Consider the following 144,179-nt stretch of genomic DNA (forward strand, 5'->3'; position numbering starts at 1 on the left):
CCGCTGCGCCACCGTGCCGCCCATTGAATTGGGGATAATCTGTTTTGCAGGTTGGCATGTACAGAGTGCCTCACCAGCACGTGAGATCAAGAAGGAGCTGGCATTGGGTCCCTAAAAGGGTATTATGGAGGATAAGTCCCCAGAACCTGATGGGATCTAACCCATGTTATTGAGAGAAGCAAGAGAGGAGATTGCTGAGTCTTTTGCATCATCTCTAGCTACAGATGAGGTTCTGGAAGGCTGGAGCATAGCCAAGGTTGTTCCTTTGTTTAAGGAAACAAAGGAAATAAGAGGCCAGTGCGCCTCACATGAATATTAGGGAAGCTATTGGAGAAGATTTTTAGGGGTTGAGTTTAGTTTATTGTCACGTGTGCCGAGGTACAGTGAAAACTGTCCCTTATTAGCTGGGACATCCCGTATTTTGGGCTAAATTGATTTGTCCCGCACTTTGGGAGGTCAAAATGTACAGGGGCGTTCACCATTAGCAGCACATGATTCTGTTATATTATTATTTTGTACTTTGGATGCAAGGCACAATTTTGAAATTTGCTGTGCACTTCTAATTCACAAAACCGGCAGTGTTATAAACAGAAAGATATGGTCATAGAATATCCGGAAAAGATAATATGTAGGGAGGGAGAAAGGGTGGCCATTTGGAAATAATGGGTCCCCAACTTTTGTGGCTGTGGTTTTGCCCCTTACAAAGATGGCGGGTCTTGCCGCTGAACCCACCCAGCGCACCCATTGGCTGCGCCTGGCCAACGCCTCCGTTTCTCATTGGCTGCGCAACGCCGCCTCCTCCGTTTCCCGTTGGCCTTCCTCGCCGAGCACCGGCCTATCAGCGCGCTCAGGGGCGGAGGCCGACCAATGGGGTTGCCGGGACTGCACGTGACGTCTGGCAAGGCGGCAAATGCGAGGAGTGAGCGGCGCGGACGCGGGAGAAACGGACGGACAGACACAGGGGGGAGGGGCTGCGGGCAAAGGGTTCCCAGGTTGTCCTGGCAACGATGCGGGCGGAGGGTTCCCTGGTTGCCATGGCAACGGTGCGGGTGGGGAGCGCGGGCACTCCGGTTGTCCTGGCAACGGTGCGGGCGGGGAGCGCGGGCGGGTCGGGCGCGGTGAGTTCCCCCCCATCTCCCTGTCTCTCCCTCCTCCCTCTCTCTCCCTCCTCCCTCTCTCTCTCACCCCCTCTCTCTCCCTCCTCCCTCTCTCTCCCTCCTCCCTCTCTCTCTCACCCCCTCTCTCTCCCTCCTCCCTCTCTCTCCCTCCTCCCTCTCTCTCTCACCCCCTCTCTCTCCCTCCTCCCTCTCTCTCCCTCCTCCCTCTCTCTCTCACCCCTCTCTCCACCCCCTCTCTCCCCCTCCCTCTCTCTTCCCCTCCATCTCTCTTCCCCCCCTCTCTCTTCCCCCCTCCCCCTCTCTTCCCCCCTCTCTCTTCCCCTTCCCCCTCTCTCTTCCCCCCTCCCCCTCTCTTCCCCCCTCTCTCTTCCCCTTCCCCCTCTCTCTCTTCCCCCCTCCCTCCCATTCTTCCCCCCTCTTCCCCTCCCCCTCTCTTTCCCCCTCCCCTCTTCCCCCCCTCCCCTCCCCCTCTCTTCTCCCTTTCCCCCTCTCTTTCCCCCTCTCTCCCCCTCCCCCTCTCTTCCCCTCCCCCTCTCTTCCCCCTCCCTCTCTTCCCCCCTCCCTCTCTCTCTTCCCCCTCCCCCTCTCTTCCCCCCTCCCTCTCTCTCTTCCCCTCTCCCTCCCACTCTTCCCCCTCTCCTCCCCCTCCCCCTCTCTTCCCCCTCTCTCTCCCCCCCTTTCTCTTCCTCTCTTTTCCTCCCTCTCTTCCCCCCATCTCTCTTCCCCCCCCCCTCCCCTCCCTCTCTCTCCCTTCCTTTCCCTCTCCCTCTGCCATGGGCTGGTCCTGAAACTTTGTCTACGTGATCTCCCAGTTGCCAAACACTTTAACTCCCCTTCCCATACTCGTTTTCCTCTCCCCTGACTCTCAGTTTGAAGAAGGGTCTCGACCTGAAACATCATCCATTTCTTCTCTTCTGAGGTGCTGCCTGTCTCGCTGAGTTACTCCAGCATTTTCTGTCTAACTAAAACTAAACTTGAAACCTTGCAAAAAAGTCTGGCAAACAGAATTGCAGGTCACCAATCCAATTTCAACACATTTAGCATAATCTCTGGACTTTTCATTATTCCAGCATTTTGTTTCTATGTTCGCACACTGACCTTTCTGTCCTGGGCCTCCTCCACTGACAGAGTGAAGCCCAATGCAAATGGGAGAAACAGCACTTCATATTTCACTTTAGCAGCTTACAACCCAGCAGTATGAATATTGATTTCACACAAAGGATGGTGAGTGTATGGAACAAGATGCCAGAGGAGGTAGTGGAGGCTGGGACTATCCCATCGTTTAAGGAACAGACAGGTACATGGATAGGACAGGTTTGGAGGGATATGGACCAAGCGCAGGCAAGTGGGACTAGTGTAGCTGGGACGTTGGGCCGAGGGGCCTGTTTCCACACTGTATCACTCTATGACTCTATGATTTCTCAAACTTCAAGTCACCCTTGCTTTCCCTCTCTCACCAACCCTCCCCTTTCTAGTTCTCCAACTAGTTTCACTGTGCTCCTGATTAATTTTACTATTTGTCACCTTCCCCTCAGCTAACAATGAATCATTGTACATTTCCTTGATCATCGCCTGCTTTGATCTGTCGTTTTCACACCTTGCCCTTCCATGTCTCTAGTCTCCCCTCCCCTGACTCAATCCAAAGAAGGGTCTCAAACCGAAACATCACCCATTCCTTCTTGCCAGAGATGCTGCCTTTCCTACTGAGTTATTCCAGAATTTGTGTTTACCTTCATCTTATGATAGCGGGTCAGGTTCAGAGGTTTTGGTGCTGGGGCTGTGATCGTCGATGGCGGGGGCCCTTGGCGCTTGACCCTTGTGATTTGGGTCACAAATGGGCTTGAGGGGGGCTGTCATTTTAGGGCTTAAAGACGTGTGTGAGACTAACATCACCGGCGCACATCATCTCACTCAGTAGAGTGATATAGTGTGTAACAGGCCCTTCTGGCCCAACGCCCACACTGGCCAATATGTCCCATCTACACGTCCCACCTGCCAGCATTTGGACAATATCCCTCCAAATCTGTCTTATCTGTGTACCTGTCTAACTGCTTCTTAAATGTTGGGATAGTCTCAGCCTCAACTACCCCCTCTGGCAGCTCGTTCCATATGTCCACCACCCTTTGTGTGAAAAAGTTACCCCTCAGATTCAAATTAAATCTTTTCCCCTTCACCTTAAACCTATGTCTATTGGTCTTCGATTTACCTACTCTGGGCAAGAGTAGGTGAATCGAGGACCAAAGGACATAGGTTTACCCGATCTATTCCTCTAATGCACCTCTATAAGATCACCCCTCATCCTCCTGCGCTCCAAGGAATAGAGTCCCAGCCTACTCAGCCTCTGCCTACAGCTCAGACACTAGTCCTGGCAACATCCTTGTAAATCTCTGCACCTTTTCCAGCTCGACAACATCTTTCCTATAACACGGTGCCCAGAAAAAATAATCTAAATGTGGCCTCACCAACGTCTTGTACAACTGCAACATGACCTCCCAACTTCTATACGCAGTAGAAAATAAAATATCATATAGGAGCCTGTGATCTGAAATGAAAGCAGAAAATGCCGGAATCAGCAGGTTGGGCAGCATCTGTGGAGAGAGAAGCGGAGTTCACTCGTCAGATCGCTTCACAGTTCTGCTTCACAGCTATTGCCAGAGGCACACAACATCATCTATCCATGTTCTCCAGAGATGCTGCCTGACCTGCTGAGTTATTCCAGCACTTTGTGCCTTTTCTTTTTGGTGAACACCTGCAGCTCCTTGTGTCTCCAGCATTTACAGTACGTTCTTCCCCAATTCACTGTCGCACCGAACACCACAGCCCCACCCGGCTCGGACATGCCCCGCAAAGAGTGGGTCGCCCTGAACCGGCTCCGCACAGGGGTCGACCGGTTCAATGCCAACATGCATCGTTGGGGGTTGCGTCCATCAGCAGCCTGCGTGTGTGGAGCAGACCAGCAAACAGCGCAGCACGTCATTTTCGATTGCACTGTCCTCTGTCCCCCTGGTGGAGGGGTAGACCTCACGGCCCTTGACAACAGCACATTGCACTGGCTACAGCGCCTGGAGGGTGTTACATAATTTCTGCTGCCTCAAACGCAAGAAGAAGAAGCACGTTCTTTTTCTTGTGTTGAGAGCAGACCCTTTTCTGAACATCAGCCTGTCCCTTGGTCTTTGTCAATTGTACATAATACCCCTTGTTCCCATTTAAGGCGGTACAGTGGCGCATCGGGTGGAGCTGCTGCCTCACAGCATCTGAGAACCGGGTTTAATTCTGACCTTGCGTGGAGTTTACACATTCTTCCTGTGACCTCCTGGTGCTCCAGCTTCCTCCCACATCACAAAGATGTGTGGTTTTGTAGGTCAATTGGCCTCTGTAAAATTGACCCTAGTGTGCAGGGAATGGATGGGAAAGTGGGATAACATAGAATTGGAGAGAACAGATGATCAATGGTCAGCATAGACCAATGGGTCTGTTTCCTTGCTGCATCTTTAAAAAGCTTTTTTTTAATTACCAATCCATAGTTTGAAAGAAGCAAGTTGCTGGGTTTTTTTAAACATAACGTGTATATGTCATAAATGCAAGAAACATTTAACAGGTCAGGCAGCATTGATTTAGAGAAGCTGTAAACGTTTCGGGTCAAAAACCTTTCATCAGTAATGAATCATTAACTTCTTTTTCCACAGATGCTGCCTGTCTTTCTGAAAATTAACAGCATTTGTGTTTTTGTCTTTTCAGATTTTTCATGCTTTTCATTTGAAATATAAATTGCCCTGCAAGTGGGTGTAGCAGGATCTCCATGTGGTTTCAATTGATACCATTCAGTGGTTCTTGAGCCATAAATGGTGAGTTTAATCCTCGCTGGTTTTCTGCTCTATTTAGTACAATAAAGAGTCGCTTTCTAGCATGGAAAGTTACAGTGCCGGAAGAAACTATTTGATCCATCCAAAAGTAAATCACTGCAAATGTTGGAAATCTTAAATAGAAGCAAAGGAATGACAGGGTTATCCTCTTACAGACATCCAAAAGAGAGGGTCTGTGTTCATCTACCCCAGAGGATTATGGAAGCTAGATCACTGGAGGATCACTGGAGGTCTTCAACAAAAATTTGACAACATCGACTTGCAGGATTTCCCCCCCAGTTTTTAGGCCTCTGTTCATCTGCAGCTTTAGTTTTCCATCTAAATCTATGTTTCTGTTCAATAACTTATTGCAATTTGTAAATTGCTCATTAAGCCATCTTCCCTTTCTGTTTACTAATTGTCTATCTCATCAATGAAGGATCAACCTGCCACAATAACTACTTTATCCATAGAAACTCATTGGCCAGTTATGTTTTTGGTGGCATTTTCTGTTTTTATTTCAGCTATGACCTTTTATTTTTTGTTCTCTTTGCCGTTTATTTGCTATTTCCCAGTTTTTGGATGAAGTGATCTTGGGCATAGAGCAAAGTGATCTTGTTCATTAAAGTATTGAACATTGCCAGTTCAATAGACCCTGAAGTGATTCTGTGGTGTACAGCTTCCGACACGGTACTGATTTTGACAAGGTCACACAAACATGCTGGGATGGATATTAAAATGATTCAATTGAAATTGTAGTTTATTTCATCATGATTACTCAGGGATTATTAATAATACCTAGGAATAATAAGGTATTATTCAGTTGGACACTGCTCCTGTTCAGTGTCTTTCAGAATTTGATCCTGGACCAACACTATTAGACTAAAATGCATTGAAAGGCTCTGAATAATTCACATGGCAATTTGGAGAAGCAAGAAACTGCAGATGCAGGAATCTCAAAGTGCTGAGGAACTCGGCGGGTCAGGCAGCATCTGTGGAGGGAATGGACCGATAACGTTTTGGGTTGGGACCATTTTTCAGACTGATGGAGTAGAGGGGGTGAAAGCTGGGAAAGAGAGGCACAGGTGGGGCAAGGACTGGCAAGTGATAGGTTGATACAGGTGATGGTTGCTTGCAGAAGATTGTTGTTATACCACTGCAAAAAGCATTTGTGGCATTCTATAACAGGACATTTTGAACTTCTCATTACTTGGATTTTAATTTAGTCCTAAAGTTGACTAAAGTCTTAATTGAGTCTGAAGAAGGGTCTCGACACAAAAAGTCACCCATTCCCTCTCTCCTAGATGCTGCCTGACCTGCTGAGTTACTCCAGCATTTTGTGATACCTAGTCCTAAAGTAGGATCTTGTGCATACTAATTTACAATTCCAGCAATTCCTTTAATGTAACACGACTCCCTCAGGTGTTTCTTGTAAAGTTTTGAAGCTTCTTTCCAATGTTATTCCTAATATTCTGGAAATTTATGTCTCCTTATCTAAATATTCCTGCGTTTATCTTGAATTAAGCTGCTTTCACAAGAATGTATTCCAGCCAAACATGCAAATGCAAATGATTGCTTTTAATATTATGTGATGCTACACATGTTTTTTTGTTGTTTAATTGTAATGATTTTAACAACACTTCAATTTGTTCACTTTTCCCTCTTGTGCAGTGGAAACCAGGAGTTGGAGAAAAATGGAGGCATGATTCCAGTGAATTTCAATCAGAAAATGGCCCCAGGAAAGAGCATCAAGTACTTGGAGCTGGTCCTGCCGTGTGAATGGGCAGATTGCGGCTTTGTTGGGAAGGCGATGGAGGAATTCTGTGACCACATTGCTGCACACTTAAAAGAACATCTTAATGAATATGACAGTTTTGGAGAATTAGGTATCTTAACATTTACTCTCACAGTCTAATGAAGGATTTCGGCTCGAAATGTAACCTATTCCTTTTCTGCAGAGATGCTGCCTGACCCACTGAGTTACTCCAGCAGTTTGTGTCTATCTTCGGTATAAACCAGCATCTGAAGTTCCTTCTTACACATTTACTATTACCTACTATTTTTCATATTTTCCCTTTGACTTGCCCTTTTCTTCTCTTTCCCAAGTATCCTGCACCATGTATTGTTTAAGTTTCCCATGTGTAGCCTGTCAATTTGTAGTATCCTGCAATGAAAGTGGGTCAAGGTTGTTGGAATTGCATTGATGTTTTTGACATTTGGTTGTAATACCAGTGAATAATTTTGCGTTTGGAAGATTCATGAAGCGTAGCTCAGTTGTTTCCATGAAGTATTTACGGAAGACGAATTGGACAGTCATTTTTTCAATCAAATTGTTTTGAGCAGGTTAGCTGCTTGGCTTTGGGCAAAACTTCAGGGTTTGGGATGTTGAAAGCCATTGTCTTTTGTCCCTTCACAGACTGCAGTCATTACCCATTAACTCCACCTCCCTCTCCAATGACATCGGGGATTAAATAAAACGGTTTGCAGCTTCAAAGTTATATTAAAACCATAGATTAGATTTGCAACATATATTGCATCGGAGCTGTTTATTTCCATTATTGTAAAATTTCCAGTTTCTCCCTCTCCTGTTAAAGCTCCCTTCCATGGCTTTGGAATGGGCATGTTTATACGTAACGACATGTTCTTGATCTGCCTCCCTTGTTCTATTCTCTATCAATTATTAAGGCCTTAAATTGGTCCCTATGTATCAATTTGTGCCATCCTGTTTACCCTATACCTCATTGCTTATTCAATCTTGATATAAAGAAATTGAACTTTTGCATACTGCGCTTGTCTGAAGTGTTGGAAAGACTTTAATACAACCTATGGAACCTGTTTAAGTAGGTGGTGGAATTGGAGTGTTCTCATAACATTCAGTATCTAGATGAGCACTTGACTTGCCAGGGAATAAAAGGCTAAGGCCCAAATGGTAGTAAATGGGAGGGATTAATGTCAATGATGATTCATTGATGATTGGCATGAGTTTTGTGGGCTTTATGGCCTGTATCTGTAGTGTAATACTCTGACTGTACACCGTTCTTCAGCTTTCTCTCACTAAACATTTCACCAGTAGGTTTTGAAGTGTCCACAACTACATTTTTCAGGGATAAACACAAAATGCTGGAGTAACTCAGTGGGACAGGCAGCATCTCTGGAGAGAAGGAATGGGTGTCGTTTCGGGTCCAGTCTGAAGAAGGGCCTCGACCCGAAACGTCACCCATTCCTTCTCTCCAGAGATGCTGCCTGTCCCGTTGAGTTACTCCAGCTTTTCGTGTCTATCTTCGGTTAAAACCAGCATCTGCATTTCCTTCCTACTACATTTTCCAGGGGTCAGGTGAGGACGAAAGAGTGGGACCCAACAATAAAAGATGTTGTCCGGGCTCATTAAGAAAAAAATGTATTAATATTTTTCTTAAATTCTCCTCTCAGATGAGTTCCAGTGCCTCTGGCGAGGTTGTGGTTTCTTGGCAGTGGAAGGGCCCAATGAGCTGGTGGTACATGTCAACTTCCATAGCTATCATGCCAAACTGAAGTACTTTGGTTCAGAGCTGCAAAGACTGCGTCCTGATTTGCCAGAATGCTCTCTGGACAGCCAGAACCAAAATCTAATTCCAGAGATTGCAGAGAGTTTCACCTGCCAATGGGAGCATTGTGATGTGAGTATAAACCTTGACTCTTTAATGCCTAATAGCTTAAAAAAGAAAAATGGACGATAGCTCATAAATTGCCTGGAAAATTTATGATTTAAAATGTGCACAAAATGATTTGTATGCTTACAAAAATGGAACACCGATTGTGACAAGCAAAAGTTGTATTCTAAATTAATTGCCATGTGTCACTAGACCATTTATAATGCTTCCTGCCAAGCTTAGTAAATTTTAAAAAAAGCAATCTGCCTTCAACTTCCCAGTGAGCTAATAAAAATGAATGCATTGGCACTGTTAAAATAGATTCAGTGATTTCCACTGATATATAAAACTGTGGGCTTTAAAAGGTAAGATTTGTGTTCCTGAGACACCTTTAACTTCTGAAGCCCAGAGAAATTGAAACTCTGAAGTCCCAGAAAGCAAATTGTTTGAACAATTATTAAAAGTTAAATGATTATTTTTCCAGGTCCCAATTTTTGTGTGATAAAGTTTATGCGATGTGCCATTGGGAATTTTTGCAATGATATATAAATGGCTTTGGTGTTGATGATCGATAGTTTTCTTGGTAATGTTGTTTGAGGCATAAGTGTTAGGTGCAACAGCATGGAAAACTCCCAGCTCTTTGTGGGGACATTTTCATGGGGTTATTTGCATCTGAGCAGGACAGCAATTTCTCAGTACTACTAGAATCTCATTCAAAATTTTGTATTTGTGTCTCTAGATTGAGACTTATACCAATAACTTTCTGAATCAAAAAGGTGGTACATACTGATTGGTATCTTAATCTTGCATTATGTGCATTGCTTTGAGATGTTTTATTAAGATATTGTGGTAAAAATAACCTTTTATGCTAATTCTTAAAATGTATTACTTTCAATATCATGAAAAATTAGTGAAGAATTATGACTGTGCAGACATGTGATCTGCAACATCATTGCTTCCAAGATCCCAATTTGAAATATTTTACCTTATGTGTATTGATTTCTCTCTTTGCCCCCAGAGTACATTTGACAATCCGGAATGGTTTTATCGACATGTAGATATGCACGGACAATGCACAGAAAAAGAAATTCTTCCAAACAAAAGTGAAGCCATTTCATGCTGCTGGAAAGGTAATCTGAAGATTCAAATGGATAAAGCAAGGAGCACGAGTTACATTTTAATTTTGGACGCTCTTATTATCCATTTTATGGCAGGTCTGTCGCCTTGTGGCAGTGATATGGAGGCCAAACCTACCGCAACTATCTCATTCGGTCTGTATCTTGTCTTTTCTTTGTATACTTGAACACGTAATTCTAGGTTAAATGTCTGGGCATGTTGTAGTTTAGATCATTTGCTTAATATTTACTTTCAAATCATTCATTGTATTCTTTTGCAGAGGGCAGGGAGAATGCTTCCCAGTAACCAGACATCTTGGAAAGAAAAGCAGATTATCTTTAATTTATTAGATGGTTGCTATATTTCTTACATTATAAATGTGACTGCATTTCAGAAAAGGGATGTGTAGGAAGGTACTGCAGTTGCTGGTTTAAACCGAAGATAGACACAAAAAGCTGGAGTAACTCAGCAGGTCCACAGCATCTCTGGAGAGGGTTTTTCTGAAAATCAGTCGTTTCATGGTCACCATAATTGTTTGATTTTCCAAAGTACAGTGAAGAAGGTTTCATATGTTTATCAACCAACGTCTCTATCTCATCTGGCCCCACATACTTTCTTCCAATTGTAATAAATGGCCCGCAACTGTCCTTTAAAACAATGCGTATAAAGGCTAGGATATTAGAAACTGCAGGAATGGTGTAACATTGGAATGTATGTTCACAGGTCCATAAGGGTAGCATGGCAGGCCAATAAGGTGGTTAAAAAGCCACATGTATGCATTTTTTTCAGACCTCTAAGCAGGAAGGGCTTGCTAGGATTTAAAGTAATACTAGTTAGGTAACAGCTTGAGCATTGTTTACAAATCTAGTCAGCACACTACAGGAAAGATGTGATTGTATTCGGAAGAGTGCTGAAGAGATTGATGTAGATGTTGCCAGGACTGGAAAATTTTAGCTATGAAAAAGATAGGGTAAAATCTATGGGGATTTTTTTCCCCTGGAACACAGGGGACTGGGTGGATCAGTGGAAGGATTAGCAAGGAGATGAGGGGAAAAAAATGTTGTGGCCAAGAAATCATCGCCTGGAAGGATGATCGGGGCAGAAACTCTTATTACACTCTTCAAACTCTCGCCACAGTTTAAGAATAAGGGGTAGGCCATTTAGAACTGAGATGAGGAAAAACTTTTTCAGTCAGAGAGTTGTGAATCTGTGGAATTCTCTGCCTCAGAAGGCAATGAAGGCCAATTCTCTGAATGCATTAAAGAGAGCGCTAGATAGAGCTCTTAAGGATAGCGGAGTCAGGGGGTATGGGGAGAAGGCAGGAACGGGGTACTGATTGAGAATGATCAGCCATGATCACATTGAATGGCGGTGCTGGCTCGAAGGGCCGAATGGCCTCCTGCACCTATTGTCTATTGTCTATTAAAAAAAATACTGAACACGTAATTGAAGTGCTGACCTGCGGGACTATGTTCCTTTTGCTGAAAGATGGAATTCAGTAGGGTAGCTCCTTTAAATGTATCTCAGAAAACAATGACTCAAGCGGTCTTCTCTGTCATCAATTTTCTTTAATTATGTGAACACTTATAAGAATGTATTTGTTCGATCACTGGCTACCAAGAATTAGTGAACAAAATATATATGTTTGTATTCCATGAATGTTCCAGGTTGTGGCGCTACATTTAAAATTAAGTTTAAACTTCGGGAGCATCTGCGGAGTCACACCCAGGAGAAGGTTGCCTCCTGCCCCAACTGTGGAGGAATGTTTTCCAACAACACCAAGTTTTATGACCATGTTCGCCGGCAGACCTCGAATGAGGGTACGTGACCGCTTCATATATTTGTTTTCACTTGAATGTGTCTGCCATGTACCTCTGCTGTTACACATACCAGCTCACGGTTTAAAAAAAAAAATCCTGAATTTCTTTTGGATTATAGACAATAGACAATAGGTGCAGGAGTAGGCCATTCGGCCCTTCGAGCCAGCACCACCATTCAATGTGATCATGGCTGATCATTCTCAATCAGTACCCCGTTCCTGCTTTCTCCCCATACCCCCTGACTCCGCTATCCTTAAGAGCTCTATCTAGCTCTCTCTTGAATGTATTCAGAGAATTGGCCTCCACTGCCCTCTGAGGCAGAGAATTCCACAGATTCACAACTCTCTGACTAAAAATTATCTCTGATTATTAGTGTTCTCTCTTGAGAATGTAGAAATGTTTCTTTCCATAAAAATGGTCAGCCTCCATTGACAAAGTCAAGTCAAGTCAACATTATTTGTCACATACATATACAAGATGTGCAGTGAAATGAAAGTGGCAACGCCTGCGGATTGTGCTAAAACTACAAAACAGAATAGAAAAAATAATAATTTTAACACAAAAAATGAATTAATACAGTAAATTAAATTAGTCCCTGGTGATATGAGAGTTAACAGTCCTGATGGCCTGTGGGAAGAAACTCCGTCTCACCCTCTCTGTTTTCACAGCGTGACAGCGGAGGCGTTTGCCTGACCGTAGCAGCTGGAGAAGAGCAGAGAGCAAATTACAGAATATTAAAAGGATGATCTTTGATGTTCACTCTGATTCTCTGAATGTAATTAATTATTTATTTTATGTTAGAGAAAACCTTTCCCTGTCGGCACTGTGACAAGCAGTTTGCGAATGAAAGACTGCTCCGGGACCACGTGCGAAATCATGGTATGTTGCAAATGCAATTGCTTGATTGAGTGGATTAACACTATCAAGTTCTACCCTTAAGAACTCTCTCCTGACAGTTGTCCTTATCATGCAGTTCCACCTTATCGGTTCCATGAGGTAGTGTAATTTGCAGATGATTTGGCACAATGTACAGTCCTGTCGGAAATATCTACGCTGACTCCATATCAAGCAGCAAAAAACTGCTGGGGGAATTCAGTGACTTGAACAGCGTCTCTGGAGGGGCAAGGGAATTGCCAATATTTTGTGTCAAGACTCTGTATCTGGGCTATGAGTGGGGAGGGAGGTTGGTTGGTATAAAGAGGAGAGGGAGAGGAGTGATACCAGGGGCCAGTAGGTGATAGGTGGACCGAGGAGGGGTGAGTGATGATGGGCAGAGGGATCCAAGTACTGGAGTGTAGAAGTAAATGGTCATGTGCTTAACCAAGGCTGGTAATTGAGTAAAGTGCTGTGGAGGGACAAGGGAGGGAATATTTTGTCAGAGGCAGGGCTTTTTTTTGGATCTCCCTACCCAGTCAATTGGATGAAACGATCTCTGTGTAGTATTTGTAGAACTGAGAATTTTTCCAAACTGACTATGATTCCTCTTCAATCAAAGCAAAAGTTATAGAGAATGTTTATTTGATTTCTATTTGTGGGATTTTAATGAAAATTAGCTCTTGGATTTTTCAACAAAATGAGAGGCACCAATTCTTTAAAAAACGTTTTGTATTTCATGCAGTCATAGTTATGCAACACAGATATATTGCAACGTTCATGGATATTTGGATTTGTACACCAAGGTCTCTGTTCCCTAGTACTCCCTAGGACCCTACCATTCATTGTGCATGCCCTATCCTTACTGGTACTCCCAAAATGCACTGCATTGCCCTTATCAGGATTAAATTTCATCTGCCACAGCTACCCATTTTACCATTTGGTCAAAATCATCCTGTAGTCTATGATTATCTTTGATGACAATGGACAGCAGAGAAAGTTTTTCGCAGAGATACAGTGTGAAAAAGGCCTGCTCGGCCCACCGAATCCATGCCAACCATCGATCACCCATACACTAGTTCAATGTTATCCCACTTTTGCATCCAGCACACCATGGGCAATTTTTTACAGAAGCCAATTAACCTACAAACCTGCACGTCTTTGGATTATGGGAGGAAACCGGAGCACCGATGCAGTCACGGGGAGAACGTACAAACTCTGTACAGACACCACCCGTCGTCAGGAACAAACCCAGGTCTCTGCTGCTATGAGGCAGGAATTCTACCATTGCGCCACTGTGCTGCCCTGATAGTGATCAACAGCAGTTTTGTTTCCAATACAAAAGTTGTTCTGAATGCATTAGTGATGGAGAATCGCCAAACCTACATTGTCCTAAGCATCTACCACTGAGGGAATACATTTGTATCACATACTTAGAGTTAGACACATTTACACTATAGAATGGAATAGACAAAAATAGCTAAAAATGAATTAAAGCAACTGGAGAGTAAGATATTGTTGATTCAGTAGTTTAATCTATGTTTTTCTTTACTAGTGAACCAGTTTAAATGCCCACTCTGTGATATGACCTGCACTACTTTCTCCTCATTAAGGACTCATATCAAGTTTCGTCACTGTGATGAGAGGCCATATGGGTGTGACTTCTGTGAGAACAGGTAACTGTTGTGGTATAAGAAAATAACTGCAGATGCTGGTACAAGTCAATTTATTCACAAAATGCTGGAGTAACTCAGCAGGTCAGGCAGCATCTCGGGAGAGAAGGAATGGGTGACGTTTCGACCCGAAACGTCACCCATTCCTTCTCTCCCGAGATGCTGCCTGACCTGCTGAGTTACTCCAGCATTTTGTGAATAAAATAACTGTTGTGGTAGTTGTGCAGAATTTATCCGTATTTTTAGTAGATTGATTTAGTGGAATAAAGGACTGATCCAAATTTCCGGATGTTTGTGACTTTCCCAATGGTGAAAGCAAGCGGATGTAGTTACAAAATAAGGGGCCGATCATTTAAGATGAGGGTATTGAATTTTTTGAATTCTCTGTCCCTGTCGATGGTGGAGGCCAGAATCATTAGGTATATATATATGGTGGAGCTAAATAAATACATGAAAAATCGAGGAATTGTAGGTTATGTGGGAATAGCACGGAAGAGGGGTTGAGAGAACCATAGAGCAGCCATGATCATATTGAACATTGGGCTAGACTTGAATGGTGAGCTAGACTCCTCCTATCGTCTTGTGTTCTACATTATTATATCCGATCTGTATTGTATCCTAAACCAGTATACAATTTTCACATTATAAGTAGTGTGAAGAGTTCTATCCTCTGAGGCAGCCCCTCCAGGTCAAGAACGGCTGGTTTCCATTGTATTTGTTTGTGGTGCTAGGATGGCTAATTAACCAGTTGTGTCACCAGCAGAGTCTGCCTGAAGGTGCTTGACAGGATGCTCAGATGGCAGTGTTTGGAGGTGGTGCGTTCTTTCAATTATTCAGGGGACATAGATACAGGGTAAGGGGAGGGAGGTTTCGGGGGGATGTGAGAAATAACTTTTTCACCCAGAGGGTTGTTGGAGTCTGGAACTCACTGCCTGGGGTGGTGGTGGAGGCGGGAACACTCACAACGTTTAAGAGGCATTTGGATGGGCACTTGAAATGCTACAACATTCAGGGCTACGGTCCAAATGCAGGAAAATGGGATTAAAATTAGACTGTGTTTGGTAACGGGCGGCGCGGACACGATGGGCCGAAGGGCCTCTTTCTGTGCTGTAGGACTCTATGACTCTATGATTTGCCCGGAGCATCTGCATGCTGACAAAGGGACTCTGGGCTCTCAAGTTATCTCACTTATTCTTTGATAAATTTCAGCAGTTACGGCTCAGGATCTCCCACCAGTTGCGCTAGGTGTTCCAAGTTATTTTTGGGGCATCATAGAATAGTTTCTTCTGCCCATTTTCATGCCTCCTCCATGATAGCAATATGAATAATGTTCTGGTGTTTTAAAAGCATCGGTGAATTTCATCATTAATGTCTGCTTTCATTGCTGAGATATTGGGTGGTCTCATTTTCAGAATCTATTCATGGACCTTTATTTGGCAGAGGTTGAGGTAGGTTTTGTGGATGTTAAATGTAAGCCCACCCCAACTCCCCCCCCCCACTTAGCTTCAATCATCATGGATATAAATCCATCCAGCATGGAAATAGGCCTTTTGCTTAATGCTTCTGTGTACCCATCTTCACTAACCCAATGTTCCCCCTCTAATCTCTTATCATCTTCTCTCCCGCACCCCCTCTTGATTCTGCTGCCATCTACCATAATAGGAGACAACTTAATAGCAAATGAAGCTATCAATCAGCACATCTATGGAGCTTCCTGAGGACAGCCATGGGATCACGGAGAACATTCAAGGTCAGGATTGGTCAGAGATTGCCAGAGCTGTGAAGCACTAGCACTGACTGCTGTGCCAGTGCACTGTCCTAAGAGTCAACAATGATTTGGAGCTAGCCTACTGGTCATGCACCTCTGCAACCTCGGTGGAGCTGGGTGATTAAAGTTGGAGTGATTCTGGGAAATATGAGCGTCCTGTGATTCTCCGGCTCGCTCTGATATGGAACTAGTCTACAATGGTCATCATCATGTCCATCCCAACCCTGGAAGCTGTACACAAGGCCAAGAATGACCACTGACAACACTCCTGAGAGATAAATATTGTGGATGTGTTGGGCATGAATTTTCAGAAACATGCCGCACAGATAACTTGAAAAAGATCCCAAAGCGTTTATAAGTGAGGGAAAAGAGAAAACAACTAGGATCAGGGAAGATTCTTAGAAAAGATTCTTATAAAATTCTTAAGGGGTTGGAGAGGCTAGATGCGGGAAAATTGTTCCCAATGTTGGGGGAGTCCAGAACCAGGGGTCACAGCTTAAGGATAAGGGGGAAGTCTTTTAGGACCGAGATGAGAAAACATTTCTTCACACAGAGAGTGGTGAGTCTGTGGAATTCTCTGCCACAGAAGGTAGTTGAGGCCAGTTCATTGGCTATATTTAAGAGGGAGTTAGATGTGGCCCTTGTGGCTAAAGGGATCAGGGGGTATGGAGAGAAGGCAGGTACAGGCTACTGAGCTGGATGATCAGCCATGATCATATTGAATGGCGGTGCAGGCTCGAAGGGCCGAATGGCCTACTCCTGCACCTATTTTCTATGTTTCTATGAGAGAAATTCAGAGCAGCTTCTTAGTAGTTTGAAATGGATTGTGATGTTCCACAAGGCTGTGTCTGTTCCCTGCTCACTGTATTTGAAATATTTGGATATAGAGCTGGAAGGCAAAGTGTCCACATTTATACCAAGTAAGTAAAATTAAATGAACTTCTCCCTTCCCCTTGAGAATGTTCAGCAACCTCTCAGAGACGTCCCGGATCCTGACAAAACGGTTGCTGTGCTAATGCCTGCCATCCTTTTACACACCACCAGGAGCAGTCATTGTCCGATACTAACAGCGGCCTTTATAGTCTCCAACATTGCTCCTCTCAGCTGCCTATTCGCAGGTGAAACTAACCTGACCTCGTACCAACAGCCGCTAACGTGTTTTCCATCGGGAACTAGAGAACCACGTAAAAGTTATTTTGAAAATTGACATGCAAAAATATAAATGGTCTTGGATTTAAACATTATTGGGGGGAAAAATAAATCATTTCTTTGCAACCTCCCCGCAGTAATCGGATATTCTCTTAAGAAAATAGCTGCTGCTTAACCGCGGGTGCCCATAGAAATTGACAAGCAATCGCTTCTATTGACAATGCTCTATTAAACAATTTAACACACAGCCTTTGGTATTTACTATTGAAGACCTTTTTTTGTATTGAAAATTCTGCAGGTAAAATCACTATTATTGATGGTTTGAAATGCTCTAGATCTTAACCCTCTTTCCCCCATTGGCACATTTGTCTTTCTAACACTATTTTCTGCAACACGCAGTTTCTTTGGGGTGCAACTATGGTGTTTTAGCAGAACTACTTGTACTTCTTCGTCTTGGGCAGTTTCTCAGGATTGAGGATGGGCGACTTATTTCCACTCCAGTTTTGTGGATTCTGAGGTGGCGAATGAGAACCCACAGATTCCTCCACAGATGCGGCAGATTGTGTCCAACCGGACAGGAAGGTGGATAGTTTGTAAGGTGGTCCACTATTTACTGTGTGCTTGTCTGGTAATTCTCAATACCAATCTGCACGTTCATTCTTTGTGGGCCAGAGATTTCCAGGAGCCAGTGAGAATATTCTGTGGTCTGATTGCCTGGTATTACTGATTATTAAATTGTTGTATTGTTGATAAGTGTACATTTGTGTGTTACTGTGTTAATGAGCTTGTTCATAAGATAATAAGTGATAGGAGCAGAATTAGGCCATTCAGCCCATCAAGTCTACTCCATCATTCAATCATGGCTGATCTATCTCTCCCTCCCAACCCCATTCTCCTGCCCTTTCCCCATAACCTCTGATACCTGTACTAATCAAGAATCTATCTATCTCTGCCTTTAAATATATCCACTGACGGCCTCCACAGCCTTCTGTGGCAAAGAATTCCACATAGTCACCACCCTCTGACTAAAGAAATCCCTCCTCATCTCCTTCCTGAAATAACGTCCTTTAACTCTGAGGCTATGACCTCTTGTCCTAGACTCTCCCACTAGTGGAAACATCCTCTCTACATCCATTCTATCCAAGCCTTCACTACTCCCTGTTAAGCAGCTACAAGTAAGAATTTCCTTGTTCCGTTGCTGGTACACGTGACAATTAAGCATTCTTGACTCATTAGAATGTTGTATTTCTTCAAGGACAGCTTGAGCACATCCTTGGATCTTTTCCTTTGTTCATCTGGCAATCTCTTCAGAGTAGAGTGCAAGTTTCAGGAGTATGTCAGACAGGTGAATGACATGACCTGTCGAATGTAGCTGATTGAATAACTAGAATCTCAATGCAGACAATGTTAGTCTGTGACAGAACACTAATCTGGGTTTGCTAGTCCTTTTAATGAATGTGGAAGATATTGTGAGGTCACCATTGATGGTATTTAAGTATATTTTGCCAAAGGATTGCTAGGTTCTGAAAATGTCAGGTCCAAGGCCTGAACCTGCGACTACAACCTCTCTTCTGCAGGACACAAAAGTCAGCAGAACTAATGTTTCTTTTTATGGCCTGGTGTCAGGTTTTGATTTGTGAAGAAATCCCTGTGAAGTACCTTTAGTGATCTTGGCATGTTAAAACCTATATATAAATGGAAGAGCTTCTTCATGTTGGGGATAAAGAATAACTTTTCTACGTATGATATACTGTCATGACTTCATTCATGAGACATGTCTTCTTCACCTCAGTCTTACCAAAAGATTGATTGTTGAGGTTTCCTTCCAGGCCTCTTCTGTAGCTGGCACTATAAATGTTTATTTTTTCACAAACGTACAATTTTTGCTCACTTCGTATTAAAAAATTGCATCCAGTCCAACTACTTACTGACCAACTGATTTTGAATTGCTTCTAAAATTTCCATTTATATTCCCAAACCTTTCAAAGCATGAAAGACCCCAAATCTTTTATTTTTCCAAATCTTTTAAAAGGTGGTGCAGTGGTAGAGTTGCTGCCCTACAGCACCAGGGACCCGGGATCGATGCCGACTACAGGTGCTGTCTGTCCGGAATCTGTATGTTCTCCTTGTGACTGTGCGGATTTTCTCTCAGTGTTCCTGTTTCCTCCTACATTTCAAAGACATGCAGGTTTGTAGGTTAATTGGCTTCTGTAAGTTGTCCCTCGTGTCTAGGATAGAACTAGTGTACGTTTGATCATTGGTCGGCACAGACTCGGTGGGCCTGTTTCCACGCTGTATCTCTAAAACTTAAAACACTGTTGATTTAATTGTTGCCATGATTACTTTATCAGGTACTGTATGTTTATAGTGCCCATCCAGGAATGTTAAGAAACTAACATGCCCACAGATCACAGCTTGAACCTAGAATCGACCTGGCTTATGTTACCTGAAAGTATCCTGGGGATTGTATTTTAGACTGCTGTGAAGGAAAGTTGTTTTGCAGTTTGACCAAGTGGCTTTTGGTCAAACTACAAAGCAAAACTCCATCTACATCTGACTTGCATTCTTTAGAACCAGTTTTGCATAGCAATGCTGACTCATTTGAGGAAAGGAATTTGTTTTGAAGCTTTCTGAGTTATCTGCATTGCCAACGTGTAGTGCAGCATAACAAGCTGTGGCTTGTTTAGAGTGTGAAGCAGCAAGACAAAGAGAGTTCATCTGTTGCACCTGATAAGAATATTTATTATAATATCCAAACAAAAACCTCAGAACGATTTAAAAACTTCAACTTCACTGTTCCTCTTTGAATTGATGGTTAGTGTTTCCTCAATAGTAGCTCTTCCAATAAACAATGGCCAAGGTGCTTTATCTTAAAATCAGGCATTAAGTTGAGGGAATTCTGGGAATCGATCATGTTGATTCATTAGTAATACAAACTCTGATAATTACTTTAAACGATAGAGACTTCTCAATTAACATTTTTCCTCATAATTTGACAGTTAGACCATGTGACGTTATCTTACACGTAAGTGACAGATTTATTTCTTTAACAAAATGCAAAGTGCTGGAGGAGCTCATCAGACCATTGGAAGGAAATGGACAGACGACATTGCGGGTCTGATCGCTTGTTCAGATGTTTTAGTCCTGACCTGAAACGCCATCATTTCCCTCCACAGATGCTGCTCAACCTGCATAACTTCTCCAGCACTTTGTATTTTGCTCAAGATTCTGTCATCTGCGGTCTCTCGGGTGTCATCTTTATTTTTTTTACTATTTGGATTAAATTTATGGCTGTGGTACAAGGCTGAAAATGTTGGTATATTTAAATAAACCATTAGTCTGTGTATATTAAAGTAATTTTGGAGAATGAAAATTCATATTTTCATATGAAAATATATGAAAATATTATGGCTTTAAGGTGTGTGATGAGAAGGTAGATTGCTGTGGTTAATGTATCACATAGGTTCTGAGTCCAGTGATATTTCTCTAAAATTTCTTCCATCAAAGGGTGTGTAATCCATATTTTTCTTTAAATTTCAGTTTTAAGAATTTGTACGACCTAAGGAAGCACATTGAGACACACAATGATGAGCCCACATATCACTGCAGCTCTGATGGATGTAACTTTAGTGCTCGCAGTTTGCAAACACTTAAACAGCACTATAGAAGAATACATGAGGTGAGTGATCCATTGATGAATGCTCTATGAATTACTGTGAAATTATGTGCACTTCGGAGTACTGAATTTGAAGTCACTTCAGATTTTGGGATCTAACTCTTAATCCTTCTCTTTCTTGTTTTTGTCCCCTACCAACTGTTAATGATAGTTCTTGCACACTGTGGGTTTCCTGTTGCTCGATTGTACGTCATAGAGTTGTTCAGCACTTTTATTTCCAACCTTTTTACCCATCTATACTAATCCTATTTGCCTACATTAGGATAGTATCCTTATACGTCTTGATTATTTAAGCACCTGCCTAAATTGTATCTGATTCCAAAGTGTCTTCTGGCAGGGCATTGCGAATGTCAACCACTGTTTTGCTTTAAAGAAAGGGCGAACAAACTTGGCCCTCTCATTCCTTTGAAAACTCCTTCCTATCACATGAAACCTATGCTCTCTTGTTTTTGGTGCCCCAACCATGGAGAAATGATTTTGACTATGCCTACCTATGCCTCCCATCATGTTGCTCTTTCTAACAGATCAATTCTCAGCCTCCTTTGTTTCCAAGGAAAACAAGCCCAGCCTTTCCAATCTCTGCCTATAACTAAAGCTCTTCAGTCCTTTCCCGATGACTCTCCTCACATTTTTCTCATGCATCTACATCCTTCCTATAATGTAACCACTAAAACTGCGCATAAAACTCGAAGCATTATCTAACTAGTATTTTAAAGGTCCAGCTCTTATATTTTATGCCTAGTCCTATGAAGCCAAGCATGCTCTATGTCTTCTTCACATTCTATCAACCTGTGATGTCACTTTCAGGGAACTATAGACGTGGATCCTCTAGAGATCTCTGTTCATCAACATCCCTTCATGCTGTGCCACTTACTGTACATGTCCTTCCAAAGACATCATGTAAAATCCGCAACCAGAACTGGAGATCTGTTCAGGTGCTGCTGACTGAAGCACATGCAACGTAACAATTGGAATAAGTCCCACATTTAAATCTGATCTCTCATTGGATCTTTTAACTTGCTTGCCATCTTGTGGAAGAAGAACCCTGAAGAACATGACGGCCTTTTAAAGTGTTTATCTCATTGTCCGTGAATAGGAAAAGGGACACTGCATTTTGTTTTCAAAAAAAGATTTCACCTTATTGATTTGCCTGTTTTCTTTCCAGGGGGAAACAAAGCCTCGATACAAGTGCCATATCTGTGCCAAATGTTTTTCCTGGGCCTACACTCTAACAATGCACCTGCGCAAGATGCATCAGCTGAAGTGGCCTTCTGGGCATGCACGATTCAGGTGGGCAAGATTATCTGTCTGATTATTGCTGATGCTGCGTATTTCTGCAGGCTATATTACCCCTGCAGAGAGAAAGTTCCAGACCCACGTCCTCTGGGTAAAAGGATTCGCTAGCTTATTTCTTCCCTCTACCCATTATATTAAATCTATGTCTCTTGGCTTTTGATCAGGAAAAATGTCCATCCTATTATTCCATCTAGGCCCATCATATTTTTATACATCTTATGTCTTTCCTCATATACCTCAGTCCCAAAGAAAATTTGGAAACTAATTTGATCATTTCTCTTGGCTACAACTTTCAAATGCAGGCAGCATCCTTCTATATCCCCTCCACATCTTTTCTGGCACAATAAATCTTTTATAGTTAAGTACTCAGTATTCAATCTGTGCTGCAAAATAATGTTTTATATACCTACAGCAAAACCACCTTGCTTTTCTTTACTCTGCCTAGATTAATAAATATATGTATTTTTTAACCACGTTATGAACCTTAACCGCCATCTTTTAGGAGACCTTGGAAATGCACTCTCAGGTCTCTTTCTTTTTCCACATCATTCTTTATTCTGGCATTTACTGCCCAAATAAATTGCCTAATTTCTCCAGTTTGATTCCCATTTGTCATTCTGTTGTAATGCAGGTTGTAACAGGTGACCCATTTCACTTGGTGCATCATCTCCAGAAGGACCTGCTGTGCTCAAAGTATATCTAATGGGCATTGTAGTTTTGATTTTGATTTTCTTTGGGATTAGAGCGAGGTGTTTAAGTATAAACCTGGAGAGCCAGCAAAATCACTTTGCATTAGGATGTCAATAGGCAAGTGGCTTTCCTGTTAATTTTAGTTAGATTTAAGCCCAGTCCTTATAAAATTTCTCCCTATTATTTCTATGTTGGCGGAGTGACTATGTTTCATAGCACTTCATTGGCTATGAAGCACTTTGGCATATCCTAAAAACATTTCATCGAAGGCAGCATTTTATTATGGCACCATTCAATGTCCTACATGCCATAGTGAGGCCCACCGGAAATTGGAGGAACAGCACCTCATATTTTGCCTGGGCAGCTTGCAGCCCAGTGGTATGAACATTGACCTCTCCAACTTTAGATGGTTCCCCTGTCCCTCTCTTCCCCTCCCCCTTCCCAGATCTCCCTCTATCTTCCTGCCTCCACCTATATCCTTCCTTTGTCCCACCCCCCTGACATCAGTCTGAAGAAGGGTCTCGACCCGAAATGTCACCCATTCCTTCTCTCCTGAGATGCTGCCTGACCTGCTGAGTTACTCCAGCATTTTGTGAATAAATGTCCTACATTCTTCATTCTGAAAAGTAAAATATTCAATTTTAATGTAAAACAAAATCACACAAGAACTTACTTTTTTGCTTTAACTATTTAGGTACAAAGAGCATGCAGATGGATACCTACAGCTGCATATGGTGCGATATGAAACCATTGAACTGACACAGCAAATCATCAAGGACCTAGAGAAGAGACGAGGCCGCCGAAGAAAAGCACTGGATACATGTCTGCCAGCACTGGACTCCTGTCATAAGGTTCTCTCCAGGAAGCCTCCACCTGGAATAGCAACAAGGGAAGATGACGACCTTGCCCCAGCTGCTCCATTAAGATGTGACAGGCTGCAGCAAACGAAACCACCAGCCAAACCCAAGCACAAAAACTTGCAGCCAATGTACTGTGACTCTTCAGAAGCACCAGAAGTGGGTGAGCTGGATGTAGGACTTTCTGGAAGAGACTTTCCTGTCCACTGTGTCCTCAGAAATGTAGCCCAAACAACTCCTAAACCTGCTGCTGTCCATGAGAGGAATGATGACAGTTCCTCCCTAGACCCTGTGGAAACACTGGAGAAAATAGCACAAGGGCTTGGGATTCAGATTATTGGGTAGTCATAATTCATGTTGGTGAAGCAGTAAAGTCTTGCTCACCAGGTTTTCTCAAAAAAAGTTACCTAAATAATGAATGTGAGCAGGTGGAGTTATAGTTAATGGGATCCTGTGGACTCAAAATTATCAGGAATGAGTGGCTACTTTTTGCTGTGTCTCGTGCTTTGGATAAACATCAACATATTTTTCCTTCTGTCTCACAGTGCTGTAGTTTGTTTGCCCCTGAGCTTGGGAGGATATCCTGAGTTTTCATTATAGGTATGCGAGGCTTAGTCAAACCAATGAAACAAGTGAGGAGAGGCCACATATTTGTAGGATTGGATTGGGAAGTGAAAGGATTATATTAGATGGTGTTCATGATGAGGATATTGCCTGGTAAATTTTCTTCTCTCCATTTCCTTTATCGCATGGCACAAAATTGGGATAGGCGTGTAAACTGGGGATGGATGGAGACTTTGAGGAACAAAGCCACTCATCAATACTTACTGCATGCACTGACATATATAGATTCACTAATTTCCCACATGTACATGATGTTTTGGTAACCAACAAAGAAGCTTCTTTGTGCTTTGAAATGGGCAAATTGCTGTCAAACTTTCGATCGTTTTCTCAGCCCTTCTTGTTGGGAAGAGATTTGGTCTTAATGTTGACGCTGACGGGATGCCATGAGTGGTCAGGTGATGATAACCCTTTGCTCAGGGCAAACTTCTGGGGGCAACTGTTCTGAGGAACTGTTGCTAACCCAATACGTTAACTGGGTTCTCTTTCAACAGGTGCTCCCTGACTGGCTAACACAGAAAAGAACATAGAAAAGAAAAGCACAGGATCACGCCCCTTTGCCCATATTGTCTTTGCCGAAAATGATGCCTAGCTAAAGTAATCTCATCTGCTTGCATGTGATCCATACCCTTCCATTCCATGCATGTGCCTATCTAAAAGCCTCTTAAACACCACTATCGTATCTGCCTCCACCACCCTCCTGGCAGCATGTTACAGGCACCTCCATCCTCTGTAGAAGAAATATTTGTCCTGCACATCTCCTTTAAACTTTGGCCCTTTCACCCTAAAGCAATGCCCTCTGGTTCCTTGACATTTCCACCTGGGAAAAAGATTCTGACTGTCTACCCGATCTATGCATCTCATAATTTTATAAACTTAAATCAGGTTTATCCTCCGCCACTGACACTCCAGAGAAAACAACCCAAATTTGTCCGCCCTCCTCCTTTTAGCAATTAATGTGTTTTAATTGAATTTTTATGAAGATTTTATGACGGTTTGCACCTTTTCTAGCGAGGTGTGTAACTTATAATTACACAGTCAGTAAATGAAACCAAAGGAGTTATTGAGCTTATAAAAGCCTTTATGTTTTTGAGATTGTTTTGTAAATTGCAGTAGTTCTCAAAACTGACTGACGAGCAAACCAAACTGGCAGGCAAGAGTTATCTGCTTTGTGACCCTTGGATCGCTGCCCATTTGTAATGGTGGCTCCATCAAAATACCATTGGTGGAGACTAATTACCAGCAGTGCAGTTTGAATGATGGGGAAACTCTCAATCTAACCTGTCTGGCTTATATCGACTTCCATTCTGCACCATTATAGTTCGCCCTTAAGTGCTTGTTCGTGTGGCCGAGCAAATTACTTGGATCTACTAAAGTTGGACAATTACTGCCAGTCTTGCTAGTTATACCCATACACCTAATGTCAAAATGAATGAGGATCAGAGCAATTTTATCATATTGTGGCTCTGCGATGACTGAAACCTCAACAAATTACTCTATCTCAAAGAGCAGCAAGACTGGTTAATTCATCCTGACCTGCAGTGGTGATAACACTGATTTTTTACACTTATAAGTCTCTCCCATCTACTTTGCCTTGAAAAAACATGGAGAACACGAGATTAGTTATATCAGGACTAGGCGCAAATCTTCCTCAAAATTTCTTTATGGAGCCATCATCAAATTGTCATTAATATGTGTATTTCTCCCGTGCATGTTGCCTTAATAAAACAGCAGAATCCTTAGAACAGCAGTGTAATTTTGAGCATAAGGGCGAGGGAGGTTATTGCCTAGTTCCAAAAAACTGCAGCAGGTGGCTGAAACAGGAAATAAGATCCCAGCCTTTCTATAAAACTTAGATTACCATCACTGCCACAACGTCATAAGGTGCATCAAAATGGCAGAATAGGGTGCAATTGCTTGGGAAAGCACAAAATTTTGTTTTAGCATTGATATTTTTGATGATGTTGTTTAGATTTATAACATTTATGGATAGGTCATCGAGGTGTGAAAACTATCGGGTTATGAACGGAGCAAAAGGTCAGAGCCATTTCCAACATCACCCAACATTCGGGTCCAGTCTCCATTCCTCACTAGTGCCTTGCTTACACTGCTGTGTGTAACAAAAAGTCAAAAGTAACGAATAAGTGACATTTTCCATTTAGTGAAAGATGTCCTGCAATGTGAAATGGGTTTGAGTGTTTGTTTTAACTTGACATCCTGTTAAATGAATACGTTGTAAACTGTTGTTGCTCGGATTGTGGTACGCTATTTATAGTGGTAGTTTAACGTTTTTAATTATATTTCCAGCCTCCAGAGTTTTTTTTACTTTAGCTGTGGAAAACACCCAGTATTTTAATTGAATTTGATATTTGATATTATAAACAGTGTGTGCAATGGGCAATATGATGTTGCTGATATTGTAAAGGCTCGCACTAGTAACGAGTATGGTAGGAACAATTAAAAATGTTTCCAGTACAGTTACAAGCCGTTTACGATGTTCTGGTTTCAATAGGATTTTGTTGCTATGTTTTGTACTGGGTTCTGCCAGGATGCTGTTGATAGTGTTGTAAACATGATTCACCTCACTTGACTGAAGTGGGAGTGCATTTTTATGAGCACATGCTTCCAGAGGGAGCCTCGCCTACAAGGAGCACAATCCCACTCAGCCCAGCGAGTGCAGACTTGTTAATGTTTATGTATACAATAGACTTTGTATAATACTGTTTTTGATGTCTCTGTAGCTTGACATTTTTGTTCTGTCCCAGAGCTTGTTAAATCAAGGTTTCTTATTGAGCAGTACTTTGCTGTTGTTTCAAGTTTGTCTGGCATACGTTTTGCCTCCATCCATGTCCCTCCTGGTTCCAAAGAGGAAGTAAACAAGTAATGTCCATGTTAAACTCACTGCCTCTGTCTCCTGGGTGATAGGGATTGGATCTACCCTGGTTGAATGATCTGTGTTCCAGGAACAAATAAAAAGAAAGCTGATTACTCAATGCCTATTTAAATCACCAGGCCAATTTTCTTTTAAGAGCAATCATTACACTGGGAACAAAAGTAGATTGGATTTTTTGTAATGCAATATTATACCTCCCCAATCCTATTTTGAGCGACTGCTCAGAAAAATGGAAGTGTTTTTGAACAATAGCAATACTAAGTCCATTGCCTACTACTATTTCCTTGTTGATTCGATTTGAACTATATGCAAGTGATAGACTGTATATGTTCTGACAAATTTAAGTGAAAAGATTATTTTCAGTTGGAATATCCCAGTCTCTTCCCACCACTTCTTCTCTTTCCAGGGTGTATTGTATTTTTAATGAGACTTTAGGAGTTTATTTGGAAGTCATCCAGGAATTAGAGAACTTACTGCGTAAGAAAAGAACATCCCACCCTTGCAATAAGTGCTATTATGTATCCTTTGTAATTGTAAATATCAATTTGAGGCGTGTCTCCATACATCTAGCAAATTTTAAAGGCATCCGCCACTGACATTACGGGAAATGTTTCAAAAGCACATGTGGCCTGTCCAATTTGAGCATCGACTTAGGCTGTAGATGCACTCCACTGGCCTGTTAATAATCATTCCAAGCGAGAAACATCCACACATTGGACATATATTCTCCAACTGATTTCCGGTATATCATTATACACTCAGAAGGATCTCCATTTGCTTTCCAAAATGGTGTGTGTTTCTAAAGTACTTACTGTATTGAGTTTTAGCAGAAAGTGTTTCTGCAGTACTTACAGTGCCTTTAAGTATTTCATTTTGAAAAGTTCTATGAACATTGTGGGAATTATAAGTCACAAAGTGCAGTTATATCACCAGTGTGCTTATACCCTGATTTAAATCCAACTTTATGCTTCCCAGGAATTTTCTTGCAACTCCTGTCTAGCCTGAGTGAAGGTTGGCTTTGGTGCATTGTGGAGCTATTTCTCGGTGTTATCCTGGAGCTGATTTTGTGGTGTGGACATGGCACCGGCTGAGGCAAAATTAAAATGTATTTCAATTTCAGGTGACTAAACTATTGTTGTGGGTGATTGTGAATTCCATAGACTTGATGTAATTCTGATCTCTTAACTTCCACACAAAATATTTACAAAGTGTTCAGTGTTAATAAATTATGTAACAGAATTGTTATGAAGCAGCCATTGAGTTTATGTTGACTCCTTTGTAGAGCAATTTGGTAATTCTATTCCTGTTATTTTTTTCCCATGCAGCTCTGCAAATAATTTTCCCTCAAACACCTAACCAGTTCCTTTTTGAAAACCATATTTAGCAATGTTTCTACCATTCTTACATGCGTAAAGTAATAGTCTTTCCTCATCGTGCTCTTTCCTTTATTTCCCATCATTTTAGCTCTGCATTCCTTGGTTCATAGGTCATTAGTGATAGGAGCAGAATTAGGCCATTCGGCCCATCAAGTCTACGCCATTCAATCATGGCTGATCTAACCACATTCTCCTGCCTTCTCCCCATAACCCTTGACACCCGTACTAATCAAGAATCTATCGTATCTCTGCCTTAAAAATATCCATTGACGACCTCCATAGCCTTCTGTGGCAAAGAATTCCATAGGTTCACCACCCTCTGACTAAAGAAATTCCTCCTCATCTCCTTCCTTAAGGAACATCCTTTAATTCTGAGGCTATGACTTCTATTCTGTGACTCTCCCACTAGTGGAAACATGCTCTCCACATCCACTCTATCCAAGCCTTTCACTACTTGGTATGTTTCAATGAGGTCCCGCTTCTAACCTCCAGCGAGTACAAGCCCGGTGCCATCAAACACTCAGATGTTCAGCCACAATCTTGTTATAGACAATAGGTGCAGGAGTAGGCCATTCAGCCCTTCGAGCCAGCACCGCCATTCAATGTGATCATGGCTGATCATTCACAATCAGAACCCCGTTCCTACCTTCTCCCCATACCCCTGACTCTTTAAGAGCTCTATCTAGCTCTCTCTTGAAAGCATCCAGAGAATTGGCCTCCACTGCCTTCTGAGGCTCCACTGCCTTGTTCACATAGAGTCATAGAGTGATACAGTATGGAAACAGGCCCTTTGGCCCAACTTGCCCATACTGGCCAACATGTCCCAGCTACACTAGTCTCACCTGCCCGCGTTTGATCCTGTCCTATCCATGTACCTGCCTAACTGTTTCTTAAATGTTGGGATAGTCCCTGCCTCAACTATCTCCTCTGGCAGCTTGTTCCATACACCCACTACCCTTTGTGTGAAAAAGTTACCCCTCAGATTCCTATTAAATCTTTTCCCCTTCACCGTAAACCTATTTCCTCTAAAGATCTAAGGAATTCCATCTAAGGAATCTCCCACACTTCACTCCAGATTCTGCCCCAGTTTCTGAAGTCTAACCTGACAGCCAAAATCACATTCTCATAGAAATTCTATGAATTCTTTACAGGACCTAAGCTTCCTAAATTACGGTAACCAAAATACGGTGTGTCACTCCATTTTCTTCCTCCTTGCATGTGTTTTATACAGAATGATCAAATTATCCCTGAGTTTGTATTCTATTTTCGTTTCTGAACTCCAGAATCTTTTGCACTTAATTAACCTTGCTCTCAACATGAACTGCAAAGATTTACACTTGGGTTATCTAATCCTGCATGTCCTTTATAACTCTGCCCATTTAAGTTTATTTCCTTTCTTTGTCTTCTGCTGAAAGATATTCACACTTTATAATAAACATTATCTGCTATTTATCTTCCAATTTAAATGCCTTTTCTATGTCCTTTTGTGGTCTATTTTTCTCCTCACACCAGTTTTACCAGACTTCACCTGTTTTGTGTCACAATCAAAATCCAAAAGGGGACTCAGGAGAAAGCTCTGCATAGAAAGTGGGAGGGAAAATATTTTTACACGGTGTTAATGAAGATAATGGCATTAAATCATTTGAGGAGAAAAACAACACCGTTTTTACACCGTTTTGAAGGAATTGTGGAGCATAAATGTAGGCCAGGATCAGGATAGAAACAGAAACATGGAAAATTGGTGCAGGAATAGGCCATTCAGCCCTTCGAGACAGCACCGCCATTCAATACGATCATAGCTGATCATCCAAATCATAAGTTGTATAGTCAGACCTGAAACATCACCCATTCCTTCTCTCCAGAGATGCTGCCTGACCCGCTGAGTTACTCCAGCATTTTGTGGTACATCCAAATCACAAGGATAAATAACAAGGGTCAAATAATAAGCATTAATAGGGTGATCAGTCATCGTTTCCTTCCCTCGCTCTCTATCTTTCTCCCTCTTCTTCCGAATCCGTTTCTCTCTTGAGACACAAGAAACTACAGATGCTGAAATCTTGTGTCTCAGCGGGTCAGGCAGCGGGTCTCTGACGGATGTGGATAAGCGACATTTCAGGCTGACCCAAAATATCACCTATCCATGTCCTTCAAAGATGCTACCTGACCCATTGAGTTACTCCAGCATTTTGTCCACTTCTTTCTATATTCAGTTACGGAATGGAAAATCTCTTTCCGGACTGCAACTTCAGTTCTTTTATGTTCCTAATTATCAAGCCTAGACTGCAATCCATCATGGCGATTGGTGCAGTTGGTAATCGCATCCTCTCCAACAATTCTGATGTTCTCATCATCTCTAAAATCATTATTGTCTCCCAAACCTGCTGCACGTTTGCCTCCCCACCCGCCATCTCCTCTTCCCCATACTCTCAACATTTCTTGCCACAGTGTTGCTCCACGCCTCTAATAATCTTCCCACAGGCTAATCCTCAGAACTAATGTGAAACTGTTCAACCCGTACACCACCAGAACCAAGATTATAAGAACCTCTGTGTAGGAAAGAACTGCAGATGCTGGTTAAATGGTTCTTCAGACCGAAGAAGGGTCTCAACCTGAAGCGTTACCCATTCCTTCTCTCCAGAGATGCTGCCTGTCCCGCTGCGTTACTCCAGCATTTTGTGTCTACTTTCAACCTACAAACCTGCATGTCTTTGGCATGTTGGAGGAAACCGGAACACCAGGAGAAAACTCACGCGGTCATAGGGGGAACATACAAACTCCGAACAGACAGCACGCGTAGTCTGGATCGAACCTGGGTCTCTGGTGCTTTCAGGCAGCAACTCTCTATAGCTTTTAATGACATCCTTTCTATAGGTCAGCTACCACCACACACAATACTCCCAAGTGTGGTCTCGCCAACATCTTGCACAGTTGTAACATGATAACCTCAACTCTAATACTCATTGCCTTGATTTATGAAGGCAAGCATACCAAACACCTTCCTCGGCACCCTGTCTACCTGTATCACCACATGCAACAAACTATGTACCTGTACTTCTGTTTCCCCGTTCAACAACATTCTCCAGACCCCTCCTGTATACAGGAAAAGGCCTGCCCTGGATTAACTTAACAAAAGGCAACACTGCACACTTGCCCAAGTTAAATTCCGTCTGCCATTCTTTGGTCCTCTTTCCCACTTGATCTGGGCCCGGTTATAATTTTAGATCATCTTCTTCACTGTCCACGACAACAGCAATTTTGGTGTCATCTGAAAACTTACTTCCTATGTCAACTCCATTTTAATCCAAATCTTTGACATAGCTGACAAACAACAGGGGACTTAGCACGGATCCCTACGGCACACTGCTGGTCTCAGGCCTCCAACTTGAAAAGCAGCCCTCCACCACCATCTACTGCCAAGCCAATTTTGTATCCAAATTTGCCTCCCCACCCTGGATCCCATGTAGTTGTTAACTCATTCATTGAAGCACATGAGAGTGCGACATTGCAAACATTGGCAAGATAGAGGTCCTCAGCCAACCTGTCCCCACTACACCGCCCTCCCATTATAGAGATTCAGAGGCTTCAAATGGCCAGCAGAGCCTTTGATCAAATTAGGAAAAGTGAGTTTGAATGTTCAAGTCACAATCCTGGCCCAAAACTCTTGTTCTGGTCGATAGGAATCTCTGCCCTCAATGCTTCTGTAGGTTGTGACAATTACAGCGTGCACCTCGAGGCGATGGAAAGATACCCAAATGCTGTGTGCTCCCCCTGGCCAATATCCCCAATGCAGAGGGCTTAGTTATACACGAGGGCGGCATGGTGGCGCAGCGGTAGAGTTGCTGCCTTACAGCGAATGCAGCGCCGGAGACTCAGGTTCGATCCTGACTACGGGCGCCGTCTGTACAGAGTTTGTACGTTCTCCCCGTGACCTGCGTGGGTTTTCTCCGAGATCTTCGGTTTCCTCCCACACTCCAAAGACGTACAGGTATGTAGGTTAATTGGCTGGGTTAGTTAAATGTAAAAATTGTCCCTAGTGTGTGTAGGATGGTGTTAATGTGCGGCGATCGCTGGGCGGCGCGGACCCGGTGGGCCGAAAGGCCTGTTTCCGTGCTGTATCTCTAAATCTAAATCTAAAAATCTATACAGAGTTGGATACTTTGAGAGGTCCATGTCATACAATACAATACAATACAATATATCTTTATTGCCATTGTACAGGGGTACAACGAGATTGGGAATGCGCCTCCCATATGATGCAATAAATTAATTAGCTAGTCAGTATTAATTTAAACAACCCAATGAAACAAATTAGAAACAGTTTTAAAACAGAATAAAGTGCAAGTAGGTCTGTGACGGTTCACTGTGCGATGTGACCATCCGGCTCAGCAGGACCGGTTCATAGCAGCTATGGCCCTGGGGATGAAGCTGTTCTTGAGTCTGGAGGTGCGGGCGTGGAAGGCCTTGTATCGTCTGCCCGATGGTAGAAGCTGCTTTCCTGTCACCAAATTTGGTCCTGGCCAGAGATTACAGTACAAACCCTTGGCTGGTGCTACAGTGTAGAATTAAAGGAGTGGGGTGGCTCAATGGTAGAGTTGCTGCCTTACAGTGCCAGAGACCCGGGTTTGATCCTGACAACGGGTGCTGTCTGTACAGCTTGGGTTTTCTCCGGGAGCTCGAGTTTATTCCCACACTCCAAAGATGTACAGGTTTGTCGGTTAATTGGATTCTGTTCATTGTCCCCAGTGTGTAGGAGTGCTAGTACATGGGTGTTGGTGGTCGGAGCGGTGGGCCGAAGGGCCTTTTTCTGCACTTTATCTCTAAAGTCTAAAGAGTGCTACACTTCTAAAAGGCAGTATGGTACTCCATCGGTTTTACACTAGAATGCCATACTACCTTTGAGAAGAAGTGGTAAGCTGAGGCCCCATCTCCTCTCCTGCGTGGAAAAGATGTTCAACCTCACCTCCCCCTATCACTTGCAAGGCTTTGCCCAGCCCCCCCCCCCCCTCAACTGCAATCAGTCTGAGGAAGGGTCCCAACCCGAGACATTGCCGATCCATGTTCTTTAAAGAGGCAGCCTGTCCACAGAATTTCTTCAGCACTTTGTGAATCTTTTTGGTAAACCTGCATCTGCAGTTCCTTGTGTCTACATTTTGCTGCTTGACCTGCAGGTTTCATCCAGCAGATTATTTGTGCTCCAAATTGCATCCTTTGCACTCTCCTGTGTCTCCATTTCACTACACTCGCAGGGGAATGTAAAAGATTTTCTTGTCATTATTTGGAAGTGGAAAAGCAGAGTTACTGCAAATGTTGATTGCACATTCAACACAGGTGAAGATACATTGTCTGGTCTTTATCTTATGGCCACTTGTGGGAACTCACAAGGTGTAAATTGGCTGCATTACAGAAATGATTACACCTTTAAACCACTTAATCAGCTTTAAAGTAGTTAACCACCTTTAAAGTGCTTTAGAATGACAAATCCTGAAAGACAAACAAAAGATGCTGAGCCTTTTGTTTCTATATCTCAGATGCCATCAGCAAAAAATTTTCAAAATAAAATGTTTCTAATGGGAGATGCATGGATGGTTTATTTGTACTTGACTATTTTCAGTGCATTATACAATGTTTGTCATTTAGAAGAAGGGTTCTGACCCAAAACGTTGCCTATCCATGTTCTCCGGAAATGCTGCATGGCCCGCTGATTTACTCCAGCACTTAGTGTGGAAACGGGCCCTTCGACCCAACTTGCCCACTCCGACCAACAAAAAGTTGCCCCTCAGATTCCTATTAAATCTTTCCCTTGTCACCTTGATGTCTTCTTTTCGACATTTAGAAACCACTTTCACAGTTTTTAATGGCTCAAAGAGTGAAAGAACCTTTCCATCTATTATAAGAAAATAACTGCAGATGCTGGTACAAATCGAAGGTATTTATTCACAAAATGCTGGAGTAACTCAGCAGGTCAGGCAGCATCTCAGGAGAGAAGGAATGGGCGACGTTTCGGGTCGAGACCCTTCTTTAGACTGATGTCAGGGGCAAAGGAAGGATATAGGTGGAGACAGGAAGATAGAGGGAGATCTGGGAAGGGGAGGGGAAGAGAGGGACAGAGGAACTATCTAAAGTTGGAGAAGTCGATGTTCATACCGCTGGGCTGCAGGCTGCCCAAGCGAAATATGAGGCGCTGTTCCTCCAATTACCGGTGGGCCTCACTATGGCACTGGGGGAGGCCCATGACAGAAAGGTCAGACTGGGAATGGGAGGGGGAGTTGAAGTGCTGAATTTCGCCAAGAACCCTTTTAGTCCCTTTATGGTATTTATCGTCATAGAGTCTTACAAGTCAAGTCAAGTCAACTTTATTTGTCACATACATATACAAGATGTGCAGTGAAATGAAAGTGGCAACGCCTGCGGATTGTGCTAAAACTACAAAACAGAATAGAATTTTTTTTTTAACACAAAAAATAAATTAATACAGTAAATTAAATTAGTCCCTGGTGATATGAGAGTTAACAGTCCTGATGGCCTGTGGGAAGAAACTCCGTCTCATCCTCTCTGTTTTCACAGCGTGACAGCGGAGGCGTTTGCCTGACCGTAGCAGCTGGAACAGTCCGTTGCTGGGGTGGTAGGGGTCCCCCATAATGTTGCTGGCTCTGGATCTGCACCTCCTGGTGTATAGGTCCTGCAGGGGGGGGGGCGAGTGTAGTTCCCATAGTGCGTTCAGCCGAACGCACTACTCTCCGCAGAGCCTTCTTGTCCTGGGCAGAGCTATTCCCAAACCAGATTGTGATGTTTCCGGACAACATGCTTTCTACAGCCCCAGAGTAGAAGCACTGAAGGATCCTCAGAGAGACTCTGAATTTCCTCAACTGTCTGAGGTGGTAAAGGCGCTGCATTGCGTTACTCACCAGTGCGGCGATGTGTGTTGTCCACGTCAGATCCTCTGTGATGTGGACTCCCAGGTATTCAAAGCTGCTCACCCTATCCACAGTAGGCCCATTTATCTCCAGTGGCGTGTACGTCCTCGGGTGTTGAGCCCTTCTAAAGTTTACAATCAGCTCCTTAGATTTTGTGACATTCAAGAGGAGGCTGTTGTCCTGACACCAGAGTGCCAGATCAGCCACCTCCTCCCGGTCGGCCTTCTCCTCGTTATCGGAGATCAGGCCCCACCACCACAGTGTCATCAGCAAACTTGATGATGGAGTTGGAGCTGAACCTGGCCACACAGTCATGTGTGCACAGGGAGAAACAGGTGGAAACTTTCCCACACTGGCCAACATGTCCCATCTACACCAGACCCACCTGCTAAAATAGTTTCTACTAAATAGTTCCTAACTAAAATAGTTTTTATGTTACCATTATTGTTTTACAATGGTGTGCGTTACCTCTTTTATCGAACTCAGTGAATCCAACATATTTTGTTGGAAACAATCCTTTTTCTACAGGTTAAAAATCACTTTGAGTTCAGTGAGTCCCTCAGCATGTAGTCCTGCAGTCTTGAATGGGCCCAAAAAATGTGCAGGAAGGAACTGTTGGTTGATACCGAAGATAGACACAAAAAGCTGGTGTAACTCAGTGGGTCGGGCAGCATCTCTCAAGAAAAAGAATAGTTGACACTTCAGGTCGGAACCACTCTTCTGGCCGCTCTGAAGAAGAGTTCCAAACCAAAACGTTCATGATTATTTTTCTCCGGAGATGCTGCCTGACCCACTGAGTTACACCCAGCATTTTTTGTCCATGTCTGGAATGGGCCAGTCAGCAACATTCCCTGACGGACATCTCACTCTGCTGGGAGATCAACAGGTTTCAGGCAGACCAAAGAGCGTCTTTCACCGAGTTGACGATCTTTCAACAGCACTCCGAATGTGTCCCTGGGAACAGCACGTAAATCAGAGTATCCTCTCATAGAGTGATACAGTGTAGAAACAGTTCCCTCGGCCCAACTTACCCGCACCAGTCACATGTCCCAGCTACACTAGTCCCACCTGCCTGCATTTGGTCCACATCCCTCCAAGCCTGTCCTATCCATGTACCAGTCAATAGACAATAGGTGCAGGAGGAGGCCATTCGGCCCTTCAAGTCAGCACCACCATTCAATGAGATCATGGCTGATCATTCTCAATCAGTACCCTGTTCCTGCCTTCTCCCCATACCCCCGGACTCCGCTATCTTTAAGAGCTCTGTGTAGCTCTCTCTTGAAAGCATTCAGAGAATTGGCCTCCACTGCCTTCTGAGGCAGTCTAACTGTTTCTTAAATGTTGGGATAGTCCCAACCTCAACTACTCTGGCAGCTTAATCCATACACCCACCACCCTTTGTGTGAAAAAGATACCTCTCAGATTCCTGTTAAATCTTTTCCCCCTCACCATAAACCTATGTCATCTGGTCCTCGATCTGCTCTACTCTGGACAAGAGTCCCTATGTGCCTACCTGATCTATTCATCTCATGATTTTGTACAAATCTGTTAGTCATTTCGGCGCAGGTATGGTATTGACTGTGTGTGCAGGCTGGCAGCATTTAGGAGTATGGTAGAGTGAAGAGTGCAGGAAGGAATTGCAGGTGCTGGTTCAAACTGGAGAAGGGTCTCGACCCGAAATGTCACCCGTTCCTTCTCACCTGTCCCGCTGAGTTACTCCAACATTTTGTGTGCTATCTTCGGTAGAGTGAAGAGGCAGGCTTTGAAGAACAGTGAAAAACAGTCTGCACATTCCTGAAGGGGTGGTTAACCTCGATGTTGCAATAGGAAATGATGTCAGTGTTGAGTTAATAAACACACCTTGAACACCTGACCAGACAGATTGTGGAGCAGCTATTACTGTACACACGCACACGTCGGGGAAAAAAGGAAGGGAAGAGGATTGTTGTGTGTTTGGGAAACGTAAAAGAGACACACTCAACACGATGGAGAAACAGGAACAGTCCTCCTGGGGAATGGGAATGGGACTGGGACTGCTAAAGACCTTTGACTCCGACGAGTTTATGAGCTGGGAGAAAGTTGGATCGGGTGGTTTTGGACAGGTTTACAAAATCCGACACGTTACCTGGAAAACATGGCTTGCCATCAAGTGCCCTCCAAGTCTCCATGTGGATGAGAAGTAAGTTGCAATTCCTTAGAGCGAGTGTGGTGGTGTTAAAAAAAAAAAAAAAGTTTGAAAGGCTGAGAAAAGGGAAAAAAAAAAGCTGGCGAGAGGCGCGCACCTTTATTACAAAGTATGATGGTGGACTGAATCTTTGTTGTTGTTGTACATCCTCGAAGTGAGAGGGGGGCGCTTCGGAAAGACGAAGGTGCGGAATGTGTGTAGGAAGGAACTGCGGATGCTGGTTTAAACCGAAGATGGACTAGAAATGCTGGAGTAACTCAGCAGGTCAGGCAGCATCTCTGGGGAGAAGGAACGGGTGACATTTCGGGTCCAGACCCTTCTTCAGACTGCCTGTCCTGCTGAGTTACTCCAGCTTTTTCAAGGCAAGTCAAGTTTATTTGTCACATAATATACAAGATGTGCAGTGAAATGAAAGTGGCGACGCCTGCGGATTGTGCTAAAACGACAAAACAGGATAGGGGGGAAAAAAATGTAACACAAAAAATAAGTTTGTGTCTATCTTCAAGATATTGTGGAACATGGACTCTGGTTTTAATCCACGCTCACCTGATTTACTTACTTACTTACTTACTTACTTACTTACTTACTTACTTACTTACTTACTTACTTACTTACTTACTTACTTACTTACTTACTTACTTACTTACTTACTTACTTACTTACTTACTTACTTACTTACTTACTTACTTACTTACTTACTTACTTAACTATTTATTTATTTATCTACTTGTTTGTTTGTCTATTTATTTATATATATATAAGAAAACTGCAGATGCTGGTACAAATCGATTTATTCACAAAATGCTGGAGTAATATATATATATATATATATAATAGGCTATGTTTTCTTCTCTCCAGCACGTCTGTATATGGTGCAACACTATCTAGGTCTGAAGTTCAAGGAGGGGGTTTGGCCACCTGTGGGATTCGTCTCACGCAGAGTGACTTTGAAGTAGATCCCATTAGAGATGGCTGGATCCGTTCCCACCCCTGTAAACAACCCCATCCTCCTCCCAACCCCACCCCCCTTCTCATTCTCCACCCTGCCCAAAAGCGCCCCCCCCCCCCCCCCCCCCCTCCTGCTCAGATAAGATTTTCCACTTGGCTTTTCTTTTGGCCGCCAAAATGTGCACAAGCTCGGGCAAAGAGTGTCGATCCAAATGTTCAGACGCGGAGGGGGCTCGCAGGCAAGCCTACTCCTGTCCCACCCTGGGCTACACTCGTAACTGGAGCCAGCCACTGTGGAGCCTGAGCTGACTTTCCCACGGTCACCTCCAGCCTCGTATATTCCAGACAGGATAGTAGACAATAGGTGCAGGAGGAGGCCATTCGGCCCTTCGAGCCAGCATCGCCATTCAGTCTGAAGAAGGGTAGCCCATTCCTTCTCTCCTGAGATGCTGCCTGACCTGCTGAGATGCTCCAGCATTTTGTGAATAAATACCTTCGATTTGTACCAGCATCTGCAGTTATTTTCTTATACCGCCATTCAATGTGATCATGGCTGATCATTCTCAATCAGTACCCCGTTCCTGCCTTCTCCCCTATACCCCCCCCCCTGACTCCGCTATCCTTAAGAGCTCTATCCAGCTCTCTCTTGAATGTATTCAGAGAATTGGCCTCCACTGCCTTCTGAGGCAGAGAATTCCACAGATTCACCCCTCTTCAGATTGATCTCGATCCGAAACGTCACCCATTCCTTCTCTCCAGAGATGCTGCCAGCCCGCTGAGTTACTCCAGCATTTTGTGTCGACCTTGGATTTAAACCAGTGTCTGCAGTTGTTTCCTACACCAGATGATCATCCCCTTCGTATTTCTCAGCTCCACCATAACGTCTCACTGGATAATCCATCAAGTCAAGTCAAGTTTATTTGTCACACACACATACACGATGTGCAGTGAAATGAAAGTGGCAATGCCTGCGGATTGTGCACAAAAAAGAATTACAGTTACAGTATATAAATAAAGTTAATAAAGTTACTATAATGTAGACAAAATTTAGTCTCTGGAGTTATAAAAGTTGACAGTCCTGATGGCCTGTGGGAAGAAACTCCGTCTCATCCTCTCCGTTTTCACAGCGTGACAGCGGAGGCGTTTGCCTGACTGTAGCATCTGGAACAGTCCGTTACTGGGGTGGCAGGGGTCCCTCATGATCTTGTTTGCTCTCGATCTGCACCTCCTGATGTATAGGTCCTGCAGGGGGACGAGTGTAGTTCCCATGGTGCGTTCTGCCGAACGCACTACTCTCTGCAGGGCTATCCTGTCCTGGGCAGAGCTGTTCCCAAACCAGACTGTAATGTTGCCGGACAGGACGTTCTCTGCAGCCCAAAAGTAGAAGCAATGAAGGATCCTCAGAGACACTCTGAATCCTTAAGAATCAGTCATTTCTTATCGGACTACTGACGTGATATTCTCCTTAATCGAAGATGATACTTGTGCATCCCCATCACCGCACTCCCCACTTTTTCTTCCACCTCTGGCACCTGTAGCATCTGTACTCTGGTCTACCTTTCTGTAGGTCCAAAATATCCCAGTCCCACGTATTCTTAACCCATGTTTCTCTGCCTTACTCGTAAGGTCTCTTGCATTGAAATAAATGCTATTTAATTTAACAGTCGTTCCTTGCTCCTTACCCTCCGCCTGTCTTATCTACTGAACTTCCTGTCAATGTCTTCTGTAGGAAGATAACCTGCAGACGCTGGTACAAATCGAAGGTATCACAAAATGCTGGAGTAACTCAGCGGGTCAGGCAGCATCTCTGGAGAGAAGGAATGGGTGACGTTTCGGGTTGAGACCCTTCTTCAGACTGATGTCAGGGGGGACGGGACAAAGAAAGGATATGGGTGGAGACTGGAAGACAGTGGGAGAACTGGGAAGGGGGATGGGAAGAGATGGACAGAGGAGCTATCTAAAGTTAGAGAAGTCAACGTTCATACTGTTGGATATTGGTCCCGCTCCAGTTCATGTGCAACCCGTCCCTCTTGTAAAGGGCACTTCTACCCCAAATAGAGATCCCAATGGTCTAGTTTTCTGAATCCCTGTCCTGTGCACCAACTCCTCTGCCCTATCTTCCTATTCCCACCCTCACTAGCAGGTGGCATCGGGAATAATCCGGCGGGCCAGGCAGCATCTCTGGAGAAAAAGGAGGAAAAAACCTATCCTTTTTCTACAGAGATGCTGCCTGACCCACTGAGTTACTCCAGCACTCTGTGCCTATCTTTGGTATAAACCAGCATCTGCAGTTCCTTCTGGGAATAATCCAGGGATTTTTGGGAATAATCCAGAGGATGCAGGACCTTTTCATTCCAAGGAGGAAGAAAGATTCTAGGGGGAGACCGTGGCTGACAAGGGCTATAAAACTATAGGAGAAAGAGGCGTAGAACATAGCAAAGATCGGTGGGAAACCAGAGGATTGGGAAGCTTTTAAAGAACAACAGAAGGCAACTAAAAAGGCAATACCGGTTAGAAAAGATGAAATACGAAGGTAAGCTAGCCAATAATATAAAGGAGGATAGCAAGAGTTTATACAGTTATATAAAGAGTAAGAAAGAGGCAAGAGTGGATGTTGGACAACTGGACAATGATACAGGAGAAGTGATAATGGGGAATAGAGAAATGGCAGAGGAGTTGAATAGATTTTTTGCATCAGTCTTCACAGTGGAAGACACGAGCAACAAGGCTGAAATTCAAGAGAGTCAGGGGGTGGAAGTTAGTGGAGTGGCTATTACGAGGGAGAAGGTGCTTGGGAAGCTGAAAGGGCTGAAGGTGGATAAGTCACCTGGGCCGGATGGACTTCACCCTGGGGTTCCGAAAGAGGTGGCTTGAGAGATTGTGGAGGCATTGACAGTGATTCTGTCCTTATGTTGACAGTCCTTAAGCGTCTTTGAGTATCCTGAAAAGCGCTATATAAATTAAATGTATTATTATTATTATTATTATTATTATGTTGAAGGACTGGAGTGACTAGGCTTGTATACACTGGAATTTAGAAGGATGAGAGGGGATCTTATCGAAACATATAAGATTATTAAGGGGTTGGACACGTTAGAGGCAGGAAACATGTTCCCAATGTTGGGGGAGTCCAGAACCAGGGGCCACAGTTTGAGAATAAGGGGTAGGCCATTTAGAACGGAGATGAGGAAAAACTTTTTCAGTCAGAGAGTTGTAAATCTGTGGAATTCTCTGCCTCAGAAGGCAGTGGAGGCCAGTTCTCTGAATGCATTCAAGAGAGAGCTAGATAGAGCTCTTAAGGATAGCGGAGTCAGGGGGTATGGGGAGAAGGCAGGAACGGGGTACTGATTGAGAATGATCAGCCATGATCACATTGAATGGTGGTGCTGGCTCGAAGGGCCTACTCCTGCACCTATTGTCTATTGTCTAATACTCAATGACTAATAATCTCAGATAAATAGAAATGACAGCAGATCAGCCAGCGTGGGCTTGATGGGCCGAATGGCCTACTTTAGCTCCTGACAAATGAACTGCACTTTTTTCTCGTTTTACTGTGGCATTTGTGCAATATAAATGCATATTGTGGCTTTTGTAAGCCCTTTAATTCGCAGCGGGTAAGGCAGCATCTGGGGGGGGGGGGGGGGGCAGAGAGAATGGACAGGTCTGGAACATGGCAACTACAACAGCCTGACCGTGGGAGAAGACGGTAGGGGAAGAGAAAATACATTCTGGCCTTCCATCACAGTGAGGAGGTGACTGGAGGAGACTCACTGTGATGGATGTTTCTTTTTTTGTTTTGTGTTGGTTTGTGGTTGTGTGTGTAATTGCTTATTTTATTGCTCTTCTTGTTGGACTGTGGGTGACGAAATCTCGTCCAAAAGACTTGTTTTTTTTTGGATGACAATAAAGGTAATTCTGATTATAAAGGTAATTCTGGGGTAATTCAGATAGGGACGCTTCTCAGTCTGAAAAAAGGACCCGACCTGAAGTGTCCATTCTCTCCACAGATCCTGTCCGATCTGCTGAGTTCCTCCAGCCTTTTGTGTTTTGCTCAAGATTCCAGCACCAGCAGTCTCTCTAGCCTCTTTTAATTCACTTAAACTGCTCCCTGCCTGCCTGCCTTGTTTTGTGTTCTTGCCATCACTTGGACCAGAAGACATAGGAGCAGAATTTAGGCCATTCAGCCCATCGAAACTACTCCACCCTCAAATCATGGTTATGGGGAGAAGGCAGGAGGGTGGCGTTAGCAGGGAGAGATAGATCAGCCACAATTGAATAAAATCATGAGAGGTATAGATCGGGTAGATGCACACAGTCTCTTGGCCAGAGTAGGCGAATCGAGGACTAGAGGACAAAGGTGAATGGGCAAAGATTTAAGAAGAATCCGAGGGGGTAACTTTTTCACACAAAGGGTGGTGGGTGGATGGAACAAGCTTCTGGAGGAGGTAGTTGAGGCTGGGACTACCCCAATGTTTAAGAAACAGTTAGATAGGTACATGGATAGGACAGGTTTGGAGGGATATGGACCAAACACGGGCAGGCGGGACTAGTGTAGCTGGGACATGTTGGCCGGTGTGGGCAAGTTGGGCTGAAGGGCCTGTTTCCGTACTGTATCACGCTATGACTCTTATGAACGGCGGAGTAGACTTCATGGGGCGAATGGCCCAATTCTGTTCCTATTATGAATTTATGGCTGATCTGTTTTCCCTCTTGGCTCCGTTCTCCTGCCTTCTCCCCGTAACCTTATGTTGACTCTGCCCCGTGGCTAAGTGTTGCAACTTTGGGGAGGGGAGTAACTTAATGCCAAAGAGAGACATTGAGTAGAATGTCCCGCAGATGAATCTTGCCTCAATCAGATTAGACTCCTGTGGGTTTATAGATAACAGCCCTATAATTTGTTAAATACAGGCGGTGTGAGACAGAAGTGATTTACTGTAGACTTGCATTGTCATGGAGATCTGGACAGAGAGGCACGTTTGAAATGTAGAAGCCTCCCTGCCCTGGAGCTCTATGTTGAATGCCTATGGTTTATTTTGATTTCTATCTCTGTTCCTACCAAAACCTTGTTTGTAGGCACCCCAACCCACATGGTTCTTATAGTTAAACAGGATTATGTCTCAGTGGAAAACTTACAGTCTTTATGTTCCCAATGTTGGGGGAAGTCCAGAACCAGGGGCCACAGTCTAAGAATAAAGGGGAGGCCATTTAAAACTGTGAGGAGGAACTTTTTCACCCAGAGAGTTGTGAATTTGTGGAACTCTCTGCCACAGAGGGCAGTAGAGGCCATTTCACTGGATGAATTTAAAAGAGAGTTAGATAGAGCTCTCGGGGCTAGTGGAATCAAGGGATATGGGGAGAAGGCAGGCACGGGTTACTGATTGTGGATGATCAGCTATGATCACAATGAATGGCGGTGCTGTCTCGAAGGGCCAAATGGCCTCCTCCTGCACTTATTTTCTATGAAGCAACTATGAAGCAGTTCCCAAGACCAATAATAATTAGGAGCAAGGAGGTCCTACTGCAGTTGTACAGGGCCCTGCTGAGAACACACCTGGAGTATTGTGTGCAATTTTGGTCTCTTAATTTGAGGAAGGACATACTTGTATTGAGGGAGTGCAGCGTAGGATCACCAGGTTAATTCCCGGGATGGCGGGGTTGACATATGATGAAAGAATGGGTCGACTGGGCTTGTATTCACTTGAATTTAGGATGAGAGGGGATCTTATACAAAACATATTAAAAATTTAAGGGATTGGACAGGCTGGATGCAGGAAAAAAGGTTCCTCACGTTGGGGGAGTCCAGAACCAGGGGTCACAGTTTAAGAATAAGAGGTAAGTCGTTTAGGACTGAGATGAGGAAAAACATTTTCACCCAGAGGGTTGAGAATCTGTGGAATTCTCTGCCACAGAAGGCAGTGGAGGCCAATTCACTGGATGTTTTCAAGAGAGAGTTAGATTTAGCTCTTGAGGCCAACGGAATCAAGAGATATGAGGAAAAGGCAGGAACGGGGTACTGATTTTGGATGATCAACCAATTGATTGGTGGTGCTGGCTCAAAGGGATGAATGGCCTACTCCTGCCCCTATTTTCTATGTTTCTATAATCTTCTGTTCCCTGTTTTACTGGGACCTCAGTCACTATCTTTATAGTTAAAGATAGACACAAAACTCTGGAGTAACTCAGTGGGCCAGGCAGCATCTCTGGAGAGAAGGTATGGGTGACATTTCAGGTTGAGACCCTTCTATCTTAACCCAAAACATCACCCATTCCTTCTTTCTAGAGATGCTGCCTGTCCCACTGATTTATTCCAGCATTTTGTGTCTATCTCCGGTGTAAACCAGCATCTGTACTGCACTCTTTATAGTAAAGAACCTTCCTGCACTCTTTATAGTAAAGAACCATTTGCACACCCATTTTACTTCTTTCATCCCACCATCAGTATCTGTATTGTCAGCCATCGGGCAATCTAAACTTTGGAATTAATTCCCCAAATCCCCAAGAATGCCTGAGAACATGCAGTTGATGGGGATTCATATAACTTGCATCCATTGCAAATCTATAACAATATTTTCCTAAATTATAGATGTGTGTAGAGTCTACTACAAATCAATTTTCAGGAGGCTCATTCTTTTAAAGATTCTTAAAAATTATGCTGCACGTTTTATTAAAGTAATTTTGCCTTCCCTCTGCAAGCCATTGTCTCCTGTCGTGATGGAATCCCACAAGGCGATATCAGCCTTGGTCCTCATTGACATCACTAGACGACTCTTCAGGGGCCTTCTGGTTAACGTGCTGCTTGGCCATGAAATGGTCCTTTTTTTCCAGTGTTGTTGGATTGAAACATGCCCAAGTAAATTCAATTCAGTTATTCACTGATTTAAAAAACTCATCCTTTGTTTGCAAAATGCAATCGCCTCCAGCCCTACAACCCTCCGAAATGTCTGGGGTTTACATATTATGCACCTCCCAATTTTCAGCCAGACCTTCAGCTAAATCTGGAATTCTGCTTCTAAACTTCTCTCCCTCTCTATCTGCTTTCATGGGTCGGACAGGTTTGGAGGGGTATGGATCAAATGCGGGCAGGTGGGACTAGTGTAGCTGGGACATGTTGGCCGGTGTGGGCAAGTTGGGTTGAAAGGCCTGTTTCCACGCTGTATACACTCTATGATTCTATCTCCTCCTCTCCTACTTTAAAGAAGTCCATTATACTTTATTTCATTGAGTAAGCTTTTGTTCACCTATGATAATATTGCAGTGTGCAGTTCATTCTAAAAGTCTGCTTGATAATCTTCTGGTGAAGTTTGATTATCTGACTATTAAAGGTGCTATATAATTACACGTGATTGTTAAACGCCATACTTTCTTATGAGTATATTTGATCCTTGCATCTCTGTATTATCAAATGTAAATGCTGATTCTAAACCCAGACATGCTCAGATACTGTACATCTACTATTGGGTGGCGTTACTCCCAACATGAGCATAAAAATTAAGAGTAGACTACACAAACTTTCAAACTGAGGAAAAACTTTTTCAGTCAGAGTGGTGAATCTGTGGAATTCTTTGCCTCAGAAGGCAGTGGAGGCCAATTCTCTGAATGCATTCAAGAGAGAGCTAAATAGAGCTCTTAAGGATAGCGGAGTCAAGAGGTATGGGGAGAAGGCAGGAACGGGGTACTGATTGAGAATGATCAGCCATGATCACATTGAATGGCAGTGCTGGCTCGAAGGGCCGAATGGCCTCCTCCTGCACCTATTGTCTATTGTCTATCCCTGCCTTTCACAAAGATCTTGGTCGATCTGTTTTGTTTCCTCCATTAGGCATTTTATCTACTGTACCTTGGTAACCTTTTGGCCCCACTCCTCCTTCTGTCAAGAATCTATCTACCTCGGTCTTACAAAGGCTCTGCTCCCTTTGAGGTTGAGAGTTCCAAAGACTGACTACCCCAAGAGAAAGGTTTTGCCTAATTGCCATCTTCAATGGGTGACCTTTAGTGATAAACCGTGTTTGTTCTCAGTCAGTTTTGACACATTTGTCTCATTGGGTTTTGGAGGTAAAAGCCAAAGTTGGTGCATGCTAATTGGTATTAATCTTCAATATTTACAGTATTCACATCTACATTGCATAGATGAGGTTGTTTCCTTGTTGTCACGTGTACTGAGGTGCAGTGAAAAGCTTCTTGGTTGCGTGCTATCCAGTCGGTGAAAAGACTATACATGATTGCAATCTAGCGACATGTGCAGGAAGGGACTGTAGATGCTGGTTTAAACTGAAGATGGACACAAAAAGCTGGAGTAACTCAGTGGGGCAGACAGCATATCTGGAGAAAAGGAATAGGTGATGTTTTCGGATCAGGGCCCATTTAGTGTAGGTCAAGAATCCTATTCAGGATCACCAAGTCAAGTCAAGTCAATTTTATTTGTATAGCACATTTAAAAACAACCCACGTTGACCAAAGTGCTGCACACCTGATTAGGAAAAAAAAGAAACATACAGTGGCAGGCAGCCAAACACAACGGCGCGGCCATCTAGACAAAACGAATCTTCCAAACTTCAAGCGAGGAAGGATTAAGAATGATGAGTCAGCAAATAAGGAAGGACTGCTTAGCCGATAGGGGGGTTTGTAAGGCAGGGGGGCTCAAAAAGGAATGGTTTACAAACGGATACCTTTGTCAATGATCCACAACACAGTGATAACATTGGACCCGAAGCGTCACCCATTCCTTCTCTCCAGGGATGCTGACTGTCCCGCTGAGTTACCCCAGCATTTTGTGCCTACCTTCAATGATTGCACCCTCACTTTGGAAGGAAAGGGTGAAAAGTTCAAGTTGTACTCCAGAGTCTAGAACAGAAAACTGAACAAGGTCAGCATTGTCACCGTCCCTTTCTTTCAAATGGGCTGTTAGACTGAGGCCTTAACTCGAGAGAGAGAGAGAGAGATAGATTTAGCTCTTTGGGCTAAAGGAATCAAGGGATAGACAATAGGTGCAGGAGGAGGCCATTCGGCCCTTCGAGCCAGCACCGCCATTCAATGTGATGATTGATTCAATGCCATCAATGGCATTCAATGCCATTCATGGCTGATCATTCTCAATCAGTACCCCGTTCCGGCCTTCTCCCCATACCCCCTGACTCCGCTATCCTTAAGAGCTCTATCTAGCTCTCTCTTGAATGCATTCAGTGAATTGGCCTCCACTGCCTTCTGAGGATATGAGGGAAAAAGCAGGAACTGGGTACTGATTTTAGATGCTCAGCCATGGCTCGAAGGGCCAAATGGCCTACTCCTGCACCTATTTTTCTATGTTCTATTATGATATTTTTAAAAACAGAATAGGCATTGTTGGCATCCCAACCAATATTTATCCTTTGATTAACATCTATAAATCAGATGATTTGGTCATTATCACCTTGCCAATTGTTGGGGCTTGTTGTTCCCAAACAGGTTGTTCTGTTTCCTAAATTAGAAGCCTGCCATCAGTTCAGGATTACCTCATCGTCTGTGGAGGCCGTGGGATGTCAGGGCTAGCTGTCTTGTGTATTCAAATATGAATGCAAATATTTTCTTCTCGTCCTCTGCTCTCACACAGCCCATCTTGTTATGAAACAGTTGTTCCTAAAGGTTTGTGTAGGAAAGAACTGCAGATGCTGCTTTAAATCTAAGGTAGACACAAAATGCTGGAGTAACTCAGGCAGCATCTCTGGAGAGAAGAGGAATGGGTGACGTTTCGGGTCGAGACCCTTCTTCAGACTGATGTCAGGGGAGTGGGCAGTTAGATTGCTGAGCAACTTTTTTAGACACATAAATCGTTTTATATTTGCACTAACTTTTTAGAACATAGAACAGTCCAGCGCAGCAACAGGCCATTCGGCCCTCACGGTCCATGCTGAACATGGTGCCAAGTTCAGCTAACCTCTGAAGATGGACACAAAGTGCTGGAGTAATTCAACGGGTCAAGCAGCATCTCTGGAGAAAAAGGATGGGTGACTTCGGGTCGGGACCCGTCTTCAGACTGATTGCTACTTAACCCTACCCCCCCCACCCCCGCATTCCCTTCTTCCCCCATAAACCCCCCCTCAACACACCTCCCCCCCCCCCAATGCCCCACCTGGACCCTCGCCTATTGCTTCCCTCCCCCTTGTCTTTACCTACATTCCTTCATCTAGCTTCACAATTTGCAACTCTTATATCATTTTTGTCTCACACATAGATACATAGACAACAGGTGCAGGAGTAGGCCATTCGGCCCTTTGAGCCAGCACCGCCATTCAAAGTGATCATGGCTGATCACTATCAGTACCCCGTTCCTGCCTTCTCCCCATATCCCTTGATTCTGCTAGCCCTAAGAGCTTTATCAAACTCTCTCTTGAATGCACGCCTTCTGTCTTTTCATCTCTGGCCTTTGTCCAACCATCTGCCTCCAATAACCCTCCACCCATGGGCCAGCCTGTTATTTACCAGGCGTTGTCCTGCCCCTCCTCACTTCCATCTTCCTTCACCCCCCCCCCCCCCCACAACCACCCCCCACACACACCGCCCTACAATCAGTCTGAAGCAGGGTCCAGACCCGAAATGTCGCCAGTCCATGTTCTCCTGAGATGCTGCCTGACCCTCTGAGCTACTCCAGCACTCTGTGTCTTCTGTGTAAACCAACATTTGCTGTTCCTTGTTTCTACATTGGCAATGATCTTCTTTTGTCACTCCAGTTTCAAGAAGGGTCTCGACCCGCAATGTCACCCATTCCTTCTCTCCAGAGATGCTGCCTACTCTCTCCAGAGATGCTGAATTACTCCAGCTTTTTGTGTCTATCTTCGGTTTAAACCAGCATCTGCAGTTCCTTCCCACACACTCTATTGTCAATCTCTTTATAATGCCAACAGCTCCTCATAGATTAGAGTAGTTTGGGCAAGCAATCCAGATATGAAAATAATGTCAACCATGCAATCATAAGGTTAACCAAAATCATGGTAGTAAAGTCTGAAGAAGGGTCTCGACCCGAAACGTCACCCATCCTTTTTCTCCCGAGATGCTGCCTGACTTGCTGAGTTACTCCAGCATTTTGTGAATAAATCATGGTAGTAAAGTCTGAAGAAGGGTCTCGACCCGAAACGTCACCCATCCTTTTTCTCCTGAGATGCTGCCTGACTTGCTGAGTTACTCCAGCACTTTGTGTCTATTCCCGGTATTAAATTTACCCAGTCAGATCTAGACCTCAATACTAATTGCCCGGAAGCCCTAATAGACTGAGAATGACTTGTATTACAATGATAAGCAAAACAGAGCCTTCTCATCGCCATATAGTCATTATCTCCCCTTCATCTTCCCATTCATTTAACATGCATGTTGAGATGCCCCAAGGATAAAACAAGCAAGAGTTGAAAGAATTGACCTAGTGTATGTGATTTATTTGGAGTTTACAGCAGCCATTTCACACGATGACACATCAAAGGCTTGGCGCACAACTGATGCGCACCTGGGTGTTGGGGGGGGGGCTGTGTTAGGATGCACTGAAGATGGGCAATTGCATCGAAAACGGAGACTTGGAATAAACGCAAAAGGCTGACGTAACTCAGCGGGTCAGCCAACATCTCTGGCGAAAAGGATCAGGTCGCGACCCTTCTGTTGCATGTCCCGCTGAATTACTCCAGCTTTTTGTTTCTATCTTTGGCTTAGACAATAGACAATAGACAATAGGTGCAGAAGGAGGCCATTCGGCCCTTTGAGCCAGCACCGCCATTCAATGTGATCATGGCTGATCATTCTCAATCAGTACCCCATTCCTGCCTTCTCCCCATACCCCCTGACTCCGCTATCCTTAAGAGCTCTATCCAGCTCTCTCTTGAATGCAATCAGAGAATTGGCCTCCACTGCCTTCTGAGGCAGAGAATCCCACAGATTCACAACTCTCTGACTGAAAAAGTTTTTCCTCATCTCAGTTCTAAATGGCCTACCCCTTATTCTTAAACTGTGGCCCCTTGTTCTGGACTCGCCCAACATTGGGAACATGTTTCCTGCCTCTAACGTGTCCAACCCCTTAATAATCTTATACGTTTCGATAAAATCTCCTCTCATCCTTCTAAATTCCAGTGTATACAAGCCTAGTCGCTCCAGTCTTTCAACATATGATAGTCCCGCCATTCCGGGAATTAACCTAGTAAACCTACGCTGCACGCCCTCAATAGCAAGAATTACACCAGCATCTGCTTACACCAGCATCTGCAGTCCCTTCCTACAAACTTGGAATAAACTGGTGCTTTCAGGCTGGGAACTTGTAACATGTGGAGAGCCTCAAGGATTATTTCATAGCCTTCAATTATTTACAATTAATACTAATTGATACAGAGGAGGAGGCAGGGTGTAGAGAATGTGTAAGAAGGAACTGCAGATGCTGGTTTAAACTGAAGATAGACACAAAAAGCTGGAGTAACTCAGCGGGACAGGCAGCATCTCTGAAGAGAAGGAATGGATGATGTTTCCGGTCGAGACCCTCCTTCAGAGAAGGGTCTCGACCTGAAACGTCACCCATTCCTTCTCTCCAGAGATGCTGCCCATCCTGCTTACTTACTCCAGCTTTTTGTGTCTATCTAGGGCGTAGAGGTCTGCAAGCTTGCCAATGACATGAAACAAAATAAGATGACATGCAAGACACAAAAGGCTGGAGTAGCTCAGCGGGACAGGCAGCATCTCTGGAGAGAAGGAATGGGTGACGTTTCAGGTCGAGACCCTTCTTCGGACTGGTTAGGGATAAGGGAAACGAGAGATATAGACGGTAATCTGGAGAGATAAGGAACAATGAATGAGAGATATGCAAAAAAGTAACGATGATAAAGGAAACAGGCCACTTTTAGCTGTTTGTTGGGTGAAAACGAGAAGCTGGTGCGACTTGGGTGGGGGAGGGATAGAGAGAGAGAGGGAATGCCGGGGCTGCCTGAAGTGAGAGAAATCAATAATCATACCACTGGGCTGTAAGCTGCCAAAGCGAAATATGAGATGCTGTTCCTCCAATTTGCGTTTAGCCTCGCGTTGAGGAGACCGAGGACAGAAAGGTCTGTGTGGGATTGGGAAGGAGAATTAAAGTGTCCAGCAACTGGGAGATCACGTAGGTTCAGGCTGGCTGAACGAAGGTGTTCTGCGAAACGATGACGTGCCGTGCTAAATATATATATATGGACTCTTTAATAGACTCTGGTTAAAGATAGGTTGAGTGAATGGGCAAACACGTAAACCATTAGAGTTTATTAGGGAAGGGTGAGGTCATGCATTTCAGTCAGTAGAATCCAAAGGCACAAAATGCTGGAATAACTCGGCGGGACAGGCAGCATCTCTGGATAGAAGGAATGGGTGACATTTCGGTTCGAGACCGTTCTTCAGACTGGTCTCGTCCCGAAACATTACCCATTCCTTCTATCCAGAGATGCCTGCCAGAGAATGCTGAGTTACTCCAGCATTCGGTGTTTATATTCGGTGTAAATCAGCATCTGCAGTTCCCTCTTACAGAATCCAAAGGCAAACTGTTATCTAAATGTGGAGAGATTGTAGATGAGCAAAGTACACAGGGACCTGGATATTCTGGCACATACGTTGGAAAATGTTAGCAGTCGGGTGCAGCAAATTTATCGGGAAAGCAAATGGTATATTGTCCTTTATTTTAAGAGGGTTAGGTTCACCAATAGATACTTTTGGAATACACTTGGAGTGTTTCAGCACAGTTTTGGCCACCATATTTAAGAAAGGTGTTAAAGACTAGGCCAAAATACTCTTGCCAGGTTAATTTCTGGGATAAGAGGCTTGTCCTTGTAAAGCGAAGTTAATGTATATTCTTTGGAGTTTAGAAAATTGAGGAGCGAACATGTGAAATCCAGAGGGGACATGACAAGCTCGATGTTGGGATGCTTCGACAACTGGGAGAATCTCGAACAAGGAGCAGTTGTTACTAGATTAGAGGGCAGTCATGTAAAACTAAGATGCATAGGAATTTCTCATATAGAAAGGTGATTCTCTGGAATTCTCTACCCCAGAGGATTATGGGGGCTAGAACATTCACAGTACTGAAAGAGGAAAGCAAACATTTAAAGACACATTTTTGAAAGATCATCGAGGGGTTTGGCGAACTGGCACATAAGAGTGGGTGTGGAGAGGATGTTTCCACTATTGGGAGAGTCTAGGACCAGAGGGCATAGCCTCAGAATAGCAAAGGAGATGAGGAGGAATTTCTTCAGTCAGAGGGTGGTGAATCTATTGCCACAGAAGGCTGTAGAGGCCGCCGTTGGGTATTTTTAAGGAGGACAATGACAGATTGTTGATTATTAAGGGGTGTCAAGAACTATGGGGAGAAAGGCATTGAAAGGGAAAAATAGATCAGCCATGATTGAATGGTTGAGGACACTCATAAGATCATAGGATTAGGAGTAGAATTAGGCCATTTGGCCCATCAAGTCTACTCCACCATTCAATCATGGCTGATCTATCTCTCCCTCCTAACCCCATTCTCCTACCTTCTCCCCATAACCCCTGACACCCGTACAAATCAAGAATCCATCTATCTATCACTCAATGAGCCGAATGGCCAAATTCTGCTCCTGTAAATTATTAACTTCTGAAGAGGGATTGAACCATGGGTGAAATCTCCCAAAATCACATTGAGTGGCGGGTGGGGTAGGCTTGAGGTGCTGGCTGGCCTCGTCTGCTTCTATTTACTTACGCTACTTCAGACTCAAGGTGTGAAGAAGGGTCCCAACCCGAAACGTCACCTGCCCATGCTCTTCATAGATGCTGCATGACTCGTGGAGTTATTCCAGCATTTTGAGTTGAGTTAATTGTCACGTGTACTGAGGTACAGCGAAAAGCTTTTGTTGCGTACTATCCAGTCTGCAGAAAGACAATACATGATCACAATCGAGCCGTCCACGGTGTACAGATACACGATTAAAAAGGGAAACATGTGAATAATGCTTAGTGCAAGATAAAGGCAGTGACGTCTGGTCATTATGTTATTGTGTTTACGGGCCTGTCAAGTATGAATCTCATTGTTCTGTTGTCGGTACATGTGACAATGAACATTGGAGTCTTGACCCTTGGAGATTAACATAGAACCCATTGTGTATTTCCATTAACTTTCACTTGAATTAAGGTTATCGGTGCACTCAAAAACCCGATTGGCATCCCAGTTAAAATAGCAGCAAGAGGAAGTAAGGGAGTGCATCAAACATTCACATCCCTCTATTTGCAAACTCTCAAGTTCCACTCTTTATTTTAGACTTTAAAGATACAGCCACAAAAACAGGCCCTTCGGCCCACTGAGCCCCCCCCCCCCCCTCCCCGACCAGCAATCCCCGTACTCTCGCACTATCCTACGCACCAGGTACAATTTCACGCTTTTTACCGTCCCATTTAACCTACAAACCTGTACGTCTTTGGAGTGTAGGAGGGAACCGAAGCACCCGGAGAAAACCCACTCGGTCACAGGGAGAACGTACAAACTCCATACGGACAGCACCCGTAGTCAGGATTGAACCCGGGTCTCCGGCGCTGTAAGGCAGCAACTTTACCCCTTGCGCCACAGTGCTGCCCTCTTTCGTCTGACTGGTGGGGTATCTAGAACTGGGGACCATGGTTTCAGAATAAGGAGTCACTCAATTAAGATGGAGATGGGGTTGAATTCCTTCCCCTAGTGAATGAATGAATGAATGAATGAATGAATGAATGAATGAATGAATGAATGAATGAATGAATGGATACTTTGTTGTCACATGTGACAAGTCATGGTGAAATTCTTTGCATGCACACCCAAGGTATGTATATAGTCGCCACATAAAGGGTACTTACAAAGTCGGTTGTGAACCTGTGGTAGTCTCGAGCACGGGCAGATGTGGAAGCTGGAGATCACTTGACATTTGAGCTTATAGACAATAGACAATAGATGCAGGAGGAGGCCATTCAGCCCTTCGAGCCAGCACTGCCATTCAATGTGATCATGGCTGATCATTCTCTATCAGTACCCCGTTCCTGCCTTCTCCCCATACCCCCTGACTCCACTATCCTTAAGAGCTCTATCCAGCTCTCTCTTGAATGCATTCAGAGAATTGGCCCCCACTGCCTTCTGAGGCAGAGAATTCCACAGATTCACAACTCTCTGACTGAAAACGTTTTTCCTCATCTCAGTTCTAAATGGCCTACCCCTTATTCTTAAACGTTCGCTTCTCCTTCCTAAAGGAACAATAATATCTATTGCACCTGCTCACCAAGTCTTCTATGACAGACCCTCTCCAACTTGCAACCTTCACCTCCACGAAAAATCGGCATAAACACTGGCCTGGTAACAGCCACACTCACATATCCCCGACTTAGGAAAATATCACGCTGGCTCACAATCTTAGCACTCCCAATGTAGCAGCACACTGCAAATACTTTCCCCTCACAGGCTGTATCAGTTCAAGACGATAGTTATCAGCTTTTCAAGGACACATTTTCATGGTGGTGCAGCGGTAGAATTGCTGCCTTACAACGCCAGAGAACCAGGTTCGATCCTGACTACGAGTGCTTGTCTGTACGGAATTTTTTACATTCTCCCCGTGACCGCGTGGGTTTTCTCCGGGAGCTCCAGTTTCCTCCCACACTCCAAAGACGTACAGGTATGTAGGTTAATTGACTGGGTAAAATGTAAAAATTGTCCCTAGTGTGTGTAGGATAGTGTTAATGTGCGGGGATCGCTGGGCGGCGCGGACTCGGTGGGCCGAAGGGCCTGTTTCCGCGCTGTATCTCTAAATAATAAATCTATAAAAACAAAGGCATGGCTTTGTGGTGATAGGTTGTAAATTCAAAACCCACGCCCGATGCAAGTAGAAAATTCTCAACCTGTTACTCCAATAAGCCACTGAAAGGATGCCCATTTCTGTTTCCTTCAAAAGTTTGCGAAGTAAATCCCTTGCCAATATTTGGCAAAAGCAGAAGTGTAACCCCCACTGTTCAGGCCAGTGTTTGCCTCTTACCAACAGACTGCCCTGGCTTCTACCCTCTCTCAGCCTTGAGTGCAGTCGGCAGTGTGAGGCTGAGAGTGTGGGAAGAATGCATGGAGAGGGCCAAACGTCAGGGTTAGTTTTATGTGCAGGTTTATTATTGTCACGTGTGTTTAGGTTTATTAGGTTCACGAGGATAATCCCCGGGATGGCGGGACTGTCATATGAAGAAAGATTGGAAAGATTGGGCTTGCATTCACTGGAATTTAGAAGGATGAGAAGGGGATCTTAGAAACGTATACAATTATAAAAGGACTGGACAGGCTAGATGCAGGAAAAATGTTCCCAATGTCGGGGGAGTCCAGAACCAGGGACCACAGTCTTAAGAATAAAGGGGAGGCCATTTAAAACTGAGATGAGAAAAAAACTTTTTCACCCAGAGAGTTGTGAACCTGTGGAATCCCCTGCCACAGAAGGCAGTAGAGGCCAATTCACTTGAAGAATTTAAAAGAGAGCTAGATAGAGCTCCAGGGGCTAGAGGAAGTCAAGTCAAGTCAAGTCAAGTTTATTTGTCACATACATATACAAGATGTGCAGTGAAATGAAAGTGGCAACGCCTGCGGATTGTGCTAAACTACAAAACAGAATAGAAAAAAAATGTTAACACATAAAATAAATTAATACAGTAAATTAAATTAGTCCCTGATGATATGAGAGTTAACAGTCCTGATGGCCTGTGGGGAGAAACTCCGTCTCATCCTCTCTGTTTTCACAGCGTGACAGCGGAGGCGTTTGCCTGACCGTAGCAGCTGGAACAGTCCGTTGCTGGGGTGGTAGGGGTCCCCCATAATGTTGCTGGCTCTGGATCTGCACCTCCTGGTGTATAGGTCCTGCAGGGGGGGTGAGTGTAGTTCCCATAGTGCGTTCAGCCGAACGCACTACTCTCCGCAGAGCCTTCCTGTCCTGGGCAGAGTTATTCCCAAACCAGATTGTGATGTTCCCGGACAACATGCTTTCTACAGCCCCAGAGTAGAAGCACTGAAGGATCCTCAGAGAGACTCTGAATTTCCTCAACTGTCTGAGGTGGTAGGCAGGCACTGGTTACTGATTGTGGATGGTCAGCCATGATCACAATGAATGGCGGTGCTGGCTAGAAGGGCCAAATGGCCCTCTCCTGCACCTATTTTCTATGTTTAATACGATACATAAATACAATCAAGTCAATCTCAACTATAATAGATAGAACCAAGGGGCAGATACAGAGTGCAGAATATACTTGGCACCGTCTATGCTACATCCCAGTCGAGAGTCTACGTGAATTTCTGTAAATTGTCCCCAGTGTGTACGACGAGAACTAGTGTACGGGTGATTGCTGGTCAGCGTGGACTCTGTGGGCTGAAGGGCCTGTTTCCATGCTGTATCGCTAAAGCTCAAGTCAAGTCAACAGTGTTCAATTGTCAAATGTACCAAAACGCAACAATGAAATTCTTTCTTTCAGCAGCAGGGCAACAGGTTTTGTAAACATAATACTGAATAGATAATATCATAAACAAAACAACAAAACAAAAATAATTAAAAAAACCACAATATAGTGCCAAAATCAAAACTAAGGCCAAAGTCCCCTAGAACAGCCCAGACCGTTTGTAATGTGGAGTTTAGTTGGGGTTCATAGTATTAAATATTCTGATGGTCGTTAGGAAGAAGCTGTTCCTGAACCTGGACGTTACAGTTTACATCCTGTGTTGGAAGGAACTACAAATGCTGGTTTAAACCGAAGATAGACACAAAAAGCTGGAGTCACAGCGAGTCAGACAGTCTCTCTGGCGAAAAGGAATATGCAATGTTTCAGGTCGAGACCCGTCTTCAGTCTGTACCAACTCCTGTACCAATTCCTTTTCTCCAGAGATGCTGCCTGACCCGCTGAGTTACTCCAGCTTTTTGTGTCTATCACAGTACACATTCTTCCTGATAGCAGGAGTTAGCTGGGAGTGTGGGTCCTAGATGATGCTGGCTGCATTTTTGAGACAGCGCCTCTTAAGGATCCCTTTTGAAGGTGGGGAGGTCAGTACCTGTCATGGACAGAGCAGTGTTATCCTTATTCACAAAATGCTGGAGTAACTCAGCAGGTCAGGCAGCATCTCGGGAGAGAAGGAATGGGTGACGTTTCGGGTCAAGACCCTTCTTTATCCTTATACCTGTTCAACAGTTTCAGCAATTAGTTGGCAATGACCACCTGGTTGGGAGAAGGGCAAGTGGGTCTACCCTCTGATCTCTCCTCAGGGTTCTTAGTAGGACTTGGACAATAGACAATAGGTGCAGGAGGAGGCCATTCGGCCCTTCGAGCCAGCACCGCCATTCAATGTGATCATGGCTGATCATTCTCAATCAGTACCCTGTTCCTGCCTTCTCCCCATACCCCCTGACTCCGCTATCCTTAAAAGCTCTATCCAGCTCTCTCTTGAATGCATTCAGAGAATTGGCCTCCACTGCCTTCTGAGGCAGAGAATTCCATAGATTCACAACTCTCTGACTGAAAAAGTTTTTCCTCATCTCGGTTCTAAATGGCCTACCCCTTATTCTTAAACTGTGGCCCCTTGTTCTGGACTCCTCCAACATTGGGAACATGTTTCCTGCCTCTAATGTGTCCAACCCCTTAATAATCTGACTGTTACCTGATGGCTTTGTGTTGAAGGGATTCATCCCTTTGAATGTCCTCACTTGGGGCAGATCAGGAGGTACTGTCCAGAAACCAGGATGTCGTGAGACTGGTCACACCCAGGATTTTGTTTTAGAGTGTGTGACAAGTAGATTCTCAATGCACAGCAAGATGTTCCTTTTGAATATCAGGGTTGTATGCAATCCTGAGATGGAGACACACACATACTCAAAGATCACCATGAAGATTGGTGCAACAGGGGTGGCACAGTGATGCAGCGATAGTGTTGCTTACAACGCCTTACAGCACCAGAGTCCCGGGTTCGACCCTGACTATGGGTGCTGTCTGTATGGAGTTTGTATGTTCTTTCTGTGACCACATGGGATGGTCTGGTTTCCTCCCACATTCCAACGACTTGCAGGTTTGTAGGTTAATTGGCTTCGGCAAAATTGTAAATTATTCCCACCATGTTGTATAGTGCTAGTGTACAGGGTGATCGCTGGTCGGCAAAGACTCGGTGGGCCGAAGGGCCTGTTACCACGTTGTATCTCCAAAGCATAGATGAAAGGTCATAAGAGCAGAATTAGGCCATTCAGACCATCGTCTACTCCACCATTCAATCATGGCTGATCTATCTTTCCCTCTTAACCCCATTCTCCTGCCTTCTCCCCAAAACCCCTGACACTCTTTTTCCTCAATGGAAACTCGTCCCCCAACTTTGCTGTGTGTGTCCCCATGGATACTTGGAGCTTGTGCCTCCAGATCAAGAGACAGATGGGTCTGGAGATGGGGGACAAAGGAGTGGTGGGAAATGGGCCAGAATGGAACAGTGTGGAGTCATCCCATGAGTACATCCCACCTCGTCACCAAGTCCCTGCTGGTTGTGGTGAGCCAGTGCCCCACCCTTGCTGAGTCAAGGAGCAGCCGCCAGTCTTTAATGGGGAATGAATGAGAGAGTGGGCAAGTTGGGACAGGAAATGCGCCCGTGTGCGTGACTATTGTTGATCGCTGTATTCGCTTGTTGTTTGGAAGCGGTTGCATCAGATTCTGCAACACTCCTCACCTGCCCGTGGCAACAGTCGTGCGTGGGTGGAATGCGTGTAGCTGGTGTTCTTTTGTAATGGGCAGGTGTTTGTGCAACACAAGCTTGCGAGCGACCGAGGGTTTGCTGCAGAATGCCCTGTTTAAGAGGAGCTTGCAGTTGCTTTCATGTAACAATATGTGATGAAGCACTTTTCAGGAATGTTTTAGTTTTAGAGTTACAGCGCGGAAACGGCGCAATCCAATTTACATGGATTGGCATGACAATTTACATTTGTGCCATGCCAATTAACCTACAAACCTATACACCTTTGGAGCGTGGGAGGAAACCGGAGATCTTGGAGAAACCCCACTCTGGTCACGGGGATAACGTACAAACTCCGTACGCACAGCACCCGTGGTCAGGATCAAACCTGGGTCTCTACCGCTGTGCCACCCTATTAGAGTGTGACCGGGTAAAATCCAATAGAGCCACGCAGAGACAACTTGTGACCAAAACTTTGATCAGAACAGCAGCTTATCTGGGGAATTTGGAGCTGGAATGGCTCAGGGTGATATTTCTTTGCCTCTGTGTGGGACCTCTTCTTAACTCTAGTCCCCTCCCCTCTACTTTCAGTCAGAAGAAGGGTGCCGACCTGAAACATCACCCATGCCTTTTCTCCAGAGATGCTGCCTGAGCCGCTGAGTTACTCCAGCACTTTGTGTCTATCAGCAGAAGAAATGATGCTGATATTGTGTGTCATACAGTCCATGCACTTGAGGCTCAGAGTCTAAGTACTGCACAATGCCACTTGGTATGACTGGCAGTGGATAGAACAAAGTATTTTGAAGTTGGCAGGTACAAGGTTACTGCCCCTTGAGAACAACAGTGGAAATATGGGGGAATTTAGATATTTTTTTAGATTTAGAGATACAGCGCAGAAACAGGCCCTTCGGCCCACCGGGTCCGCGCTGCCCAGCGATCCCCGCACACTAACACTAGTCCTACACCCACTAGGGACAATTTACACATCTACCCAGCCAATTAACCTACATGCCTGTACGTCTTTGTATTGGGCTTCACTAGTTGTGTAGGAAAATAACTGCAGATGCTGGTTCAAATTGAAGGTAGACAAACTGCTGGAGTAACTCAGCGGGTCAGGCAGCATCTCGGGAGAGAAGGAATGGGTGACGTTTCGGGTCGAGACCCTTCACTGGTTGGCTCTGTAGAGGTCACAATGGACAAGCCAACTACTTCCTGACCTGTAGAGAGTGATGCAGTATGGAAATGAGCCCTTCGGCCCACCCTGTCCTCTCCGACCAGCGATCATCCCGTACACTAGCTATCTCCTGCGCACCAGGGACCGTTTACAATTTCTCGAAGCCAATTAGGCTACAGACCTGCAAGTCTTTGGAATGTGGAAGGAATTTGCAATGTTGAACCTGGGTCCCTGGTGCTGTCAGGCGGCAACTCTACCACTGCGCCACCGCGCAGGTTTGTAGGTTAATTGGCTTGGTGTATGTGTAAATTGTCCCCAGTGTGTGTAGGTTAGCGTTAATGTTACGGGGTGATCGCTGGTCGGTGCGGACTCGGTGGGCCGAAGGGCCTGTTTCCGCGCTGGCTCTCTAAAACTAAAATACTAAAACTGAACTAGGCCTAAATACAATCAAGCCCAACTTGAGTACAATGGGTGGAGCGAAGGGAAAGATACAGAGCGCAGAATATCTTTCACCGCAGTGACTGTGGTGCACCAGTTCCCGAGACAAAGTCCAATGTCCGTATAGGGGTAGAGCTGTTCCCATACCAAGCAGTGATGCAACCCGGCAGTATGCTTCTATGGCACTTCTGTAGACGTTTGTCAGAGTCATTGGAGACATGCCGAATTTCCTCAGTGAAGTAGTGTTGGTGTGCCTTACCTCGGGCCTGGACATCTGCCTGAGTCCTCTCCACCTCCGGATGTTCAAGGCAGCCAGTAGTGAGGCTATGGGAGATGAAGGTTGGGATTAATGCACGCCCCTGCTAGAGAGCGGTCCTAACCTCCCATCTACCTCATTAGAGACCTTTGAGCGATCTTTAATCAGACTTTATTGGACTTGCACTAAATGTTGTACCTTTTATCTTTTGTCTGCATACTGAAGATGGCTTGATTGTAATCATGTATAGTCTTTTCTTTGACTGGATAGCATGCAAACAAAAGCTTTCCACTATCTCAGTACACATGCTAATAAACTAAACTAAACAAGTCTGAAGAAGGGTCTCGACCCGAAGTGTCACCCATTCCTTCTCTCCTGGGATGCTGCCTGACCTGCTGAGTTACTCCAGCTTATTGTGAATAAATACCTTCGATTTGTACCAGCATCTGCAGTTATTTTCTTATACTATATATATTCTTAAACTAAACAAGGATAGTCACTGGAAAGGTGGGTGGACACCCATCTCGAGCAGGAGTGTTGAGCAATGGTTGTTCGATGAATAGGGTGGGGTTGACTAAATGGTTAGTGCCTGTACTGCTCCTCACCTTCCACATTATATGGGCCCATAGAGTGTGGAAAGAGGCTCTTCGGCCCAACTTGCCCTCACCGGCCAACATGTCCTAGCCACACTAGTCCCACCTGCCCGCATTTGGTCCATATCCCTCCAAACCTGTCCTATCCATGTACCTGTCTTAACTGTTTCTTAAATATTGGGATAGTCCCAGCCTCAACTATCTCCTCTGGCAGCTTGTTCCATACACCCACCACACTTTGTGCGAAAAAGTTACCCCTCCGATTCTTATTAAATCTTTTCCCCTTCACCTTGAACCAATGTCCTCTAGTCCTAATTCCCCTATTTTGGGCAAGAGACTCTGTGCATCTACCCGATCTATTCCTCTCATGATTCCAAAGGTTGGGATGCACTTAACTCTGGCTCCAAACCATGGCCCAAGTCAATTGATCCTTAACTCAAATGACCAAAGGAATCTTAGTATTGTATTAAAGAATTTTCAACAACAACATACTAACATATATATATATATCACTAACATTATATATATATATATATATATATATATATATATATATATATAATACTGAAGGCATTAAGCTGTACTCAAGAAAGCAGAAAATGCAGAGTGAAACTCCAGAGATACGTATTTTAATACTTAATATATATATATTAAAAAATATGTATCTTTGGAGTTTCACTCTGCATTTTCTGCTTAATGCGTTCAGTATTCGTACAAATTGAAATGCTTCCAAATTCTATTCATTTATAGATAAATTGCATTTGTCGCCTGTCTTTCACAAGTCTTAGCAAGTCTCAAAACACTTATTGCGTTGAAGAAAACATAGCTGCCCAATCGTGCATTTTGGAGTCCCATTAATGGAAGGATAATGGCGGGGCCAACATCTGGTGATGTTTGTTAAGAGATTAATTGTTTTCCACCTGAGGCGATCCTGTTTCCACATGCCTGTTGACAGAGATTAGGGTTTGGGCGGGGATACGTGAGTTGGGGTTCCAGTCTGAAATTGGACTTGGGTGGTTCAGCGGTAGAGTTGCTGCCTTACAGCGCTTTCAGCGCTGGAGACCCGGGTTCGATCCCGACTACAGCCGCTGTTTGTACGGAGTTTGTATGTTCTCCCGTGGCCTGCGTGGGTTTTCCCCCGAGAAACTCTGTTTCCTCTCACACTCCAAAGATGTACAGGTTTGTAGGTTAATTGGCTTTCTGTAAATATAAATTGTCCCTAGTGTGTGTGTAGGATAGTGTTAGTGTGCGGGGATCGCTGGTTGGAGCGGACTCGATGGGCCGAAGGGCCTGTTTCCGCGTTGTATCTCTAAACCAAACTAAAGGACCCAAACCCACCCACTTCCAATTGTAACAGAGGAAGGGCAAAAGGTTCCAAAGTGCTATGCACCTCTGTAAGATCACCCCTTAGTCTCCTGTGCGCCAAGGAATGAAGTCTTTGCAACCTCCCCTGTAACTCAGGCCCTCAAGTCCATGCAACATAAATCTTCTTGAAAATTTGAAGAATAAATCTTTCTGGTTGCCTACAAAATGATCAGTATATACGCATGTCAGGAATTTGTACATCCAAGTCAAGTCAAGTCAATTTTATTTGTATAGCACATTTAAAAACAACCCACGTTGACCAAAGTGCTGTACATCTGATTAGGTACTAAGGAAAAAATGAAACATACAGTAGCACGCAAACATAACAGCACATACGTACAGGTATGTAGGTTAATTGGTTGGGTAAATGTAAAAAAAATTGTCCCTAGTGGGTGTAGGATAGTGTTAATGTGCGGGGATCACTGGGCGGCACGGACTTGGAGGGCCGAAAAGGCCTGTTTCCGGCTGTATATATATGATATGATATGATACAAAACAGTTCACAGCGCCTCCTCAATGAGCCTCAAACGCTAGGGAGTAGAAATAGGTTTTTGAGCCTGGACTTAAAGGAGTCGATGGAGGGGGCAGTTCTGATGGGGAGAGGGATGCTGTTCCACAGTCTAGGAGCTGCAACCGCAAAAGCGCGGTCACCCCTGAGCTTAAGCCTAGACCGCGGGATAGTGAGTAGCCCCAAGTCGGCCGATGTAGGGGGGGGAATGTCCATTTAGGGCTTTATATGTGAATAGGAGGAGCTTGAAGTTGATTCTGTACCGTACCGTACAGGGAGCCAGTGGAGAGAGGCTAGAATCGGCGTGATGTGGTCCCTTTTACGGGTACCCGTTAGGAGTCTCGCTGCGGCGTTTTGGACCAGTTGCAGGCGGGACAGGGAAGATTGGCTGATCCCAGTGTATAGGGAGTTGCAGTAGTCTAGGCGGGAGGAAATGAAAGCGTGAATGATTTTTTCAGTGTCGTCAAATTGGAGGAAAGGTTTGATTTTAGCTATGGTACGAAGTTGGAAGAAGCTGGCTTTTACCACAGCATTGACTTGCTTGTCAAATTTTAATGAAGAGTCACATATCACGCCGAGGTTTTTGACATGCGGTTTGACTAGGCAGGATAGGCTTCCAAGACTGCCTGTTATCGATTTGATGGAGTCGGGGGGGCCGAATAGGATGACCTCAGACTTGCTCTCATTTAATTGGAGGAAGTTCTGTGCCATCCAACATTTTATGTCCTCAAGGCAGTGTAAGAGGCTGTTTAAATTTGACTGGTTGTTGGGTTTCAGGGGGAGGTAAAGCTGAGTGTCATTGGCATAGCAGTGGAAAGAAATGCCGTGCCTTTGAATGATTTGGCCAAGGGGGAGCATGTATAGAGAGAAGAGAATGGGGCCTAGGATGGAGCCTTGTGGAACTCCGCAGGAGAGGCTAGCTGGAGCAGAGGAATAACTGTCTATGTTGATGGCGAAACTCCTATCTTTGAGGTAGGAAACGAACCAGCTCAGGGCAGTGCCATCAATGCCAACTGCGTATCGGAAACGGTCAATAAGGATGGTGTGGTCCACTGTATCGAACGCTGCGCTGAGGTCGAGAAGGAGCAGGATTGCACAGTCGCCGGTGTCGATGGCGAGAAGCAGGTCGTTGTGTACCTTCAACAAGGCAGACTCTGTGCTGTGGTGGGCTCTGAAACCTGACTGGAAACTTTCCAGGATGGTGTTTTGGTGTAGGTAGGGCACTAATTGGTTTAGAATTGCCTTTTCAGGGACTTTTGACACGAATGGCAGTTTGGAAATGGGTCTGTAGTTGTTAGGCAAGATGGGGTCTAGGTTAAGTTTTTTCAGTAGGGGCTGGACCACCGCGTGCTTGAAACAGGTTGGAACAGTGCCAGTGGCCAGAGAACTGTTGATAATAGAGAGGATGCTGGGACCGGCTATTGCAATGACATCCTTCAGAAGGGCAGTGGGGGCAAGATCAAGGGGGCAGGTTGCAGGTTTCATAGCGGAGACAAGCTTTGCAAGGGAGGATAGAGTGACGGGTTGGAAACAGTCCAATTTAGATGAACAGACTAGTGAGACAGCTAGGTCACGGGTGGGAGGGGAAATGTTCATTCTAATGTTCTCAACTTTGCTGGTGAAAAATTTAGCGAATTCTTCGCACTTAGCAGGGGACCCAACTAAGCTGGTACTGGGGGCGGGACATATGACAGAGGTAATTGTGCTAAATAGGACCTTGGAGTTATGAGAGTTTTTGGAGATAAGGTCGGAGAAGTATTGTGCTCTAGCAGACTTTACTGCTTCCTGGTATTTGAGAAGATTGTTTCTCAGAATTTCGAAGGAAATTTGAAGCTTGTCACATTTCCACCTCCTTTCTGATTTTCTGCACTCCCTTCTTAGGGCTTTGGTGGTGTCATTTAGTCTGAAGAAGGGTCTCGACCCGAAATGTCACCTATTCCTTTTCTCCAAAGATGCCATCTGACCCGTTAAGTTACTCCAGCTTTTTGTGCCTATCGTCCAGAATCTTTGATTGGAATTTTCTGTAACAATAATTGACTGCAATGCGAAGCATAAAAGTCGTCCTTGCCGTGAGGGGTGTCCATTATCATAGGCAAGAAAACTGCATTGAAAAGATCACTGGCCAGTTAGTAAGTGGATCCTCTTAATGCAGCTAACAGATCAAAACAAGGATGAGATGCATCTTGTATTCATAACAATGTAAGATTTGGTTAATTATTTTGACCCTGGTGATTCATCGTTGAGGAGACATTGTTGGCCTCAGACGGATGTTATTCATTTACTCGGTGACTGTATGTAATCTAAGCCGAGCAAAAAGCATTCTTGGCGATCTGATGTACCTCGCTGTTGAAGTTAGTCAGCTCCGATTCATAACGTGTGCCAAGGGCTAGTCAGCTTTACATGCTCGGGCTGAGTTATGGGCCTGAGCCCTGTGGAACTCAGCAGAGCTGAATTGCAGATTTAAAGTCTCTAGGCCACAAGGAAAACCAGATCCCTTGATTTCCTTCCAAAACGGGTATAATCTGGAGGAGACGATTAGAGTTAAGTAAGGGCAAGGCCACAGAAGTATTTGAAAACAAGGACAAGAATTTGAAAGCTCTTGAGCAAAGCCAGATATGTGATAACAGATCAGACATGAGCTCGAGGGATTAAATAAACTAAGGCTGTTCCTGTAATATTGGCTTAATGTACTGGGGTTTTCACCGGTTGGCATAAAAAGGGAAATCATAGCTTTTACCTTCAAGGTTTAGGTGTTGGAAACGGAGATGTTGTGTGTAATTTTGACCAATTTAAAAATTGTTGAAAATAAATATCATTCTGGTCAATATACATGTACTTTCCATATAGCACAAGGGTCCTGGGTCGAACAAAACTCAGTGGGCCAGGCACCATCTCTGAAGAAGAAGGGTAGGTGGCATTTTAGGTCGGGACCCTTCTTCAGACTAAATTTCTGGGTTTAGTTTCGAGGTACAGTGTGGAAACAGGCCTTTCTGCCCACCGAGTCTGCGCCGATCTGCGATCCCTGCACACTGACACTATCCTACACAAACTAGGGACAATTTACAATTTTACCAAGCCAATTAGCCTACAAACCTGAACGTCTTTGGAGTGTGGGAGGAAACCGGAGCTTCCGGAGAAACCCCACGCGCTTCATGGGGAGAACGTACAAACTCCGTACAGACAGCACCTCTAATCAGGATTGAGCATGGGTTTCTGGCGCTGTAAGGCTGCAGCAGCTCTACTGCTGCGCCATCTCAACCACGACCTCGAGTGCTCTACCACTATGGGTCTAGCAGGTATTTAGGTAGCACCTTTAATACAAATGAAGTCCCAAAGCCATTCACCGGGGTGGGGGGGGGGGATGGGTGGGGGGAGTGGGGGGGAAGTGGGTGGGGGGGTTGGGGGTGGGGGGGTGGGGGGGAAGGGGGTGGGGGGGTTGGGGGTGGGGGGATGGGGGGATTGAGGGGGGGGGGAAGCCAGAAGAATAGAGAAAACCTATACATGCTCTAAAATGTACATGGTACATTTGCAAAATGAATTAAAACAAGCAACCCTTCAAACTGCGGCACGGATCTGAGGAACATTCACCGTAGTGTGATTCAAGAGAATGTTAGATTTAGCTCTTAGGGCCCAAAGGAATCAAGGGATATGCGGGGGGGGGGGGGAAGCAGGAACGGGGTTCTGATGTTAGATGATCGGCCATGATCATATTGAATGGCGGTGCTGGCTCGAAGGGCTGGATGGCTTACTGCCGCACCTATTATTTCTTCTATGCTCTGATATTTGATGCCATTTGCAGGCTAAAGTAGATGATCAAAATCTATTTCAATAGGGTAGGTTTTAAGGGTAGTGACGTTTTGGGGAGGAAATTCAGAAGGCACAGCTGCCAATGGAGGAGCAATGAGTTAGTGGAATGATCAAGGGGGCAGGATGAGAGAAATCGCTGACAGTTCACAAGATGTGGAAACGTGGAGGAGCAAAACCACCGATAAAGTTGAAAATAGTTGCGTTTACAACCAAGGCTTTGCTTAACTGAGGCAGGTATTCTAGTCTTCCAGCAAGCTCAGGTGTTTAGGGGGAGGAGGGTAAAGGGGTGGCACATAGGTGCAACTGGTAGACCTGCTGCTTCACAGAGCCAGAGATCCAGGTTCCACCCTGACTATGGGTGCTCTCCGTGTGGAGTTTGTACGGTCTCCCCGTGACCGTGGGTTTTCTCTGGGTGCTCCGGTTTCTCCCACTTTCCAAAGACACGTAGGCTTGTCGGTTCATGGACTTCTGTAAATTGCCCCAGTGTATAGGATGCAAAAGTGGAAAAACGTAGAACTAGTGTTGGGGGTAATTGATGGTCGACGTGGACTCTGTTGGCCAAAAGAGTTGTATCCACACTGTATACCGGAACTAAACTTGGCGTGAGTGGTTTTAGTTTCTGGAGATATATAGCATGGAGACGAGGCCACTCGGCCACTGAGCCCACGCCGATCATTGATCAGCCATTCACCCTAGTTCTTTGTTCCTCCATTTTCACTTCCACTCCCCACACATCAGGTGGAATTTTACAGAGGCCAATTAACCTACAAATCTGCACGACTTTTGGATGTGAGAGGAAACCGGAGCACCCGGCGGAGGGAAACTAGGTGGTCACGGGGAGAACGTGCAAATTCCACACAGACAGCACCCGAGGTCAGGATTGAACCCGGGTCTCTGGCGCTGTGAGGCAGCTGCTCTAACAGCTGCGCCACCGTGCCACCAGAGTTTGGGGTTGCCTTTTATTTTATTAGGGAGGCCTTGTTTAGAGGAAACAAAAGTAGTGATGAGGTCAGACAGAGTTCGAGGCCCTGATTTTCCGTAATAGATAGCGCTCTCATTACTGTAACTTGCAGGAGTTACAGGAAACCACACTGTTAATGCAGGTAGGCAATGACTTTGTCCACATTCCCTTTTTGATTCTTGGAGTGAATCGCTTTATTAATCTCGCCGAGCAGGTTTGAGTGCAAGATGCTGATGATGTACAGATTTCTACGCTGACACACCCAGTGATGATGAAAGGAGTTTATTAGACCCTCTGCCTTTGCAGTTGCTACAAATATTTTAGATTAATGTGTAGGAAGGAACTGCAGATGCTGGTTTGAGCCAGCTATACAATGCTATACAAATAAAATTGACTTGACTTGACTAAGCCGAAGATAGACCCACAAGGCCGGAGTAACTCAGCGGGACAGGCAGTATCTCTGGAGAGATGGAATGGTCATAAGGAATTAGGCCATTCGGCCCATCGGGTCGAGACCCTTCTTCAGACATGAGTTTGAAGTCTGTAGGAGGCTCTGAAGAAGGGACTCGACCCAAAACGTCACCCATTCCTTCTCTCCAAAAATGCCGCTGAGTTACTCCAGCTTTTTGTGTCTATCTTTTAGATGAATGCGATAAGCAATGTCTCCAAGGTTTTACACTCCTATCTCTGTCTCCAGATAGTCTCCATGCGTTGTTTTTTACTTCAGTCGCAGGTTTTTTGTTTTTTTGGGGGTGTTTTATTTCCTCAAGTTATTGTTGATGAAAGGGATGTGTGTTTTAAACACGCAAATAAGCCCATGAATGAAAATTAACAAAAAAAACCTGCAGATGCTGGAAATCTGAAGTTAAAAATAAAAAAAAAGGTGCTGGTAACACTCTACAGGTCAGGCGGCTTCTGTGGAAAGAGAAGCAAAGTTAATGTTTCAAGCCAAAGAATTGGGGGCACAGTGGTGCAGCGGGTAGAGCTGCTGCCTCACAGCGCCAGAGATCCAGATTCAACCCAGGCCCCGAGTGCTCTCTGTGGAGTTTGCACGTTCTCCCTGTGCAAACAGCTACTCTACTACTTCCTACAGCTACTCTGATTTCAATGGTTCAATGGTGCTCTCCTGGTCACGTGTGTAAAGTAACAACACAGTGAAATTCTTTTCCGTAAAATCATTCCTGCCACATCCCCAAAATACGAGCTGGTGTGTTGGCTAATTGGCCTCCTCGAAATTGTCCCTAATGCTTAGAGAGTGGACGAGAAAGACGAATAACATAGAACTATTGGGAACGGGTGATCGATGGTCAACATGGACTCAGTGGATCGAAGGGCCTTGTGTTTCGATGCTGTAGCTGTGTAAACTAAACTCAAAGTGTAGGAAGGAACTGCAGATGCTGGTTTACACCGAAGATAGACACACAATGCTGGAGTAACTCAACGGGACAGGCAGCATCTCTGGAGAAAAGGAATGGGTGACGTTTCAGGTCGAGACCCTTCTTCAGATTGAGCGTCAGGGGAGCGGGGGTTATAGAGATAAGCGAGTGTAAGAGATCAAAAGAGATGCAGCTCAAGGAAAATGTGGAATTGACCATTGTTAGCTAGGAGGTAACCTATCTCCGAAGGTGTTTGCTTTATAGGTCACCTTCGCCTCGATGGTCGATTCTACATTTTCCTTGATCTGCATCTCTTTTGATCTCTTACACTGCCTTATCTCCATAAATTCCTCTCCCCTGACCATCTAGTCAGTCTGAAGAAGGGTCTCGATCCGAAACGTCACCCATTCCTTCTCTCCAGAGATGCTGCCTGTCCCGCTGAGTTACTCCGCCATTTTGTGTCTATCTAAACTAAACTAAATAGTTTTCGGCTGAAAACCATGTGGCGATGCTGCCTAATCTGCTGAATACATCCAGCACTTTTTATTTTATTACTATAAATAGTAATCTATTTGAATTTACTTCCCTGTGCTGAGTGGAATTGAATACAGAGGGGCAAATGGTTGATAATGTCCCACACATTTATCACTCGCGACCAAAAACAAATCCCTCCCTTTGTATTTCTAGGAGAGATTACGCAGCTCAGTGTTTCCACAGATTTTTCTCCATCCACTGGATCAGTTCGTTACATGTCCATGGCTGCAAATCGTTCTGTATTATGTTACACTCAAGAACCATTCCTGGCTTCCAATCCCAAATGTATATTGCGGGCCATATCCTGGCAAAGTTCGACCATAATCTTCCCTAAGACATACGTGAGCAGTAGTAGGGATAGTCATTTGGATCTTTGTGGCTTTTGTCAACCCTATGATCGATGGTAATAAGACACAATGTCGAAAAAACGGAACTGCAGATGCTGGTTTACAAAGAAGGACATCTTGCTGGAGTAACTCAGCGGGTCAGGCAGCATCTCTGGAGAACTTGGATAGGTGACGTTTTGGGTTGGGACCCTTCTTCTGACTGAGGTAATAGAGCCAGTGGTGACTCAGCAGTCAATATTCCCCATAAAGGCTAGTGTAGAATAGGAAATGCACTGCTCTGCATGGTTTAATATACTTACCCAGTGAGACACTGCTTTCCTATGTAGGAAAATAACTGCAGATGCTGGTACAAATCGAAGGCATCACAAAAAGCTGGAGTAACTCAGCGGGTCAGGCAGCATCTTAGGAGAGAAGGAATGGGTGACATTTCGGGTCGAGACCCTTCTCCAGACTGGTCTGAAGACTGAAGAAGGGTCTCGACCCGAAGCATCACCCATTCCTTCTCTCCTGAGATGCTGCCTGACTTGCTGAGTTACTCCAGCTTTTTGTGATACCTGCTTACTTATGTAGTCGCTGAGAAATGTTTACACCATCCAAAGTTCAAACAAATACATCCGTTCAGCTTGTATTCTTTTGACATGGATCCTCACAGCATAGATTGCTTTAACTTGGCATCAAGTTTGGCAAGGACATCGTGGGCTAAAGGACTGTTCCTGTGCTGCACTGTTCTGAGTTTGAGTTTAGTCTCTTGTCATGTGTACTGTGGTACAGTGAAAAGCTTTTCATAAGGTCATAGGTGATAGGAGCAGAATTAGGCCATTCAGCCCATCAGGTCTACTCCACCATTCAATCATGGCTGATTTATCTCTCCCTCCTAACCCCATTCTCCTGCCGCCTCCCCATAACCCCTGACTAATTAAGAATCTATCTATCTCTACTTTAATAATATCCATTGACGGCCTCCACAGCCTTCTGTGGCAAGGAATTGCACAGATTCACCACCCTCTGACTATAGAAATTCCTCCTCATCTCCTTCCGAAAGGAACCTCCTTTAATTCTGAGGCTATGACCTCTGGTCCTAGACTCTCCCACTAGTGGAAACATCCACTAGTGTTGTTGCGTGCTGACCAGTCAGCGGAAAGACAATACATGATTACAATCGAGCCATCCACAGTATACAGATGCGTGATAAAGGGAATAACGTGGACACCGTTTAGTGCCAGAACAATTAGTTCTGTGTTCTAAGGTTAATAGTAAGGTAGAGAGAAGCGTTTTCCTTGCTGTGGAATAGAAATAGAAATAGAAATAGAAAATAGGTGCAGGAGAAGGCCATTCGGCCCTTCGAGCCAGCACCGCCATTCAATGTGATCATGGCTGAATCCGGCGGAGAAGTAGAAGAGAAGTCGGACGCAAAAAGCTGGAGTAACTTCGCGGGGCAGGCAGCATCTCTGGAGAGAAGGAATGGGCGACGTTTCAGGTCGAGCCCCTTCTTCAGACCCGACCCGAAACGTCACCCATTCCTTCTCTCCAGAGATGCTGACTGTCCCGCTGAGTTACTCCAGCTTTTTGGGTCTATCTTCGCTTCAAACCAGTTCCTTCCTCCAACCTTGAGCCTGTTAACACCTTTTAAATTGAATTATTCCCTGCATTTTCTTAAAATCTGTTAGTAACTAATCATTGCAAAGTAGCTTGATCTGGGACTGTTTGTTAAACTCTTGCAGTAAGCAAATAGCTGAAGAGTTAGAGGCATTAAAGAGGGAAGAGGTTGCATGGAGATGGGGAAATAAGAAGGCGATTTATGGAATTGCTCTGTTGGGAGCTGATGTGGACTTGATAGCTCAAATGACCTCCTCCTGTGTTGCCAAATTGTAGTGAGAAAGAGAAGCTCGGGACAGATGTGTCCCCATCTCCCCAGAGGATATCTGACCTTGCATGTAGGGAGGAACTGCAGATGCTGGTTTATACCGAAGATAGACACAAAATGCTGGAGTAAATCAGCGGGTCAGGCAGCATCTCTGGAGAAAAGGAATAGGTGACATTTTGAGTTGGAACCCTTCTGGCGAATGGTATGTTGGCATTCATAGCAAGAGGATTTGAGTTTAGGAGCAGGGAGGTTCTACTGCAGTTGTACAGGGCATTGGTGAGACCGCACCTGGAGTATTGTGTGCAGTTTTGGTCTCCTAATCTGAGGAAAGACGTTCTTGCCTTAGAGGGAGTACAGAGAAGGTTCACCAGATTGATCCCTGGGATGGCGGGACTTTCATATGAAGAAAGACTGGATAGACTGGGCTTGTACTCGCTGGAATTTAGAAGACTGAGGGGGGGATCTTATAGAAACATATAAAATTCTTAAGGGGTTGGAGAGGCTAGATGCGGGAAGATTGTTCCTGATGTTGGGGGAGTCCAGAACCAGGGGTCACAGCTTAAGGATAAGGGGGAAGTCTTTTAGGACCGAGATGAGAAAACATTTCTTCACACAGAGAGTGGTGAGTCTGTGGAATTCTCTGCCACAGAAGGTAGTTGAGGCCAGTTCATTGGCTATATTTAAGAGGGAGTTAGATGTGGCCCTTGTGGCTAAAGGGATCAGGGGGTATGGAGAGAAGGCAGGTACAGGTTACTGAGCTGGATGATCAGCCATGATCATATTGAATGGAGGTGCAGGCTCGAAGGGCCGAATGGCCTACTCCTGCACCTATTTTCTATGTTTCTATGTTTAAACTGAAGTAGAGATGGGGGGTGGGGATGGTGGGTAGGAGTCTATTTCCCCCTCCCCTATACTTTCAGTCTGAAGAAGGGTTCCGACCTGAAAAGTCGCCTATTCCTTTCTCTAGAGATGCTACCTGTGATCTGACCTTGCCCCTGAAGGTCTTGCCTCAATGGTATTATTGTTCTTCCTTGTTGTACCAGATGAACTAGTTTGTCTTTATTTATCCTTCTTTAGTCACGTCATCTTCTTAAATACCTCGAATGGATCAAAATGTTTGAGACCTATCCTTCCCTGATTTTGACCTTCTGGTCAATCTAGGTCACACCATCCTTCGGGTCAATACATCCCGTGGGATGCTCTATTGAATGTCACAGCCTAAATTACACTTAAATCCAAACGAACTAAAACTGACTAAAACAAAATAATTAGTTTGCATCAGTTTCTATCTGATTAGCAACTTTGAAGTTTACATCAGAGATCGACACAAAATGCCGGAGTAACTCTGGACCGGCGGCGCGGTGTCGCAGCGGAAGAGTTGCCGCTTTACAGCACCAGAGATTCGGGTTCGATACCGACTACGGGTGCAGTGTAGGAAAATAACTGCAGATGCTGCTACAAATCGAAGGTATCACAAAATGCTGGAGTAACTCAGCAGGTCAGGCAGCATCTAGCAGAGAGGGAATGGGTGACGTTTCGGATCGAGACCCTTCTTCAGACTGAAGAAGGGTCTCGACCCAAAACATCACCCATTCCCCCTCTCCAAGATGCTGCCTGACCTGCTGAGTTACTCCAGCATTTTGCGATACCTGACTACGGGTGCTGTCTGTGCAGAGTTTGTACGTTCTCCCTATGGCCGTGTGGGCTTCCTCCGGATGCTCCGGTTTCCTCCCACACTCCAAAGACGTAAAGGTTTTGTAGGTTAATTGGCTTTGGTAAAGATTTTACCTGACATTCTAGGGTGTAGAATGTTGCTAATGTACGGAATTGCTAGTCGGCGCAGATTCGGTGGGCCGAAGGGCCTGTTCCCGTACCGTATCTCTAACCTAAACTAAACTAAACTCGGTGGGTCAGGCAGCATCTCTGGAGAAAAAGAATAGGTGACTTCTTTGTCAGAACCCAAACTGATTTACATGCTTTGTCCAAAAACTGGTCGTCTGTCGCTATGGTGACACGTTTCAACTGTGTCCCTTCTGGAGCAAAACTGTAGCTTTTTCTTCTCGTCTCTGCTTTTGTAGGGAGAATGCAGAACTGCTGGAGGAGGCCAAGAAGATGGAGCTGGCAAAGTTTCGCTATGTGCTCCCAGTGTATGGGATCTGCAAGGATCCAGTGGGGCTCGTCATGGAGTACATGGAGACCGGTTCGCTGGAAAAATTGCTGGCCTCGGAAATATTACCATGGGAATTGCGTTTCCGCATCATCCACGAGACCGCGGTGGGCATGAATTTCCTTCACTGTATGTCCCCACCTCTGTTGCATCTGGACTTGAAGCCTGCGAACATACTGCTGGATGCACACCACCATGTTAAGGTCAGTGAGGAAACCCTGCCAGATTGCACTGACTTGTTCGCTTCTGCTTTTATCCCTTTGTATGCCACTCGCTGGCTTTTTCTGGGCGACCTGTATTGAGTTCAGTTTTGGTCACCGTGTTGCAGGAAAGAGGTTGTCCACGCTGGAAAGGGTGGCGAGAAGATTTACCAGAATGTTGCCGGGACTTGAAGGCCTGAGTCACAGGGAGAGGTTGAGCAGGCTGGGACTCTATTCCTTGGAGCTCAGGAGGATGTGGGCTGATCTTATAGAGGAGGCGTGCAAAGCCATGAGAGGAATACATGGGGTAAATGCTCATGTATGTAGGGGAATCGCGAACAGAGGACATAGGTTTAAAGGGGAGGGAGGGAAGATTTAATAGGAACACAAGGGGGAACTTTTTTTACACAAAGGGTGGTAGATGTATGGAATGAGATGCTGGGAAGGAAAATAAAACTGCAGACGCTGGTTTTAATCGAAGGTAGACACAAAATGCTGGAGTAACTCAGCGGGTCAGGCAGCATCTCAGGAGAGAAGGAATGGGTGACGTTTTGGGTCTCGACCAGTCTGAAGAAGGGTCTCGACCTGAAACATCACCCATTCCTTCTCTCCTGAGATGCTGCCTGACCCGTTGAATTATTCCAGCATTTTGTGTCTACCTTTGAATGAGATGCTGGAGCAGGTAGTTGAGGCAGGTATTATCGCTGCCTTTAAGAAACATTTAGACAGGTACGTGGGTAGGATAGGTTTAGTGGGATATGGGCCAAACACAGGCCGGTGGGAATAGTGTAGATGGGACATGTTGGTTGGTGTGGGCAAGTTGGGCTGAAGGGCCTGTTTCTACGCTGTGTGATTCTATGATCCTAGTCATCATTCACCAGGGGTTGATGTCTAACTGGTTAACGTGCCGGTTTTGCCATTGTGCTGGGTCTTCCAAGTGACTCAGTGGGCATATCCTTAATGTTGTCTCAGTGACCCAGGCTGAGTTTGAGAATATGCTTTGTATGAAATCGAATGTTAAAGTCTAGTAGTCCTTTTTGACTGCACCTGCTCTTTAGAGCAGCCACCCTATTAGACCTGTTTCCCTGTTCTTTCCTCAAATATCTCCAAAATATTCCTTCTCAAGCCAAATCCTTGTTAACTTGTTAGGTTCCATTGCTGCCTCAGACAGGGCCTTCTAAGTTTGCTGTGGTGTACGTCTTTGGAGTGAGGGAGGAAACCAGAGCTCCCAGAGGAAACTCGCGCTAGAGGGCTACAATACCAAAGCAGGGATGTAATGCTGAGGCTCCATAAAGCACTGGTCAGGCCACATATTGTGAGCAATTTTTGGCCCCATATCTGAGGAAGGATGCGCTGGGTCTCGAGGGGGTCCGGAAGAGGTTTACAAGAATGATCCCAGGAATGAGTGGGTTAACATATGATGAGCGTTTGACGGCACTGGGCCTGTGCCTCGCTGGAGTTTAGAAGGATGAGGGGGGGAACCTCATTGAGACCTGCCGAATAGTGAAAGGCTTGGATAGAGTGGATGTGGAGGGGATGTTTCCAATAGTGTGAGAGTCCAGGACTAGAGGCCATAGCCTCAGAATTAAAGGACGTTCCTTTCGGAGGGAGATGAGGAGGAATTTCTTTAGTCGGAGGATGGTGAATCTGTGGAATTCATTGCCACTGAAGGCTGTGGAGGCTGTCAATGGATATTCTTAAGGCAGAGACAGATAGATTCCTGATTCGTACGGCTGTCAGGGGCTATGGGGAGAAGGCAGGAGAATGTGGTTAGATCAGCCATGATTGAATGGCGTAGACTTGATGGGCTGAATGGCCTAATTCTGCTCCTAGAGAAGGCAGGAGAATGGGGTTAGGAGGGAGAGATAGATCAGCCATGATTGAATAGCAGAGTAGACTTGATGGGCCGAATGGCCTAATTTTCCTGTCATAGAAACATAGAAAATAGGTGCAGGAGTAGCCCATTCGGCCCTTCGAGCCAGCACCGCCATTCAACATGATCAAGGCTGATCATCCAAAATCAGTACCCCGTTCCGGCTTTTCCCCCATGATTCTAAGAGCTAAATCTTACTCTCATTTGAAAACATCCAGTGAATTGGCCTCCACTGCCTTCTGTGGCAGAGAATTCCACAAATTCACAACTCTCTGGGTGAAAACGTTTTTCCTCATCTCAGTCATAAATGGCCGACCCCTTATTCTTAAACTGTGACTCCTGGTTCCGGACTCCCCCAAGATCGGGAACATTTTTTTCCTGCATCTACCCTGTCCAATCCTCTAAGAATTTCATATGTTTCTATAAGATCCCCTCTCATCCTTCTAAATTCCAGCGAATTCAAGCTCAGTCGACCCATTCATTCTTTCATCATATGAAACATGATCATACGGTTGAGTGAGAAAACAAGTTTGTTTAAGCTGTGGAGGTGAGGTAGGATGCAAGGAATGAAAGGTGTCTGCAATTGACTGGAGACTATAGTTACTTAGGCAACATAATAGTGCCTTCAATTATGAGGGGAAATCCCCACAAACAAGAACCTGCTGGACTCGAGGAAGGATATTCTTGCTATTGAGGGCGTGCAGCGTAGGTTCACTAGGTTAATTCCCGGAATGGCGGGACTGTCGTATGTTGAAAGGCTGGAGCAATTAGGCTTGTATACACTGGAATATAGAAGGATGAGGGGGGATCTTATTGAAACATATAAGATAATTAGGGGATTGGACACATTAGAGGCAGGAAACATGTTCCCAATGTTGGGGGAGTCCAGAACAAGGGGCCACAGTTTAAGAGTAAGGGGTAGGCCATTTAGAACGGAGATGAGGAAGAACTTTTTCAGTCAGAGAGTGGTGAAGGTGTGGAATTCTCTGCCTCAGAAGGCAGTGGAGGCCAGTTCGTTGGATGCTTTCAAGAGAGAGCTGGATAGAGCTCTTAAGGATAGCGGAGTGAGGGGGTATGGGGAGAAGGCAGGAACGGGGTACTGATTGAGAGTGATCAGCCAGGATCGCATTGAATGGCGGTGCTGGCTCGAAGGGCTGAATGGCCTACTCCTGCACCTATTGTCTATTGTCTATTGTCTATTGAGATGCAAAATACAGTAATTGCTGCAAACTTAAACCCTACGAGAATGTTGGAAATACCCAGAAGATCAGGCAGCTTCTGTGGAGAAATTTCCACTTCATCTTTGCTCTAAGAACTACCAGGGTGTCAGGGGTTATGGGGGAGGGAAGGCAGGATAATAGGGTTGAGAGGGAATGATAGATCAGCCATGATTGAATGGCGGAGTAGACTTGATGGGCCGAATGGCCTAATTCTGCTCCTATAACTTATAAACTTCTGCAGCAATGCAAAATAAAAATTCACTGTGTGACCCTTGTGACAATAATGTACCATTGACCAGTCTTACCCTAGAATTCTTTGTAGGGCATTTCCCAGAAACCTAAAGTTGACTACTTTTAGAGGGTTTCGTTAAGAGGATGCACGGTATTTAGTTTAGTTTAGAGATACAGCGCGGAAACAGATCCTTCGGCCCACCAGGTCCGCAACGACCAGCGATCCCCGCACATTAACACCATCCTTCACACACGAGAGACATTTTTTTACATTGATACCAAGCCAATTAACCTACAAACCTGTACGTCTTTGGAGTGTGGGAGGAAACCGAAGTTCTCTGAGAAAACCCTCGCAGGTCACGGGGAGAACGTGCAAACTCTGTACAGACAAGCAGCCATAGCCAGGATCGAACCCGGGTCTCTGGCGCTGTAAGGCAGCAACTCTACCGCTACGCCACCGTGCCACCTCTCATTTACCTGCATGTATAAAGAGTGCCACCTTATTGATTATATGAGGAGTGGGGTCAACACACAATCTTGGGTCAATGTGTGGTCAACACACAATCTATTTTGTGACATAGTACACCAAGCAATGATAATCAGATCGTTGCAAGTTAATATTTTGTAGAACATTTGTTTAATAAATGCGAATCAAAAGAATTGGCACTAAAGAGTAAGTTTTGGTTTTGCGGTCTAGAGAATAAACCAAATTTCTTGTATTTTGGGAATGCCTTCTTAGTGATAATCATATGCTATTTGTCATTCCACATTGACTTTTATTATAGGTTAGACACAAAAAGCTGGAGTAACTCAGCGGGTCAGGCAGCACCTGTGGAGAGAAGGAACAGGTGACTTTTCGTGTCGAGACCCTTCTTCACTTGAGCTCTGATGAAAGATTGTCATGCGTTTCATTCACTGTTTATGACATCAGCAGATAGTTTGCTTTGTAGTTCATGAAATTCTTTCTCTGCATAGATCTCCGACTTTGGCTTGGCGAGGTGGAATGGAATGTCCAACTCGCAAGACATCAGCATAGACGGTTTCTGCGGCACCATCGCGTACCTTCCCCCCGAACGTCTACGGCAGAAGAAGATTTCAGACATTAAGCATGACGTATACAGGTTAGACACTTTCCTTGTGCTTGTAATAGAAACATGCGTAAAACCTGTGGGTATCAAACGATGGGTGTCACCTTTGGCACTGAATGTCAGATTCATCTTTTTGTCCTGGTTGCGGGTGATTTGAATGCCTATTCTACACTGACCTTCTCTGCAGGGCTTCTGCAAAGAAAAGGCTAGTTCATGAATTCGGGACAGTGGCGCAGCGGCAGAGTTGCTGCCTCACAGCGCCAGAGGCACGGGTTTGGTCCTGACTGCGGCTACTGACTGTACAGAGTTTGCACGCTCTTCCTGTGACCGCGTGGGTTTTCTCCGGGTGCTCCGGTTTCCTCCCACATTCCAAAGACGTGCAGGTTCGTAGGCGAATTGGCTTCTGTAAATTGTCCCCTAGTGTGTAGGATGGAACTAGTGTATGGGTGATCACTGATCGGCTTGGACTCGATGGACCGAAGTGCCCATTTCCACGCTGTATCTCTAAACTGGTCTGTCAATGGTCAACTATTTTTCACCAGTTTATGGAATCATTGATTGTTTGGGAGATGACATTTTAGCTTGAGATTATAAATTGACCATAGTGTATCGTTCAGTTAGATTTTTTATTTTTAGATTTAGAGATACAGCGCGGAAACAGGCCCTTCGGCCCACCGAGTCCGCGCCGCCCAGCGATCCCCGCACACTAACACTATCCTACACACACTAGGGACAATTTTTATTTTTTTTACATTTACCCAGTCAATTAACCTACATACCTGTACGTCTTTGGAGTGTGGGAGGAAACCGAAGATCTCGGAGAAAACCCACGCAGGTCACGGGGAGAACGTATAAACTGCGTACAGACGGCGCCCGTAGTCAGGATCGAACCTGAGTCTCCGGCGCTGCATTCGCTGTAAGGCAGCAACTCTACCGCTGCACCACCGTGCAGAGGTGGGATGGATTGTATAACTTGCAACAAATAGCCTATTCTGTGGCACAGGATGTCAGTATAGTCAGTGAATAAAGTCTACATAAAGAATGGGGAAAAGATATGCTGCCGTGATTCCTTTCTGTAGACACAGACCCATCTCCCCAGAAAAAGCACTCAATGAGTTGTTATAAGTACAGTTTCTCCCTGGGTTGGCAACACCTGATCTATGGACTCCATTTACATTGGAGCAAGTGTTGGAGTGACCAAAGGGATAGATGGGGATTGATTTGCTGGCTGTTGTTGGACTGCAGGCATCTTCTATCACGAGGGAACAGGGCATTTCCACATGGCATCTCACCCCACCCCCCTCCCTCCCCAGGAGCAACAGTCAATGGAGACTCACCCGCTCACTCACTCACTCACCGAGTCCGTGAGGCCGACTTTGTGGCCACTCGCTCACTTCCCCGCCACAACTGTCATCCCCTCCCAAGCACTGTTTTAGTTCTTCCTGACTTACCAACAGTTTGGATCACGAACAGTTCTCTGCTCGTAGCCTGGGGACTTCCTGTGAATTATGTGAATTGAAAGACCCCATCTTTTCTGCTAGGATCCTATCGATCCCATCAAGATCCCTATTGCCTTCGGCTCACTGTGTCCACACCAACCATCAGTCACCCGTCCGCTCTATTTCTACATTATCCCACTTTTTCCATCCACCCCCTCCCTGTACACTACGGACAATATATCCATAAACCTACGAACACGCACGTCTTTAGGATGTGGGAGGAGATCCGAGCACCCAGAGGAAACCCATGTGGTCACAGGGAGAACGTACAGACTCCACACAGACAGCAGCCGAGGTCAGGAACGAACCCGGGTCTCTGCCGTCGTGAGGCAGCAGCTCTACCTGCTGCACCACTGTGCCGCCCGTGTCCTAAATGAATCTTTGTCGCTTTTCCTGGTGCAGTTACTGATCTTGACTGATTGCAGGGAATTACCCAGTCACCTCCACTTTTACTGGGTAAAACGTTGTGGATATTTACTGCCTTTTGGATAAGTGAAATCTAAATATTGCACTCTTTTTTTTTAATAATGTTTATTTTTTTAGCTTTTAATTGAATTAATTACAGTGCATTTAACAACAACAGTAAACCCCCATCCCTCCCCTTCCCTACATAATCATGAAACCAACCAAACAAACAAAAACAAACAAATAAATAAATAATAAATTTAAAAAAAAAACATAACTACAACGTGACAAAAAAAGACAAAAGCACAAAAACATGAGTCAAGGTAATTTTCACAAGTCAAATATTTCAGTATTTTCACTGCTGGATTCAAAGAAGGTACAAAAGCCCTTGCCCTTAATATGCTGCAGCCAAATATTGCACTCTTGTCCAGATTGTGCATTATGACATCTTACTGTGTGTTGCAAAAAAATGCATCGACCTGGTCAAAAATGGACTCCTTGATGCTTGCAAATGCGAGGTGGTCCTTAGACACTTACTTCTATGTTATTCCAACAGTTCTTCAATCTTTTCTTTTTTTTTCCTGTTGTAGTTTCTCCATTGTCATCTGGGGAATCTTGACACAGAAGAAGCCCTTTGCAGGTATGTGTTGTGGAGGTTCCTATCGCCATGGTTACCTCTAAATTGTAAAAGAGCCTTTCGTTCATCCAGATCCTCTTCTTTAAAAATAATGGTAATTCAATAAACCATATTATACAATACCCCATGAAGGCAGATTGCCAACGTTGAGCTTTATAGAAGGGTGGGGATTGATTTGCTGGCTGCTCTGGTGCTGTAGGCACCTTCTGTCAGGAGGATAAGGTGGTCATAAGTAACAGGAGTAGAATTAGGCCATTCGGTCCATCAAGTCCACTCCGCCATTCCATCATGGCTGATCTATCTCTCCCTCCTAACCCCATTCTCCTACCTTCTCCCCATAACCTCTGACACCTGTACTAATCAAGAAGCTATCTCTGCCTTAAAAATATCCACTGACTTGGCCTCCACAGCCTTCTGTGGCAAAGAGTTCCACAGATTCACCACCATCTGACTAAGTAAAATTCTCCTCATCTCCTTCCAAAAAGAATGTCCTTTAATTCTGAGGCTGTGGCCTCTGGTCCTAGACTCTCCCACTAGTGGAAACATCCTCTCCACATCCACTCTATCCAAGCCTTTCACCATTCTGTATGTTTCAATTAGGTCCCCCCTCATCCTTCTTAGCTCCAGCGAGTACAGGCCCAGTGCTCCCAAACGCTCATCATAGGTTAACACACTCATTCCTGCGATCATTCTTGTAAACCTCCTCTGGACCCTCTCCAGAACCAGCACATCATCCTACCTCAGATATGGTGCCCAAAATTGTTCACAATATCTCAAATGTGGCCTTACCAGCGCCTTGTAGAGCCACAGCATTACATCTCTGTTTTGTTTATACAAGCACTCTTGAAATAAATGCTAGCATTGAGTTTTCTTTCTTTGCTACCGATTCGACTTGCAAATTAACTTTTTGGAAATCTTGCACCAGCACTCCCAAGTCCCTTTGCACCTCTGATTTCTGGATTCTCTCTCCATTTAGAAAATAGTCTGCGCCTTTACTCCTACTACCAAAATGCACGACTCCGCAGTTTGCTACATTATACTCCATCTGCCACTTCTCTGTCCTCTCTTCCAACCTGTCCAAGTCCTTCTGCAGAGTCCCTGCTTTCTCTACACTACCTGCCCTTCCATCTATTTTCGTATTATCCGCAAACATGGCCACAAAGCCTTCAATCCCCTCTCCCTCCCGAGTCGCGATGGTCAGGAGCAGAGCAGAGCTGGAATGCTGAGCAGATTCATCCACTCACTCACCGAGCCAGACCAGTGGACTCGGTGGGCCGAAGGGCCTATTTCCACGTTGTATATCTCAAGTCTAGTAGTAAAGTTGTCAGATACGTGTTATTTCTCTACTCGTCCTTTACAATCCCCTTTATCTTGCATTAACATTTCTTTTGTCAGTTAATCTTTCAAAGAAATGTCCTTTTTTATAAACTTTCCCCCCTTCAGGCTCTTAAAACTTGTTCTATATTGAACTTTCCCCAGTTCTGATACAAGTCTAACTCTTTCTCTGCCCTGTGACTAGCATGCTTTTAGTTTGGATAACTCGCACCTGCAACATTTTGTGCCTGCTTGCTCATATTGCTTTTCAATTTTCAGCTGAAACCAACATTCTGCACATCATGGTCAAAGTGGTCAGTGGACTTCGTCCCGAGCTGTCAGCCATTCCAAAGCCCAGGCCGCCAGCATGCAAGAGACTCCTAAAGCTAATGCAGCAGTGCTGGAAGGAGGCCCCCAGTGAGCGTCCCACCTTTCAAGGTAAACCTGCTTTCAGATGCGTACTTGATTCCTACACAGCCGTACAACGCATGCAGAGGAAAAATGGTGCAGGGAATGGACACCATGAATGCTGCTGGGTGGGTTTGCATGGAATGGGGTGGGGTGGAGTAGAGTAGGTTTGGGTGGGGTGGGTCTGTGTGCGGTGGGCTGGGTCTGCGTGGAGTGGGTAGGGTTGATAACTTTATCACTCCCAAATATGGGACAAAAGGTGACGTCACCGCCCCGCGCCCCACATGACCTCACCCAGCCAACGGCCATGTGCTCCCGCTCCATCAATGACGGCTGCCCGGGCTGGGAGGCGAGTTGCTACGCAACCTTCGTTAGGCGGCACCCAGGCCGCCGGGCCTACAGCGGCCCCTGGGCCTACAGTGTCCGGGCCTAGAACGCCCCCCCCCGGGCCTAATACGGGACAAGGGCGGTCCTGTACGGGATGTTCTGACTAATATGGGACAGTTGGCAACCCTAGGAGTGGATTGGGTCTGGGTTTGGGTGGAGTGGAGGAGGGAGAGGGTGGGGGAGGGAGGGAGAGGGTGGGGGAGGGAGGGAGTGGGGAGGGAGGAAGTGGGTGGGGGAGGGTGGGTGGGGTAGGGAGGGAGTGGGCGGGGGAGGGTGGGTGGGGGAGGGAGGGAGTGGGAGGGGGAGAGAGGGAGTGGGCGGGGGAGGGAGGGCGTGGGCGGGGGAGGGAGGGAGTGGGCGGGGGAGGGAGGGAGTGGGCGGGGGAGGGAGGGAGTGGGCGGGGGAGGGAGGAAGTAAGTGGATTGGTGGGGGAGGGAGTGGGTGGATGGGTGAGGGAGTGGGTGGATGGGTGAGGGAGTGGGTGGATGGGTGAGGGTGTGGGCTGGGGAGGGGGGGAATGGTTGGGGAAGGGAGTGGGTGGGGGAGGGAATAGGTGGGTGAGGGAGGGAGTGGGTGGGGGAGGGAGGGTGTGGGTTGGTTTGATGGAGTAGATGATTGAGGGAGTGGTGCAACATGGAGAAGGTGCTGCCAGTCCCCAGTGATGGTGGGCACTCCCAGTGCCAGTCAGGGTCAGCTCTGTGTCCGCAATGCTTGCCCCACCTGCCTCAGAGGCAGCCTTGAGCAGTCACTGATTCACTGTTCGATTGCCCCAAACTCCCTGGCACACTTGCATGCAACCACAGGGATCTCTCAACACAGCAGTGTTGTCTGCACTCTGTGTGTGTCTCTTTCACCTGTGGTGCGGTCATGATTACGTCAGCCCTGATTACTTTAGCGCCCTTGTTCCCAGAATGCATCTTGTGTATTAAGCGAGGTTCATAAATGTAGGAGAAGAATCAGGCCATTCGGCCCATTAAGTCTACTCCGCCATTCAATCATGGCTAATCCCATCTTTTCCTCTCAACCCCATTCTCCTGCCTTCACCCTATAACCTTTGACACCTTTACTAATCAAGTATCTGTCAATCTCCGCCTTCAAAATACCCAGCGACTTGGCCTCCACAGCCGTCTGTGGCAATGAATTCCACAGATTCACCATCCACCGACTAACGAAATTCCTCCTCATCTCCTTTCTGAAGTCACCATCGCATTGTGCACTTGTACCAAACAGAACATGCAGCTGATAAGTGCTTGCTTGTGTGTTCACAGTAATTTACCCAGCCATGAAGTATATTGTGATGTTCTAGTTTAATTTAGTTTAAAGATACAGCTTGAAAACAGGCCCACTGAGTCCGTGCCGACCAGCGATCCCCACACAGTAACACCACCCTACACACTTTGTGGGACACTTTGTCGCACTTTGGGACAATTTGCAATTATATCGAGCCAATTAACCTACAAACCTGTACGTCTTTGGAGTGTGGGAGGAAACTGGAGATCCTGGAGAAAACCCATGCAGGTCACGGGGAGAACGTACAAACCCGGGCCTCTGGGGCAGTCAGGCAGCAACTCCACCGCTGTGTCACAGTGACGCTAGCCTTTTACCTGACACATTGTCCCATTCTACCTCTGTAATCAACCTTTTGAACCACTTTAATATAGTTAATAAACTAAATGGTTAAAGATTCAATGATGTAATGAGGCTAAAAATGCAATTCATTTTATCTTAAAAGAAATCACGTCAGAAACGGAAGAACTTAGCACCAAACCACAAGAAATCGCACAGGAGAAACAGTCTTTCGATTCTGAACAAACTCAAGAAGCAACCAGAAAGGTAAAAAGCTGACTTCAACTTTTGCTTTAAATTGAACTTTTAAAACCGGCTAGAATGTCTCATAAAAGTGGATTTTGATATTGATTTCTTTAGGTCTTGATCCCAAAATTGTTGGTGGAACCTGATGGCAATCTCAGCAGGTATCAATTATGACTGGAAAATGGTATTTCTTGTAGGCCAGAGTTCATAAGTCATTGCAGCAGAATTAGGCCGCTCGGCCCATTGACTCAACTATACCGTTCAAACATGGCCGATCTATCTTTTCCCCTCAAACTCATTCTCATTCTCCCGCCTTCTCACCATAACCCTTGACACCCTTGCCGATCAAGTATCTGTCAATCTCTGCCTTAAAAATACCCAATGAGTTGGATCCACAACAGTCTATGCAAAATGAATTCCACAGATTCACCACCCTCTGACTTAAGAAATTCCTCCATTTACTTTCTAAAGGTGCGTCCTTTTATTCTGAGGCTATCCCCTCTGGTCCTAGGCTCCCAGTAATGGAAATATCCTTTCCCCATCCACTCTATCCAGGCCTTTCACTGTTCGGTAAGTTTCAGTGAGGCTCCCTCATCCTTCTGAACTAGAAACATAGAAATTAGGTGCAGGAGTAGGCCATTCGGCCCTTCGAGCCAGCACCGCCACTCAATACGATCCTGGCTGGTCATATCCATTATTCTCCCCATATCCCTTGATTCGGTTAGCCCTAACAGCTGTGTCTGAAGAAGGGTCTCGACCCAAAATGTCACCCATTCCTTCTCTCCAGAGATGCTGCCTGTCCCGCTGAGTTACTCCAGCTTTTTGTGTCTATCTTTAGCCATATCCAACCCTCTCTTGAATACATCCAGTAAATTGGACTCCACTGCCTTCTGTGAATGAATGAATGAATGAATGGATGAATGAATTAATAAGTTTATTGGCCAAGTACGCATGTACAAGGAATGTGCCTTGGTGCTCCGCTCACAAATCACAACACAAACATACAGTTAACAATTAAGAATAAAGCATAAACACATCAAAACAATAAGGATACACCATTACGGTCTAAACATGTGGGTGAAAATAAACCAGAACAAAAAAGAGACTACAGACTTTGGTTATTGAGTAGAACTACCACTCGTGGAAAAAAGCTGTTTTTATGTCTGGCTGTGGCTGCTTTGACAGTCCGGAGTCGCCTTCCAGAGGGAAGTGCTTCGAAGTGTTTGTGGCCAGGGTGAGAGGGGTCAGAGATGATCTTGCCCGCTCGCTTCCTGGCCCTTGCAGTGTACAGTTCGTCAATGGGAGGAAGGTTGCAGTCAACAACCTTCTCAGCTGAGCGAACGATCCATTGCAGCCTCCGTATATCGTGCTTGGTGACTGAGCCAAACCAGACCATGATGGAGAAGGTGAGGACGGACTCGATGTTAGCAGTATAGAATTGGACCATCATTGCCTGTGGCAGATTGTGTTTCTTCAGTTGCCACAGGAAGTACATCCTCTGTTGGGCCTTTTTGACTGTGGAGTTGATGGTGGCCCCCCATTTAAGGTCCCTGGAGACTCCACAGATGTGACTATGGTGTTGCTGATGGTGAGTGGGGGGAGAGAAAGGGGAGCTCTTCGAGAATCTACAATTAGTTCCACAGTCTTGAGAGCATTGAGCTCCAGGTTGTTGCAATGGCACCAGGACGCCAGCTGTGTCACTTCCCATCTGTAGGCAGATTCCTCCCCATCCTGGATCAGTCAATCAGGGTAGTGTCATCCGCAAACTTGAGGAGCTTGACAGAGGAGGATGTGGAGGTGCAGTCGTTGGCAGAGAATTCCACATATTCACAACTCTCTGGGTGAAAAGGTTTTTCCTCATCTCAGTCCTAAATGGCCTATCTCTTATTCTTAAACTGTGACCCTTGGTTCTGGACTCCCCCAACATCGGGAACATTTTTCCTGCATCCAGCCTGTCCAATCCCTGAAGAATTTTGCATGTTTCTATAAGATCCCCTCTCATCCATCTAAATTCCAGTGAATATAAGCCCAGTCGATCCATTCTTTCATCATATGTCAGTCCCGCCATCCCGGATATTAACCTGGTTAAAGAGATGGGAGGCGGTTTGTATGCCATGAGTAATTAATTAATATCTGAGACCATCATTGACCGCCTGACGTCATGAGGCTTTTGGGGAACAATTGATGGTATTGCTCATAATCAATTTTCTCTCCTTACTTGAATATCCGCCCTTGACTCTTTTGTTGTTTGGCTAAGTATCCTCTCCTAGCCTGGACAGATCCACACTTGTGTCAAGATCAATTAAGTAAAGCTTAGGGCGGGAACATTATTATTACTGCACGCAGAGTAAGCAAGCTTAGCAATATGGGCGTTTAATAATCAAGTTAATATCTGCAAATACTCAATTCTAACTAGATATCAGTTACGGTCAAAATCTGTAGTGCCACAACAGGTCATTCAGAGTTAACAAAGGGAAAAATTGCTTTGTCTTTGAACAAAGTCACCTCGGGTGTGAAACTCGTCTCATGCCACTCGCACTAATTTGCATGAGAGTGAGTTGTTAATTGTACTCTTGACCCCATTGAACTTGGCGGAATTAAATGCCTGCAGGGGACACCATCCATTGACACACATACTCACGGGCAGTATCGAAGAAGTAATCTGTCCCCATCGAGCAAAAACCTCTATGAACTGTCACAATTGAGGGCACGTGCAATTTCTCCACACTCTCTTCATCCATCATGGAATTTGGGCAATGACGTGGATCTCAGGGAAAGGTTTAGAGGGATATGGGACAAATGCAGACAGGTGGGACTGTAGTCGACGGGGCATCTTGTTTATGCACGTAGTGGGCACACATCGTGGGTGGCGCAGTGGTTGAGTTGCTGCCTTGCAGCACCAGAGGCCCGGGTTCGATCCTGACTATGGGTGCTGTCTGTACGGAGTTTGCACGTTCTCCCCGTGACCTGTGTGGGTTTTCTCTGGATGCTCCGGTTTCCTCCCACACTTCAAAGACGTACAGGTTTGTAGATTTTCACGAAAGGTATAAACGAGGTGCTGGAGTAATTCAGCGGGTCAGAGGGCATCTCTGAAGACAAAGGATGGGTGACGTTTCGGGTCAGGACCCTTCTTCAAATTCACCGTCTCGATCCAAAATATCACCCATCCTTTAATCTCCAGAGATGCTGCCTGACCTGCCGAGTTACTCCAGCACCTTGTGTCTACCTTTGGTATAAACCAGCACCTGCACTTCTTTGTCTCTTCGTGTTTGATTATCTTTGTTTGTTGGGCCACGTGAGCACATGCACGCACACAGTCATGTATGTTGTTATCCATATACACCACCCCCCCCCCCCCCCCACCACCCCTACTGCACCCCCGGAATCAATATATAATTCTTTACAAGGCTTGGCCAACACAATGCCTGAAGAAGGGTCCCAACCCGAAATGTCACCTCTCCATGTTCCTCAGAGATGCTGCCTGACCCGCTGAGTTACTCCAGCGCCTTGTGTCTATCTTTGGTGTGAACCAGCATCTGCGGTTCCCTGTTTGTACACTTTTTGATATTGTCATGATGGTCCAGGATGGCCATTTGCAGGCAGCGGTGGAGGGAATGTAAGCATCATTCAGTCTCAGTCTGACTTGTGCATGGAATGAGCTGGTTGTTATTTTACTTGCAGGAACCCACGGTAGCGGTCGAGCAGCCAGCTCAGAAGGGACTGTCCAAGCGTGCGTCCGACAGTGAGGAATACAGCCTTTCCCAGCTGCTCTCCCAGCTGGACTCTGGTATCTCCCATGACTTTGAGTCGGCTGGCAATGAATGTCCATCGAGCAGAGAGATGGCGGACAGCAAGAAGCGCCTGTCGGGAATCTCGTCCATCGACTCTGCATTCTCATCCCAGGGATCCTTATCGTTATCTTTTGGGAAGGAAGCCGGAGGAATTGGTAAGCCTGTGTAAGGGTGTCGGGGGTTTTGGGAAGAAAGCAGGAGAATGGAGTTGAGAGGGAAAGATAGATCAGCCATGATCGAATGGCAGAGTAGACTTGATGGGCTGAATGGCCTTATTCTGCTCCTAGAACTATGTTCATAACATCATGACATGTATAGAGTGGCTAGCATATCCATGCGTTACCTATTGTATTCACCATTGGTTTATCTTAACCCTTGAGGCTTAAGTTTGACCCTGGATGAGGGGGTAGTTGATGGAAATGTAGTTAAGTTTAGGAATGCAGCGAGTCCATGCTGACAAACCATCGCCCATACACTAGTCCTATCTTCTGCTCTTGGGGCAGTTGACAGACTCCAATTAACCTATATACCTGCCCGTCTTTGGAGTGCGGGAGGAAACCGGAGCAACTGGATAAAACCCACGCATGTCACAAGGAGAACGTGCATGCTCCCGTGCATACAGCGCCCGCAGTCAGGGTGGAACCCGGGTCTCTGACGCTGTAAGGCAGCAGCTCTACCGCTGCGTCACTGTGCCCTGCAAATGTCCTTGTACAACTCATAGCGTGGGCATCGAGCCAAAGGGTGACGTTCAATGTGACTTTGCAAGAAGTCTGGCCCTTTGCACTGTGCAGTTTAAAATGTTTGTTGAGTCATAGCAACAATCGGTGTTAAACTCTGGCCCTGAAACTCTATGGGCTCCTGCCATTTGAAATAGCCATGGAATGTTGAGTTGAAATGTTTATCCAAATTAATTATCAGTTCAAATTCTTGGTCGTATAACTCAATAGCTAGTCTGGGAAGCTTAATGTTTACAGTATTTTGCTGCATATAAGCTGCACGGTGGCGTAGTGGCAGAGTTGCTGCTTTACAGCGCCAGAGACCCGGGTTCGATCCCGACTACGGGTGCCGTCTGTACGGAGTTTGTATGTTCTCCCCGTGACCTGCGTGGGGTTACTCTGAGAACTTTGGTTTCCTCCCACACTCCAAAGCCCTACAGGTTTATAGGTTAATTGGCTTGGTAGAAATGTTTGTTTTTTTAATTGTCCCTAGTTTTTCATGTGAGGGGAATGCTGGTTGGCACGAACTCGGTGGGCCGAAGGGCCTGTTTCAGCGCTGTTTCATCTCTAAACTAAATAAGCCTTCAAGGCAACTGTACGAGATTTACATCTCATTCATTGACTATATATGGGACATTTATCTCCTTGCCAACTTTTCTACCTTCCACTTTGGACTTTGGTGAGACTGCACCTGGAATATTTTGTGCCGTGTTAGTTTAGTTTAGAGATACAGCGCAGAAACAGGCTTTTCGGCCCACCGATCAGTGATCCCCGTACACAAACCCTATCCTATACACACTAGGGGCAATTTACACATATCCAATTAACCAAGCCAATTAACCTACAAACCTATACATCTTTGGAGTGTGGGAGGAAGCCGATGATCTCGGAGAAAACCCACACAGGACACCAGGAGAACGTACAAACTCTGTACAGACAGCACCCGTAGTCGGGATCGAACCCGGATCTCTGGCGCTGCAAACGCTGTAAGGCAGCAACTCTACCACTGCCGCCCATGCTATTGGAAGGGTGTGATGAAGCTGAAGATGGTGAAGAAAAATATCAGAAGGATGTTGCTGAGTCTGGTGGGCTTGAGATACGAGGAGAGACTGGATAGATTTCCCTGGAGTGAAGGAGGGTTTACAGGGATATTGGCCATATGCAAGTAAATGGACTGGCTCAGGAAGCCTCCTTGGTAAACATGGCCCAAAAAGCCTGTCATAACTCAACGGTGGCACAGCATTAGAACTGCTGCCTTACATCGCCAGAGACTGGGTTCAATCCTGACTACGGGTGCTGTATGTATGGAGTTTGTAATAATAATAATAATATATTTCTTTATTCGTCCCACACCGGGGAAATTTACAGTTCTCCCTGTGACTGCATGGATTTTCTCCAGGTGCTCCAGTTTCCTCCCACACTCCAAAGTAGGTTAATTGGCTTCAGTAAAACTGTAAATTGTCCCTCGTGTGTCGGATAGTGCTGGTGTACTGGGTAAACACTGGTCGGCGTGGAATTGGTGGGCTTTACGTCTTTATGACACCTTCAACAGTGGTATGTTTGTTGTGTACTTGCTTGAAAATGCCGGCTTGAGGTGTAATCGTTGGTTGTCTTGTGATCTCATGTACTTCCAGAGCAATCGGTCTCCAACATACCAAGGAAGAAACTCTATGAAGCCATCGTGTCTGGAGATGTGGGAAAGTTGATGAAACTCCTGCAGCCTCAGGACGTGGACCTGGTGTTGGACGACGGCATGAGCCTGCTCCACTATGCAGTTCAGCTGGACAACGAGGAAGCTGTCCGCCTGCTGCTCCTGTACAACGCCAACCCGAACATCGCCAACAAGCGAGGCTCCACGCCGCTTCACCTGGCCGCGGAGAAGAACCTCAAGGTCATCGTGGAGCTGCTGCTGGGGAAGAAGGCCAACGTCAATGCCAAGGATGAGGACCAGTGGACCCCGCTCCACTTTGCCGCGCAGAGTGGGGAGGAGACCTTGTCTCGGCTACTGCTGGACAGGAACGCTTCGACGAGCGAGGTGGACTTTGAGGGCCGGACCGCGCTCCACGTGGCTTGCCAGCACAGCCACGAGAATGTGGTGCGCGTCCTGCTGAGCCGGGGGGCCAATGTGCAGGCCAAAGGGAAGGACAACTGGACACCTCTGCACTTCGCCGCCTGGCAGGGACATCACACCATCACCAAGCTTCTCATCAAGCAGGCCAGGGCGGACAAGGAGGGGGCGACTGCGGACGGGAGGACCCCTCTCCACCTGGCGGCCCAGAGAGGCCAGTACCGGGCGGCCCGCATTCTCCTGGAGTGCAAGGCCGACGTGAGCAGGAAGACCACCAGCTGCCAGACGCCTCTTCACTTGTCGGCCGAAAACGGCCACACCAGCACCTCCCGGCTCCTGATCAAGCACGGCGTGGATCTCGACGCGACCACGGCGGAGGGGTGGACGTGCCTCCACTTGGCCTCCGGCCGCGGCCACCTGCCCACCGTCAAGATGCTGCTGGAAGAGAAGGCGGGCGTCGAGGTCCCGGGCCGTCTCCAGAGGACGGCCCTCTACTTAGCCGCGGATAACGGTCATAGCGAGGTACTGAGGGAGCTGCTCGGCAGCGCGGCAAAAGTGAACATTACGGACGACCAAGGGCTTACACCCCTGCGCTTGGCACTGCGGTCTGGCCACCACCTATCTGTCGAGATCCTCCTGGCTCACGGGGCTGATAGTACTTTGCACGGGACAATGATTCAGGCGCCGCCATTGGGTCTCGTAGAAGAAGATGGGAGCAACTTCCTCAACAGCGCTCTGACTGACTTGGACATCGAAGGGTTGTGAGATGACCAGGGATCAGGAGCGTTGGCGACAGAACTGAACCTCCAACGCTGTTGAGTTGCCTCGCAGGGTTACTGCATAAACAGTGGAAGAACTCCCATTTAATGCAACTGTCCATTTAACGGGCTTCGACAGGAAGTCACCTGGGGAATTGCCACCAGTGCATAGAGATGGCGGAGGACAAAGTCAAGAGGAATGGCCGCGGGCCGCAGCTTTGCAAAACTATTCTGCGCTGTCCAAACCCAAACCATTGGGAGCTTTAGTCAATGTACAACCCCATTTGAAACCTCAAACTATTTAATTGCTGAATTGACAGCTCGACAATCAAAAGATGCTGTCAATTCTTCACAAGTTATAGTAGAATTAGGCCATTCGGCCCATCGAGTCTGCTCCGCCATTCAATCATGGCTGATCTCTGCTGCCTAATCCCATTCACGATCATAATCCAATTCTGAAATGTATCCCTCGACCAATCTCATTTTGCTTGTGACGATCAATATTACTGAATGGAATCTCCTAGGCATTCATCTGCATTATCATTGAGCATTATTGAATATGTTGGATCAAATCTTGCCTTTATGCTGGTACTTTACTGTTGAACTCACTTTGATTTGATCTCCCATCTCAGAGCAAGCATAAACTCAACGGATAACCACTATTCTACACTTAAGTGGGGAGATCATCTCCTCTTTTCAAAGCAGGAATTAAAAGCAGCACTTGATCATGAGCTTTCACATGTTACATTGAAGATGCACATTAAATGGTGTGACCCATTTTGTCCTTCCCTGCATCTGTATAGTAGAAACAAGGAACTGCAGATGCTGGTTTGCGAAAGAAAACACAATGTGCTGGAGTACCACAACATGTCAGGCAGCATCCCTGGAGAACATGGACAGACGACGTTACGGGTCGGGAGCCTTCTTCAGACTACTGAAGAAGGGTCCGATCCCAAAATGTCACCTATCCATTTTCTCCTGAGATGTCCTACTGCAGCACTCTGTGTCTTTGTACATTTGTTGGATTAACTCAGCGGGTCAGGCAGCATCTCTGGAGAACATGGATAGGTGACGTTCCGGTCACATAGATGGTGACGTCACCCATGCATGTTCTCCAGAGATGCTGCCTGACCCGCTGAGTTACTCCAACATTTGGTGTCTTTTTTTGGTAAACCAGCATCTGCAGTTCCTTATGCCGTCTGTTCGCGTATATTGGCTTGCTTTATTCTTGGTTGTAACATTGTTGTGGTCGACCAGATGTTTCACTGAATCCAACCAATATTAGATTTTTTTTTCCTTTTGAACAATAAGCAAATTGGTAGCATGCATAGGATGAGTGTAGCAAACAAGTCTATTGTATTGAAAGCCTTTCAACTATATAATCTACATTATTGCCAAGGGGGGAGTGAATCAAATGCCATATTGCTCGTTCTGTATTAACCTTTATGATTGTGTTCAATTATACTTCAATAATGTGTTTTACATTTTTGCTTCACGGAATACAATTTTCAGGAATTTTATATTTAACAAGTGTTATAAAGGAAAATAATTCTAAAGTGGGAACCCTATGTAAATCTGGGTAATACTATCTGAATAGACAGGCTTTTTCCTTGTTACATCGATACTACGAAGGCCATTTTAAATGAAAAATTATATAAAATCAGTGTTTTCACTTTACATTAAGAGGCCTCTATGATTTTTTTGTAAAATCCTTAACTGCAATGAGGTTTCTATGTTTCTTCTTCGAACCAAAGGAAAAGGGAGTAATGTGTTAGGTAGAGGTATTTGGCCATGATCTTGCTAGTAAATGTATAAATGTTGGAGACCAAATAATCTTGGACTCAAAAACTCTGCTGCCATGAACTTTGCTTTAAAGACTAGTCATTTGGGTTTTTTTTTAAACAAAACTGATCACAACATGAAACTTGTGCAACTATAAACTTCCTCAGTGGAAGTTCAAATAAACGTAAGAGGAAATTCACTGCTTATTGCTTCTAGAGTTTTAAAAAAATCTAAAGCATCTTCACATTTGTAAATTTGCCACACCATCAATTAACCTTTGAAATGTTCATACCTATAAGACAATAAAGCCGTAAAGGTATGTGGCTCCAGGAAATCACAACCCCAGCAGGCCAGAAATATAAAACAATATGGAACAGGGTTGAAAGCCGGTCGGTCTCTTGAAAAGAATGCTGGAGGAGGAGGATATAAATCAAGAAGTTGATCACTTCCAAGAAACCTATTGAAGGAATGTCTGTGCCTGAACTTTAGCCCGAATGTTTCCGACTGAGCTATTGTAATTCACTGCAACCTTGTATTAACCAGACCAAATGAAAATAATCTTTACTTTGGACTTTAAACTTTAGAAATACAGTGCGGAAACAAGACCTTTGACCCACCGAGTCCGCGCTGACCAGCACTATCCTACACACTAGGGACACTTTATAATTTTTGTTTTAACTAAAACCAGCAAGCCTGTACGCCTTTGGAGTGTGGGAGGAAACCGGAGCACCCGGAGAAAACCCACGCGATCAAAGTGAGAACGTACAGACAGCACCCGTTGTCAGGATTGAATCTGGCTGGTGCCGCTGAGGCAGCAACTCTACCGCTGCGCCACCATGCCACCCTTTTGTATCTACCTTTGTAGTGATCCATATCTCCTGCTTGGTTGACTTCAATTGGAATACTTCCCTCCACTCCAGCTGTTTGATACAGTAACTGAAGTTCTGATACAATACAAGGTTACATTTCCTATTTCACTCTAAGTGGAGATTTACTGGGCTGGAACAGGGTACTTTATTGGGGTGGAAATAGCAAATACATCCTTATTTGGGCCATTTTGTATCCTATTTTAAAGTATTTCAGGTGGTGTTGATTTTTTTCCCTTTAAATTCTCAGTTATCTTAATTGCTATGCGATTAATGGAAATATGTACGCTTTAGTACATTTTAGAGGCAGTGTTTTGCTTCCTACTGTAATAGACTGCTCGTTATCTTCAGTGTAACTAACATTGTTATTTCATTAAGTGCTAATAAAACAAAATTAATTACACTTGTTTCTCATTATTGTGTAGTTTAGTTTAGAGATATAGGCCGACAGCCCATCGAGTCCACGCCGACCAGCATCCCCACACACTACCGCTAACACTATCCTACACACATTTGGGACAATTTATATTTATAGAAATCCAATTAACCTACAAAACTGTGCGTCTTTGGAGTGTGGGGGGAAACCGAAGATCTTTGTGAAAACCCACGCAGGTCACGGGGAGAACGTACAAACTCCGTTCAGACAGCGCCCGTGGTTGGGATCAAACCCAGGTCTCCGGCGCTGTAAGGCAGCACCTCTACCGCTGCGCCACCGCGCCGTCGTCTCGTAATTGTTTTTAAAATTTGCATTAAGCTATCAATGCAACCCCGAAAACATGGAGAGTGAAACGCAGGGTGAAAGAGTTACGCTGAGTTAATCTATTTTTCCATTAGGAACACTGCAACTGGTCTCCGATCCACTGGTATAGACACAAAATGCTGGAGTAATTCAGCGGGTCAGGCAGCATCTCTGGAGAAAAAGAATGGGTGACGTTTCGCTGAACACTTGCGCTCAGTCTGCCTTGGCCTACGCAATCTCCCGGTTGCCAAACATTTTAAATCCCTTTCCCATTCCCATACTAACCTTCTCTGCCCTCGACCTCCTCCACTGCCAGAAGGAGGCCAGGCGCAAATTGGAGGAACAGCACCATTGAGGCTTCCACCTGTCCTGAGGTCATCGGTTGCTAGCCCTGGTTTAGTTTAGTTTAGAGATACAGCGTGGAAACAGACCTTTCGGCCCACCGACTCCATGCCAACCAGAGATCCCCGTACGCTAAAACTATCCTGCACGCCAGGGACAATTTACAGAGGCTCATTAGCCTACAAATATGTACGTCTTTGGAGTGTGGGAGGAGACCAGAGCACCCAGAGAAAACCCACGCTGGTCACTGGGAGAATGTACAAAGTTCACACAGAGAGCACCCATAGTCAGGATCAAAATTGAGTCTCTGGTGCTGTAAGGCAACAACTCTCCCGTTGCACCACTGAGACGCCCCATATTTGTTTTGGGTTTTTGTCAACTCCAGTTTATTTACCCCCCTCACTCCATACCTCTGAGGAAGGGTTCCGACCCGAAACCTCACTTTCTCCAGGGATGCTTCCTGACCCACTGAGTTGCTCCAACATTTTGTGTCTATCTTCGGCATTAACAACCAGCATCTGCAGTTCCTTGCTACCTAGATCCACTGGACTGGGGAATGGGATGTGTTCACAGTGTGGTTTCTGTTTATTCATGTGCGGGATATGGATGCTTCTGCAAAGGACAATACATTTTTCCCATTCTAATCGCCATTGGTGGTGACCTCCCATTTTGAATCGTTGGAGACCTTCTGGTTTTGGGTACGCTTGAGATAAGGGAGTTCCAGGACTTGTACCCAGAGACAACGATGAAATAGCTATATCCAAATCAGAACGGTATACGATTGGAGAGCTCTCCACAGTTGGCGATGCCTCCATTCACGTGTTGCTCTTGCTGGTACCAGGCCACAGGTTTGGGAGGTGGCATCATAGTGGCCTGGGTACTCAATCCTGAGCCAGCTTCTCTTGCCAAGGATGGAAGAAGTGAACGTTGAGGGTGCTGAATGGGGAATCTGATATTCTCCTTGTTATCTGAGTCAACTGTTGTTGTTTTGCCTGACTTTTGTTCTCTACAGTTGATATGCAAAATCAGTTTATTGTGAAGCTGAGGGATATTGCAATGCACCGGCACTTCTGTGCTACCTTAAAGCTGCAATAATATCGGTAACAATGAACTCTGATGATAGGTCAGCGACCTTCATCACCAGTTCTCTCTTTGCAGACAATAGACAATAGGTGCAGGAGTAGACCATTCGACCCTTCGAGCCAGCACCGCCATTCCATGTGATCATCGCTGATCATTCACAATCAGTACCCCGTTCCTGCCCTCTCCCCATACCCCCTGATTCCGCTATCATTAAGAGCTCCAGCTCTCTCTTGAATTGGCCTCCACTGCATTTCTGAGGCAGAGAATTCCACAGATTTACAACTCTCTGAGTGAAAAAGGTTTTCCTCTTGTCTGTTCTAAATGGCCTACCCCTTATTCTTAAACTGTGGCCCTTGGTTCTGGACTCCCCCAACATCGGGAACATGTTTCCTGCCCAATCCCTTAATAATCCCTGCCCAAGCTTGTCCAATCCCTTAATAATGCTGCAGAAAATTCTGTGCAGTTTATGTTTTTCACTATCATCTGAAGTATTTTACTTGAATTTTATAAATGTCTTTCATTTAATTTAATTTTTTTTCATTTAGAGATACAGCGCGGAAACAGGCCCTTCGGCCCACCGAGTCCGCGCCGCCCAGCGAGCCCCGCACATTAACACTATCATATCATCATATCATATCATATATATACAGCCGGAAACAGGCCTTTTCAGCCCACCAAGTCCGTGCCGCCCAGTGATCCCCGCACATTAACACTATCCTACACCCACTAGGGACAATTTTTACATTTACCCAGTCAATTAACCTACATACCTGTACGTCTTTGGAGTGTGGGAGGAAACCAAAGATCTCAGAGAAAACCCACGCAGGTCACGGGGAGAACGTACAAACTCCGTACAGACGGCGCCCGTAGTCAGGATCGAACCCGAGTCTCCGGCGCTGCATTCGCTGTAAGGCAGCAACTCTACCACTGCGCCACCATGCCGCCGAATTTAATATTCCACGTGTGGCGCGTCGATAAGCCCGAAATAAAGGCGGGAGGGATTTATTCGTTGTTCTCTAGTCTGGTCGAGTCTGCAAGAGAGATATCGCGCCTAAAATCCCGTCCTTTATCCCTGTAACTAAGGGCCGCCCGCCCCCCTGGACAGGTCCATTCCTGTGCCGAGGGGTTCGATAGTGGTATGGCCCGACCCTTGGGAGCCGCCACACACGCATGCAAATTTGACTCATCGAGTCATTGTGCATGGAAACGGGTCCTTTGGCCTAAAACAAATATCCATCTACACTCTTCCCATAGATAGACACAAAATGCTGGAGTAACTCAGCGGGTCAGACAGCACCCCTGGAGAAAAGGAAGAGGTGACGCTTCGGGTTGCGACCCTTCCTCAGAAGAAGTGTCTATCTTTGGTTTAAACCAAGTCAAGTCAAGTCAAGTTTATTTGTCACATACACATACACGATGTGCAGTGAAATGAAAGTGGCAATGCCTGCGGATTGTGCACAAAAAAGAATTACAGTTACATATAAATAAAGTTAATAAAGTTACTATAGTGTAGACAAAATTTAGTCCCTGGAGTTATAATAGTTAACAGTCCTGATGGCCTGTGAGAAGAAACTCCGTCTCATCCTCTCCGTTTTCACAGCATGACAGCGGAGGCGTTTGCCTGACCGTAGCATCTGGAACAGTCCGTTACTGGGGTGGCAGGGGTCCCTCATGATCTTACTTGCTCTGGATCTGCACCTCCTGATGTATAGGTCCTGCAGGGGGACGAGTGTAGTTCCCATGGTGCGTTCTGCCAAACGCACTACTCTCTGCAGGGCCATCCTGTCCTGGGCAGAGCTGTTCCCAAACTAGACTGTAATGTTGCCGGACAGGATGCTCTCTACAGCCCCAGAGTAGAAGCAATGAAGGATCCTCAGAGACACTCTGAATTTCCTCAGCTGTCTAAGATGGTAAAGGCGCTGCTTTGCCTTACCCACCAGTGCGGCGATTTGCGTTGCCCATGTCAGATCCTCTGTGATGCGGACTCCCAAGTATTTAAAAGAGTCTGCAGCTCCTGCCAACACTCGTCACGTGTTATCCTCCCCACAGGAGTCGGTACGTTCTCCCCGTGACCGGCGTGGGTTTCCCCCGGGATCTCCCTTTTCCTCCCACACCCCATAGGACACTCCAGGTTTGTAGGTTAATTGGCTTGGTATCATTGTGAATTGTCCCTAGCGTGCGTAGGGTGGTGTTAATGTGCCGGAATCGCTGGTCGGCGCGGATATCGGTGGGGCTTAGGGCCTGTTTCCGCGCTGTATCTCTAAACTAAAAATATTCCCGACAACTGCTTCCAGATTGTTTTACTCACCTACACACTGAGGGCAATTTACAGTGGCCTTTTAACGTATCAACTTTCACGTTCTTTGAATGTGGGATGAAAGCGAAGCAACCAGAGGAAACCTATGTGGTCACAGCAAGAATGTGCAAATTCCACAAGGACACCACTGAGGTTAGCAATGCACATTGATTGGTGAAACTGTGAGGCGGCAACTGTAGTAAATGTGCGCTGTGCCACACTGGTTTGTATCCAATTTCTTGTTTAACATTGTCTGTACATAAACACGTGCTGTTTTACATCAGCATTTGAATATATTTGCCTCCCTTCAAAGTGCCAATGCTTAATATGTTGCTTTGCACAAAGATCAAATGTGTCTTGGGCACAAAGAAATACTGATCTCAAAAAGAATAATTCTCAAGTTATAGGAGAAGAATTAGGCCATTCGGCCCATCGAGTCCACTCTGCCATTCAATCAAGGCTGATCTCTGCCTCTTAATCCCATTTTCCTGCCTTCTCCCCATAACCCATGACGCCCGTTCTAATCAAGAATTTGTCTATCTCTGCCTTAAAAATATCCACTGACTTGGCCTCCACAGCCCTCTGTGGCAATGAGTTCCACAGATTAACTGCTCTCTGACGAAAGAAGTTCCTCCTCACCTCCTTTCTAAAAGAGCGGCCTTTAATTCTGGGGCTCTGAACTCTGGTTCTAAACTCTCCCACCAGGGTTCCCAAGAGGAATCTATAAAGTTAATTTGCATTGTATTATCGGTGAATTTGTAGAAGGAACTTTCTGAAGTACTGCGCCTACACTGTGCTGAGATGAAAAAAACTGCAGAGAGGGAATATATATTGACATTAACTATGTTCATGTTGCTTATTTTGCATAGTTTTCTCTGGAAACTTTTCATTCTGAAATTAAGTAATTCATCTTGAGAAAGGGAATCTGTTAGTTAATTGTAAACAAGGCTTGTGAATCACTGGACCAGAATTTTCAATCTGTAAAAAATCTAAGGCTGCTCAATTTTCTTGTTGATTCTAGGAAGACAGCAAAAGAAGGCTCGATGCTGGGTGGCACGGTGGCGCAGCGGTAGAGTTGCTGCCTTACAGCGAATGCAGCACCGCAGACCTGAGTTCGATCCCTACTACGGGTGCTGTCTGTATGAAGTTTGTACTTTCTCCCCGTGACCTGTGTGGATTTTCTCCGAGATCTTCGGTTTCCTCCCACACTACAAAGACATACAGGTTTGTAGGTTAATTGGCTAGGTAAATGTAAACATTGTCCCTGGTGGGTATAGGATAGTGTTAATGTGTGGGGATCGCTGCTCGGCGTGGACCCGGTGGGCCAAAAGGGCCTGTTTCCGTGCTGTATCACTAAACCAAACCAAAAAAAGCTGAGTTGTACCTTAAATAAATTGTGCTCACTAAGATGCTGGGCCTGGGTCTACTGTTGATTCAATCTCTGGTTTCATGAGATCTAGATGTTAGGTCAGATGTTCATAAGGCCATAAGTGATAGGAGCAGAATTAGGCCATTCAGCTCATTAAGCCTACCCCTCCATTCAATCACAGCTGATCTATCTTTCTCTCTTAACCCCGTTCTCCTGCCTTCTTCCCATAACCCCTGATACCTGTACTAATAAAGAATCTATCTATCTCTCTGTAAAATATCCATTGACAATGAACTCCACAGATTCACCACCCTCTGAAATTTCTCCTCTTCTTAGTAAAGGAACGCCCTTTAATTCTGAAGCTATGACCTCTGGTCCTAGACTCTCCCACCAGTGGAAACATCCTCTCCACATCCATTCTATCCAGACCCTGGACAGAGATGAAAACATGTTTGGTTTCACAATGCATGGAAATGGTTGTCACTGGAATATATAATCAAACATTCCATGGCTTGTTTATCTACTTGTCATTTTCTATCATAACATAGAGTCATTAAGTCATAAAGCATGGAAACAGGCCCTTCGGCCCAACTTGCCCCGCCGACCAACAAGCCCCACCTACACTAGTTCCACCTGCCTGCATTTGGCCCATCTCCCTCTATCTTGACATGTTGATGGAGGGGAGGGCTGTGCCCATGATGGACCGGGCTTTGTTCACCACTCTGCAGTCTCTTGCATTGTTGTGCACTTGCATTGTTGTGTATAGTCACCCCAGTCAGGGCACCTTCTATAATATGCCTGTAAAGGTTTGTTCGTGTATTCAAACCCATAACAAATCTCTTTAAAATTCTGTGAAGGTACAGTTGCCTCCTTTGTGATTGCATCACTGTGCTGGGTCCAGACACGCCACCTGAGATGCAACGCCTAGAAATTTGCAGCTGTTAACTCTCTGCGCACATCCATCCCACCTATAAAAACGAGCATTTGTTCTTCCAATTCCTATTTTCTTTAGACTTTAGATGTTAGAGATACAGCATGGAAACAGGGCCCTTTGGCCCATTGAATCCACACCGATCAGCAATACACTAACACTTTCACTGGGGACAATTTTACCGTAGCCAATTAACCTACAAACTTGTACGTCTTTGGACTGTGCGAGGGGAAAACCAGAGCACCCGGAGAAAACTCAAGCGGTCACAGGAAGAATGTACAAATTCTGTACAGACGGCACCTGTAGTCAGGATCGGACCTGGGTCTCTGGTGCTGCAAGGCAGCGACTCTACCGCTGCGCCACCGTGCCACCCGCGAAGTTAACAACCGGTTTCCTTGGCTTGTTGACAGTGAGTGAGGGATTGTTGTTGCGGCTCTCCTCAACCAGATGTTCAATCTATCGCCTGTATGCTGACTCATCACCACCAGTGATTTGGCCAACCCGGGCAGCATGGTGGCGCAGCGGTAGAATTGCTGCCTTTTGTAGCGCCAGAGTTGCAGGGCCAGAGACCCGTGCCCAATCCCGACCACGGGCGCTGTCCGTGCGGAGTTTGTGCATTCTCCCTGTGACCGCGTGTGTTTTGCTCCGGTTTCCTCCCACGTTCCAAAGACGTATAGGTTTGTAGGTGAATGGGCTTGGGTCAGAATTGTAAATTGTCCCGAGTGTGCAGGATAGTGCTGGTGTGTGGCGGTCGCTGGTCGGTGCGGACTCAGTGGGCCGAAGGGCTTGTTTCTTCGCTGCATCTCTTAAAACTGAAAAACTAAAACTAAAACCCCAGAGGGGTGGTCAGCGAATTTCCAGATAGTATTGGAGCTGTGCCAAGCCACGCGGTCACGGGTGTAAAGAGAGTTGAGCAGGGGGTGACTGAGGTGCGCCCACAGTGGTGATCAATGAGGAGGAGATGTTGTCAATGACCCACACTGACTGAGGTCTGTCAATGAGGAAGTCGAGGATCAAGGTTTTAACCCACCTGTGAGTCAGAAGGCTCTGTGTCCATGTCTCAGGTATGAGATAGCCTCTGACTCGGGCTGAAACACTGCCCCTTGCAAACTCTAGCCCCCAACAAGGTGCGAGAAAAGTCATTGTACAAGGTTAGGCAAACTCTGACCAGACATGTACCAAGTTCCAGTGAATTCAGGGCCACAACTCACTGAAAGAATTGTACTGAGTCTCATCGCTGCTGGCTTTGATTTGTTCTTTTGCATACCATTCATTCATTTCTTCTTTGTACCTTTTCATATCCCTCGTTTCCCTCTCCCCTGAAGAAGGGTCTCGACCCGAAACGTCACCTATTCCTTTTCTCCAGAGATGCCGTCTGGCCCGCCGAGTTACTCCAGCATTTTGTGTCTATCTTCCGATTAATACACAGTTTGCTGCAGTTCCAGCCCTCACATGTCAGAGTTTTTAGAGAGATAATCTCCAAAGTAAAGAATTAAAGAATCCAGGAACACAGAAAGCTAGCGTGTAATCACGAACCGTGGCTCATGTTCGATTAAAGACAGACACAAAGTGCTGGAGCAACTCAACATTTGTCCTCTTCACCCCACCCTCCCTAACCAACCTCCTACTGTCAGTCTGAAGAAGGGTCCCAACCCGAAACGTCGCCCATCCATTTCCTCCAGAGATGCGGCCTGGCCCGTTGAGTTACTCCAGCACTTTGTGTCTGTCAATGCAAACTAGCAGCTCGTTGTTCTGCTGGAGTTGGCTTCACATGAGCCATTGTGTTCTCTCCGTGAGTAGCGAAACACTGCATGTGAGCAAATTAGTTTTGTTTTAGAGATACTGCATGGATACAGGCCCTTCAGCCCACCAAGTCCACGCCAACCATCGATCACCCGTTCCCACTGGTTCTATGTTATGTTTAATGTCACCATTTTCCATTTGTATAAAGGTGACTGTGATTTACAGCTCAGGGAGGAGTCAACAATGGCTTTCAGTCTAGTTTATTGGGAGCCGAGGTACAGTGACAAGCTTTTGTTGCGTGCTAACCAGTCAGCGGAAAGACGATACATGATTCCAATCGAGCCGTTTACATTGTATAGATACATATAAAGGGAATGTGTAAGGAAGGAAGTGCAGATGCTGGTTTAAACCGAAGATAGACACAAAAAGCTGGAGTAACTCAGCAGGACAGGCAGCATCTCTGGAGAGAAGGAATGGGTGACGTTTCGAGTCGAGACCCTTCTCAGGTCTGAAAAAGGGTCTTGACCTGAAACGTCACCCATTCCTACTCTTCAGAGGTGCTGCCTGTCCTGCTGAGTTACTCCAGCATTTTTGTGTCTATCTTCATGTTAAGGGAATAACGTTTTAGTTCAAGGTAGATAGAGCCAATAAAGTCCGATCATTCCCTCCACGGATGCTGCCCGACCTGAGTTCCACCAACAGTTTTGTTTTTCTCCAGCATCCAGCATCTGCTGTCTCAGGTCCCCAAAAAAAACGTTTTACAACTTGTCAGGCAATGCTGACATCTACATTTTTTTTTCATTCAGAAAAGTTGAGGAAAATGGGAATAAGAATTTCTGCCTCAATAGCTCTGCATTGCATGTTGTACAACTTGCGTCATGAATCTTACTGCTGTAATACAATGTTAAAGCCAATACCCTATTTTTAGCATGATGCCTTGAGGGTAATCAAATCTTTTGCAATGAGATTTGAATAGATGCTTTGTTTCAGCAAAGTTTTCAATCGTGACTCCAGCTGATTGTATCAATCGGTTCAATCTTTTGTAGAGGTTGACAGTCCAGTTTTCTTTTTGTGTGGAGCATGCTAAGCATATATTACTGTACATGTTGTCATTAAGTCTGTAGAACTAAAAGTCCTTAAGTGTACATAATTACTCTTACAAACAAAATAAAAGGCCAACTAAGTAGGAAATTTCATTGGCGGATGGTGGCTTTGCTATTCTTTGGACTTCAGAGACATGGCACAGAAACAGGCTCTTCGACCTACCGAGTCTGTGCCGACCAGCCATGCACTAAGCTGCACACCCAATTTTGCAACTTACCAAAGCCAATCAACCTACAAACCCGTGTGTCTCTGGAGTGTGGGAGGAAACCGGAGCACCCGGAGGAAACCCACGCGGTCGTGGGGAGAACATAACAACTCCGTACAGACAGCACCCGTAGTAAGGATCAAACCAGGGTCCCTGGCACTGTGAGGCAGCAATTCTACCGCTGCCGCCCCAGCAGCAACGCCCCATTTAAATAGCAAAGACATCCTTTTGGCCAATAAAACCCACATTAGATCTCCTCAGGATGGTTATGAGGCCCTATAGTAGACTTTATTCATTCTCTGTGTAAAATGTGTTGCTAAGAATGTGTGGATGAAGGAGATGGAAAGTCCTGGGGCAATGTTTGATACCACCCAGCAATCACTTCAACGCACTCATTTGCAGGTCATATCCTGGAGCAAGAATCATACTGAAAAAAAGTATAAAGAATAAATCAATCAACTGCCTTCAACAAGTTCATCCACCTTTAGTTTAGTTTAATTTAGAGATACAGCGCAGAAATAGGCCCTTCAGCCCCACCGAGTCCGCGCCGACAAGCGATCCCCGCACACTAACACTATCCGACACACGCAAGGGACAGTTTACAATTTTACCGAAGCCAATTAACCTACAAACCTGCACGTCTTTGGAGTATGGGAGGAAACCGGTGCTCCCGGGGATAATCCGCTCAGGTCACGGGGAGAACGTACAAACTCCGTACGGCCTGCACCTGTGGTCAGGACCGAACCTGGCTCTCTGGCGCTGTAAGGCAGCAACTCTGCCGCTGCGCCACTGTGCCGCCTTAAATCACTATAACACATTTCCCATTCATTCAGCCAACTTCAAAGCCCCCTTCATTATCCTCGCCATTATTTCCTACAGATTAACCTTACCTACTATGCTGACATCCTCTCCCCTCTTTTCAGGACCTAGACGTCATTGGTAGGGCCAACATTTATTGCCCATTATGCTCTTGATCTGAAAGGTTTCTTGACCTTTTAATAGTCTATCATATTGGTAGGTCTGGAATCACATATAAACAGATCCAGTATAGATAATAGATTTACCTCATAAGACATAGGAACAGAATTAGGGCATTCAGCCCATCGTTTCTGCTCTGCTATTCAATCGTGGCTGATCTTTTTTCCCTCTCAACCCCAATCTCCTGCATTCTCCCCGTTAATCAAGAACCAACCATCTTAAAAACACCCAATAACTTGACCTCCACAGCCGCCTGCGGCAATGAATTCCACAGATTCACCACCCTCTGATTAAAGAAATTTCGCCTCATCTCCTTTTATTGTTTGCCCCACTGATAGGCAATCATAAACTAGATTGTTTTTTGCAAAGTAAATTTTATGGTCAACTAGACTAAGTGGGGCCCAAACCTCTCCTGCATTGGTGCAGCACCCTGTCCTCCCCCTCTCTCCTCAACCCCCACTTCCCCCTTACCCCCTCCCTCCCTCCTCCCACCTCCCTTCTCCCTCCCCTCCTTTTAAACTTTAAGATGTGAATAACTTAAAAAATATAAGACGGATTTCAATAAAACTACTTGCATTATCACTAAAGTGACAATGGTGAGTAAGGTGGGCGTACAATTGTCGCGCTATCGTGAACCGTTTTGGCTGAAGTTCAGTCACAAACAAGATAACAAACGAGAGTTTTAGTATATAGATGTTACGACTAAATAGATTTTTCTACAATCCAGAATATTCCACAAAGTTAAATTTCACAGCTGGCATGGTTGTACGTATTTGAACTTGGGTTTCTTGGGTCCCATCTTCAGACTCAATACATCACCTGCCCATTCCCTCCACAGGTACTGCCTGACCCCATTGCGTTCCTCCAGCACCCTCTGTATTTTGCTTAAGATGCTAGCATCTGCAGTTCCTCGTGTTCCCTGTAGATTGGTTCCACTCCGGTGGGAATGTTTCTAGGAGATGAAGTATATGTGGAAACATCACTATCTGCAGGTTCTCCTCCAATTCACACTATCCAGGATTGGAAATAGTAGTTGTTCTATTTTTATTTCTCCCTACCCAATAACACTGTGGGGATCAACTGGAGTTCAAAATGTCTGCTCACCACCACTTTCTCAGGGCAGTTAGGAATGACAATGAATGTTGACCTTGTCAACAGGCTGATATCCCCACAGTACAATCTAGGACAAGTCGCACCCTGGCCACTCCCTCTTCTTCCCTCTACCATTTGGCAAAAGATGTAGAAGTGTGAAAAAGCACACCACCAGATTCAGGGACAGTTTCTTCCCAGCTGTTAGCAGGTAACTGAAGCATCCTACCACAATCAGAGAGCAGTCCTGAACTACTATCTACCTCATTATTGACCCTCGATCTATTTGATCGGACTTTACTGGCTTTAACTTGCACTAAACGTTATTCCCTTATCATGTATCTAAACACTGTGGACGGCTCGATTGTAAACATGCATTGTCATTCCGCTGATTGGTTAGCAAGCAACAAAAACTTTTCACTGTACCTCGGTACGCGTGACAAAAACTAAGCTGAAGCTGAAATGAATGGCAAAAACCATCATTATATTTTTGAGGTAACGCGTTTATCAGAGTTGTCCATTCATTGTATTTGATAATTACTTATGAATGTGTGTAAGAAAGGCACTTTTCTTCATTATGTAAAGTACAAACTCCTTGTTCCTTTTTTGACCTGATTCAAACACGTCAAAAGGAATAGGTGGTGTTTTGGGTCGAACCCCTTCTTCCTCAGGAGAAAAGGAACAGGCAATGTTTCGGGTAAAAGGAAAAGGGGTTTCGACCCGAAACGTCACCTATTCCTTTTCGCCGGAGATGCTGCCTGACCCGCTGAGTTCCTCCAGCATTTTGTGTCCATCTTCGGTGTAAACCGGAATCTGCACGTCAATAGAGTCGCTGGATTTGGCACCACTGAAGCAAAGAGTTTGTCTGTTGCTGAAAGAAGTCCTCTTTGATGATCACTGCACTTCAGTTGCAGAGTGCACTTGCTGAACCTAGGCAGAGTTACCGAAGGGTGTGTCGAGCAGCACACATGTGCGACTGTGTGTGCAGGTGACAGGCCCACCCACTGACAAGACATATCTCCCCATCAAGAATGTGCAGTCAGCTTTGTAGCAACTGTCACAACACACATACACACTCACACACAAAGAGAATGACTTGTCCATGCTTGCCAAACCAGGAGCACAATGCATTCATATCCATCCTCAAACTGATCATTTTATATGGACACCTTTGCCGATGCGGTAAATGGGCTAAATGATTGTGAAACGTAAATGGACAGAGCTCCATCGTTAACACGGATAGGAAAGGTTCAGAGGGACGCATGGACCAAAAGTGGGCAAATAGGGCTATCTTAGATGGGGCAGTCTGAGAAGGGTCCCAACCCGAAATGTTGCCTAAACACATACTTCAGAGAAGCTGCTTGGTCCATTGAGTTACTCCAGCACTTTGTGTCTGAAGGGGGCCGCCTGTTTCCCTGATGTATGACGATGACTCCATAACATTAACATTAACTTACATCAGCAGCAGCAAAGCCACAATGCCGTAGATGAGGTTAGAGGAGATGCTCGTGAAACGTCGGACTCACCTGGAAGAGATGCTCGGGTGTAAAGGTGCTTCTCTCTGCATGGGTCTGACAGTCATTAACTGTTTATGTGTAGGAAGGAACTGCAGATGCTGGTTTATACTGAAGATAGACTCAAAATGCTGGAGTAACTCAGCGTGGTCAGGCAGCTTCTCTGGAGTGAAGGAATAAGTGACGTTTCGTGTTGGATCTTCTTCAGGCTGTAAGTGGGGGGGGGGGGGGGGGGGGGGATGGAATAAACCGGAGGTGACAAAAGGCCAGAACAAATCAGGGCTGGCAAAAGACGACGTCAGGAAGGGTGGAGCCCACAATGGCCCAATGTTGGCTGGGGAAGATGTGATGACAAGATGGATACATGGATGTGAACAGCGGAACTGGTAAGATGACTAGCGTGGGGTGGGGAAGTGTGGGGAGGTGGGTTTGAGGGAAGGGGAAGGGATGCAAGAGTTGCTTGAAATTAGAGGAGTCAACGTTCATACCGCTGGGTTGTAAACTGCCCAAGCGAAATATGAGATGCTGTTCCTCCAATTTGCGTTTAGCCTCACTCTGACAGTGGAGGGGGCCCAGGACAGAAAGGTCAGTGTGGGAATGGGACGGGGAGTTAAAATGTTTGGCAACCGGGAGATCTTCCCTGTGACTATCTATATACTGGCCTAACCTGCTGATTTCTTTGGCGCTTTCTGTTTTTATTTCAAATTTGCAACATCCGTGGTTTTGTATCCGATGACAAGTTTGTCTATATCCTCGCTATCAGTTGCAAGCATAATACCGTGCGCATCAAGATGTTCAGATGTGTGACATAGTATATCCGGTTTCACAATCTGATCTGAGAAAGATGCAAAGATAAGAGAGAAATTTGCAAATACTGGAAACCAGAGCTGGGCCATACTGTAAATAGACAATGGGTTCGTCATTCAACTGAAAAGTAAAGGTAGGTTAAAACATTTGGCTTAACTTAACATCAGAAGTACGGTTTAACAAGTTATTTTTCACTTATTCACTAGCCAGCTTTAATAGTCAACCTTAATTACCCTCTGAGGCCAATGTTTGGTTCGGCATGTCCCCTACAACTCTCACCAACTTCTACAGGTGCACCATAGAAAACATTTTATCAGGATGCATCACAGCTTGGTCTGGGAACAGCTCCATCCAAGACCGCTAGAAATTGAAGCGAATTGTGGACGAGGCCCAGACCGTCACACAAACCAACCTCCCTTCCATTGACTCCATTTATACCTCACGCTGCCTCGGCAAGACCAGCAGCATAATCAAGGATGAGTCGCACCCTGGCCACTCCATCTTCTCCCCTCCCCCATCAGGCAAAAGGTACAGAAGTGTGAAAAAGCACACCTCCAGATTCAGGGACAGTTTTTGCCCAACTGTTAACAGGCAACGGAACCATCCTACCACAACCAGAGAGCAGTCCTGAACTACTATCTACTTCACTGGTGACCTTTAGACTTTCCTCGATCAGACTTTGCTGGCTTTACCTTGCACTAAACGTTATCCCCTTATTACGTCTCTATACACTGCAAATGGCTCGATTGGAATCATGTGTTGCCTTTACGCTGGCTGGTCAGCACGTTCCTCAGTACATGTGACAATAAACTAAACTTAACTAAATTGTTAAAGGGCAATTAAGAGTCAACAACTTGGTTACATTTGTGGACTAAATTGGGGCAAGACATTAGATGTTCTCTGCAAAAGGGCATTAGTGAACTGGATGGGTAGATGAGTTTTAGCATAGGAAGAAACTGCAGATGCTGGTTTGCACTGAAGAAAGACACAAAGTGCTGGAGTAACTCACTCCAGAGAGAGAGTAACCATCGGAGTGGGTCAGGAAGCATCTCTGGAGAGAAAGAATGGGTGACGTTTCTAGTAGGAACCCTTCTTCAGACTTACGTTTCCGGTCAGAATCCTTGTCAGGCTCAACGTCCGAAGAAAGATTCCGTCCCGAAACGCCATCCATCCATTTTCTCCAGAGATACTGCCTGACCCGCTGAGTTATTCCAGCACTTTGTGTCTGTCATCTTTTTTTATAACAGTTTGAAGGTTTCATGATTACCATTGCAGATAATTATAATTCAAAATTTAATTAGGCGGGCAGAAATTCTGTTACTTTACTTTAGAGATACCGCTTGGAAAAAAACCCTGTAGGTTGATACAGGTGAGGGGGGGAGCAAAGGCCAGAGATTAAAACAAGAAGGCGTCAGACAGAAGGGTTGCTTATTGTGGAGCCAGCGGAAGGAATGTGGGAGGGGGGGGGGGGGGGGAGAACTAGGTGCACGTACAGATGTGGTATAGGGGAGAGAGGAGGGGGGGAAGGGGGAGTTTGTGAGGCAGAAAGAGGGCGGGGAGGGGGTTTGGCTAGAGGTTACTTAAAATTGGAGAATAGAAGATTGTACTGTAAGTTACCCAAGCGTTTGCCTCTCCCTCTCCCAAGTCAAGTCAAGTCAATTTGTCACATACACATACAAGATGTGCAGTGAAATGAAAGTGGCAATGCCTGCGGATTGTGCAAAAAAAATTACAATTACAGCATACAAAATTTTAATTAATACAGAAAAAAAAAATTTAGTCCCTGGAGATATAATTCCTCCATAATGTACCACAATCTTCAGACTCTGATAGAAGTGGGCCATCATTAAGCGGTGTGTAGGAAGGAACTGCAGATGGTGGTTTAAACCGAATGCTGGAGTAACTCAGCAGGACCGGCAGCATCTCTGGAGAGAATGTTTCGGGTCGAGACCCTTCTTCAGACTGATGTCAGTGGAGAGGGAGTTATGTAGAGAAGGAAGTGTAAGTTGTGAAAACAGGACAAAGGGAATGGCGATCAAGGAAAATGTAGAATAGATCATTGTTGGTTGGGAGAAGGTGACAACAAAGTAAACGGAGATAAAATGTAGTCGGAAACAGTAAGACTGGTCAGAGATCTGGGAAGGGGGAGGGGATGGAGAGGGAAATCAAGGGTTACTTGAAGTTGGAGAAGTTAATGCTTGTTGTGCCTGACACCCACTGCGTCTGAAGTAGGGTCTCGGCCCGAAACGTCACCAGTCCTTTTTTCCAGAGATGCTGCCTGAGCCGCTGAGTTACTCCAGCACTTTGTTTCTATTTCGTCAGTCAGTGTGAGTTTGGAGTCTCCAGGGAAATGGGAATGGTAACAAGAGGAGAGATTAACAAATGCCAAAAATAAGTACCATGTCGACGCGTCACCCGGTTTAGTTCATGCAAGGATTAGTTGGAGCATGTTGTGCTGTACTTTGTATTGTCAACTGGCAGCATGCAAGCACACTGAAATCTCCCTTCTAATTACGCTGAGCCTACTTCAACATGTCCAGACAATGTCTCATTGTTAAATATATTCCAATAGAACTAGTTTCTCAGGACACTGGAGCACCATCGGGTATATTATAGAAAGGTGTGGCCGCTAAAATAACGCAACAAAACAACTCATTTTTAATTTGAAGGGAGTGCACAGTTCAATGGCAGGGAATTCAAAGCAGCAAGCAATATTTCTGATCCAAACTTGCTCCAAGTGAGTGTTTTTATATAATCTCTTCATCTGTGGAAATCAACTAAAGTTTGACACCAAGCCACAAAGAAGCGTTAGAACATAGGCAGATAAGAACATTGAGCAGGTGCAGGTTTAGTCCAGTTTAGACAATAGACAATAGACAATAGACAATAGGTGCAGGAGTAGGCCATTCAGCCCTTCGAGCCAGCACCGCCATTCAATGCGATCCTGGCTGATCACTCTCAATCAGTACCCCGTTCCTGCCTTCTCCCCATACCCCCTCACTCCGCTATCCTTAAGAGCTCTATCCCGCTCTCTCTTGAAAGCATCCAACGAACTGGCCTCCACTGCCTTCTGAGGCAGAGAATTCCACACCTTCACCACCCTCTGACTGAAAAAGTTCTTCCTCATCTCCGTTCTAAATGGCCTACCCCTTATTCTTAAACTGTGGCCCCTTGTTCTGGACTCCCCCAACATTGGGAACATGTTATCTGCCTCTAATGTGTCCAATCCCCTAATTATCTTATATGTTTCAATAAGATCCCCCCTCATCCTTCTAAATTCCAGTGTATACAAGCCCAATCGCTCCAGCCTTTCAACATACGACAGTCCCGCCATTCCGGGAATTAACCTAGTGAACCTACGCTGCACGCCCTCCATTTAGAGATACAGCGCGTAAACAGGCCCTTCGGCCCACCGAGTTTGCACCGACCAGCGATCCCTGCACACTAACACACCAAGCCTACACACACCAAGGACAATTTAAATTATACCAAGTATACTAACCCAAGCCAATTAACCTACAAACCTGTACGTCTTTGGAGTGTGGGAGGAAACCGAAGATCTCGGAGAAAACCCACGTACGGTCACGGGGAGAACGTACAAACTCCATGCAGACGGCACCCGTTGTCGAGATTGAACCCGGGTCTCTGGGCACGGTAAAGTGGCAACCCTACTGCTGCACCCTTGGCATGAATCTCTGGAGGACATGGATGGGAGACATTTCGGGTCGGGACCCGTAGAAGGATTCAACCAAATTGTCGCCTGTCTATTTCCCTCCATAAGGTTGCAAGGCACTTCAGGATTGCTTCACTGATCCCTAAGATTTGTGTTGACCTTGGCTTCAACTCCATCTCCCAGATGATTTTTCATCATTCTTGACTTCCCCATAGTCCAAAAAATTCATCTCAGCCTGGAATATATTGAGCGACTCCAACTCCACATGGTCATTGCTTGGTGCATTTGCGTGTGAGTGTTAATTTTCATGTGTACAAAGGCATTACAGATGCTGGTTTACCCCGAATATAGACACAGACTGCTGGAGTAACTCAGCAGCATCTCTGGAGAAAAAGAATGGGTGAAGGGTTTCTATCTTTGCCTCTCAACCCCATTCCGCTTGCCTTCTCCCCATGACCCCTGACACCCGTACTAATCAAGAATCTATTTATCTCTGCCTTAAAAATATCCATTGACTTCGCCTCCACAGCCTTCTGTCGCAATGAATTCCACAGATTCACCACCCTCTGACTAAAGAAATTCCTTGTCTTCTCCTTCCTAAAGGATCTTCCTGTTATTCTATGACTATGAGCATTTCGGGAGCTGCCACTCCCACGATGCCACCCTATGTGAATGATGGTGTACCTATTTAATGTGGATGTCAGGGGTATGGGGAGAAGGCAGGAGAATGGGATTGAGAGGGAAAGATAGATGATTGACTGGCGGAGTGGACTTGATGGGCCGAATGGCCTAATTCTTCTCCTATAACCTATGAACTTACGAACTTACGAACTCATTCCCAGAAATAGTCAATCAAATTTCAAGTGAAGCAGAATAATTTGGGAATGTATCTCTCACTGGAAAATTATGATTCTCAATTACACATAACAGAAACATTCGTGCTGAAGTGGAGATGGTTACGAGCTTTAGGTTCCTAGGTTATAAATATCTCTCACCACATTGATGCTCTGGTTAAGAAAGTATGCCGATGTCTGTACTTTCTCACTAACTCACTTACTCTCTCTCTTTTTTTTTTTTTTTTTTTTTTTTTCCATTTTCAAAGACTTTATTCAGCACATTCACATGATACATCACATCAAAACCACATTCAAGGGTTACAAGTCATCAAATAGTCATTATAATACAATGTTGCCTTCATTATTTACAATGCTCTCAACCCCCCGCGGTGACCAGCGCCCACGGAAGGCCTCCATAGTCCCCGTGGTCTCCGCGTGTTCCCTCTCTAGGGTCACGCGCGCACGGACGTAGGCCCGGAAAAGGGGAAGGCAGCCGACTCTGGCAAGACCATCGACCGCCCGCTGCCTGGACCCGCGAATGGCCAACTTGGCCAGGCCCAAGAGCAAACCGACAGGGAGGTCCCACCCCCCCGAAAGACCCTCCCCAACCCCTGCCTTGTGTCCAAACACTAGAATCGTAGGACTAAAGTGTAACCAGAACTTGAGGAACAACCCCTTCAGATATTGGTACAGGGGCAGTAACCTCTCACATTCCATATAGACATGGAACACGGTCTCTTCGTCACCGCAGAAAATACAGGCGGTCGGCGAGCCCGTGAACCGGCTCAACAGTTTATTACACACCACCGCTCTGTGCAACACTCTCTCTCTCTCTCTTTTTTTTTTTTTTTTTTTTTTTTTTTTTTTTTTTTTTTTTTTTTTTTTTTTTTTTTTTTTTTTTTTTTTTTTTTTTTCCTTTTCAAAGACTTTATTCAGCACATTCACATGATACATCACATCAAAACCACATTCAAGGGTTACAAGTCATCAAATAGTCATTATAATACAATGTTGCCTTCATTATTTACAATGCTCTCAACCCCCCGCGGTGACCAGCGCCCACGGAAGGCCTCCATAGTCCCCGTGGTCTCCGCGTGTTCCCTCTCTAGGGTCACGCGCGCACGGACGTAGGCCCGGAAAAGGGGAAGGCAGCCGACTCTGGCAAGACCATCGACCGCCCGCTGCCTGGACCCGCGAATGGCCAACTTGGCCAGGCCCAAGAGCAAACCGACAGGGAGGTCCCACCCCCCCGAAAGACCCTCCCCACCCCCTGCCTTGTGTCCAAACACTAGAATCGTAGGACTAAAGTGTAACCAGAACTTGAGGAACAACCCCTTCAGATATTGGTACAGGGGCAGTAACCTCTCACATTCCATATAGACGTGGAACACGGTCTCTTCGTCACCGCAGAAAATACAGGCGGTCGGCGAGCCCGTGAACCGGCTCAACAGTTTATTACACACCACCGCTCTGTGCAACACTCTCCACCCCAGGTCCCCGATGTAAAGGGGAACAACTCCCTTATAGAGAGCCCCCCACTGAGGACCGTCCCCGTCTTCAGGTGGTAACACAGACCGCCAAGATGTATCAGGGCGGTGTACGAAAACAAGGAGGTGTAGAATGTGCAGGAGCATTCTGTACAGTGTGCGTCTCTTCGCATCACGAAACAGCACGCTGGGCATCTCGGAAAGGCGGCTCAAGTTGTGCGGAGCCGGCGCCCGGGAGAGATCCCGGAGCCTAGGCCCGATGAGCAAATCTGACGGAGCGGGGGTAAGCTCAGTCAGAACTACTCTAGGCACACGCCTCTCCTCGACACCCGCCATGACAGGGTGAGGACCAGCTGCTCCCGCAGCCACAACGTCCCCCTCCCTTTGTGGAGCAACACGTCGGCTGAAAACAACCAAATTCCTCACTCTAAGCACATCCCGATAGAAACTAGGCAGACCCCGTAAGGCGGGTCGACTGATGCCCGCCACCGGCAGCCGCGAAACCCCCCGTAGGCAACAACCCCGACGAAAAAAATACGTGGCCAGAGCGTGCCACCTGGGGGGGTTCTCCGTGTACATATACCTCCGCAGAGTCCTGAGACGGAGAGCCGCCACCTGGGTACGCACGCATACCAAGGACTGGCCGCCCTCCTCCAACGGGAGACTCAGGACTGCTGCGGTAACCCAATGCTTCCTATTTCCCCAGAAGAAGTCCACCAGCTTCTTCTGTAAAGTAGTTGCAAAGATGGAGGGCGGGACAAGAGTAGCCAGCCGGTACCACAACATGGAGGCCACCAGCTGGTTTATGACCAGCACCCTCCCCTGAAAGGAAAGGACTCCAAGCAGGCCTGACCAGCGTCCCAGCCGGGCGACGATTTTCATCTCCAGCTCCTGCCAGTTCGCCGGCCAGGCATCCTCAGTGGGACTCAGGTACACCCCCAGATAGAGGAGGTGCGTGGTGCTCCACGCATACATCGCCATCTCCTCCGGCAGGGAGTCTACCTGCCACTGACCCACTAATAGTCCAGAGCATTTACTCCAATTAATCCTGGCGGATGATGCAGCCGAGAAAGTCCTCTGGCATTCACGCATCCTCCGCAGGTCACCAGGGTCAGTGAACGTAAGGAGCACATCATCGGCATAGGCTGAAAGAACCACTTCCACCCCCGGACCTGGTAGAGCCAGGCCTGTCAGCTTCCTCCGAAGAAGACACAGGAATGGCTCTACACAGACCGAGTACAACTGACCGGACATGGGGCACCCCTGACGAACCCCCCTCCCAAAATGAATGGGAGCCAACAACACCCCATTAACCTTCACAAGACACTCCGCTGCAGCGTACAAGAGCCGGACCCTGGCTACAAAATGCGGTCCAAATCCGAACGCTTGCAGCGTCCCGAGTAGGTAGTCGTGGTCTACCCTGTCAAAAGCCTTCTCCTGATCAAGAGACAGGAAGGCTACTGACTGACCAGTGCCCTGAGATAGATAAATCAGGTCCCTAACCAGGTGGATGTTATCCTGAATGGACCGACCAGGGACTGTATAGGACTGGTCCGGGTGAATCAGTTGAGACAGCACAGAGCCTAGGCGATTTGCCATCGCCCGTGCAAAGATTTTGTACTCTGTACAGAGGAGAGAGACCGGGCGCCAGTTCTTCAACAGGCGGAGTTCACCCTTCTTGGGCAGCAGGACAACGACTGCTCTGCGCCACGAGAGGGGCATCTCCCCGGTCGCCAGGCTCTCCCCCAGAACCTTCATGTAATCATCCCCCAGGACATCCCAGAAGGCTCTAACAAATTCTACCGTCAACCCATCCAGCCCAGGGGACTTGCCCCTCCTGAGCTGGTGCAGGGCACGTGTCAACTCCTCCAGTGATAAGGAGTCATCCAGAAGATCGGACACTTCCCTATCTACAGTCGGTAGATCCTCCCACAGGACCTGCTGAGCCTCCCCGCTGCAACCATCTGCGGAGAACAGGGTCCCATAAAAGGACCGGACTAAAGCACTGATCCTCTCTGGATCTGTGACAGAGGAGCCATCATCCGCGAGCAGCTCTACGAGCTGTTTGCGGGCTCCCCGCCCCTTCTCCAGAGAGAAAAAGAAAGGTGACGCTCGGTCCAAATCGTGCAGCATTTGGACCCGCGACCTCACGTAAGCTCCTCGGGACCGCTCAAGCAGCAGGTTCCTCAAGGCTTCCTTCTTCCCCTGAAACTCTCCCCATTCACAGGAGTCCTCACCAATCCGACCCAGGCGAGACTCCGCCCCCGATAGCTCCCTCTCGAGCCTCTCAACCGCTGAGTCCCGCCTTCCGGTCGACCCCCACGTATATTCCTTACAAAAGAGGCGGATGTGAGCTTTCCCCACATCCCACCACTGCCTAAGTGAAGAAAAGCTCCCCTGCCTCTCTCTCCACTTCACCCAACTCCGTCTGAATGACTCCCGGAAACACCGATCCTCCAGCAGCTTGTTATTGAAGTGCCAGTAAGCAGACCCAGCCCGCGTGCGCCCCGGATTGAAGTCCATGCGCACCAGACAGTGGTCCGAGCACGGCACCAGCCGCATTGAGGCCGCTGAGACACGGGAGACAAACGCACCGGAGATATACATTCGATCAATGCGGGAACCGCCCCCCTCAGACCTCCGCGAGAATGCGTTTGAGTCAGGGTGGAGGTTCCGCCATGCATCCACTAGCTCAAAGGAATCAAGCAAGCCTCTCAGTTTCTTTGCTACAGCAGGGGCACACTGAGTACCAGAACGATCTCGCACCTCAAGTGTGCAGTTGAAATCTCCCCCCAGAAAGACACACTCTCCTCTTTCAATAGTGCTCAACAGAGCAGTCACCTCCTGAAGTAGGCAGGCCTGCATCGTGCCACTGCTGGGGGCATACACGTTAATAAAATGCAACGGCATGCCATCCAGACTCACAGCCAGATAGAGCAAACGACCTGGCACCACTTCCTGCACCTTCAGGATCTCTGGCTGAAAAGTCGGGGCCAACAGAAAAGCCACCCCGCTCGAGTTTGTGCTGAGGTGGCTCATGTAAACCCCCCCTTCCCACTCCAGTCGCCAGGTGGGTTCGTCACCGACAACAGTGTGCGTCTCTTGCAGAAAACACACCGCGTATTTCCCCTCTCTCAAGACTTGTAAATGCTGAAATCTGCGAAAGCTCGCTCTACTGCCATTTAAATTTAATGTAACTACTGTGAATTTGCAAACACGTTGGAATTATTTCCTCACATTGCTCTTGATCACAGAACCATCCTCCTTGAGGAACTTTGAGAAATCCCCAAGCTGATGCCTCACAGACGCAGTAATATCACCATCCTTGCTGCCAAGGATGCTATCAAGATCCTCAATAAATCCTGGCAGCTCTCCCCACCGCCTCTTCGCTGTTTCAACTTTAGTCTTGTGACTTTTAGATGTTTTGAGAAAGTCCTGAATCTCACGGATAAGGGTTGCGTTAAACACAGCCCTGAAGTCTGGGCGCCCCGCCAACCCACTCACACCTGGAGCAGCAGCCTCCTCTGCACATCGCTCAAGGCCAGTGTCAGAGTCCGTGGGACTACAGCTTGCTGAAAGCTCACCCACCCCACTGCACAGGCCGAGCCCATCGCTCTCCCCCTCCTCCGGCATGACACCACCCCCAGGATCAATGCCGAGGGAGGGTCCCGATGCCTCTGACAGCAACAAGCTGTCCGGTAAAAGGCTAGGCTCCTGCACTCTCCCATCACACCCCACCTCTGGGTCTGGGGAAGAAAAAACAGCAGGCACCCCCGGGGTCCCAGGTGTTCTTGGAGTCTCCCCTACTACCTCAACCGATGAGGCATCACTCCCCTCATCACTTCCACTGGTTCTAATACAGAGCTCAGAGTGGTACGTTTGATCTCCCGCTCCTCCCCCCTCAGGCTGACTCTGCTCATCCCCCATCCCAGGGAGCACATTTCCAGGGGAGTCAAACCCATCGACCGGCGTGCCATCACCCTCAGAAGGCCCCTGAAACGAGGGGACCTCCTCCGACCCAGCGGACACACTCCCAGGGGCATCAACCCCGCTACCCGATGAGATGACTTCCACGGAAGGCCCCAGAGACGAGGGGGCCGCCACCAACCCAGAGGACACGGTTTCAGGGGAGGCGATCCCAGTAACTGGTCTGGTAACACCTGCAGAAGGTCCCTGAAACAGAGGCTCATCCTCCGGCCCACAAGTCACCAGTCCGTGGTCACCGCTCTCGACAGGGGTGGAAGGTCTCGAAATAGCCGTCCCCCTTAATTTGGGCCCACGCTCATGCTCTTCCTCGCTTTCCGACAGCCTTCTTTTTGTCCCGGTGGCTATGGGAGGTGCGGTGACCTCCATAGAGGAAGGGTCCTCCACCTCCGCACCACCCGTTGCCCCCTTTCTACTCCCATGTTTGCTCCCACCTGCCCCCTTCCGGTTCACCTCAGCTCCTTGCTGAGCCAAACCAGGTGCGCCCTGGACTTCACTGGGCCCACTGGGCAGGAGCCCATCTGCTATTGATTGATTCCCTTGGAGGGGCTTATCCTTCTTCTTATCCTTATTCTTAATCTTCCCCTTCTGCGTCACCCAACCTCCCTCCCCCCCTTCACCCTTCCCCTGCGCCTTGCCATCTACCACCTCCACAGGTTCAGGGTATGGGGGGGGGGGGCCCTCACTGCTCCGGGTCACCAAGGTGGTACTTGCAGCCTCTGATGGGTTGGCAGTGCCGTCCCGGGTTACCGAGACGGAGTCAGCAGCCCCAGCCGAGTCAGCAGTTCCACCCCGGGCCACCGAGGCTTGGAGGGCCGCCCCGGATGGGCCAGCACTGCATTCCTGGGCCCCTGCGTTAGAATTTCTCGCAGTGGCCCGGCTCCTGGGACACTCTCTACGGAGATGTCCAAACTCCTTGCACGCGTGACACTGTGCCTCTCCCCAGCTCCAGTACACGCGATTAGAGAGACCCTTATGCTCCACAGCGAAACTCCCCTCAGCACCCAACCCCACTTCCACCTTCATAAACACGCGCCTCTTGAAGCTCAGCACCCCTTTCTCATACGGGTCATTCCCGGGGTGCATGAGCCTAGTAAGCTTAGACCGCACCTCCCCAATCTTCATCAAGTGTGGAAGGATTTTTGCATCCCGGAGAAACGTGGGACAATTCCGTAGGAGAACCGATTTTACATTGGACACCCACGGTTCCACCTGTAGATGGACCCCCTCCACCGTGAGCCCCTTCTCCAACACTTGGGCCACATCCTTCCGGGACCTCAGTATCAACTGAACCTTCCCTCCTGCACTCTCGGAAGAGGCAATGACATCCCTCTTGAACAGATCATGCAAGCCCTTTGCAATTGCAGCCCTGCTCCACGTGAACCCGGTTTGAACCGAGATCCCGTAAATATCCCAGTCCAAGTCAACATGAGGCTCATCCACGAGTGGCCTCGAGGCCGCCGTCGAAGCCGCCACTGCGTAGCTCTGAACCTTAGGCCGAGCCCCCGCCTTCATGACAGTGGCACACCTCAGCTCCAGGGACAGCAGCACCTCAGCTCAAAAGCGATCCTCAGAGACAGTCACAGTCTGAATGAGCAGCAGTAGCAGTTTCCTCCAGCCAGAGAAAGGAAAGTCCCCAAGCTCACCTCCACAGTCCAGAGCAGCTTTTGGAAGGCTCTTCAAAGCCCTGACAGAAGCAAAAGATACCCTCTTCACGTTAAGCCCAGGCAACAGCACTGTGCAAAACGGTATTGGGGCAGAGAGTCGGTGCTATAAATGTCAAAGACACCGAAATCATTCCTACCCACGATCTCCAGGCACTCTTGGCAATCCGCCAGCCACGGCTGCTCCCACCGCGGTGCAGAGGAACTCAGGAATTCCACACGAAATGGAGAAATCCTTAAACAAAGGAAAGTTTCCACAGTCCGACGTTCGGTCAAACTATGAAATCTCACTGCAACTGTTCCTCCTCCTTCGACAAGAACCTTGAAAGGTTGCTTCAAAACTTCTCAGTCGCCGGAGCAGAGAAAAACACGACCTCTCTCTCTCTCTCTCTCTCTCTCTCTCTCTCTCTCTCTCTCTCTCTCTCTCTCTCTCTCTCTCACTCACTCACTCACTCACACACACACACACACACACACACACACACACACACACACACACCACTAGATAACCTGCTTGGTGTTTTATTCAGTCTTTGGTGTCGTTCCAAGGGAAGCCGGCACACCATCATAGGATATTAGGCAACCTGTGTTGTGAATTAAAGAAGGTGTGATCAGCTATTTTGAGAAGTTTAATGTTACTTGGGGAACTGCAAAACAATGCTGGAATATTTAGCTGGCCTTTTGATTCGTGTCTGCACATTCATCCAACAAGAACTCGTTTTTCAAAATCAGATTTCGGTAAACAAGTAGCGCAAAATCAGACAGGAAAAAGAGTGCAGAATATAGTGTTACAGCCGTGGAGAAAGTGCAGGTGCAAAAAGAATGTAAAGGCCGCGATAAAGTAGATTGGGAGATCAAGACTACATGCTTCGTTTATGCGAGGTCCATTCACGAGTCCGATAACAGCATAATCAAGGACGAGTCGTACCCTGGCCATTCCTTCTTCTCCCCTCTCCCATCGGGCAAAGGCTACAGAAGTGTGAAAATGCATACCACCAGATTCAGGGGACAGTTTCTTCAGGCAACTGAATCATTGGCGTAACACCCCAGAGTAATGTAGTTACTCTACCTTGCACCAGATCCTTAGGGCTGCAGCTTTGCCTAACACCTCACACCTCCTGGCGTTGAAAGCACGTTTCAACAGCTTCTTCCCTGCTGTTCTATTTCAGTTTGGTTTATTGTCACGCTAACCAGTCAGCAGAAAGACAATGCATGATTCCAATCGATCCATTTACAGTGTATGGATACATGGTAAGGGAATATGTTTAGTGCAAGGTAAAGCCAGCAAAGTCTGATCAAGGATAGTTTGAGGGTCATCAAAGAGGTAAATAGTAGTTCAGGACTGCTCTCTGGTTGTGGTAGGATTCCTACCACAAGGTAGAGTGACTACATTACTCAGGTATTTATTCACAAAATGCTGGAGTAACTCAGCAGGTCAGGCAGCATCTCAGGAGAGAAGGAATGGGTGACGTTTCGGGTCGAGACCCTTTTTCAGACTGACGTCAGGGGAGCGGGACAAAGGAAGAATATAGGTGGAGACAGGAAGATAGAGGGAGGTCTGGGAAGGGGGAGGGGAAGAGAGGGACAGAGGAACTATCTAAAGTTAGAGAAGTCAATGTTCATACCACTGGGCTGCAAGCTGCCCAGGCGAAATATGAGGTGCTGTTCCTCCAATTTCCGGTGGGCCTCACTATGGTACTGGAGGAGGCCCATGACAGAAAGGTCAGACTGGGAATGGGAGGGGGAGTTGAAGTGCTCAGCCACCGGGAGAACAGATTGGTTAAGGCGGACTGAGCACAGGTGTTGAGCGAAGCGATCGCCGAGCCTGCGTTTGGTTTGGCTGATGTAAATAAGTTGACATCTGGAGCAGCGGATGCAATAGATGAGGTTGGAGGAGGTGCAGGTGAACCTCTGTCTCACCTGGAAAGACTGTTTGGGTCTGGATGGAGTTGAGGGGGGAGGTAAAGGGACAGGTGTTGCATCTCGTGCGGTTGCAGGGGAAAGTGCCCGGGGATGGGGTGGTTTGGTGTAGGAAGGGACGAGTGGACCAGGGAGTTACGGAGGGAACGGTCTCTGCAGAACGCAGAGAGGGGAGGGGATGGGAAGATGTGGCCAGTGGTGGGGTCCCGTTGTAGGTGACGGAAATGTTGGCGGATGATTTGTTGGATACGCTGGCTGGTGGGGTGGAAGGTGAGAACGAGGGGGATTCTGTCCTTGTTACGAATGGTGGGAGGTGGAGCAAGAGTGGAGCTGTGGGATGTAGAAGAGACCCTGGGGTGTTACACCAACCATTCTGTAGATGGATTGTTAAAGTTTAGTCAGTTCAATGGTTCAATGGTGCTTTATCTGTCACAGATGCAACTACACAGTGAAATTCATTTTGCACATATAAAACATAAGCTGGCACCCCCATTATTCAAAGTCCAAAGTCCGGTCGGCCCGTGCGCTTGATGTACGGGGGCAGTTCCCGCGAACAGATGTCCCTCAACTCGCTTCGCCCGGCCAGCTTTGTGTCCCGGGGGCGCCTCTTGCAGCTGACCTTGAAGGCACTGGTGGCATGAGCCAGGTTCATCCTGCCTACTGGCCCAATCCGAGTGCCCAATGTCTCCAGTTCCCTCCTGTCCCGTCGACCGCCGAGCCTTCCAGGTGAGGTCCCGTCGATCGACGAGCCTTCAGGTGAGATCCTGTCGACCGACGAGCCTTCAGGTGAGGTCCCGTCGACCGACGAGCCTTCCAGGTGAGGTCCCATTGACTGACAAGCCTTCAGGTGAGGTCCCATAGACTGACGAGCCTTCAGGTGAGATCCTGTCAACCGACGAGCCTTCAGGTAAGGTCCCGTCGACCGACGAGCCTTCAGGTGAGGTCCCGTTGACTGCCGAGCCTTCCAGGTGGGCACCACCTGGTGCAGGTATGCACCTGTAGCATAATCTGCTATTAATGAAGGCTGTGGAGGCCAAGTCAGTGGATATTTTTAAGGCAGAGATAGATAGATTCTTGATCAGTACTGGTGTCAGGGATTATGGGGACAAGGCAGGAGAATGGGGTTAGGAGGGAGAGGTAGATCAGCCGCGATTGAATGGCAGAGTAGACTTGATGGGCCGAATGGCCTGATTCTTCTCCTATCACCTATGAACTAAGACCTCGTGACCTCAGCCTAGTTACATTGATAGGACTCACGCTTGAGCTGAACAAGAGAGCGGGGACTGAAGGTAGCTCTGGCCACCTGACCTCAATTCCCCATTGTGACATACATCTGCTGCCTTAGATCACAAAGGATTAGTCAATGCAAATGTCAATTTCCAGCCGGAAATTGCAACTCGTGTAAGGAACCAGTCATTTACTGGGTAAGTTTCATTGTTTCCCTTGGTGCCGTCTTAGACAATAGACAATAGACAATAGACAATAGACAATAAGTGCAGGAGTAGGCCTTTCGAGCCAGCACCGCCATTCAATGTGATCATGGCTGATCATTCTCAATCAGTACCCCGTTCCAGCCTTCTCCCCATACCCCCTGACTCCGCTATCCTTAAGAGCTCTATCTAGCTCTCTCTTGAATGCATTCAGAGAATTGGCCTCCACTGCCTTCTGAGGCAGAGAATTCCACAGATTCACAACTCTCTGACTGAAAAAGCTCTTCCTCATCTCAGTTCTAAATAGCCTACCCCTTATTCTTAAACTGTGGCCCCTGGTTCTGGACTCCTCCCCCAACATCGGGAACATGTTTCCTGCCTCGAACGTGTCGAACCCCTTAATAATCTTATACGTTTCGATAAGATCCCCTCTCATCCTTCTAAATTCCAGTGTATACAAGCCAAGTCGCTCCAGTCTTTCAACATATGACAGTCCCGCCATTCCCGGGAATTAACCTAGTGAACCTACGCTGCACGCCCTCAATAGCAAGAATATCTTGGTGTAACTTGCCATTTCATTCTCACTCTTCGAAACCCACACCTCACGCCAATCCTGTCCCATCTAGGCTTGGTTCTTTCTCATCATTATCCTCATTAATGGCTCGTCCCAGAGTTTAAAACTTCCCTTCCCTTTCACTTTTCGTTGTGCTCCCCTCGTTTATGAGTGTAGGAGCCATTTATGCTTAATTCAGTTATTGTCATTGTGTTATGGCTATGTTTTAATATTTCTAGTTTATGTCTTTTTTGCCTGCTTGTGGGTGTGACTTAATGCGTAATTGGGAGTGTCTAGATGGGAGGAGGCTAGTGTGTCGACAGAGGTTGTGGGTCAGTTTAGACTCGGAGGATGGTGAGCATACAGTTCTTTACCATGCGCTCGCACCAGCTATACTTGTAAGAACCATACGGTAATAACTGCAAGAATTTCTAGATATTGTTTGAAGAAGAAACAGTTGATAAAGTACGGAAAGTGATGAATTACTCTATGATTTGTGCTACTTTAATAAAACCAATTAATGAAGAAAAGGAGTTTGGAAGATTCGTTTTGTCATATCAGGGTGCGACGTGTGCGTAAGCTATAACTGCATTTCATCCCCGAGAAGTAATGGCTATCGAAGTGGGATTTCGAGATGGTATAGAAACTGCCATTACATTGAGCTTGCTGTGCTGTGGCAGCTGTGGCACTTTGTACGGAATGCTTAACTTTATGTGGGGGGGCTGTGGATTTGCTTCTCATTCCAAGAGGCTTGAGAGGAGAAATCTGGTAGAGTTCGAAGGGCGTTTGCACTGTTGCCTGCACTGCCTCGGCGACAATCTGAGGAATTGTCAGGCTGCTCTCACAGGTAGATTCAAATATCCCCCAGTTTCCACTTTATAGGATCAGCAAGGAAGGGGGGAAAGATGTAATAGGAACCTGAGGGGTACCTTTTTTACACAAAGGGTGGTGGGTGCATGGAACAAGGTACTATTGTAACGTTTAAGAAACATTTGGTCAGGTACATGGGTAAGGCAGGTTTAGAGGGATATGGGCCAAACGCAGGTAAGTGGGACTAGTGTAGATGGGGCACGTTGGTCGATGTGGGCAAGTTGGGCTGGAGGGCCTGTTTCCACGCTGAATGACTCTATGACTCTGTGACTCTGCAAGAGCCTGTCAAAGGCTAAGCTTCCTCTGTCCAAGTGCATCCTCTAGCTCTAAGTGCTTCCTGGGGCTAGTATTTATCCTGTTAAAACCCCAAGCATGAGGATGATCTGGTCATTATCAGACAGCAGCTTGTGGGTGCTTGCTCTGTACAAATTGGGAGTTTTTTAATTCCTACATTATAAGAGTAAAAAATAGGTCCCTTCTTTGTCTAAAGTATAAGGAACATCCAAAGCTTGTGGATAGACACAAAATGCTGGATCAGACAGCATCTATGGAGAAAAAGGATGGGTGACGTTTCTGGTCAGAACCCTTCTTCAGTCTGGAAATAAAGGGGAAGGAATTGGAGGTAGCAAAACACCTGTCATCTGTAGCTGGCCCTGATTTGTTCTGGCCTTTTCCTACGTCCACTTCCCTCCCCTTTACTCTCAGTCTGAAGAAAGGTTCCGACCCAAAACGTCACCCATCCTTCTCCAAAGATGGTACCTGACCGGCTGAGTGTCCTGACCCGCACTTAGTGTCCATTTTGGCATAAACCAGCATCTGCAATTTCTTGTGTTGGAAGGAACTGCAGATGCTGTCTTTAACCGAAGACGGACAGTAAAAAGCTGGGGAAACTCAGTGGGTCAGGCAGCATCTCTGGAGAAGAGGAATCAACTGTCATTTCGGGTCAAGACCCTTCAGACTGGGAGGTTCCCCTTTTCCCTGACTCTCAGTCTGAAGAATGGTCTTGACCCGAAACATCAACCCATTCTTTTTCTCCAGAGATGCAGCCTGACCCACTGAGTTCCTCCAGCTTTGTCTGTCTGTCTGCAGTTCCTTTCCACACATCCAAAGCTTGTAAATGGCTCTATATGGATGCACGTCGTTCTTAGTTTGCAAAGGATTGACGTTTCCACAAATTGCGGAGAAACCCTTCATTATCCTACCCAAGTGGCCGCCTGTCTGATATGATCCAAAACATATACATGTTTCGAGAGTTCTCATCCGGGAAAGTGTTTGAGTTCATTTCAGCTCAGTTGTTAGTCAATAACCGCACATGAATTAAAAAATGGTGTCACAGGGTCATGGAGAGAGTCACAGTATGAAAATAGGCCCTTCAGCCCACCGAGTCCACACAGATTATCAACCGCCCATTTTTCACTAAACCTACATCAACCACATGTTTTTTAAAAATTATCTTGCATTTCCATTAGCTTCTCTTTAATTCTACCACTCAGTTATACACTGGGGCCAACTTACAGCAGCCAATTAACCTACCAACATGCACGCCTTTGGTCTGTGGGAGGAAATCGGAGCATCCAAAGAAAACTCGAAACTCGAGACAACCTGCAAACTCAGCGCAGACAGCGCCAACGCTGTCTGATTGAACTCAGACCACTGGCTCTGTGAGGCAGCAGCTCAACTCACTGCACTGCCGTGCCATTCCCCCCCAAAAAAACAATCAGCCAAATGTGGAGATCCTTGATGATCGATGCTGCCTTCTTGAGCTAGTGCCCCATGTAGATGCATTGGACCTCAGGGAGAGGGTTGTGCCTACGATGCACTGGGCTGAATCCACCACTCTCGGCAACCTCTGCACTCACAGTGCTTTAGCATTGCCATACTATAGGGCCATGTTGTAATCAACTAGTAGTGTAAGAAAATAACTGCAGATGCTGGTACAAATCGAAGGTATTTATTCACAAAATGCTGGAGTAACTCAGCAGGTCAGGCTGCATCTCAGGAGAGAAGGAATGGGTGACGTTTCGGGTCGAGACCCTTCTTCAGACTGCGAGTCAGGTCTTCTTCAGGTCTGAAGAAGGGTCTCGACCCGAAACGTCACCCGTTCCTTCTCTGCCGAGATGCTGCCTGACCTGCTGAGTTACTCCAGCATTTTGTGAATTGCAACCAACTAGGATACTTTCTGTGGCCCAAATGTAGAAGGTAGACACAAAAAGCTGGAGTAACTCAGCGGGACAGGCAGCATCTCTGGGGAAAGTTAATCGGTGACGTTTCGGGTCGAGACCCTTCTTCAGACTGCGAGTCAGGGGAAAGGGAAACGAGAGATACAGACGGTGATGTAGAGAGATATAGAACAAATATCTATATTTGTTCTATGTAGATATATAACAAATATAATTAAAAAGATATGCAAAAGGTAATGATGATCAAGGACAGGTGGAACCCACAATGGTCCATTGTTGGCTGTGGGCTAGTTATGCAGACAGTGAAATTCAACGGAATGACAGTGAAACTACCACAACAACTAGGGTGGGGGGGGGGGAGATGGAGAGAAAGGGGATGACAAAGGTTACTTGAAGTTAGAGAAATCAATACTCATACCGCTGGATTGTAAGCTGCCCAGCTTTTTGTGTCTATTTTCGGTTTAAACCAACATCTGCAGTTCCTTTCTCGGCATAATGTAGAAGTTGGCTGGAGTATTCGGCGATGTGTTGAATGTCTTTATACTTCTAAGAAAGCAGAGACGCAGGGGCAAAAGAAAATGTATGGTTTTGCGTAAAGTGTAGGTGAGTGGAATAGTTGAAGTGATTTATCCACGACCGTCAGATATCTGTGATGAGTAACTGGCTTCTGGGCTGTGATGTACCACGGTTTACCGTCTCTTGCCAATGTGTATATTCTTTCAACAGCTGCGAGCTTTGGGCACAGTGGAGTTCCAGCACTGAGGGGCAGAGAGACAGAGGTTCACATCACGTTGACTATTGGCAGAACACATCAAAAATCTGATTAACAATGAGCCGGGCTGAGAAAGACATAACTGAGATTGATGTGGACAAGACCCAATGAAGAACAGATGGAAGATGCCTTCATGATTTGATGACAACGTTTTGGAAGACTGTAAGTTAAAACCAGTTCGAGTCATAGAATCGTGCAGCAGGGACACAGGTCCTTCTCTTGTATCCCCTTCTCATGAGGAAATGGCTGACCTTCCAATTCAGCTACAGAAGGGACTCTGGAAAATGTTGGTGGAATTCACTCTCGTAGACATGTTTGTCATGTATGACGTGCTTCTCTCTTTTATTTCAGTTTGGTACCCAAAGGGTTCAGTCCAGTGACATGGAAAATGCCGTCATGATTTGATGACAACGTTTTGGTGACAGTAAGTTAAAACCAGTTAGAGGCATAGAATCATACAACATGGAAAATGGTTCTTTGGCTCAACTTGCCAACGCCAACCAAGTGCCATGCTCATACCACAGCCGTGGAGTCACTGACTATGTTGCAACCACTCCCACTCTGCTAACTCTGCAGTCTTCCTGACTCTCATAGAGTCACACAGTGTGGAAACAGGCCCATCTTGCCCATACTTGCCCACACCGACCTACATGTCCCATCTTTTAGTTTTATTTTTTAATAGTTTTTAGAGAGAGAGAGTGCGGAAACAGGCCCTTCGGCCCACCGAGTCCACACCAACCAGCGATCCCAGCACATTAGGATGCGTGAACGGGCGATCGTTGGTCAGCGTGGACTCAGTAGGCCGAAGGGGCCTGTTTCCACACTGTATCTCCAAATTAAACTAAACTAAACTAAACTAAAATAAATGAAACAAAGTGTAAGAAGGAACTGCAGATGCTAATTTACACCAAAGATGGACACAAAATGCTGGAATAACTCAGTGGGTCAGGCAGCATCCCTGGAGAAAAGGAGTAGGTAACGTTTTGGTTCGAGACCCTTGATCAGACCTGATGAAGGGTCTCAACCCGAAATGTCACCTATTCCTTTTATCCACAAATCCTGCCTAACGCGCTGAGTTACTCCAGCATTTTGTGTATATTAACTAAACAATCTCCCAAAGCAGATATGGAAAATGTCAGTGGAAGTTTTTTCATGTTAAAGTTGTCTGAGCCAGGTTAATTTGCTGGTTTTTGTCAGCCATGTTTGTCATGCATGACTTTGTTCTGTTCTATTTCAGATTCAATTCGGTACCCAAAGGTTTGAGTCCAGTGGCTGTTCATCACAAGGCATTGAATTAGTTCAAGCATGTCTTTCTACACCTACACAGTGAGTAGAAGAATTTACAAACTAGGAACAACACTATAGTTTGCAGTATATTCTTCAGAAGGTACTTTAAGGATGAAACTCCTCCTCATCCCTCTTTCCCTTCATGAGACTGGTGTGAAAGTCAGGGTGCCAGAATTAAACCTCACAATACAGGCACAAAGCACTTTGTGGGAGAGAAGTACATCTTCCTGGAAGCTAAAACGGATTAGAAATCCTTTATACTTGTGACTGAAGGGGTTAAACTCCTATTTGTTAAAGTATGGAAGCAGCAACATATTTTGGCATTGTATCACGGTCACTTTTATTTAATCAGCGGCCTCCACACTTTTTAATTTCAAAAATAAACTTTATTCTTTAAAAAATTACAGAAGTAAAGAATGCAAAGCTCTTAATATATTCTTGGTGTTAGTCTATACATTCTGTGGTGCTGGTTGTATGCATAGTAATGCAGAGGGGTGGCACGGTGGCACAGTGGTAGAGTTGCTGCCTTACACCACCGGAGACCCGGGTTCGATCCTGACTATGGGTGCTGTCTGTGCGGAGTTTGTACGTTCTCCCCGTGACCCGCGTGGGTTTTTACTGGGAGCTCTGGTGTGTCCCCACACTCCAAAGACGTGCATGTTTGTAGGTTAATTGGCTTGGTTAAATTGTTCCTAGTGTGTGCAGGATAGTGTTAATGTGCGGGGATCGCTGGTCGGCGCGGACTCAGTGGGCCGAAGGGCCTGTTTCCGCGCTGTATCTCTAAACTAAACTAAACTAAACTAAACTTTCACCTTTTCTTTTGCAGCAAAATAATCCACTTGCAGACCTGCATGCTACACGCAGTACTCAACGTTTATTTCAGCCCAACACGTCTGTTCTATATATTCCACCTGTGTCTCGTGCTCATGTTCCTCCGGTTTATGGAAGCCAAACATTCAATAAGAACAGTTTTATTCCAGTGACAGGTAAAGTACCTGCATCTTCTTTCTGAACCATTTGCTTGTGTCTGACTGTAGCTATAGAACGTAAACAAATCATGAAACCCAGTTTATAATCGCGGCTGGTACATGCCTATTACACAAGACACCCCCGCACTATCAAATGTCATATTTATCACTGGAGACATCAAACTGAGCCTTGACCTGACTAAGATGAATAAGGTGGTATAAGTGGCATTGGAAAGGAGAGCATAGAACTCCCCCTGTCTCCCATTACAGGCAGCGGCCTGTATATAATAAGTATTACTTTAGATAGTTCCTCTGTCCCTCTCTTCCCCTCCCCCTTCCCAGATTTCCCTCTAGCTTCCTGTCTTCACCTATATCCTTCCTTTGTCCAGCCCCCCTGACATCAGTCTGGAGAAGGGTCTCAACCCGAAACGTCGCCCATTCCTTCTCTCCTGAGATGCTGCCTGACCTGCTGAGTTACTCCAGCATTTTGTGAATAAAGATGTATAAGGTAGCTCAGTGGTATTGCAAAGGAGAGCATAGAACTCCCCCTGTCTCCCATTACAGGTAGCGGCACGGTGGAGTTGCTGCCTTTCAGCGCCGGAGACCCGGGTTCGATCCTGACTACGGGTGCTGTCTGTACGGAGTTTGTACGTTCTCCCTGTAGGTTCTATAAAAGTAAAACTTATTTCCTGAACTCCCGAAACAAACGGGGCTTTGATTTAACATTTCTTACAAAAGATGGATTTGGCGTGGGACAAGACTGAGAAGCTGAAGGGTGATTCTCCTGTTGGAAACCCTCAACCAGGCCGAGAACATTGGTGGAAAGAGAAATGGAGTTAACGTTGCAGGTCAAAGAGCCTCCATCAGAACTTCAGCTTGAAACATTAGCTCCATTTCTCCTTCCACCAATGCTGCCTGATCTGCCAAGTGTTTCCTGCACTTTCTGTTCTTAGATTTTTTAGATCCCCGCACACTAACACTATCCTACACCCACTAGGGACAATTTTTTAAACATTTGCCCAGCCAATTAACCTACAAACTGTACGTCTTTGGAGTGTGGGAGGAAACCGAAGATCTCGGAGAAAACCCATGCAGGTCACGGGGAGAACGTACAAACTCCGTACAGATGGCGCCCGTAGTCAGGATCGAACCTGAGCCTCCGGCGCTGCATTCGCTGTAAGGCAGCAACTCTACCGCTGCGCCACCGTGCCGCCCTTCTGTTTTTCTGCGGGAGGCACCCCTGGGGAACAAAGGTAATGGGCGAGGAAAGGGATGAGGCAGCCAAGGAAGGAGGTGGCTGGAGGCCCAAAACAGCCTGGGACTGTTGTATTTTGTATATTAGTTTGTTACATTGTCACTGCTGTAATCATTATTAGCCATTTAAATTTAACAGCGTAGGCATTCTTTATACTTCAGTACATTGCAACTGTCTGTAACCTTGTTACATTTGGATGATAGATAATGGTGGCAGATAAGGAAAGACATAGGCCTTGGGGTGATGAATGGATGTGAGGGATGGACTAGCAGGAAATAAGGGAGGCGAAGTATGAAGGGATGTGAGCATTGAGATAAGGATATATTACTGAATGGGATTTAATGGTGGCGGGACAGACGGGTGACTGCAAAGAAATGAATGACTGAAGAAAGGAGTGTGGGTATGAGGTAATGTAAAGAAGATAAGGTTCGGAATAATCCTATAAACTTAGACTGCCCGATGTACTAAGTGGGCAGTCAGGTGGTTGGCTTCCTGATTGTTCCAGCCGTTGTTTGCAAATAAAGGCTTTTAACTTCCCGAAGAATTCTCCGTGTCGCCTGTCTTAATTTTGAGGATCAGGGAACCACAACAGGACTTGCCTGGAACAGTCACAGCTCATAAGAACTGGAGCGTGGAATTTGAAAATGGAGCCAAATCATGCCGCCCCTTGCAAGCTCAGTAGACTCTTTCTGTACACTTTCTAATCGTGGACCAGGGGTATGGTAATATTCTACTGGACTGTTTGCATGAAAAATAATTTCACTGTGTTAGCACTTTGCACATGTGACAATAGAATTTGTGGTTTTCCAGTATGGTCCAGTTGCCTGTGTTTCCTTCTGCTTTGAAGTGAGGAATCCATGTTTATCAATGCATTGTGTAGGAAGGAACTGCAGATGCTGGTTTAAATCGAAGATAGACACAAAATGCTGGAGTAACTCAGCGGGACAGGCAACATCTCTGGAGAGAAGGAATGGGTGATGTTTCGACTCGAGTCGAAATTGAGTCTGAAGAAGGGTCTCGACCCATTCCTTCTCTCCGGAGATGCTGCCTGTCCCGCTGAGTTACTCCAGCATTTTGTGTCTTTCTTCATCAATGCATTCTCAAGGGTGTGCTTTCTGGAAAGGGGCTACAGATCACTGCATATTGATATGCAAGATCACTGTTTAAATTGGCAAACGAAATTGGTATTTAAAATGGTAAATGGCATGGCAGTTTACATTTCAAATTGGAGTTTGAAACCTACTCAGGTTTACAAATAAATGAAACTCTGGTAAACTAGCAGTCATTTAGGATAATGAGAGTTCTTGATGGGGTAGACGACAAGAAACAGACAATAGTAGAGAAAGATTAGACACAAAATGCTGGAGCAACTCAACGGGTCAGGCAGCATCTCTGGAGAGAAGGAGTCTAAAGAGGTGTTTCGACCCGAAACGTCACCTATCCCTTTTCTCCAGAGATGCTGCCTGACCCGCAGAGTTACTCCAGCATTTTGTGTCTATCTTCCGTGTGTACCAGCATCTGTAGTTCCTGCCTAAACAGCAGAGAAAGGTTGTTTGGTTGAAGGGAGATGGACAATGATCTAACTCCTCAGAGACCTTTGAACTCGGACTTCAATGTTACCTCTTGCACTGAATGTATCCTTTATCCTTTATCAGTGCACTGTGAACAGCTTGATTATATTCATTCTCTGACTGGATCGAATGCAAGCAAAAGCTTTTCACTGTGCCTGGGTGCACGTGACAATAATAATCTAAACTTAATAAGCTAAAGCAATCTCTATAATTCCAAGGTATTTATTCACAAAATGCTGCAGTAACTCAGCAGGTCAGGCAGCATCTCAGGAGAGAAGGAATGGGTGACGTTTCGGGTCGAGACCCTTCTTCCGTCTGATTGCTAATTCCAAGAAGGATTTCAGAGGGTGGTTGGAATATGTAATTTACTGTTAAATCCAAGCACTCTAGTCACATAGGCACAAAATGCAGCAGTAACTCAGTGGGTCAGGCAGCATCTCTGGAGAAAAGGAATACTTCAGCATTTTGTGTCTCATCTTCGGTGTAAACCAGCACCTGCAGTTCCTTCCTAAACAATAGAATAGACTTGTTGCACAGATTGTAAAAGATGCTTTCTTCCTGATAGATGGATCCCATCTAACTCGGCGTAAAATGGAAGGTTTTTCTTCAGTAACATTGTGCCAATGTCACAGACTTTTCCTCTGATACTTTCTCTCTGGTGTTGCAGCTAAGAAGAAGAACGTCATCATCGGTTTAATGGTTGCTGGAGCTCTCTTCTTCTTTGGAATCATGGCGGCCATTGTTTGGTACTTCAGTGAGTACTTGATATTTTTGTGTTTCCCACCTGCCGCATTTTCTAGTTTAGTTTAGAAATACAGCGTGGAAACAGGCCCTTCGGCCCACCAAGTCCGCACCGACCAGCGATCCCTGCACATTAACACTATCCTATATACACTAGGGACAATTTACAAATATACCAAGCCAATTAACCTACAAACCCATAGGTCTTTGGAGTGTGGGAGGAAACTGAAGACAGGGGTCACAGCTTAAGGATAAGGGGGAAGTCTTTTAGGACCTAGATGAGAAAACATTTCTTCACACAGAGAGTGGTGAGTCTGTGGAATTCTCTGCCACAGAAGGTAGTTGAGGCCAGTTCATTGGCTATATTTAAGAGGGAGTTAGATGTGGCCCTTGTGGCTAAAGGGATCAGGGGGTATGGAGAGAAGGCAGGTACAGGTTACTGAGCTGGATGATCAGCCATGATCATATTGAATGGCGGTGCAGGCTCGAAGGGCCGAATGGCCTACTCCTGCACCTATTTTCTATGCTTCTATGTTTCTATCTCGGACAAAACTTGAGCTGGTCACAGGGAGAACGTACAAACTCCATACTGACAAGCACCCGTAGTCGGGATCGAACCCAGGCCTCCGGTGCTGCAAGGGCTGCAAGGCAGCAACTCTACCGCTGCACCACCGTGCCGCCCACATGATCAACAAGAAATGTTATCCTTGGGTACCAAAGCGTTCCCTCTCTTGCACATCCTCCATGAATTATTGAGGGAAAACGGAGAACCAGTGTACTTGCCAGGGAGATGTCTTATATACAACACAGAAATGTGTGGAGTTTCATCACCAATTGACAACACTAAATATTCTATGTATAGGAAAAAACTGCAGATGCTGGTTTACACTGAAGGTAGACACAAAAAACTGGAGTAACTCAGTGGGTCAGGCAGCATCTCAGGAGAGAAGGAATGGGTGACGTTACGGGCCGAGACCCTTCTTCAGACTGATGTCAGGGGAGGGGGCGGGACAAAGATAGGATGTAGTGGGAGACAGGAAGACCAGGGAGAACTGGGAAGGAGGAGGGGTTAGAGAGGGGAAGCAGGGGCTACCTGAAGTGAGAGAAGTTAATGTTCATACCGCTGGGGTGTAAACTACCCAACCGAAATATGAGGTATGTATATTCTGTGTATAGGAAGGAACTGCAGATGCTGGTTTACACTGAAGATAGACACAAAATGGTGGTGTAACTCAGCGGGACAGGCAGCATCTCTGGGGAAAAGGAATAGGTGACGATTTGGGTCTTGAAGGGTCTCGACCCGAAACGTCACCTATTCCTTTTCTCCAGCGATGCTGCCTGACCCGCTAAGTTACTCCAGCTTTTTGTGTCTATCCTCGGTGTAAAGCAGCATCTGCAGTTCTTTCTTACACAAAGGAAGAGAGGGGTAGCAGGTTACCTGAAACTGAAGTAGTCAATGCTTGCGGAACACCTTCGCTCAGCCCGCCTGATCATACCTGATCTCCCGGTTGCTGGACACTTTAATTCTCCTTCCCATTCCTACACAGACCTTTCTGTCCTCGATCTCCTCCATTGTCAGAGTGAGGCTAAATGCAAATTGGAGGAACAGCATCTCATATTTCGCTTGGGCAGCTTACAGCCCAGTGGTATGAATATTGATTTCTCCCACTTCAGGTAGCCCCGGCATTCCCCTCTCTCTCTATCCCTCACCCAACCAAGTCACACTAGTTTTCACCCTACAAACAGCTTACAATGGCCTGTTTCCTTTATCATTGTTACTTTTTTGCATATCTTTCATTCATTGTTCTTTATCTCTCCACATCACCGTCGTTTCCCTTATCCCTAACCAGTCTGAAGAAGGGTCTCAACCTGAAACGTCACCCATTCCTTTTCTCCATAGATGCTGCCTGTCCCGCTGAGTTACTCCAGCCTTTTGTGTCTATCTTTGGTTTAAACCAGCATCTGCAGTTCCTTCTTGCATGTCAATGCTGTAGTATGTGTTTGGCCTCCCCCTGGCAGTGGAGAGGGCAGAGAACAGACAGATCGGTGTGGGAATGGGAAATGCAGCCGTTTGTTGTCTCCACATCACCTTCCAGCCTCTGTCACTATCTCCATCTTCTCTTACCCACCCATCAAACCCATCTCCTGGGACGGCATGTTGGAGCATCGGCACATTTGCTGCCTTGCAGCGCCAGAGACCCGGGTTCGATCCTCACGATGGGTGCTGTTTGTATGGAGTTTGTACATTCTCCCCGTGGCCACGTGGGTTTTTCACAGGTGCTCTGGTTTCCCCCCCCACATTCCAAGGACGTACAGGTTTGTAGGTTAATCGGCTTCGGTGAGAATTGTAAATTGTCTTGAGTGTGGAGGACAGTGCTAGTGTATGGGGATCGCTGGTTGGCGCCAAAGGGCCTGTTTGCGTGCTGTATCTCTAAACTAAATTAAATTGAACTAAACCTGGATCCACCTATCACTCGCCAGGTGAGCAGACGTAGATGGGCAGATAGGTCGTTTGCCAGCTCCTGCCTCAAGCTTTCTCCTTACCTCTTTATACTGGCAGTCTTCCCTCTACACCCTTAGTCCTGATGTAGGGTCTTCAACTGAAATGTACACCACCCGTTTGTCTCCAGAGATGCTCCCTGACCTACTGAGTTCCTCTAGTGGTTTGCATTTTGCTACAGAGTAAGGTCATAAGGTCATAAGGAATAGGAGTAGAATAAGGCCATTTGGCCCATCAAGTCTACTCCGCCATTCAATCATGACTGATCTCTATCTTCCTCCTAACCCCATTCTCCTGCCTTCTCCCCATAACCTCTGACACCCGTATTAATCAAGAATCTATCTCTGCCTTAAAAAAAATATCCACTGACTTGGCCTCCACAGCCGACTGTGGCAAAGAATTCCACAGATTCACCACCCTCTGACTACAGAAACATCTCCTTCCTAAAAGAACATCCTTCAATTCTGAGGCTATGACCTCTAGTCCTAGACTCTGCCACTAGTGGAAACATCCTAGATAGATAGAGCTCTTAAGGATAGCGGAGTCAGGGGGTATGGGGAGAGGGCAGGAACGGGGTACTGATTGAGAATGATCAGCCATGATCACATTGAATGGCGGTGCTGGCTCGAAGGGCCGAATGGCCTCCTCCTGCACCTATTGTCTATTGTCTATTGTCTATCCTCTCTGCATCCAAACCTTTCACTATTCTGTATGTTTCGATGAGGTCCCCTCTGCATCTGCAGTCTCTTATATCTCCATTGAATCTTATTGATGTTCTTGCTTGCAGTTTCGACCAAAGACTGTATACCTTGCGGGACTTCGACTGGATGTGTAACCCCATCACAGTGGTGCGATGGGATACCTCAGTGTCAAAATGGCGAGGACGAAGAATGCTGTAAGAAAGATTTTACAAAGTCATTGTTTTGTGCTGGCTTTCCATTTTTGAATCTCTTTTGCTGGCTCTGATTTAGTTTAGTTTCAGAGATACAGCGCGGAAACAGGCCCTTCGGCCCACCGAGTCCGCGCCGACCGGCGATGCCCGCACACTAACACTAACCTACACGCACTGGGGACAATTGACATTTGGACCGAGCCAATTAACCTACAAACCTGCACGTCTTTGGAGTGTGGGAGGAAACCAAAGATCTCGGAGAGAACGTACAAACTCCGCGAATGCAGCACCCGTAGTCAGGATCGAACCCGGGGCTCTGGCGCTTTAAGGCAGCAACTCTAGCCCATGATAGAACGCGTGCAGCGTAGGTTTACTAGATTAATTCCCGGAATGGCGGGACTGTCATATCATATCATATCATATCATATATATACAGCGCGGAAACAGGCCTTTTCGGCCCACCAAGTCCGCGCTGCCCAGCGATCCCCGCACATTAACACTATCCTACACACTAGGGACAATTTTTTACATTTACCCAGTCAAATTAACCTACATACCCGTACGTCTTTGGAGTGTGGGAGGAAACCGAAGATCTCGGAGAAAACCCACGCAGGTCACGGGGAGAACGTACAAACTCCTTACAGTACAGCACCCTTAGTCAGGATCGAACCTGAGTCTCCGGTGTTGAAAGACTGGAGTGACTAGGTTTGTATACACTGGAATTTAGAAGGATGACAGGAGATCTTATCGAAACGTATAAGATTATTAAGGGGTTGGACACGTTAGAGGCAGGAAACATGTTCCCAATGATGGGGGAGTCCAGAACAAGGGGCCACAGATTAAGAATAAAGGGTAGGCCATTTAGAACTGAGATGAGGAAAAAAAAATTCAGTCAGAAAGTTGTGAATCTGTGGAATTCTCTGCCTCAGAAGGCAGTCGAGGCCAATTCTCTGAATGCATTCAAGAGAGAGCTACATAGAGCTCTTAAGGATAGCGGAGTCAGGGGGTATGGGGAGAAGGCAGGAACGGGGTTCTGATTGAGAATGATCAGCCATGATCACATTGAATGGCGGTACTGGCTCGAAGGGCCGGATGGCCTCCTCCTGCACCTATTGTCTATTGTCTATTGTCTATTGTTTCTAAACATTTAATGATGCGATGTTTAAATGATGTATCAGGTGAGAGTTAGCCACATTGTGGGTGAGGTGGAGGAGTGGGAACACGATTCAGTACTTCCACGCTGCTTTTGTGAGACTGGGTGTCAGAAATGCTTCTCCAGCCCCGACCGGAACGATCCACTTCCTTGTTGGATGGCATGACCAGAAGCTCACTTCCATTTCCCATTCTGACCAAAGATAGTAGAGGAGCAGACTATATCTCATCTATCAATTCACAGATTTTTGTTATTTTTCTTTTAAAATGTTTCTGCAAGTTTCTGCCTACTAAAATGGCGCCTAGACATACTACGTTTTTTGGGTCGAGTGGTCAATCTTGCTCTGCTCTATTATCTTTGGTTCGGACTACCTCATAAAAACTGCAGGTGGTTCTCAAAGGCACCAAGTTCAGAAGCTCCTGGAAGCTCAGGGTGGGTTCTTGACCCGGGTGCCCTGAGTACTTCTCTGAAGAAGGGTCTCGACCCGAAACGTCACCTATTCCTTTTCCCCAGAGACGCTGCCTGACCCACTGAGTTACTCCAGCATTTTGTGTCTATCTTCAGCGTAAACCAGCATCTGCATTGCAGTTCCTCCCTGCACACTAAGTACTTTATCTGAGCAGCAACAGGTACGATTAACCACCTACACAAAATCTTGTGAACCATGTTTGTCGTGACATTTATGGGGACACCTCAAAGGGTGCTGCCTGCCACAAAGAAATTCAGGCAGCCTCATCAAGGACCCACACTCTCATTTCACTCCTGTCACCCTGAATAAAGTGTAGGAGTTTGGACACCATGACCTTCAGGTTCAGGAACAGCTTCTTCTTAACAACCATCACCTCATACCCCAGGGGGTATGGGGAGAAGGCAGGAACGGGGTACTGATTGAGAATGATCAGCCATGATCACATTGAATGGCGGTGCTGGCTCGAAGGGCCGAATGGCCTCCTCCTGCACCTATTGTCTATTGTCTATCACGCTTTTGAACACTACAAACTCCAACTAAACTCTGAACTATGGATGAACTGTCTTGGTTGCGCAAGAGACTTAGGGAGTTTGTGTTCTTTTGTACTAATGTAGTTTTGAATTTATTGAATTTTTTTGGCTTATTTTTATTATGTTGTCCATTGAGTATTGAGTTTGCAGACCTGTTACGCTGCTGGAAGTACAAATATCATAGTTCCATTTTGTTACATATGACAATTAAACACTCACTGAAGTTTTGTGTGGAATCCAGCAATGTTTAGTTTAATTTAGAGATACAGTGCGGAAACGGGCCCTTCGGCCCATCGAGTCTGCGCCGACCAGCGATCCCCACACACCAACACTACCCTACACTCACTAGGGGCAATTTTCATTTTTATCAAGCCAATTAACCTACGGACCTGTACGTCTTTGGAGCCGTGGGACGAAACCGGAGCACCCGGAGAAAACCCACGCAGGTCACAGGGAGAACGTACAAACTCCGTACAGACAGCACCTGTGGTCAGGATCGAACCCGGGTCTCTGGCGCTGTAAGGCAGCAGCTCTATCACTGCGCTGCTGCACCGCCCGTATTGGAAGCTATGTGTCGGGAGGATCTGCAGATACTAGTGTAAACAGACGACGGACACTAAAAGCTCAGGTAGACAGGCAGCATCTCTGAGGAGAAGGAATAGGTGACGTTTAGGGTCGAGACCCTTCCTCAGACTGGTGCTAGCTTCATCTCTATTAGATAGAAAGTCAAAATCGTTCTCAATCCAAATCATAGCAAGTGCTCTCTCAACATCCACACATATAAACCTTTCATTGAAGGCATTCCGGGTGTTAATCCCACACGTTGTGTAACACTGATCCATTCCTAACAGGAGGACCCAGATATGATTCATGTTATTGCACAATACACTTGCCAGATAAACAAAGACACGGCTTAACCTTTATTGCTTCAAAAAATGCTCGGCTGATTAATTGCTCTCCTTCAAGAAAAACCACACCGGAACCTCTGCTAAAACATGATCCCAGCAATGAGTTGGCTAACCTATGATGAGTGTTTGTCGGCACTGGGCCTGTACTCGCTGGAGTTTAGAAGAATGAGGGGGGGACCTCATTGAGATGTACAGAATAGTGAAAGGCTTGGATAGAGTGGATGTGGAGAGGATGCTTCCACTAGTGGGAAAGTCTAGGACTAGACGTCATAGCCTCAGAATTAAAGGACTTTCTTTTAGGAAGGAGATGAGGAGAAACTTCTTTAGTCACAGGGTAGCGAATCTGTGGAATTCTTTGCCACAGAAGGCTGTGGAGGCCAAGTCAGTGGATATTTTTAAGGCAGAGATAGATAGATTCTTGATTAGTACAGATGGTCAGAGGTTATGGGGAGGAGGCAGGAGAATGGGGTTAGGAATTACCAATTATGGGATCAGCCGTGATTGAATGGCGGAGTAGACCTGATGGGCCGAATGGCCTAATTCTACTCCTATTCCTTATGACCTTATGATTTAAACATAGAAACATAGAAAATAGAAAATAGGTGCAGGAGTAGACCATTTGGCCCTTCGAGCCAGCACCGTCATTCAATATGATCATGGCTGATCATCCAAAATCAGTACCCCGTTCCTGCTTTCTCCCCATATCCCTTGATTCCGTTAGCCCCAAGAGCTATATCTAACTCTTTTTTGAATACATCAAAGTAAATAAACAAAACGCTGGAGGAATTCAACAGGCCAGGCAATATCTGTGGAGGGAAATGGACAATCGGCCTTTCAGTTCGGGACCCTTCGTCAGACCGATGAAGGGTCCCGACACAAAATGTCACCCATCCATTTCCTTCCACAGATGCTGTCTGACCCACTGAATTTCACCAGCAGTTAATTATTTTTCCTCAAGATTCCAGCATCTGCAGTCTCTTTGTGTCACCATGAATTTCCAGTCTCCTGTAACATGGAATGGGATGGCAGGACTTTCATATGAAGAAAGACTGGATAGACTCGGCTGGAATTTAGAAGATTGAAGGGGGATCTAATAGAAACTTACAAAATTCTTAAGGGGTTGGACAGGCTAGATGCAGGAAGATTGTTCCCGATGTTGGGGAAGTCCAGAACAAGGGGTCACAGTTTAAGGGTAAGGGGGAAGTCTTTTAGGACCGAGATGAGAACTTTTTTTTCACACAGAGAGTGGTGAATCTGTGGAATTCTCTGCCACAGAAGGTAGTTGAGGCCAGTTCATTGGCTATATTTAAGAGGGAGTTAGATGTGGCCCTTGTGGCTAAAGGGATCAGTGGGTATGGAGAGAAGGCAGGTATGGGATACTGAGTTGGATGATCAGCCATGATCATATTGAATGGCGGTGCAGGCTCGAAGGGCCGAATGGCCTACTCCTGCACCTATTTTCTATGTTTCTATGGAAGCGTTTAAGTAAACTGCATGGTGGCGCAGCAGTAGTGTTGCTGCCTTACAGCGAACGCAGCGCCGGAGACCCAGGTTCGATCCCGACTACGGGTGCTGTCTGTACGGAGTTTGCACATTCTGCCTGTGACCCGCGTGGGTTTTCTCCGAGATCTTCGGTTTCCCCCCACACTCCAAAGATGTACACGTTTGTAGGTAAATTGGCTTGGTAAATGTAAAAATTGTCCCTAGTCGGTATAGGATAGTGTTAATGTATGGGGATCGCTGGTCGGCGCAGACCCGGTGAACCAAAAGGTTTCCACGCTTATCATTAAACTAAATCCTGTCTGAATCCTGTTTAGGGCTTTCATGTCCTAAAGTGTAATGGTGAGTGTTTTACACAGTACTTCAAACCAGGAACCTTCTGTTCTGGATGGCTGAATATTACACAGCATGACTCATTGGAACTATGCATGTCCTGCATTCAATCAGGATATCAGAACTGCATCTGTCTTTCACAGTCCTGTCAGCTACAAGTGAAATAAGTAAATACCAAGTGTTCCTGATGTTAACGCTGCAGGAACCCAATCATCAACTTGCACACAGGCCTTTGCTTTAGAACATCCTGCCTTAGTTTGTTTTGGTTTTAGTTTTACAGAGATGCAGCATAGTTTTACAGAGATACGTTTTAGTAGAGATACAGCACAGAAACAAGCCCTTCGACGACACTGTGGTGGTGGGCCGGATCTCCGACAACGATGAGAAGGCCTACCGGGAGGAGGTGGCTGATCTGGCACTCTGGTGTCAGGACAATAGCCTCCTCTTGAATGTCAAAAAAACTGAGGAGCTGATTGTGGACTTCAGAAGGGCTAAACATCCAAGGACGTTCACGCCACTGGAGATAAATGGGTCTACTGTGGATAGGGTGAGCAGTTTTAAATACCTGGGAGTCCACATCAAAGAGGATCTGACATGGGCAAGCACATTGCCGCACTGGTGGGTAAGGCAAAGCAGCGCCTTTACCACCTTAGACAGCTGAGGAAATTCAGAGTGTCTTTGAGGATCCTTCATTGCTTCTACTCTGGGGCTGTAGAGAGCATCCTGTCCGGCAACATTACAGTCTGGTTTGGGAACAGCTCTGCCCAGGACAGGAAGGCCCTGCAGAGAGTAGTGCGTTCGGCAGAACGCACCATGGGAACTACACTCGCCCCCCTGCAGGACCTATACATCAGGAGGTGTAGATCGAGAGCAAGCAAGATTATGAGGGACCCCTACCACCCCAGCAACGGACTGTTCCAGCTGCTACGGTCAGGCAAAC

General features: G+C 46.0%; 2 protein-coding genes across 2 annotated transcripts; both read left to right on the forward strand.

Moving 5' to 3' along the window:
- Nucleotides 1–4,912: 4,912 nt before the first annotated feature.
- On the forward strand, nt 4,913–24,502 carry LOC144598587 (histone H4 transcription factor). The gene is made up of 10 exons (XM_078408775.1): nt 4,913–4,963; nt 6,632–6,846; nt 8,390–8,616; nt 9,608–9,719; nt 11,373–11,525; nt 12,327–12,404; nt 13,954–14,074; nt 20,529–20,667; nt 21,830–21,954; nt 23,345–24,502. The coding sequence occupies exons 2-10, from the start codon at nt 6,663–6,665 to the stop codon at nt 23,850–23,852; spliced, it is 1,647 nt and encodes a 548-aa protein (XP_078264901.1). The 5' UTR covers nt 4,913–4,963; nt 6,632–6,662; the 3' UTR covers nt 23,853–24,502.
- A 12,732-nt stretch (nt 24,503–37,234) lies between these two features.
- Nucleotides 37,235–93,911, forward strand: ripk4 (receptor-interacting serine-threonine kinase 4). Its single transcript, XM_078408776.1, has 8 exons — nt 37,235–37,490; nt 74,420–74,711; nt 79,008–79,153; nt 81,615–81,664; nt 83,255–83,413; nt 85,503–85,603; nt 89,264–89,528; nt 91,724–93,911. The coding sequence occupies exons 1-8, from the start codon at nt 37,297–37,299 to the stop codon at nt 92,920–92,922; spliced, it is 2,406 nt and encodes an 801-aa protein (XP_078264902.1). The 5' UTR covers nt 37,235–37,296; the 3' UTR covers nt 92,923–93,911.
- The last annotated feature ends 50,268 nt before the right edge of the window (nt 93,912–144,179 follow it).

The sequence above is a fragment of the Rhinoraja longicauda genome, chromosome 12 (genome assembly GCF_053455715.1).
Source record: "Rhinoraja longicauda isolate Sanriku21f chromosome 12, sRhiLon1.1, whole genome shotgun sequence".
Taxonomy (NCBI): domain Eukaryota; kingdom Metazoa; phylum Chordata; class Chondrichthyes; order Rajiformes; family Arhynchobatidae; genus Rhinoraja; species Rhinoraja longicauda.

Excerpts from the sequence above, each read along its gene's own strand:
- LOC144598587 (XM_078408775.1), top strand. The coding sequence starts at position 6,663 with ATGATTCCAGTGAATTTCAATCAGAAAATGGCCCCAGGAAAGAGCATC. Across the intron at positions 20,668-21,829 it reads ACTATAGAAGAATACATGAG|GGGGAAACAAAGCCTCGATA; the intron begins GTGAGTGATCCA and ends TTTTCTTTCCAG. Across the intron at positions 21,955-23,344 it reads TCTGGGCATGCACGATTCAG|GTACAAAGAGCATGCAGATG; the intron begins GTGGGCAAGATT and ends TTAACTATTTAG.
- ripk4 (XM_078408776.1), top strand. The coding sequence starts at position 37,297 with ATGGAGAAACAGGAACAGTCCTCCTGGGGAATGGGAATGGGACTGGGA. Across the intron at positions 37,491-74,419 it reads AGTCTCCATGTGGATGAGAA|GGAGAATGCAGAACTGCTGG; the intron begins GTAAGTTGCAAT and ends CTGCTTTTGTAG. Across the intron at positions 81,665-83,254 it reads ACAGAAGAAGCCCTTTGCAG|CTGAAACCAACATTCTGCAC; the intron begins GTATGTGTTGTG and ends TTCAATTTTCAG.